Source organism: Melanerpes formicivorus, unplaced genomic scaffold (genome assembly GCF_026170545.1).
Source record: "Melanerpes formicivorus ecotype bairdi unplaced genomic scaffold, bMelFor1.0.p_v2 SCAF_13, whole genome shotgun sequence".
Classification (NCBI taxonomy): domain Eukaryota; kingdom Metazoa; phylum Chordata; class Aves; order Piciformes; family Picidae; genus Melanerpes; species Melanerpes formicivorus.
In genome coordinates this window covers 1527665-1668056 of record NW_027142365.1, presented here as the reverse complement: position 1 = coordinate 1668056, position 140392 = coordinate 1527665, and the positions used below count along the sequence as shown (strand labels likewise).

Here is a 140392-nt window from a genome sequence, read left to right as displayed (position 1 = left end):
CTTAGGACAGTCATCCCAGTTTAATTCCAGCCCAGTGTCATTCCCAGTCCCAGTTCAGCCCCGGTTCAGTTCCTACTGAGTCCCAGTCCAACCCCAGTCCATTCTCCATCACGGTCCAGTCCCACTCCAGTCTCTATCTCAGTCCCAGTCCCATCTAAACCCAGTCCCAGTTCACTCCCAGTCCCCTCCGGGCTCTGTCCCAGGTGCTGAAACTGGCGCCGGACCCGCTCCTGGGAGGACCTGCAGAGCCCGGCCCAGCTCAGCCCAGCTCAGCCCAGCTCAGCACAGCCCGGCCCAGGGCAACCCAGTTCAGGCCAGGCCAGGCCAGCCCAGCCCAGCCGAGCTCAGCCTTGCCGAGCTGAGCTGAGCAGTGCTCCCACTCTCCCCTGCCCACCCCAGCCCCAGCCCAGCTCAGCCCCTTGGAGCAGAGGGGGAAGCAAGGGATTGGGGTTGGGTCCCCACTCACCCCCAAATCACCCTCACCCCCCACCCCCGCCCCCCTGATCTCATCAACTCAGTACCCTGAGTCCCAGCCCCACTGAGGAGCCCCAGGCTCCCATAGTTTTGTGCCATGAAGGGCTTCCAAGTGTGGGGCAGGCTGGGGACACCCCCCACCCCCCCTGAACCCATGCCCTGGTGGGGATCAGGACAGTGCCCTGGGGGTGCAGGACTGGGCATGGGACTGGGGGACACTGGACTGGGGTCTAGGGGACTGGGGGGGAGGGGGGGGAGGCAGGACTGGAATGCACAGGTGTAGGGGGATAGGGGACTGAGGGGAATGTAGGACTGGGGGATAGAAGACTGGGGGACATAGCAGTCTAGATCTGCCCTCCTCAAGCTTTTAAGGAGGTGTTGTGACTCTTTTTTTCTCTCTTAAGGAGGTTTCTTCAGCTGGATGTAGTTAAGCAGCTGCTGGGACAGCTCAAGTCGTGAACCTTCTGCCCTGTGCACTATAAAAATAGCTCCCTGAGAGAGCTCCTGGGATGACCACGGGCAAGGCTGACCATGGGCAAGGCTGACCTGTTGTGTCAGGGGTGGTTAGCTCTATGAATATATTATCTGGGAGTGCATTCTCCTGCCTGCTCTCCTCTTTCCATACCAAGGGGCATGGGCTGGAATCCTGGGATCCAGTGTCCCAGCCTGGTTAGTCAGCCCAGAGCAAAACCCAGCACGTGGACTGTTTCCAAAGCCAGTGGGCAAGGACACCAGAGCACAGCAAAGGCTGTGCCAACAGGGCATGCTTAGTCCAGCAAAATGAAGGTCGAGTGGGAATGTAAATACATGAGAGGACTCCCACCAGGAAAGGAGTTACTCATTGATGCTGAAAGCCATTACTGGCCCAGGAAGAGAGGTTAAAGATTGACCCAGCATTAACTCAGCCTGCGAATCAGAAGGCAACTCCGAGCGGCTGCAGCAGTTTGGTTCCAGTCTGGGTGACACCAAGTCACAGCCTGTGACCAATGAATAACTTCTCACGTCTTCAGCAAGGTCTTGGGAGCATTTGGCTGACATGTGGGGGAGAGAGGCAGAGGTTGGTGCGTTTGGGTGAGGCCCCTGGAGGTCTGTAAATCAAAAACAACGTTGGAATTTGGTTTCAAATGTCCTGTGTTCAGTCACCAGGAGACTTAGCTTTTGGTCAAATCTACTTCTCCTGATGTGCAGAGAAGCAGTTCAGCTGCTTCACAGCTTGGTTTACCAACAGAGCTGAAGAAAAAACCACATATTTGTGTGTCTTTAAGGACATTCATGCTCCCTGTAGAGGAAGGAAAGAAGAGTTCAGGCTCCAGCTCAGCAGACACAGCTATAAATCCCTGTCCTGCCTCTGGATCCCTTTGTGTCCTTCACCAAGTCCCTTTTGTCTTTGATCAGCCTTCCTTACCCACCTGCATGGACACAGCCAGAAGAAAGGCAACAGGTCAACACTCTTTGAACTGTTTGAAGCTTTGGGACTGGCATTGGAATAAGACAGGCAACTCCCCAGCTCTAGGGGACCTTGTATGCTGAGAGCTCCAGAGCTGGCCCCAGCACTGCAGGTGGGGACTCAGCAGAGCTGAGCAGATGGAGAAATCCAGTCTGAACCTTCAGGTCCTTTCATACCCTTAACTGAGCTGAAATTGAAAGAGCTGTAGAGCAAGTGCAGTAATTCCCAGCAAGGGAACACATCTGTAATGATGCTCTCCAGATGTGGAAGATGCTGGCCTGACCAAAACCATTGCCTCTTGGTCCTGCTCACAACAGGGCCCTTCTCTCTCCTCTCCTCTCCTCTCCTCTCCTCTCCTCTCCTCTCCTCTCCTCTCCTCTCCTCTCCTCTCCTCTCCTCTCCTCTCCTCTCCTCTCCTCTCCTCTCCTCTCCTCTCCTCTCCTCTCCTCTCCTCTCCTCTCCTCTCCTCTCCTCTCCTCTCCTCTCCTCTCCTCTCCTCTCCTCTCCTCTCCTCTCCTCTCCTCTCCTCTCCTCTCCTCTCCTCTCCTCTCCTCTCCTCTCCTCTCCTCTCCTCTCCTCTCCTCTCCTCTCCTCTCCTCTCCTCTCCTCTCCTCTCCTCTCCTCTCCTCTCCTCTCCTCTCCTCTCCTCTCCTCTCCTCTCCTCTCCTCTCCTCTCCTCTCCTCTCCCCTCCCCTCCCCTCCCCTCCCCTCCCTTCCCCTTTTCTCCCCTCCCTCCTTTCTAATAAAGCCACTTCACATCTGGTTGTGAATTAACTGTCACCCTTGCTTTCTAAACAGAGAGCAGTTCCTTTAAGCTCCTCCAGCACACACAAAAACGTTGTCTGTGATTCCCCCAGACTTCAATCCCACTTTAGCAGCACAAGAAAGAAAAAGCAGGCGCTGGGAAAGGGCTGTGCAGCACATCTGCTGGCAAGGCGGGAGGCAGAAGTTGTTGATGAAGCAAATCTTACATGATCCTGGCAAAACCCAAGGCATGGTGCTGAGACTGAAATAAACTGTGCTGAGAACATCCTGCCAGGAAGGGAGGGAGGAAAAAAGAGCAGAATAAGTCACATCTCATCCTGCAGGGTCCTGAGCATGCCTGGCTCTCACTGGAGGTCATGGGAAAGGAATCAGAGAATCACAGAATGAGTTGGGCTGGAAGTGACCTTAAAGATCTTCAGCAAGAGCTAAATGGAGCGGGGGGGCAAGAGGCTGGGGCCAGACTCTGCTCAGTGCTGCCCAGGGACAGCACAAGGGGCAGAGGGCACAAACTGGACCCCAGGAGGTTCCACCTGAACAGGAGGAGAAAGTTGTTTGTTGTGAGGGTGCTGGAGGCCTGTCCCAGGCTGCCCAGAGAGGTTGTGGAGTCTGCTAGTGTGGAGAGATTCCAACCCCCCCTGGGCACTGTGCTGCTGGCACTGTGCTGTGGGTGCCCTGCTGGAGCAGGGGGCTGGACTGGGTGAGCCCCAGAGGTCCCTTCCAACTTTCCCCATGCTGGGATTTGGTGCCAACCAGCCAGCTCCACCAGGACCAGAGCCACTGCTCCCACCTGAGCTGTCTCCACTGTGTTTAGACAGGGTGGGAAACATTCCTAAAGTGGGATTTACTTCTTGCTCTCTTCCTACAGCTTAATTTTAAGGTCAGTTCACAGGATCACAGAATCAATAAGGTTGGAAAAGACCTCAGAGATCATCAAGTCCAAGCTGTCACCCAACACCTCCTGACTGCTAAACCATGGCTCCAAGTGCCACATTCAGGCCCTTTTTGAGCACCTCCAGTGATGGAGACTCCACCACCTCCCAGTTAATGTAAGAGGGAAGGAACTGTTCAGAGGTCTGCAATAGCAGAAGGCCTCCAGGTGGACATCCACTCCCCAGCCCCTGAGCAGCCCATGCCAGCTGCAGTTTCCATTCTGTGACTCTCAACTGTCCGAGAGAAATTTTTTCCATCTTTGACTTCCTGAATTTCTGGCCCAGATTTGGGGAATAAATGCCTACAAAGCAGGGTCCTGCTGCAGCAGTTCCAGTGGTTTGGGGCTTGGTGGGAGGGGTGATGCTAATTCAAAGGATGCAGTAAGCCAGACAAGGCCTCCCAAACGCGGCGAGGTAGCTGTCCTCCCAGCCGGTCAGAGGTCAGGCTTCATGAGCCCACAGTGTGCTCAACCTTGGGCAAGGCAGCTCTGCCAGCAGAGCAGCAGCTTATTGCAACCCACAGATCACAGTTCAGCTCCAACAGTTGGCTTCTGTGTCTCAGACCAAAGCAGCTGAGATCATTTTCCACAAGGGTCTGGATTTTAAGGGAAACAAAAGCGAAATCCCAAAGTCTGAGGGAGTTTGCTTGGATGGCTGCGGCTGGCAGAGAGCTTTGCACCCCAAAGGCATCCCTGGGAAGGCTGTTTGAAGCCAGTCTACATCATACATGGGTTGGATGAGACCTTTAAGTTCATTCAGCCCAACCCTTAGCCCAGCACTGCCAGGGCAGCACCAAGCCATGGCCCTCAGCACCACAGCTCCAGGGCTTGGAAACCCCTCCAGGGCTGGGGACTCCACCACTGCCCTGGGCAGCCTGGGCCAGGCCTGGACAAGCTTCAAGGGCAAGGAATTGTTCCTCGAGTCCAACCTAAAACTCCTTTCATGCAAATTAAAGTCCTTTCCTCTTGTCTTATCACTTGCTCCTTGAGAGCAGGGATCAACCCCACCTGGCTTCAACCAACTTCCAGGGAGTTGCAGAGAGCCAGAAGGTCTCCCTGGAGCCTTCTCTTCTCCAGGCTGCCCAAGCCCAACTCTCTCAGCCTGGCCTCAGAGCAGAGGGCTTCCAGCCCTGCCAGCATTGTTGTGGCCTCCTCTGGACCCACTCCAACTACCTACCATAGCTGCTCCACCACAGGGGCAGGGGGATTGATGTCTTTCCTTAAAAGATGACTGATTTCACTCCAAAATACATCCTGCCCTCAGTGCAAGCCCCTGTACTGTCAAATGACCACTCCAGCCAAGTCAGGTTGAAATCCAGACCAAGGCTTATCTAAGAACTCTCCTGCCTTTGAACCCAGCAACCCCAAGGTGGATGGAAAAGCAGACTGCTTTTATCAGCTCCCAGTGTTTGGTCTCCACAGGACTATCCTTAAACCTTGTTGTCCCCTAGGAGCTGCAGGTGATATGGGAGTGGGGTGAGGAGGGCCAAGGGTTGCCACACTGCAGTCACATGCTGGCTCCTCTGCTGGATTCTTCTCACCATCTGTGATTCTATTCTCAGCTCTGAACCAGACCTGCAGTTGGACAGAGACCTTCTCTAGTGGCTACCTCTGAGCTCTGCTCCCACCTCTTTTCAAAGGTCATGGTTGAGTGTTCATCAGCTTGACACTTTCCCAGGGTTTTTTTGGGGAGTCTTGTCCCCATGAGGAGACAGACTGGAGAAGTTTATTCAGCACAGCCCCCTGGACACACAGCTCTGGTGACTGAAATCTGGTTTCTGGCACCACCTGAGGTCCCCTTAAGACTCACCAGGAGAAATTAGCCCTGGTGCACATCTGCCTCTCTTAAAATCAGTCTGTAAAACACTAGTGGCTCCCACAGCTTTGGCCTCTCAGAGCCCAGAGAAATGGAAGGTCTTTCCTCTTCTGGTGGCCTCATGGTCACAGTGAGGAGGTTCATGGCACACAAAACCTCTGTTTTCCAGAGTGCAGATTCCTTGTTTGCTCTTCAGTTAAACTTTTCCATCAAGCATTGTGCAAGTGTTTGCCCTTGGGGGGTCCAACACAAGCACTAACCTTCTCTGTGGGTTTCACTTGGACTTTCTCAGCCCAGGCAGGGGCATTTCATCAGCCATTGTTCCCCATCCTCTTGAAGCTTGCTTTTCACCACTGCCAAGGAAGTCTCACCCTTTCTGCCCACCCCCCTGCTCAGTCCTGGCATCCCATGCCATATTTTGCTCAGAAATGACATAGGTATTGCCCTGACCACCACACAGCCTGCTTCCAGAAATCCCTTGGGTTAGAACTGACCTAAGGTAAAACTGATTCACAGAATCAGATCATTGTTATGGTTGGAAAAGATCCTCAAGATCATTGGGTCCAACCCTCAACCCATCACCACCATGCACTCTAAACCATGTCCCAAAGTGCCATGGCCACATGGTTTTTGAACACCTCCAGGGATGGTGTCTCCACCACCTCCCTGGGCAGCCTGCTCCAGTGCCTGACCACTCTTCCAGCACAGAAACTCTTCCTAATACCCAATCCAAACCTCCCATGGTGCACCTTGAGCCCATTAACTTTCATTTGAGAGAAGAGACCTTCACCTCACTCCAGCTTCCTTTCAGGGAGTTGTAAGGAGCAATTAGTTTTATTCTGGATGACTTGGATATCCTGGCTCTAGACAGTCTGCATGGATCTCATGGTTTAGTACTCAGCAGGTCTTGGGTGACTTGAGGTTGGACTTGATGATCTTTGAGGTCCTTTCCAACCTTACTGATTCTACGGTTCTATGGTTCAGAGATCTGATGGCTTGGCCAAAATGCCCACAGTGGAAGGTCTGGAGGACACCAAGGGTTCAGAATCAAATACTTCATGTTCAACATACAGGGACTTAATATTCATTGAGAGGAATCTCCTCCTGGGGTGTCCATTAAGACATTAAAACTCCAGACTTGGCAGAGATAGGATAGGATAGGCTAGGCTAGGCTAGGCTAGGCTAGGCTAGGCTAGGCTAGGCTAGGATAGGATAGGATAGGATAGGATAGAATTAACCAGGTTGGAAGAGACCTTTGAGCTCATCCAGTCCAACCTATCACCCCACACCATCTAATCAACTAAACCATGGCACCAAGCACCCCATCAAGTGCTTGGACTCTATGTTCTTAGAGGTCTCTTCCAACCAAAACAATTCTATGACTCTGTGACTAATCATTCAGCTATAATAGGCTGTCCACAGTATTTGAATGGATAATTTCATGGGCAACTGTCCAGCAGTGCCCACGTGGTGAGTGGCACATGAAAGGAGCTGGGAGGGCGACGAGAAGTCAGTCCAAGGCAAATTTCCAAGTTCTTTCTTCGTGTGCACCATATTGGCCAAACCATTTCAGTGCTTATTTGTAGTCACCCAAGAAGCATCAGCCCAAGCTCCATAGTCCCATTTCAAACCAGGCTGAACTAGGTGAAACTAGGCTTTACCATGTGAAACCAAGCTGAACTAGGTGAAACAAAACATCTGGAGCTGTTAAGTGCTCCACAGTCCCATATCTCGGTGAAACCAGGCTGAACTAGGTGAAACCAGGCTGAACTAGGTGAAACATAATATCTGGAGCTACTAAGTGCTCCATAGTCCCCTCTCAGTCAAACCAGGCTGAACTAGGTGAAACCAGGCTGAACCAGGTGAAACAAAACATCTGGAGCTGTTAAGTGCTCCATAGTCCCATCTCAGTGAAACCAGGCTGAACTAGGAGAAACCAGGCTGAACTAGGTGAAACCAGGCTGAACTAGGTGAACCCAGGCTGAACTAGGTGAAACAAAACATCTGGAGCTGTTAAGTGCTCCACAGTCCCATATCTCAGTGAAACCAGGCTGAACGAGGTGAAACCAGGCTGAACGAGGTGAAACCAGGCTGAACTAGGTGAAACCAGGCTGAACCAGGTGAAACTAGGCTGAACTAGGTGAAACCAGGCTGAACTAGGTGAAACAAACCATCTGGAGCTGCTAAGTGCTCTTTGATGTGGGCAGAGAGAATCCAGATCACTGACTTAAACTGGCCACTCCACTTGCAGAGGGACAAAATTCACTGACAACCTGGTTCTATGTCATCAAGCAAGGATTCAGCTGGTTTGGGATGGATGAATTCCCAGCTCTCCGAGTCTGCTTTTATAACCCCAACAAGTCGCCGAATTTCTCTAGGATTCTGCTCACCATCTGGGAGCAAGACTCTTTCTCTTGCCTGACTCACTTGCTAAGAAGCTAAACTCTTGGAGCAGGAGCCATAAATCTCCCCATAAGTGCAGTGTTGAGCAAAACACATTGTTCTCGGTGAGGTGCTGGCGTAACACACTTCACAGCTTTCTTAGAGCTTTCTCTAGCCCTTGGGAAGCTACCAGCATGAGGGACAGAGTGGCAACAGCAAACCTGGCCATATCCTGCCTCCAGTGCTGTTATTGTCTGTGCTGATTCCAAAGCTGCAGCAAAAAATATTCTGATCAGCATCAAGAAGATTGGATGTGGTCCTGGAAGCTCTTTCTTCCACGTTTACCTCGCTGCCTTGCCTTGTTTTGCCTTGCCTTGCCTTGCCTTGCCCTGCCTTGCCTTGCCTTGCCTTGCCCTGCCTTGCCTTGCCCTGCCTTGCCTTGCCTTGCCCTGCCTTGCCTTGCCCTGCCCTGCCTTGCCTTGCCTTGCCTTGCCCTGCCTTGCCTTGCCCTGCCCTGCCTTGCCTTGCCTTGCCTTGCCCTGCCTTGCCTTGCCTTGCCTTGCCCTGCCTTGCCTTGCCCTGCCTTGCCTTGCCCTGCCCTGCCTTGCCTTGCCTTGCCTTGCCCTGCCTTGCCTTGCCTTGCCTTGCCTTGCCCTGCCTTGCCTTGCCCTGCCTTGCCTTGCCTTGCCCTGCCTTGCCTTGCCCTGCCCTGCCTTGCCTTCCCTTCCCTTCCTTTCCCTTCCCTATAGGATTCTTTCAGCAGTGTATAAAGGTCTCCACCCTCCTTGGGTTTCCCTCACTCATGGTCCCTTGTGTTTCCTAGCAGCCTTGTAGCACATAAAAACCCCCAACTGGAACTGCAGAACTTCCAAAGCTCAACGTTTTGCTGAGACAGTGAAGTGCAATACTGACTGCTAGATAGAAAAGGGAGATGCCATGGCATCGTCTTATTTAGCTCTCAAGCAGCCATCCAGGCTCCTTCTAGAGCTCATGAAGGGATGGGCTCCTCTGCAGAGCAGCTCATCCTGAGCTAGGGTAGCTTTCTGAGTGGAATCTGGGGTATAACACCTACCTAACTAGTTTAGACTGGGTGCAAGTCTTCAAAGGTTTAGATTTAGGTGAGCTGGATCCCACTTTCCACAAGAGAAGGCTGCAAAACCCTCCAAGCAGATGTGTCAGAGATATTGTGGCCTTCCAGGATCTGAAGGGGCCTACAAGAAAGCTGGGGAGGGACTTTTGAGGGTGTCAGGGAGTGACAGGACTGGGGGGATGGAGCAAAACTAGAAGTGGGGAGATTCAGATTGGATGTTAGGAAGAAGTTGTTCCCCATGAGGGTGGTGAGAGCCTGGCACAGGCTGCCCAGGGAGGTGGTGGAAGCCTCATCCCTGGAGGTGTTTGCAGCCAGGCTGGAGGTGGCTGTGAGCAACCTGCTGTGGTGTGAGGTGTCCCTGCCCACGGCAGGGGGGTTGGGACTGGCTGAGCCTTGAGGTCCCTTCCTACCCTGACAATTCCATGATCCTATGATCCTGCCATCTGAGGTCAAAAAGGCAATGGTTTGACCAACCCAGGGCACTGCCAAGCCTGTTGGATCTGTGCCTTAGTGAGGCAAGAGGAGAGAAATGGTTGACACAACCACTTTTGGGACCCAAGCAGCCAGTTCAGCTGTGAGACTCCGTGATGAATCTGAAGTGGTTTCTGGATTCAGGCCAAAGCCTTGATCACCAAGTGGTCCATCCCTAGGAAATGAGAAGTCATGGAATTCCTCTAAAGTCACCCTGTGGATGAGTCTATTTATTTAAGGAACAGGTTGAGGGTGGCCCTAGGACAGCACTCAGGCCTTACTCAACCCCACCAGTGCCTTTCCACTCAGAACAATGAGTCATCTGGGGACATGGCCATAGGAGTTCCTCTCAGGAGGGCCTGTGGTGAATAAAAACTGGGATAAACCAAAAGAGGCTTTGCAGAAGCTGCCACATGGGATTCACTGAGCTGCATATGGGTTGTCTAAAATGTAAACTCCTCCACTCTCCAAGCTGTGTCCACCTCATCCTCAAAGCTGCCATCACAGGACAGTGTCTCACCAGCTCACCTTCTGGAAATGCTTGCCTGTCTCCACTGACTCATGATCACAGAATCATGGACTTGGTTTGGTTGGAGAAGACCTTTAAGATCATCAAGCCCAGCCCACTCACTTTGGCTGGACATGGGACTTTTAGACAGGTAAGCACAGGTGAGGTAGGCTTGGTGTATTAGCCTCACACCAGTGAATGAAGCCCAAAGAGGTGAATGAAGGCCAAAGAGGTGAATGAAACCCAAAGAGATAAACAAAGCCCAAAGGAATGAACAAAGCCCGAAGGGATGAACAAAGCCCAAAGAGATGAACACAGCCCAAAGAGAGTCCTCACTGTGTTGTTTTTAATCTTGTCAGTGAGCATAATGTCTTCTTTTCCACCTTCAGGAATGCCATGGCTGTGGCAGGAGAAAGAGTTGACCAAAGTCCTTCATCTGGAGTTGATTCTGTGTGGAGAAACTAACCCACAGAAGGATCACAGAGAATCATGGAATGGCTCCAGTTGGAAGGGACACAGGCAGGGACACCTCCCACTGGAGCAGGCTGCTCAAAGCCTCACCCAGTCTGGGCTTAAACACTTCCAGGGATGAGGCATCCACAACTTCCCTGGGCAACCTGTTCCAGTGTCTCACCGTGCTCATATCTGAATCTCACCTCTGGTCTAAGCTGTTTAAGACACAGACCTGAAGGGCAGTCCTGCAGGAAGTCTCCTGGGAAAAGACATCCTTAGCTTTGGGGTTTTAAAGTAGTTGGAATCCTAAACAGAGTTCTTGCCTGACTTTTGTGTCCTAGGAAAACAACCAACCTGAACAGCCCTCCAGGCTCACTCAGTGAGCAAATCCCTGCAGCCTCTCACCATAACCTAAGCCAGCACAAAGCAGCTTTTCTCTGCCATTTAATACAGATTGCCTCTTAGCTCAGGTCCCTTCTTACTGAGGTCCCCTCCAACCCCAAAGCATTCTGTGACTCTGGGATTTCAGGCTTCTCTGAGCCCATGAGTCTATGATGGTTTGATTCTGTGATTCCACAATTCTTTGAGTCCATGATTCCATGATCCTTTGAGTCCATGATTCCATGATCCTGTGAGTCCATGATTCCATGATCCTGTGAGTCCATGATTCCATGATCCTGTGAGTCCATGATTCCATGCATCTGTGCCTGTGCCTGGCAGACTTCATGTGGGACCTGCTCCCCTTGCTCATCTTTTTCATCACAGCCTACCCACAGCCAATTTATACTCACCCAGAGACTAAGCTGCCCTTTGGCCCACTCAGCACCTTTCCCACCACATCCCTCACCTCCTCTCAGTGTCTCCTCTTAAAGTCTAGCCTGAGATGTTCTGCTTGAGAGCCTCAGTTCCTGCACTGGGCCTCCTTGGCCGCCCTTGCGCACACTGTTGGACTCTACCCTCAGAAAAGCAACGAGACGCAGATTTTTAGCGGCCAGCACAGAGTTTTTAGCAACCAGCACTTGGGTAACTGGCTTAGTGAATTACTAGACACTGATTCACCTCTTCTGGAAGTGGATTAGTTCCAACCAGTTGAATATCTCCAGGCAAAGCACGGTTAAGAACTGCTGACATCTCGCAGAAGTGCTGGCCTGACTTTCTATTTCAGGACTCCTCTCTGTGTGCAGCCTGTCCCCCACTGCCTGCCTTCTGGTTTTTTTCCAAGGATGTCTGCTAGGAGTGAGGATCTTGATGTTTATCATCCTCTGGAACCATAAATTCCTTTTTTTATTAGCTTAATACAAACCCACTTGCAGTTAAGGAGTATGCAGCAGCTTCAGCTGGAGTCTGAGCAGGCAAGGGGCAGTACAACACAGAGTCACAGACTGGTAGGGTTGGAAGGGACCTCTAGAGACCAGCTAGTCCAATCCCCCCTGCTAAAGCAGGGCAGCCACAGCAGCTTGCCCAGCAGCACGATGCCCAGGGAGGGTTGGAAGCTCTCCACACCAGGAGACTCCACAACCTCTCTGGGCAGCCTGGGACAGGCCTCCAGCACCCTCAAAACAAAGAAGTTTCAACCAATGCTCAGGTGGAACCTCCTGGGATCCAGGGTGTGCCCTTTGCCTTTTGTCCTGTCCCTGGGCACCACTGACAAAAGTCTGGCCCCAATCTTTTGCCTTTAGCCCTTGCTGAGCATTGCTCAGCTCCCCTCTGGGGCTGCTCTTCTCCAGGCTCAACAGCCCCAGGGCTCTCAGCCTTCAAACCCATCAGGTTTAGTTTTACCTAACTTCAGCCACTGGGTTCTGTAGCTGTAATTCATCCACTAGAACCCCCTAGAGTCATTAAAGACAGAAGACCACACTGGCTGTCATTCCCACCCAAAGCTAATCTCAAACAACCTCGAAAGGCATCTTTAAGAGGTTGAGGTTCAGGAGATGAGGCTTGCTCTCACGTTGGACAATCAATCACCTTGCCTCTCAGCAAAGTTTTGCTCCTCTCTGTAAGTCAGACATGTAGGAAACAGCTCTCCCTTTCATCTGGGGCACACTTGCCTCCCCATTGCTGGGATGGTGATCTCTGGGTTTCCTCCCTGCTCCCCACTGATCTTATTTGAGGAGAGGCTGAGGGAGCTGGGGTTGCTTAGCCTGGAGAAGAGGAGGCTCAGGGTTTGCTCTCTCTCAGAGGTTGCTCTCTACAACTACCTGCAGGGAGGTTGTAGCCAGGTGAGGGTTCGGTTTGGTTCAGTTCAGTTCAGTTCTATTCTATTCTATTCTATTCTATTCTATTCTATTCTATTCTATTCTATTCTATTCTATTCTATTCTATTCTACTCTATTCTGTTCTATTCTATTCTATTCTGTTCTGTTCTGTTCTATTCTATTCTACTCTATTCTGTTCTATTCTATTCTATTCTGTCCTGTCCTGTCCTATCCTATCCGGCATTGAAAGAGGTCCTGCTTGCTTCTGCTATCTTCTTGCCACCACACCTGCATGAGTGTACACAAACCTATCCTCATCTACCAGTGAAGTCCAAACATCTGCACCTGGCACCTCAACATGCTGCAGTTACTTGGCAAAGGAGGAAGGGAAGAGAGGAAATCCTAGAGAGAAGGATTCTAGGGCAGAAGTTGGCAGGGCTCATTGACAGGGCTTTAAACTAGATTCAAATTGGATGTTGGGAAGAAGTGAGGGTGGTGAGAGCCTGGCACAGGTTGCCCAGGGAGGTGGTGAAAGCCTCATCCCTGGAGGTGTTTGCAGCCAGGCTGGAGGTGGCTGTGAGCAACCTGCTGCAGTGTGAGGTGTCCCTGGCCATGGCAGGGGGGTTGGAACTGGCTGAGCCTCGAGGTCCCTTCCAGCCCTGGCAATTCTCTGATTCTATGTTCAGCCTTCTTCCCACCTTCCAAAACATCTCAATTTAAAACTTTCCACTGGAAAAGAAAAAATCATAAATAAAAGAGTAAAATAAAGCATAAAATAAAATAAAGCATAAAATAAAATAAAGCATTAAAAACTGAAGCATAAAAGACAAAATATAAAGTGAATAATAAATCTGAGCTGCAGGGAATAAACAAAGCAATAAATGGGAGTGCACAGCACATGGGACAATGACATTGCTCTTGCACAAGGAGGCTCTGATATCCTGACATTTGTTTGCCTCCCAAACTGGAATGAACTCGACATACTTCAGCTTTCCTAGAGGGAAACATTTCAGTTTAAAAAGGTCAACTTCTCAAGTGATTGACACCACCAGGAGACCAATGAAACGCTTCCCTTTCATTGCTGGGGAACCCACTGAGCCGAGCCAAGCCCACATGGAAGATGTTGCTCTGGGTCTCTCTTTCTGCCGTGGCCCCTCTGGAACATGTGCCTTGGCAGGGTTGCTGCTCCAGCAAAGCCTACCATCTTCTCTGCTTCCTTTCTTCCTTGCCCCAAATGCCCTGAGCTCAGACAATAGGGCTTTGCTGACAGGACAGTTAACATTTCTCTGTGATTTGGTGTCTAGGGTAATGGGATACAGGGGTGGATTCTCCTCCAGCTCTGACCATCCAGGCTCATCTGCTACAAACAGCCTTCCTCTCTCTGCAGGACCAGAGTGGCAGTCCCCAGTAAGAGTCACAGAACCCCAGAATCACAGCGTGGCACAGATTGGAAGGGACCTCTGGGGCTCATTCAGCAGGGCACCCACAGCAGCTTGCCCAGCAGCACAGTGCCCAGGTGGCTTCAGAATCTCTCCAGAGAAGGAGACTCCACAACCTCCCTGGGCAGCCTGGGATCATCTTCAGGTGGAACTTCCCAGGTTTGTACCCCCTGTGCTCAGCACTGCTCAGGCCACACCTTGAGTCCAGTTCTGGGCTCCTCAGTTTAGGAAAGATGTTGAGATGCTGGAAGGTGTCCAGAGAGGGGCAGGAAAGCTGGGGAGGGGTCTGGAGCACAGCCCTGGGAGGAGAGGCTGAGGGAGCTGGGGTTGCTTAGCCTGGAGAAGAGGAGGCTCAGGGGAGACCTTCTTGCTCTCTACAACTCCCTGAAGGGAGGTTGTAGCCAGGTGGGAGTTGGTCTCTTCTCCCAGGCCCCCAGCAGCAGAACAAGAGGACACAGTCTCAAGCTGTGCCAGGGGAGGTTCAGGCTGGATGTTAGGAAGAAGTTCTTCCCAGCAAGAGAGATTGGCCACTGGGATGTGCTGCCCAGGGAGGTGGTGGAGTCCCCATCCCTGGAGGTGTTTAGGAAGAGCCTGGCAGAGGCCCTTGGTGCCATGGTTGAGTTGATCAGATGGTGCTGGGTGAGAGGTTGGACTGGGTGATCCCAAAGGTCTTTTCCAACCTGGTTACTTCTGTGATTCTCTATTTCTGCCAGCCAAAAGAATTTGTTAGTAAGATGTTATCCCTCCTAACTGCTGAATTTGGTGGATCCTTGATCCTGCTAAGGTTCACAGGTTACCATAGGTCCATGCCTGGAGCTTCTTCTTTGGAGCATTCCTAAGAAAACCTTTGGAGTTTCTTCATTAAATAAACAAATAACTAAACCAAAATGCTGGCCTTATGGAATGTTGCAAAGTTATCCATCTGCAGAAGGTGCTGCTGAATGCTGCTGGAATCACATAGCCATGGAGTGGCTTTGCTTGGAATCATTGAGGCCAGCCACGGCCACAGCACTGCCAGGCACCCCCAAACCGTGCCCCTCAGCACCACACCTCCACAGCTTTGAAACCCCTCCAGGGATGGAGTCTCCATCACTGCCCTGGGCAGCCTGGGCCAGGTCTTCACAGCCCTCAAAGGGTACAAAGGGTTCCTTCTCTGGGGCAATATGAGGCTGTCTCCTCTGGTCCTGTCACTTGTTCCTTGGGCAATATGACCAAGCCCCATACGGCTCCAACCTTCCCTCAGGCAGTTGCAGAGAGCCAGAAGCTCTCCCCTCAGCCTCTTTTTCTCCAGGCTTGTCAAGCCCAGGTCCCTCAGTTGGTCACAGAATCACCAAGGTTGGAAGAGACCTCAAAGATCATCAAGTCCAACCTGTCACCACAGACCTCATGACTAGACCATGGCACCAAGTGCCACATCCTCACAAGACTTCTGCTCCAGACACCTCAGCAGCTTTGTTGCCCTTCCTGGGACCCACTCTAGCCCCAAAATGTCCTTCTTGGAGTGAGGGCCCCAAAACTGACCTCAGGATTCGAGGTCTGACCTCACCAGATCCCATTCCAGGGGCAGAGTTGATGCTCTGGTCCTGCTGGCCACACTTGCTGCTACAAAGCTCAGCTGCTGCTCTCTGTCCCTGAAGAGAGCTGCTGCTGCCTCCCAGCCTTTAAAAGAAATCCCAAACCCCAATGCTTTTTAAATAAACAAAACTAAATCTTTCCCTTTGTCCTCCCAGAGGATGTTTGAAATCTCTTCTCTTTGCTGCTGGCTTCCCTCCAGTTTGCCTGGGTGTGATCCTGCAATCTTTCCCCACGAGCAGGCTCTCCACTCAGACTGACAGCCAAGGGCCCTTGGGACCATCCTGAGTATCTCTCTTAGCTAGTGCTAGCTTGAGGGAGGCTGCAGACACTCACCCTGCCTGCCCCATGGGTGGCTGACAGAGAGGAGACACTCAGGGGCAGCGTGGCAGCTCCTTCCAGTCCTGAGAGCTGGGCTCATGGCCAAGAACAAAGAGGAGCTGATGAAAAATCAACCCTCCAGAGCGTGCCATCTCCAACAGCACCCAGGATGGATGAGAGCTGAGCAGAGTATTGTGCTGGTAACCACTACAAATAACCTGCATTGAGAGGAGTGTGAGCAGCATGGCAAGGGAGGTTCTCCTCAACCTGTGCTCTGCCCTAGGGAGGCCACAGCTGGACTAGATCCAGCTCTGGGATCCCCAGTTCAAGAGAGTCAAAGAACCACTGGAAAGAGGGCAGTGAAGTACCACAAAGCTGCTGAGGAGCCTGGAGCAGCCCTGGGAGGAGCAAAGGCTGAGAGCCCTGGGGCTGAGAGCCTGCAGCAGAGCAGCCCCAGAGGGCAGCTGAGCAATGCTCAGCAAGAGCTAAAGGAGCTGTGGAGGGCAGGAGGCTGGGGCCAGACTCTGCTCAGTGGTGCCCAGGGACAGCACAAGGGGCAGAGGGCACAAACTGGAACCCAGGAGGTTCTGTCTGAAGAGGAGGAGAAAGTTGTTTGTTGTGAGGGTGCTGGAGGCCTGTCCCAGGCTGCCCAGAGAGGTTGTGGAGTCTGCTGGTGTGGAGAGCTTCCAACCCCCCCTGGGCACTGTGCTGCTGGGCAGGGTGCTGTGGGGGCCCAGCTTTAGGTGGGGGTTGGACTGGGTGATCTCCAGCCCTCACCATGCTGGCATTCTGTGATTCCTAAGAACTCATTGCTTCCTGCCAGCCCCCAGTGACCCCCAGCACAGAGACTTCCCAGGGCTCAGCTCTTCCATTCATGTTTAGAATTCTTGGAACCTTTTTTTCCTTTCTCTTGGCTTATCTAATCACTTTTGGAGGCCATGCAAACTGGATCCTGCACAAGGAGTCTCACAGCTTCACCACCTGCTTGTGAAGAGCCACCTCCTTTTCTGTTGGCTTTGCATCTCCCCCCCTCAATTTTCAGTCTTATGGCCCAAAGCTCTCTAACAGGAAAAATGCCAAAGCACATTTCCCAGTGGCCTCCTTAGTGATCTTTCCACTTTAACTCCTACCTATCACCCTCCTTTCCTTTGGTAACCCTTTTGCCATGTTGAAAAGTCCAAGTCTACAGCAAGGTCATGCAAGGATACAACCCAATAGCCTACAAATCACCAGGGCTTGAAGTCATCGACATTTGTGGTCAGTGTTTTCCTGGAGAGGGCAGCAGTTCAGCTCAGGACCAGGGCTGAGGATCTTCCTAGCACTGCCTGCACAAACTGAACAAAAGATTTCATTCAGGGCACCCCAAGCCCAGCTGTCAGGCATTGAAATCGGAAGGTGGTGGAGTCACCATCCCTGGAGGTGTTCACAAAACCCCATGGACATGGTACTTTGGGATGTGGTTTCATGGCCATGGTGGTCTTAGGCTGATGGTTGGGCTCCATGGTCTTGGAGGTGTTTTTCAAGCAAAACAATTCTGTTGATCCTATGAAGCCCAGCAAGCTGTGGCTTTATGTTGTCTGCAGTTTGCTGCTGCAAGCTCCAACAGCCTCACAAAGAGACCTTGTTTCCACCTCCTCCCTGGCTGCCAGCTCTGCAGGTTCCAGGCCATCACCTTTGAACGCTTATCAGAGCTGCAGTGGACTGTGGACTCTGAGGAAAGCTCAGCCTGGAGCTGGGCATGGAGGTCCCTCACATGTTCCCTGTGTGCTCAGCCAGACAGAGATAAAAAGAGCTTTATGAGGGGTAAGAGTCTGTGTCTGGTTTATGGTTCCTGGGAGCGGGTTACAAGCTCAGCAACTGTCACGAGAAATGATGTCCCTCGCCAGTGCCTCACCTGACTCAGCAGGGATCCCTCCTATGCTTTAGTGATAAGGTGATCCCAGCTTCTTCCATCCCTCTTGCACAGGCTCTGGGAGCATTACAGCCACAGCTGAGTCTGCTGGCCCAGTCCTCTCTCAGTGGTAGAACAGCACAACTATTACTTACAAATAACATCCTGTCCAGTAGCAACTGGATACCATCAATGTTCAGAAGGTCCTGGAGTCAGAGAATCATTAGGGTGGGAAAAGACCTCTAAGATCAAGTCCAACCACCTACCCACCACCACCATGGCCACTAAACCGTGCCCCAAAGTGCTGTGCCCACGTGGGTTTTGAACACCTCCAGGGAGGGTGACTCCACCAGCTGCCTGGGCAGCCTCTTCCAATGCCTGACCACTCCTGCAGGAAAGAAATTGGAGGAGGAGAGGAGGAGGAAGAGGAGAGGAGAAGGAGAGGAGGAGATGAGGCTGAAGGAGAGAATAGGGAAGAAGAGAGGAAGGGGAAGAAGGGAGGAGGAGGAAGAGAGGAGGAGATGAGGAGAAGAGGATGAGGAGGATGAGAAGGAGAAGGGGAAAGGGAAGGAAGTGGAGGTGGACGAGAAAGGAGGAGGAGGAAAAGGAGAAGAAGGAGGAGAAGGAGGAAAAGGAGAAGAAGGAGGAGAAGGAGGAAAAGGAGGAGAAGGAGGAAAAGGAGGAGAAGGAGGAAAAGGAGGAAAAGGATGAAGAAATGCAGGGGAAGGGGGAGGAGAAGGGGGAGGGGAAGGAGGAGGAAAAGGAGGAGGAGGAGAAGGCGGAGAAGGGGAGGAGAAGGGGAAGGGAAGGAAGAGAAGAAGGAGGAGGAGGAGAAGGAGGAAAACGGGGAGGAGAAGGAGGGAAAGGAGGAGGAGAAGGGGGAGGAGAAAGAGGAGGAAAAGGGGGAGGCGAAGGAGGAGGAGGAAAGGATTGCATCAAGAGCAGAAGTCTCTTTTCCACCACCCCCTTCTCTCCCTTACAGGAAGCCCTACTCTACCTTAGCCTTGGAAAGAGCCTCTTTTCATAAAATTAGCTGAAGGCACCTATTCAGAGCCACGGGGCTGTGAAAAAAAAGAGAGAGGAGGCAGCAAGCAAGCAAGCAACAAACCCACTGCAGTTTTGGGGCTTCTTTTGAGTTGGTTTGATTTTTTTCTCCTCTCTCTCTCTCTCTCTCCCTCTCTTGATTTTTTTTTCCTCCTCTTCACTCCCAAACCCAAAGCAGAAATAAATGCTCACAGCTCCGCTCGGCGAGGGCTCGGTGCTTGGTCCCTTCTGCTGCCTGCTGGAAGCTAAGAGGGGAGCTCGGGGTTGAGTTTCCTTTCTCCTCCTTTTTACACATCCACTGCTTTAAAGGGGAGGAATAAAATTACAGAGGAGAAGAAATAAAGAGGGGGGGGAAAAGGGAGAAAAAGCACCCCCCCACCCCAGCTTGATTTCCAAAGTTCCCCTTCCCTCCCCTCCTAACCCTTTAAGAGCAGAGTTGGCAGGGGGTCAGGACTTCCAGCCCCTTCCCATCCTTGCTGCTTCTCCCACCTCCAGAAAACAAACCATCAGGGGATGGTCGTTGGGAGCTTGGTTTCAGCTCTGAAATAGTTTGGATGATGAGGGAGCATAGCAGGGGGGCTGGGGAGGAAGGGGAGGGGGGCAGTGATTTAATCTCATTCTTGTTACTATTATTTGTTTTATTCTCCTCTCCTGGGTTTATGAATGAGCTGGGAGGAACATCCCCCCACTTGCCCTGAAACTCAAAAAAACAAGAGGTGAAATCCAAGCAAGGAAGTGTTGGGGGAGGAGGGGGGGGAGATGTGACAGGGGCTGGGAGGCAACAGCTGAAACTTGGACACCCTCCTTCTCCTCCTCCTCCTCCTCCCTTCCCCTTCACCCAGGAGGTCCTGGATGAACCCCAGGAGGCTGCAAAGTCCCTTTGCCAGCTTGCAGGAGGAGGCTTCTGCTGGAGATGGGATGGAGGAAGTGGTGCCCCTGAGGGTGTAAAAAAACATAGTAGTGAATAAGAAAAAGGTAAAAAATAGTAGAAATAATAATGGGGGAGGGGGGAGGACAAAACAAAACAACACAACAGGAAAAAGCCACGGCTGAATTTGCCCCAAACCTGAAGATTTCAGGCTATGTGGGGAAGTGAAAAGGAATTTGTCTTTTGCAGGGGGGAAGAGGGGTGGAGGGGTGGGAAATTAATCTAAAAGAAACTACTTAAAGGTGGAGGAGGAGGAGAGGAGGAGGAGGAGGAGGTGGGGTGGGGGGGAAGTGATCTTTCAGCCCCACGCTTTCACGCCGCGCTCAATTGGCTTTTTGAAACTGCAGATCCTTTGAGACAGAGAAGGGAAGAGAGAAGCAAATGGAAGGGGAGGGGGGGGCAGAAGAAATTGAAAATAATCTTTATTTGTACCTTTAAAGGGGGGGGGGGGGGGGAGAAAAACAACCCCAAACCCTGCAACCTGGAAAGCTGGCAGAATAAAAACCTATTGTGGAGCTGAAATCTGTTGGGATAGCTATGGAAAAATCCCTTTTTTCTCTCCCTCCACCCCCCCGGGTCCTGTTGTTTGTGCAAAGGTGAAAATATTTCCAAGGGGTTTTTGTTGTTGGGTTTAGTTTTGGGTCGGGAGGGAGGGGTTTTTTTTTTGTCTTTTGGTGGGGTTTTTTTGCTTTAACTTTCAATTTGGGGACTTGGTGGCCTGGTGAATAAAAAAAAAAGGGAGGGGAGAGGAAAAGAAGTGGGGAGGGAAAAAAAAAGAGGAAAGGAAGGGGAGAGAAAAAGAGGGAAAGAAGGGGGGGAGAAAAGTGGAAAAGAAGGGGAGGAAAGAGAGGGAAAGGGGGGGAGAAAAAAGAGGAAAAGAAGGGGAGAAAAAAGTGGGAAAGAAGGGGAAGAAAAGAGGAAAATAAGAGGAGAGAAAAGAGGAAAAGAAGGGGGGAAAAGAGAGGAAAAGGGGGGGAGAAAAAGAGGAAAAGAAGGAGAGAGATAAGAGGAAAAGAAGGGGAAGAAAAGAGGAAAAGAAGGGGAGAGAAAAGAGGAAAAGAAGGGGAAGAAAAGAGGAAAGAAGGGGAAAAAAGAGGAAAAGAAGGGGAAGAGAGAAAAGGGGGGAGGAAAAAAGAGGAAAAGAAGGGGAGAGAAAAAGGAAAAAGGGGGAGGAAAAAAGGAGGAGAAGGGGAGAGAAAAAGAAAGGAAAAGAAGAGGGAAGAAAATAGGAAAAGAAAGGGGGGGGGAAGAAGAGGGAAGAGAAAAAAAGAGGAAAATATGGGGGGGGAGAAAAAGAAGAGGAAAAGAAGGGGAGAAAAAATAAGAAAAGAAGGGGGGAGAAAAAAGAGGAAAAGAAGGGGGGAGGAAAAAAAAAAGAAGAAGAAAAGAAGGGGGAGAAAAAAAGAGGAGAAGAAGGGGAGAGAAAAAGAGGGAAAGAAGGGGGGCGAAAAGAAGAAAAGAAGGGGGAGAAGAGTTGGGTGGGTTGGGTGCTTTCGAATTGGGGGTGGTTGGGGTTTTGTTGTCTGATTTTATTTCACCTAAAAAACTCAAAACCTTCTGAAAGCTAAAAGATAAAATTACTGGGATCTAAAAATAAAGCAGCGGTTAAAAGCCTCCCCCACCCTCTCCGATCTCCCACCCCTTCCACCCCTCCCTCCCTCTCCCTCCTTCTCTCTCTCTCTCTCTCTCTCTTCCCTTTCGCTCCCGGAGCCTTTTTGCGTTTTGACAAAGAAATTATTTCAACTTCCCCACTGCCTCCTTTAAAAAAAAATAATAAATAAATCGGGAAAAGAGAGAGAGAGAAGGGGGGGAAAAAAAAAAGCCAAGAAGAAGGAGAAGGAGAAGAAGCAGGAGAAGAAGCGGGAGAAGGAGAAGCAGCAGTTTGGGGACCATATGGATGTGATTTTTCCCTCCTCCAAGACAGATGCAGCTGGAAAGCAAACAGCAGCAGGGGCTGCAGCCCTGAGAGGGGGAGCGAAGTGACTTCTTCACATGGGTTCTGCCGGGTCGCGCTGAAGGAGTTTTGCTCGCATCATCTCCAGCCATGAGAAAGAGAAGCCGGGGGCCGGGGTTCCTCCTCGTCATGCGCTTCTCCGCCTAAAACTGGGGAAACAAACAAACAATCGAAGAAATTCTGGCCGGCAGAAAAAAAACACACAACAACAACAAGGGGGGGGTTGGGGGTGGGGGGTGGGGGGGTGGGGAGGGTGGTTGTGGGGGGTGGGGGGGGGGTGGGGGGGGGGGGGTGGGAGGGAAGGAGAAATCATCTGCAAGCCGGCGAGCTGGAAAGATCTCTCGTCTTCCTACTTCCCTGAAGGAGCTTGGATGCTGGGAGAAGCCTCTTGGATATGGGATCATATCTGGTTTATCACAGCCTGGGTTTGATCCTCTGCTGCTCCGTCCTGAGTTCAGTCTACGCTTTGGTGAGTCCCCCTCCGGCTTTTCCCTCCCTTCTGTCTCCTCGGATGATGTTTCCTCGATGAGTAATTTACCGTCTGGAGAGTTTAGGAAGCAAAAAGCAGACCTTTGGGATTGAGAGTTTTGGGGGCTGGTGTTTGGGTGTTGTCGTGAGGATTTCAGGTTGGGGGGGGGGGCGGCTGGGAGCTGTTCTGGTTTCTTTTCCTTTTGGTTTGTGTCGCTGCCTTGCAGTTGGGTCTCCGGCTTGCTGCCCCGGGCGAGATTAAAATGTCTCTGCTTCCCCCAAAAGAGTTTTGAATCACTTTTAAACCCTCTCTCCAGATAGGAGAGGAGTGGAGCTTGACAGGGAAAGCGTTTGGGAGATCATTTCAGAGACACCTCTGAGGAAAGGGCAGCTCTTCTCCCTTTCCTTTTCTAATCCTTTTGGGGTTTTTTGTCCACACACAGAGGCACCCCCTCCCCTTCCCCCCCAACCCCCGAAACTGCACATTTCATGGTAATTTAATCTGCAAATCTGCCTAATCTCAGCAAAAAAAAACTACCCAGTGCCTTCCTCTGTGGGATTCAATTTGGAGAGGAGCTGGGAGTGCAGGGCTTGCAGACAGTTTACACTCAGGAGCATGAAAGTAGTATTAACCCTTTGCTCCCTGGCCCTGTTTTCACCTGTTCCTGCAAAATGCCTTTCCAGACCTAGCTAAAAGGGCTCAAATCTGTCAAAACTGCCTCGATGGTGATGATGGAGAATGAGGCTGAGAACTTCAGACCCTTCCTCCGCGGCCCCAAGGGGTCTCCACAGCCCTTCTGCAGAAGCGAAGGGAAATGTCACGCAGAACCAGGCACCAGAGGTTGAGCCACTGCTGGGTGTGCTGCTTTGGCATTGGCTTCCCTTGCCTTTTCCACCCCTGGAATCACCACTGCTGCTACCATTCCCCAGCCCCTCCTGGTGCAGGAAGGGGCACCACCACCCAAAGCGGTGTCTGCTTCCCACGAGGGATGGAGATGTGCTTGAAAAGGAGTTTGAAAGGTCAAGGCTCAGCCTGGTCCTGGCTGCAGTCAGGTCCTCCTTGATCCTTCAGCAGCCACCACCCTGGGCCCTGTCCCCTGGCTTGGGCAGGCACCACTTGGGAGTTTGTGCAGGGCTGGTAGGGTGAACGTTTCCCCCAGATGTCCAGCATCATGCTAGAGAGAAACACAACCATTGCTGCAGTCCCTCCCCACCTTGCTCTATCTCCAAGCACAACCCCACCTTTCAAAACCCCAAACCAGGGACACTGGGAGGGCTGCTTGTAGATTTCTTGAGGTTTTAGTGATGGTTGAGGTCTCTCCCCCGTTCTGGGGCTGGATTATCATCTCCATGACCAGCTCTGGCTTTGGGGCCATATCGTGGCAGGGTAGGTCCTGTAGCACCTGCTACCCTGCCACTTCCACAGCCCTGCTGCTGCTGCTGAAGTCAGCACCAGAAGTCCTGCTAGCTTGGGGGTGTCTGTTGGTACTGGTGAAAATCAGGGTCAAGAAACAGCCAGGCTGGAGCTCAGCACACTTGAGGAGCAAGGAAAGACAGGCGAGGCTGCGGAACGCATCTCCAAGCCCCAGCCCCAGTTTATTCCCTTCTCCTGGTGCATCCCAGCACCTCCAGAAGGTGCAGAGGACCAGCCAGTGAGCCAAGTGTTAGCTACCTCTTGCTCCCATAGGGGTTTGATTTTTGATGCCCCCCATCACAACAGACACTTCCAGATCCCAGGTAATTTGCTCCACAGCACTGGGGGGCTCATGGCTGGAGCCGCTGCACCAGCTCAGGGTGAGCTGGACCTAGGCATAAATCAGGAGGAGCTCCACCAGGGGCAAGAATAAAGGGAAATTAGGTGGGAAGAGGGGGATGAAGGATGTACAAGAGCCTTTCTTCCCCTGCCTGACCCCTTCCTGGACTGATTTAGGGTTGTGCTGTTACAAACCCCCTTGGGTTTAATTAGGCTCAAGCTGAAGTGGATGTTCCAGACTCTTCCCAAATCCACCATCACCAGCTGAAGGAGTTGCCAGGAGGTTTCCAAAGCAGCCCTGACAATTCAGAGAAGCTGCATGTCCCTGCTGCCATCCCTTTTAGGCAAAATGAGAAGGCCAGCCTCATGTCATCAAACTGCAAGGCAGAGAAGGACTTGCAGGGTGCTTAGAGCTCGATCTCCTTTCGCTCTTGTTTCCTTCTCAAACTGAATTCAGTGTTGAAATGAGCTTTGAAAACAGAGAGTGGTGTTGGCTGCAGGTCCCAGCACGGTGATGTCTTGGTAGCTGTGGCTGTAAGCTAGGTCACAGGCTGGACTTGATGGTCTCAGAGGTCTTTTCCAGCCTCAATAATGCTGTGATGATCTGTGAAGGAGGGTCCCAGGTATAGATACTTGATATTTGGTGGTGGGTCTGAGTGTGTTTCATGTGTTGACACCACTAGAAGTCACCAAGTGACTCCCTCCTAGAAGCAACAAGCCAAAGAAAAAAAATCCATCAAGGAGAGCAGCAGGAAGGATGGGCTTGGAAGGACCTAGCTTGGAGATAGGCTCTGCAGCAGATTTGGGCTAAGCTAAAAGTGGGAGCTGACCTTCCGCTCCCCCCGCAGCGCACAGCAAAGCTCCGTTTGTGTGGTTTGAGTCAGGAGGATTCCTGCAGACTGGGGCAGCCAGAGCTTCAGGGCACAATTCATCTGTCTGAGGCTGGAAGACTTGCATCCTGAGAGCCCTGATCTTAAATGTTGTGCTCCTTGCAGCTGGGTCGCTTTGCAGTTGGGTGTTGGTGAAGCTGGGATGGCCCAGAGCATCCCCTTCAGGGGAAGGGCTCTCAGGCACTGGGAACAGGCTTCCCAGGGAGGTGGTGGAGTCACCATCCCTGAAGGGATTGGAAAGCTGCATGGATGTGGTGCTGAGGGACATTGTTTAGTGATGGTTTAGCAGTAGAGGAGGGGTTGTGAGCTCTAGGCGAGAGGTTGGACTTGATCACCTCCAAGCTCATTTCCAACCTCAGCGGTGCTCTGATGCATCCTAAATCAGAAGCTGTTGCTCCCCTTATCCCTGTTGTCAGCCTGCAAAGATGAGAGTGATGACATTTTGCTGTAAGCCAAAGTGCTGAAGCTGGGATGGGAAATGGGTTTTTGATTGCCTGTGGCAGTGGTAGATCATGGGGCAAGAGACTGGCAGCTCTTGAGGCTTGCATTAAGTGCAAACCAAGGAGAGGAAATTCAGCAGAGGGGGAAAATGCCGGAGCAGTGAGTCCTCTCCAGAGTGAAAAGTGTCCTTGCAGAGATCCTGATCCCACCATGAGCCACACAAAATCCACAGGGAGATCAGCATCCCTGCCCTGAGCCTCTGAGGGGCAGCTAAGAGGAGGAGGTGGTGGTCTTTGATGTGGGGTGAAGTACTGGGTGAAGCTCTGCTCTCCTCCAACTCTCCCAGAGAGGTTGTCTCTGTGGGAATATCATGATTGAACAGTGAGGGGAATTTTGCTTTGTTGATTGAGCACTCTGTGCCTGAAATCTGGCAGGGTGAGGGGGAAAATGTGGATTCATTCCACTATTTAGTCCAAAGGCCAAGGAAACAACATTGACCCAAGCCAGATAACCCTGCAAACATGGGCTTGAGAAGATGTGTGCAAAAGGAGCTCTAAAAGTAGGATCTGGCACCAGCAGAGAAGATGTAGCCACTAGGATTTTATCTGAACAAAATAAGGAGCTCCTGGCAGAGAAAGTTCTCTGTGTCCCACTCCCAGCTCAGAGCTCCCTGGTTTGCTCTGCTGAACCCTTTGGGTTTCACTTTGCTGCCTTCTCTTGCCAGCTCTTAGCCTGGCAGCCCCCCAACCTAGCTGTCACTGAAGGAGATGTTCTGAATGATGATAATAATGATGATAACAATGATGATAATCAGAGAGGGACGAGAAGGAGGAGGAGGAGAGAGGAGAAGGAGGAGAGAGAAGGAGAAGGAGGAGAGAGAAGGAGAAGGAGAAGAAAGAAGAAGGAGGAGAGAGAAAGAGAAGGAGGAGAGAGAAGGAGAAGGAGAAGGAGAAGGAGAAGGAGAAGGAGAAGGAGAAGGAGAAGGAGAAGGAGAAGGAGAAGGAGAAGGAGAAGGAGAAGGAGAAGGAGAAGGAGAAGGAGAAGGAGAAGGAGAAGGAGAAGGAGAAGGAGAAGGAGAAGGAGAAGGAGAAGGAGAAGGAGAAGGAGAAGGAGAAGGAGAAGGAGAAAAGCAAGAACCCATCAGCCTTCTGCAGGGCTTTGGACTAAAGTAGCTCCAGTTGGGAGGGAATAGCTGAGGTTGGCTGAGCTCAGCCTGATGCAGGGAAGAAGGTCTATGTGGGGCAGCAAAAGAGACCCCCACTTTGTTGGGAAGGTCTTGTCCTTCAGCAGTGCTTGGTGCCTTGCAGGAGGTGCTGCACATTTGGAGGGGTTGATCCCTTTCTGATTGCTGCAGCTTGTGTTTGCCCAGTCCCTGGTCCCCCACCCAGGCTGCCTGGGCAATGCTGAAGCTTCCCTGGGCAATGCTGAAGCTTCCCTCCGGTCTTGCAGAGTAGATGTAGTACCCCCAGAGATGTTCAGGGGGGATCATTAGGGATTTGTGAACCTTTTCTTGCAGACCCAAAAGCAGGGGCAAGCTGGGCCTGATAACCTGCAGGAAAAGTCCCAAGGGAGCTGCATCCAGCCCAGCACTGGAGATAGGAAGAAAGCTGGCACCAGAGTGATGCTTGGGTCCCCCAGCAGCCCAGCCCTGGGTGCTCGAGCAGCTGGATTAAGGAGCTGCCATCTGGGGTTTTGCTCTCTGACTTGTTCCTTTTCCCCTCTGCTCAGCCCCCCATCTGATTTCTGGCTGGAAGGGAATGCTGCTCGTGTTCTGCTTCAGAAGGCAGCCCCTCATAAAAAGAATCATCCTCAGAATAAACCAACCCCGAGCAGAGCTCCTGCACAGCCCAACGAGCTGCCCAAACTTCGTTAAACCAGGACAGGCTCCAAGAGGAGGGAAACAATGTCTGAAATGTTCTTTGCCCTGCACACTCTTGGGAGCCTGCCCACCCCTGCCCCACGTATTTAGGAAAGATAGAGGGATTGTTATTGTAGCAGGGGATTAGCAGAGATCCCGGGGCTATAAAACACTCCGCCGCAAAATAGAAAGCAAACAAAGCCTCCCCTGCTGTCAGGGTGATGCACGGCTCGGGATTTCATCCTGTGCAAGCCAAACAGAACCCCAGCTGCCCACTGGCAAGTCTGACCTGAGCAGGCTGGGGCTCGGGGGCAGATCCTGGGAGCAGGAAGAGGGAAAAGCACAGAATCAGAGTCATAAAAAGGTAGAATCAGAGAATCACAGAAACAGAAATCATAGAAACATGAAATCATAGACTGGTTTGGGTAGGAAGAGACCTCTGGAGCTCACCCAGTCCAACCCCCCTACTCCAGCAGGGCACCCACAGCACACTGCCCAGGAGCACAGTGCCCAGGGGGGATTGGAAGCTCTCCACACCAGCAGACTCCACAACCTCTCTGGGCAGCCTGGGACAGGCCTCCAGCACCCTCACAACAAACAACTTTCTCCTCCTCTTCAGACAGAACCTCCTGGGTTCCAGTCTGTGCCCTCTGCCCCTTGTGCTGGCCCTGGGCACCACTCAGCAGAGCCTGGCCCCAGCCTCTTGCCCCCCCTGCTCCCTTTAGCTCTTGCTGAGCATTGCTCAGCTGCCCTCTGGGGCTGCTCTGCTGCAGGCTCTCAGCCCCAGGGCTCTCAGCCTTTGCTGCTCCCAGAGCTGCTCCATGCCCCTCAGCAGCTCCCCAGCCTGCCCTGGACTCTCCCCAGAATTTCTTTCTCTCTTGCACTGGGTAGAGCCCAGCATGAGGAAGAGGAAAAGCAGCAGAGCAGCTGTGTGCACAACAGGGGGGAAAGGCTGGAGGAAATGCAATCCGAGGTGTGCCTTGAAGGTCCAGGCAGTTGTTGTTTGGTTTCTGGCCTCCTAGAAATAGCCCCAGAGCAGTGCTGTGAGATCAGTCTGGCTGGGGTGGTGTGTCTGTGAGGAGTACCTCCTGCCCCAACCCCAGACAGCTGCTTGGCCCTGCCAGGGGTCCCATGGCCCTTTGAAAAATGATGCTGAGAGGCTGGGAGTTGTCCCACAGCTCTGAGTCTCCTACAGGCTTGTTTCCTGGGCTGGAAGGACTGATAAGTCTCCCTACAACATCAGAAGTTCCTCTCTGCCCCGCAGGAGCTGGTAGTGAGGTGAGGGTTGGTCTGCTCTCCCTAGTGTCCGGTGATAGAATGAGAGGAAATGGCCTCAGGTCGCACCAGGAGAGGCTTGGGTTGGGTACTAGGAGCAATTTCTCACCTGCAAGAGTGGTCAGGGGCTGGCACAGGCAGCCCAGGGAGGTGGTGGAGTCCCCATCCCTGGAGGGGTTCAAGAACGGTGTGCCCTTGGCACCAGGGCCGTGGCTTTGGGGGCATGATGGTTGGAACTGCTGATCTTAGAGGGCTTTTTCCAAGCAAAACAGCTCCATGAGTCCATAAGGAACACCCCTAGGGTGCAAAGGTGCTGCCTGGAGGATCTGCCTCTGGGAAATGCATCTCTCAGCCCCTCAATTAAATTCAGTTGAAATCAGTCCTTGGTTTGCAGAGTTATTTAGGACACAAAGCTCACACTGATCACACTGAAACCCCCCAGCTGCAGCTCTGACTGGGCAGCCTCTGATCGAGCAGTGTGGGGGGAGCTGGGCAAACACCCAGCTGCCTCATCCCTCAAACCATTCCAGGTCAGGCTGGCTGGGGCTCTGAGCAACCTGCTCTAGCTGCTGACTGCAGGGTGCTTGGTCCTTTGAAGGTCCCTTCCAAGCCAAACCATTCCATGATTCTATGTAGGACTGCAGAAATCCTGCTCCCAGGAGGTAGAGAGCTGGCTCCAGCTAAACCTTGCAGTCCATTGGGTTTTCTTTGTGCCTGAGACCTGGAGGAGGGGATGGAAGAGCTGGGCTACAGCTGCCTCCAGCTTAAACCCCTCCTGGGAGCTGGCCCTTGCTGCCATCCTCATCCCACATGCCTGGAAGAGGGTGATGAAGCCCAGCATGGATTTAGGCACGCACTGGACTGTGCAGCTCTCCAGCCCCGCAGCTCTCCAGCCCCACAGCTCTCACTGGCCTCATCTCCAACTTTTGAGGTCTGATCATGGGCAATTTGCTTTCCTTCTTTCCTTCTCTGCATCCACTTGGGGGTCAGGATACCACCTGGCTGCCCCAGCCCACAACCACCTCAGACTTCAGCTGCCCTTGCAGGAGCTGCTCTGTTAGAGATGATCTTTCTGTTGCACCTTTTGCAACGTGGCAATGATTATCCCTGGGGCTGAAACTTGACCTGCTGGGTCAGACTGGGCTTTGCTGTCTTGTGTCATGAGAAGTAAACACCCAGACTCCTGCTTGATGTACCTGGCTTAGCATTAATCCCTTTATTTCCACAGAGACCAGGATGACCCTTGCCAGGGATTAGAGGGGTTCTGTGGTTTATGGTCTTCCTTTCCCTTTGGAGGCTCAGCTTGGACTGACTTCCAGAAACCTGAATTTCCAGGAAAGGAATGTTTTGGACTCATGGCATCCTCTTAACAGATCACACTTTGATCCTCCTGTAAGACAAATTCCCCTGAGAACATTCAGGTGATGGTTAAAATCATCCTCAAGGCTGGCTTAGCTCTGCTTTCCCTTGGATTTCTTTACCCATTTTTCCTCCCACCCCTCCAGCAGGCCTAGTTCAAAGCATTTCAGCAGCCCAGGGAATGTGCTCCTGTCTCCTTTCTTCTCCCCTGACCATGTGCATCCTTCCATGAGCTGACACAACCCACTGAGCTTGCAAGAAACTAAGTCAAGATAGAAAAAAACAGAGCATACAGGTAGCAGAAGGTTTGTAACTGGGTCAGTGAGTGACATCTGCTCAGCAAAGGGTTGGATGAATCCCTGAGATGTGTGAGGGGTAGATTGGGTCACAGAGGTGGAAACAAGAGGGGTGAGTGACCAGAGATGTGTGCAGGTTTGTCCTTACACTGTGGCTGTGCAGTCAGCCTGGCATAAAGCCCTCAGACAGAGACCTTCTCGCTGGCTCCAACTCCCTGAAAGGAGGCTGGAGCCAGGTGGGAGTTGGTCCCTTCTCCCAAAGAGCAGAGGCAAGAGGAAACAGCCTCAAGTTGCCCCAGGGGAGGTTTAGGTTGGACATGAGGAACAATTTCTTCTCCCTGAGGGTTGGCAAGGTCTGGCCCGGGCTGCCCAAGGGCAGTGGTGGTGTCTCCATCCCTGGAGGGCTTTCAGAGCTTTGGAGAGGCAGGAAGGCTGTGGATGTCCCCCTCTTGGAGGTGTTCAAGGCCAGGCTGGATGGGTCCTGATCAACCTGGGCTGGTGGGAGGTGTCCCTGCCCATGGCAGTGGGGTTGGAACTGGATGATCATTAAGGTCCCTGCCCATGGCAAGGAGGTTGGAACTGGATGATCTTTACAACACAAAGCATTCTGTGACCCTGTGAGGATTCTGTGACCATGCAGCTCAAGCTTCAGTCAGCTCAGGGCAGCTCATCAGCAGGAAACTTGGCCTCTCAGAAAAGACCTCCTCCCAGATGAGTGTCTGGGGCAAGGGCTGGAGGCAGGAGCTGCTGTCTCAGCACAGCAGGCAGGTTGGTTATCTGCTTTCTCACACAGCTCCCCCGATGCTAATCAGGGTTCCTCGATGTTATCTCTGCTTTAGCCTCCCTTCCCTGCTCTCCAAGCTGTTATCTGCTTGGGCTTCTCACACCGACAGCGAGAAGCAGCCTCAGATTAGCTGCTTTGAAAGTCACTGGGTGTCCTCAGAAACCCTGCTCATCACTGAACTTTGGCTTGAGACCCACAGGGTTTGTTTCTCTGTATTTGCACAGAAAAGTGACTGCTGTGCAAAAATCTACCCTGGGATTGCCACGGGTCAGGGGATGAGGCCCTCCGTGAGGAGCAGCAGAGAGGTGGTGGGGAGCTGCCAGCTCTTGGGCACGCAGCAGAGGATGAATGATTAATTCCCTGAGACCCAGTGGGACTTTGAGGGACACTGCCAACATTTAGGACTTAGAATCAGAGTATCATGGAATGCTTCAGGTTGAAAGGGACCTCTGAAGGTCATCCACTCCAACCCCCCTGCAGTCAGCAGAGATAGCTGCAACTAAAGCAGGGTGCTCAGACAACCTGAGCTGGAATGGTTCCAGGCATGGGGCAGCTCCCAGCTCTCTGGCTGACCTGTAAATCCCTTCTTTGCAGCAAGTCATTTCATCAACCATCATTTTAGGCTCGAGGTGAGGAGGAAGTTCTTCCCAGAGAGAGCTGTTGGCCATTGGAATGTGCTGCCCAGGCTGGTGGTGGAGTCACCATCACTGGAGGTGTTCAAGAGGGGATTGGATGTGGCACTTGGTGCCATGGTTAGGTTAGTCATGAGATGTTGGGTGACAGGTTGGACTTGATGATCTCTGAGGTCTCTTCCAACCTTATTGATTCTGTGATCCTATGATCATTCTCTTATGGCTTGATTTGTTCAGCTGCTTCATTTGCCTGGAGCACCCAAGGGACTGCAGCATCCCAGGGGAGCACATCCCTGGCACTAACCCCTGGCCTAGGTTGCCCAGAGAGGTGGGAGTCCAACCTTTAAGTGAGCACAGGCTCACCTGCACCCAGGCCATGTTAGTGCTGCTCCTCTTACCCACAGGGCCTGAGAATGAGCTGTGGTGCTGAGGGAGGTGGCTCAGTGGGAGTAGCTTAGCAGTGCTGGTGGGGTTGCACGCTCTAGGCAAGAGGTTGGACCTGATGACCTCAAAGGTCTCTTCCAACCTCAACAGTTCCATGATTCTATGGTCTCTCAACCACTTTATTCAGTGACACAGTGAGGTCAGGAGCTCCTGGTAGGAAACCACAGGCTGGACTGGAGAGCAATTAATTCATTGCTTTTCTGAGCTGAAGCAGAGCAGGCAGTGTCTGATCTCCTCCAGGAGCCTCTTTTGCCTTGCAAAGCTAGGACCCAAATTCCAGCTGGGCTGCTCTGCACATCCTATTTCCATTTCACTGCCCAATCCCCTGCCTCTCCTCAACATTCTCTTGACTTTCTTCTTGACTCCCACCTCCCAGGCCGCCTCTCCCTCCAGACACAGAGCAATCAGAGCTGAAGTAGCTTTGAGGCACCAGCAAGGACGAGTGGCTCTGAAGAAATAAACCTTTTTCTCCTGGCTGCACTCAGAGAGGGAGATCAATAAAGCAGCATTATGGAGGGTGTCTGTGGCCCAGCAATTTCACTCAGCTCAGTAAAACAACAACAAAAAAGGAAAGACAGAGCAAAAAGCAAGGAAAATAAAAGCAAAAGGGAGCTGGTAATAGGTGAGGCTGCTAAAAGGAAACCAATAGAGAGAGCTTCAAAAGCCAGAACTGCTGCTTTAGCAGAGGCCAGCAGCTCAGGAAGGCTTTCAGCCTCCCAGAGCTGGTATCTCCAAAGTGTTCTCTGAGATTGCCTCTTCTTCCAGTGCCCTTGGGGTTGCTCTCACTGAATTAGCTGCTCTGAAATGGTCTCTTCAGCAAGGAAAGAGCAGCAAGGAGTTGGGATTTAGCTCCCCCCTTGACCTTCTGTGTGCTCTCAGGGCCTTTCTCACTGTGGATGTGCAGAGGAGGCACAGAGGATGTGGGGGGAGCGAAGGTGGACTCTCAGAACTTGGAAAAGTGGTGTCTTTGTGTTGTTCTTCCCAGAAAAGGAGGAAAGGGGAGAGATGGATCTGGAGGCTTGGAGGTGGAAATGTTTTCCCAGTCTGAATAGTCATGGTGCATTAGGAAGAGTGTGGCCAGCAGGTCAAGGGAGGTTCTTCTCCCCCTCTGCTTTGCCTTGCTGAGGCCACAGCTGGAGGGCTGGGTCCAGTTCTGGGCTCTACCCAGCTCAAGAGAGGCAGAGAACTGCTGGAGAGAGTCCAGGGCAGGCTGGGAAGATGCTGAGGGGCCTGGAGCAGCTCTGGGAGCAGCAAAGGCTGAGAGCCCTGGGGCTGAGAGCCTGCAGCAGAGCAGCCCCAGAGGGCAGCTCAGCAATGCTCAGCAAGAGCTGAAGGGAGCAGGGGGGGCAAGAGGCTGGGGCCAGGCTCTGCTCAGTGGTGCCCAGGGACAGCACAAGGGGCAGAGGGCACAAACTGGAACCCAGGAGGTTCTGTCTGGAGAGGAGGAGAAAGTTGTTTGTTGTGAGGGTGCTGGAGGCCTGTCCCAGGCTGCCCAGAGAGGTTGTGGAGTCTCCTGGTGTGGAGAGCTTCCAACCCCCCCTGGGCACTGTGCTCCTGGGCAGTGTTCTGTGGGTGCCCTGCTGGGGCAGGGGGCTTGGACTGGGTGAGCTCCAAATGTCCCTTCCAACTCCTAACCTTCTATGACCCAATGATCTGAGGCTGCACCCCATAGAATGTGTTCGGCCTCGAGGTCCTCGGCTGCCAGGGTTTGGTACCACCTGGTGTGTGCACAAGAGTGAGTGTGGGCAGAGCTGCAAGGCTCTGCCTCATGCCACAGCACTGCCAGCCAGCCTTGGAGCATGCCAGCCTCTGATCCCCCTGCAGAACACCAGCTCCAGCTCCACTCCCCTTCCCACCATGACTGATGTTTCTCCCCCAGCCTTTCAGCACCACAGTGCAGCATGTTTGGTGGTTTGGTGGCTGGGGTTTTTTTGGTGTTTGGGGGCTGGGTGGTTGGTTTGGGGTTGGGTTTTTTGTTGGTGTGGTGGTGTTGTTGTTTCATGCCTGGGATCAGAATCTTGCTGTGATTTGCTCCAACCTCATCACAGAAACCACAAAGCTCAAGGGGCCAAAGCCTTCTGCTGGCGTACATCGGTGGGGTTCCTGTGGAGGGCAGAAGGGCCAAGAGGACCTCATCTGATGTCAATCAGTGTCATTGAAACCAGGGGAGGGATGGAGAGGGGGGAGGGGGGGGGAAGTGGAGAAGTCCAGCTGGCACATGCTGGTCCTGGTCTCCTGATCCTGAGCTGCATCTGGCTGGGACGGGAGGGGACTCAGCAGCCTGAGAGATGATCTGGGTGGGATGAGAACCCCCCCTGCTTCCAGATGCTTCTCCAGCCCCTCTTCAGCCATGCTTCAGTAGCTGCTTTTGTGGCTGCCTGCCTTGTGCCTTCTTGAGAGCACTGAAACAAGAGCAACATGGGGAGGGCTGAAAGGAGGGAGTGTGCCCCATGCTGCTGGCAGCAGTGGTGGTGGGGAGGGCTGATAAGCATGTTGGCAGGCTGGGATTTTCAAGCCACAGGACAGGGCTGAATTCAGCTGTGGATTTGGGGCCACTCCTGAAGGATGCCAAAGGAAGTCTGAAGTTCTGAGGTTTCAGCTGAGCTATCATCAGGGCTTAAAGCAGACTCTGCAAGAGATGATTGGTGTGGGGTAGGGTTTTTTTTTCCTTCTCTTCCACTGATTTTGGCCTGGCACCCCTTGGTGTCATCCCCAGTGCCACTGTGATCAACAGACTGGACACCAAGTGCTGTTGGCACACGTTTCTGGGGGGCTGGGAACAGGGATTCAGGGCGTTCAGAGCTGCTCTGTGCTCCTTGTTTCGTTTGTCCTCAGCAAAAGATGACTCAGGTTCATGGGGGAGCAGGGGGAGGGGAGAATGCTTCAGGCAGTGGAAATGGGAATGTTTAGCACTCAGGTGAGGATCCAGCCCTGGGTTTGTGCCAACCAGCCTGAACACAAAGAGGAGCTCCATAGGGGACAATGCAGGTGCGTGCTCGGCTGGCCTGGCTCAGCGCTTCCTAGGCTGAGGAGGGCTCTAAGCTAAAGGGGAACTGCCAAGCCATGAGCAGAGCTGGGTGGAGGACTGGTCAGAGGTGGAGCAGAGTAGGAGCAGACAGCCCAGGTGGATCCCTGAGCCCCTCCACTTGCCAGCTTTCCTGTTTCTGCTGGTATGGAGACGAGCTGCTCATCCCTGCTGCAATGGCACAGCAGTCAGCAGCCCACAGCCACCGCTGGGACCTTGGTGCGGGGCCCTAGGGTGTGACAGAGACCTAGCAGCCACGGGCATGAAACTCCTCTCCTGGCTTGGTGCCTAATTCCTCTCTGCTCTGCAGCCAGCTTTCACTCCCAGCACTGTTAGTCCTCCAGAAGAACCAGGTTCTCCTCCCTCCTCTCTACCTCATGCACCTCCACCACAGCTCTTCTCTCCACCATGCCTTCCTCTAGGGCTCTGGGGCTGCCCTCAACCCCAGGTGAGCAGCATGTCAAACCTTCCAGTGCCTCCCCTCCATGCCCAGCAAAAGGAGGAGGTGGTGTGGAATGCTGGAGCTGACTGACTGGAGCTGGGAGGATGTCATACTCCATCCTCCATCCCCAGAGTGGGGTAGAGGTGGTGCTGAGGGCCATGGTTTGGTGGTGACCTGGCAGTGCTGGCTTAATGGCTGGACTCCATGACAATAAAGGTCACTTCCAACCACAATGACTCTGTGGGTTTTGAGAGCTGAGAAGTTTGTGAAAGGTAGATAAAAGCCTCAAAATCTGGCACCAACAGACATGCAGGCTGGATAGCAGGTCCACATCTCCACCAAGAGATGGCAGAGGGCTGACAAATAACAGAGAAAGGTCAAAAGCCACCACTCAGGCAGCAGTTTCCACACTTCTGAGGCTAAGGGAGCAGTTAGACACCAAATATTCCCTTCAGCTCACTGTGCTCTGAATCCTCTGTCCTTGACTTACATATGCTCTGTAGAGGAACTGGGGATCACTCATCAACACCTCCATGAGCTGCTGTGGATCATGACATGGGAGCACCAACCTAACTGCTGGCCTCTGGGGGAGCATCAACCTGGCTGCAGCCTGGCTGTGCTGCTGGCCTCTGGGGGAGCATCAACCTGGCTGCAGCCTGGCTGTGCTGCTGGCCTCTTTGGGAGCATCAACCTGGCTGCAGCCTGGCTGTGCTGCTGGCCTCTGGGGGAGCATCAACCTGGCTGCAGCCTGGCTGTGCTGCTGGCCTCTTTGGGAGCATCAACCTGGCTGCAGCCTGGAAGTGCTGCTGGCCTCTGGGGGAGCATCAACCTGGCTGCAGCCTGGCTGTGCTGCTGGCCTCTGGGGGAGCATCAACCTGGCTGCAGCCTGGCTGTGCTGCTGGCCTCTGCTGAACCCCAGAGCAGCCTGGGTGAGGCTAACCTCACCTGATCCACCCCTTCAAAACTGATTCCTTGAGCTGTCTTCTGCACTCAGTATCCATCAGTCAGACCTCTCCACTCCTCCCATGTAAGGTTATTTCCATCTCCAGCTGGTTGCTGTTGTGTGGTCTATAGAAAGAGCCTTGAACAACACATTAGGTTAGATGCTTAACCTTTATATGGCTGAGGATGGAGATGGCTCCACACCAAAATAACCTGTGGGCTATTTCTGGCTCTGCCAGTCACCCCAGGGGTGACTTTGAGAAGCCCCTTCCTTTTTTGGTTCTTTGTCCAGCTTGCTGCTTTCAGCTTGGCTTTTGAAGCCTCTAGGTACTCACTGAGACCTGAGGGAGTCTGCACCAAAACAGCTTCACACCCTGACTGCTGGGCCCTGAGCCAGAAGCTGCTCAGAGGAGAGCTGTGCTTTGTTGCAAGCCTGCATGAAGATAACAACAACAGACTCTTATCTGTGGCCTCAAAATGTGCTTGTCCTACAACTACTGATGGAAATCTCCAGCCTGTGCCTCCCCCAGGAGCCACTAACACAAATCTACTGGGTGGAGAGCAGTGGCTTCTCTGATTGTAGGCAAGCAGCCAAAACCAACATCTTCCTGTCCTCCCCTTCCCAAATCCAGTGTGTGAGGCTGGTGTCTCCTTTCAGCTGGGAGTTCTTTACCTGCAGTTGCAAAGGCTGCTCGGGGTGGGGGGAGCATCACACAGGGAGCTGCACCCCTCAGGGACACTCTGCCTGTGCCAGCTTCTCTTCAAAGGTGTTTGACACCAGCAGGGCACAAGAATCATAGAAGCATTTTGGTGGCAAGAGACCTTTAAGATCATCAAGTCCAACCATGGCCCCAGCACTGCCAGGGCACCACCAAACCATGGCCCTCAGCACCACAGCTCCAGGGCTTGGAAATATCTCCAGGGATGGGGACTCCACCACTGCCCTTTTGGGGAAGAAGTTGTTCCTCATGTCCAACCTAACACTCCCCTGGAGTAGCCTGAGGCTCTTTGCCCTTGTCTGTTTCTCGTTCCTTGGGAGAAGAGACCAAGCCCCACCTGGCTCCAACCTTCTTTCAGGGAGCAGCAGAGAGCCAGAAGTCTCCCCTCAGCCTCCTTTTCTTCAAGGTGAACAGTCCCAGCTCCCTCATCTGCTCCTCACAAGACTTCTGCTCTACTCCCTTCAGCAGCTTTGTTGCCCTCCTCTGGCCCTGCTCCAGCTCCTCAGTGTCCTTCTTGGGATGAGGGACCCAAAACTGCCCCCAGGGTTGGAGCTGTGGCCTCACCAGTGCCCAGCCCAGGGGCACCATCCCTGCCCTGCTCCTGCTGCCCACACCACTGCTGCTCCAGGCCAGGCTGCTGGTGGCTTTCTTGTCCCCCTGGGCACCCCCTGGCTGATGTTCAGCTGCTATCAACCAGCATCCCCAGGGTCCTTTACTTCCTGGCCCTTTCCAGCCCCTCCACCCACAGCCTGGGACCATTCACGAGGTGGTTGTGACCCAAGTGCAGTACCTGGTCCTTGACCTTGTTGAACTTCATCAGCATGACCCCCTGATGTCCTGAGGCCAACAGGAGCAGGGGCTCTGGTGTTTCCCCGGGCTCTGCTTGCCCCTCTGGAGGATGCAACCTGGCCAGAGAAGCTTTCTGCTTTCTCATTGCCTCTGCTGCAGACCAGGCTGGGATGGGAGGGAGGGGAGGGGGGGTAAGAGTCACAGTTAATGGATTTGAGAGATCATTTCCAGGGGAACTGTGCACAACAGAGCTGTGGTTTCAGCAGCCACCCTGAAGCAAGTCCCTTCCCTCCCTCCCTGCAGCTGAGTGCTCCTGGATATTGTTTCAGGCCCCTGGTCAGCTGAGCAGGATAAGCTGAGGCTGTGCAGGGTATCAGTTTGTCTTCTCCAAAGCTGTCTCCTGTCTCTTCTTCTTTCTCATGACAAACAAAGGCTATAAAACATCTGAGTGTTTGGGAGGAGCTGCTTCTGGTGGCCCTTGGGTGCAATATTCCTCCCTTGTGCTGGCTTTCAGTAGCAAGAGGCACATTTCCTCAGTGGACCTCCTTGCTGAAGAGTGAATCATGGCCACAGGCAGAGGAAAATTGAAGCACAGGCATCAAATTGGGTAGGAGTGGCATGAATATGAGGTTGCTTACACTTGGGGTGACAGATTACATTGCTTTGGGATACAGCAGGCCTAGGGATGTGCTTGTCCCACCCTGCTCTGCACTGGTGAAGCCACAGCTCAAATCAGTTGTGAGCCCCTCACTCCAAGCAGGACACTGAGGGGCTGGAGCAGGGCCAGAGAAGGGCAATGAAGCTGGGGAAGGGTCTGCAGAACAGGGCTGGGGAGCAGCAGCTGAGGGAGCTGGGGCCATTCAGCCTGGAGAAAAGGAGGCTGAGGGGAGACCTTCTGGCTCTCTGCAGCTCCCTGAAAGGAGGCTGGAGCCAGGTGGGGGTTGGTAGAGACCAACCTCACACACAAGAAGTGACAGGGAAGAGGAAACAGCCTCTAGGTTCCCCAGGGGAGGTTCAGGTTGGATATTAGGAGAAGTTTCCTTGCAGACACCCCACCATTACCTGCTGGAGACCCCACAGAACCATCCAGAGCATGGCAAGACCGTGGCCAGGCATGGCCTTAGCACCAGGGGCTGGCAAATCACAGCTCCTCTGCTGCTTCACTTCAGGCCATGGATTATTAGCCATGGTGGTGTTAGGCTGATGGTTGGACTTGATGACAGTAGCAGAGACCTTCTCCAGCCAAAGCCACCCTATGGCTCCTGCACTGCCTGCCTGGATTCCAGGTTGGGACTTTGCTGCCTTCCTTCTGGAGGCTCCAAGTCCTCTGCCCAGAGTGTCTGGGAGCTCTTTTAGCTTGGGCTGCAGACACTAATAATGAGAGCATTCTTTGGCTGCCATAAAGCTCCTCAGAGCAAGTGCAAAGGTCATCCCTGCAGACACCCAGCTGTGTCCTGAGGTGGTCCAGGAGCAACAGGGAGCTCGTGATCTGCGAGGCTGAGGAGAGAAGCCGTCTAGTCTAGGGGAGATCAAGGGGATGCATGGTCCCAGCCTCCCCACACATGAAAGGCTTTCTGCACAGAGGGGGAAAGAGAAAAACATCTTCCTCACCTCCCCCAGGGAGAGGAGGGAATGACCTTAGATGATAGAAGAGGAAATGGAATTAAATGTCAGGGGAAGCTCTCCACCAGAGGGCTGCGAGGGCAGGGGAGGAGCCTGGGGCTGTGAGGCTCTGGACCAGCTCCAGCTCCTCACCAAAGCAACTACAACAGAGGTTATTCTGCAGGTGATGAGGTCCTTCCCACCAGACCTGCCTTTTGAACAGTTTAACACAGAAACATGAGACTTAACTCACTTGGGTTGGAAGAGACCTTGAAGATCACTGAGTCCAACCATGGCCCAGCACTGCCAGGGCACCACCAACCCATGGCCCTCAGTACCACAGCCCCAGGGCTTGGAAACCCCTCCAGGGACAGGAACTTCACCACTACCTTGGGCAGCCTGGGACAGGCCTTGAGAAGCCTTCTGGGTTAGAAATTATTCCTCTTGTCCAACCTAAACCTCCCTTGGGGTACCCTGAAGCCATTTCCTCTTGTTCCTTGGGAGAAGAGACCAACTCCCCCCTGGCTCCAACCTCCTTTCAGGGAGTTGTTGAGAGCCAGAAGGTCTCCCCTCAGCCTCCTTTCCTCCAGGCTCAACAAACCCAGGTCCCTGAGCTGCTCCTCACAAGTCTTGTGCCCCAGACCATCCAGCAGCTCTTTGCCTTTCTCTGGACCTGCTCCATCCAGAAGGCTGTTACATGATTTCCCCAGAGACCACCTCCACCTTCTTCACCCTCCCCCAAAGCCTCTTTGCCTTTAACTTGCTTCTCTAATGCACCATGCCAGAGAGGGCAGACCAAAGAAACATGGCCATGGTCTCTGGAAAGCCCAGGACAATCTGCTTGCAGAGTTTTAACTCAGAGCAGAGGAGGCTGAGGAACACATCATGTCCTAAATGCCTCAGGGACGCTTCTGATGTGCTCCTGCGAAGTTTTTAGCAGGTGATGGGGAGGATTGGAGGACCAGAGGAGATAACTTCATGTTTTAATGGCCCCAGCCCAGAATGGAAGCCCTCCAGGACAGGGAAGCCCATCTGCCCTGGTAGAGCTGTCTAATGGAGCAAGACATCGTTGTGTGACTCTCCAAGGGCTCCTGTCTTGGAGCAGATATCTGGGCTGTCAACAAACCCTTCCTTTCTCAAGCAGAACAAAAGCAATTTGCCCCCAGCAAGGCTGGGTTTCCTTTGTTGTGTGACTGCCAGTGGCCTCCCAGTTTCACTGGGTGATCACAACCTCCACAGCTGGCTTCCCTTCCGTGGAGCTCACAGGGTTCAGAGTGTGCCAAGCTCTCAGAGACATCCCTCCGTGTCCCCAGCACATGTGTGTGCAGGGAGGGTGCGAGCCAGGGAGTAGATTCCCAAGGATTCCTAGATTCAGCAAGGGTGGGCTAACCAGAGCTGGTTCTTCAAGGGGATGACCAAGCTGACAGCTGCTTTGCATCACTGGAGCCCTGCAAACCAGCTAATGCAGCCCAGGCAGATCTCTGCCTCTCATCTTCGCTCTGTTTACTCTGCTGGTGATGGTTTACAGCAAGTTTCTACCACCCTTCATCCCCTGATGTGTTCCTCCTGTTCCCCAGCGCTCAGCACTGGGGCCAGCTCTCTCTCACCTCTTTGTCAATTGATCTGGACAAGGGGATTGAGGCACCCTTGGCCAGTTTGCAGATGACACCGAGTGGGGAGGGAGTCTTGATCTGCCAGAGGGTTGGAAGGGGTCTGCAGAGGGATTTCAGCAGGCTGAATCAATGAGGTCACCAGGATGAGGTTCAGAAAGGTCAAGTGCTGGGTCCTGTACTTGGGTCCCAACACCACCATGAAGGTTTCAGGCTGAGGGCAGAGGGGCTGGAAACTGCCTGGTGGGTAAAAGGACCTGAGAGGGTTGGTGACAGCAGCTGGAGATGAGCCAGGGGGTGCTCAGGTGGCCAAGAAGGTCACCAGCAGCCTGGCCTGGATCAGCAGTGGTGTGGGCAGCAGGAGCAGGGCAGGGAGTGTCCTCCTGGACTGGGCACTGGTGAGGCTACAGCTCCAATCCTGGGGTCAGTTTTGGGTCCCTCACTCTGAGTGGGACAGAGAAGGGCAACAAAGCTGGGAAGGGTCTGGAGAGCAGGGCTGGGGAGCAGCAGCTGAGGGAGCTGGGGGTGTTGAGCCTGGAGCAGAGGAGGCTGAGGGGAGACCTCCTGGCTCTCTGTAGCTCCCTGAATGGAGGCTGGAGGCAGGGGTTGGTCTCTTCTCACATACAAGAGGTGACAGGGAAGAGGAAATGGCCTCAAGTTTCCCCTCTGAATTTGGACCTGATGTCCAGGTCTTGCTGCTCAGTGTTCTCCAGGCACACACAGGGCTCTGCAGACTTAAGCCCTCTGCAAGTGCTGCAAGTTTACCCCCCCCAAGCATGAGGTTATTTTCTGGGCCATTATCCCCACAAGAATGGGAGATCCATCCTGCTCTGAGCAGCTGCCAGCTCTGCCTCCTCCTTCAGCAGTGCTTCAACTCCCATCTGGGCTGTCCTGTGTGAACCACCTGGTTATCTCCTGGAGAAGCACAGAGGCAGTCCAACCTACTTCATCCTTTCAGCCTGACTCATGCTCCCACTCCTCTTTCCCTCCTTTTGAAGGGTTTATTGTTTCTCCTGCTCTACCCAGGAAGTGTTGGGAAGCTGCCTCACATCGAGCTCCCAGGAGGTAGAGGAGATGGATTTTTAATGCCATTTCCTTTCCTCCCCCCGTGGGTTCATCTAATAATGCAAAGCACCTCAAAGAGGCAGAGGGCTGGGCAGGCACAGACACATTTGCTGGTGCCCAGGAGGGTGGCACACAAAGGCAGGTCACACACTGCTGCTTTCTCCCTGGCCCTGCAGGAAAAGAGAGGTTTATTTTCCTGTAAATGAAGCTGCTCTTGCAGCAGTGATCATTTCGGGCCAGGCTCTCTGAAATTGAGACTCAAACCAGCTCTGGAAGCTGCAGGAAGAAGTGAGGTGAATGATGCCCCAGATGGTCTACAGCCTTCAAAATCTGGTGGCTGCCCAACCAGCCCTGGGTTTTCTCCCTCCTTCATTGAGCAATTTAGCATCACCTCTGCTGCAGGAGGTATTGTGCCCATGCACACACACTGGGAGGAGTCTGGCTCCATCCTCTTGATCACCCAGTCCAAGCCCTGCTCCAGCAGGGCACCCACAGCACAATGCCCAGCAGCACAATGCCCAGGGGGGGACGGAAGCTCTCCACACCAGCAGACTCCACAACCTCTCTGGGCAGCCTGGGACAGGCCTCCAGCACCCTCACAACAAACAACTTTCTCCTCCTCTTCAGATGCAACTTCCTGGGGTCCAGTCTGTGCCCTCTGCCCCTTGTGCTGGCCCTGGGCACCACTCAGCAGAGCCTGGCCCCAGCCTCTTGCCCCCCCTGCTCCCTTCAGCTCTTGCTGAGCATTGCTCAGCTCCCCTCTGGGGCTGCTCTGCTGCAGGCTCTCAGCCCCAGGGCTCTCACCCTTTGCTGCTCCCAGAGCTGCTGCAGGCTCCCCAGTATCTTTGTAGCCTCCCCTGGGCTCTCCAGTACTTTGCTGTCTCTTTTGAACTGGGGAGCCCAGAACTGGACCCAGTCCTCCAGCTGTGGCCTCAGTAGGGCAAAGCAGAGGGGGAGGAGAACCTCCTTCAACCTGCTGGCCACACTTCTAGAGGCATCCAATGTGCTCCAGGTCTCTGGGGAGAGAAAGCTCAAAGCCAGCAGAGCAGCAGGCAGAGAGGCTCAGCAGAGAGCAGGCAGAGAGGCTCAGCAAAGGATCCAGAGCTTCCTCTCAGTAGGTGGCCAAGAGCAGATGGCTCTGGAAGCATGCAGCAGGTCAAGCATAATGCAATGCTTCCTTTCAGTACTGAAACCAGACAAAGGTCAGGGACTTCCTGAGCAAGACTTTGGGTTTGGTTTTTTTCCCATGGACACAGCAGACCTCAGGAGGTTGTTTTGGGCTTTGTTTGTTGGGGATTTTTTTGGTTCAGTTATTTTTAACCTCTCCAGCCTCCCCTCCCCTCAGCTTTCCAGTAGCCACAGTGTTTTCTAGCAAGGAGTTTTCCAGCTGCACCAGAAGTCATCCAGATCGTTGCTGACCATCAGGGGAGGCTCAGAAGGATAAGAGGGAGGAAGGTGGATTCCTGTACCTGGTTCTACCACAGATCTGCTGGGGGTAACCTGGAGCAAAGCATCCAGGCTGAGCTGAGGCAGCAGCCAGGATAACTTAGACCTTGAAGCAAGACAGAGGACAACCAACAAACCATCTGTGAGCTCTGGGGCATCATCTCCCTCTGCCACAGTGATCAGGGCATGCAGAAGCTCCCAGGTGAGGGAATGGTCTGACTGCAGGGTGTAGTGGGGGCAGTGGGGGGACATCCTTGCTCTTGCTGTGCAGTTCTCACAAGCACTGAGAGTTGGCTCAGCTAAACCCAGATGGGGGCTTTTGAACCCCAGCTCCTGTCTCCAAAGTGGATGAAAGGCCTCCAGCAGCCTGGCCTGGAGCAGCAGTGGTGTGGGCAGCAGGAGCAGGGCAGGGATGGTGCCCCTGGACTGGGCACTGGTGAGGCCACAGCTCGAATTCTGGGCTCAATTTGGGGCACTCAAGAAGGACACTGAGGTGCTGGAGCAGGTCCAGAGGAGGGCAATGAAGCTGGTGGAGAGCAGGGCTGGTGAGGAGCAGCTGAGGGAGCTGGGGATGTTGAGCCTGGAGAAGAGGAGGCTGAGGGGAGACCTTCTGGCTCTCTGCAATGGTGTGTCTGTGTCTTCTGGCCACAGAGGGGTCTGAAGAGGGTTTGATGAACCTGTGGAGCAGCTCACCAGCTCTTCTCCACCACTGATGTTCTTGGTGCAGACTTCCCCATGGGCTTGGCTGAGCTCAGCTGGAGGGGGATGAGGTTTTCTCTGGGTCTGGAGAGGCAACCCTACCACCCCATGGAACCACTGAATGGTCTGAGTTGAAAGGGACCTTTAGAGGTCACCTAGTTCCAACCCCCCTGCAGTCACCAGGGACATCTACAACTAGAGCAGGTTGCTCAGAGCCCCAACCAACCAAGGCTGGGGCAGCTCCTACCTCGCTGGGCAGCCTGGGTCAGGGTCTCAGCACCCTCAGCACAACAAAAAGTCTTCTTTTAATCCTATCTGAATCTCCTGCTCTGAATTCAGACTCCTCAGCCCTTCACTTTCCCTGATTTCTGAGGTCAAACACTATGAAGCCCCCCCCAGAAGCCTCCCTCCCCACCCACCCGGACATCAGAGGGTCACAGGGCTGTGGGACCCGGGTTTGCAGAGAGGAGGAGGAGGAAGGGAATGGAGGAAGAGGGGCTGGCCCAGAGGTCTTCTGCTGACAGCAGAGTGGCTGTCACAATAGCAGCACTGTTTGTGCTGGTTGGCTGAGGGATTTCACAGGGCTGTAAATCACTTTCTTCCCACTGGCTGCCTTCTCCTGCCCGTGCTGGGAAGGCTCCGGTTTGCTTCCAGCAGAAGCTGATGGCGAGCTTGGAGAAAGGGGGTGCTGGAGGCCAGGTGCTGGAAGCATTCGGCTGGGGCATCCCCAGTCACACAGCTCTGAAACCTGACCCTGGCAGGGAGGCTGATGTGGTTCAACTGACTGCAGGACCTCGCTGCTGCCGCTGCGCCGGTGCCAGAACAAACAGCTGCAGTGAGGATTCCTGGGCCATTAGCAGCGACCATCCACGCCGGGAATGCTCTCTCCTGCCCAGCCAGGAGGGAGGGAGGCAGCAGCACACTCACTTGGGCAGCTCCCAAGTGCTCGTAGGCAGCTGCCCAAGCTCGTAGGACACGTGCAGGGAGAGTGGCACCGGCACCAGGAATTGTTTCTGGGCACCGGGGATGGAAACACCTTGGGTGATGCTTGGATCTGGTCTGGCACACGTGGCCAGACACAAAGGCACAGACTGGTCATAGCATCACTGAATCCCATGGGAGGGGGTGGAAGGGACCTCTGGAGCTCACCCAGTCCAACCCTCCTGCTAGAGCAAGGCACCCACAGCAGCTTGCCCAGGAGCAGGGGGGGTTGGAAGCTCTCCACACCAGGAGACTCCACAACCTCTCTGGGCAGCCTGGGACAGGCCTCCAGCAGCCTGCAAGCAAAGAAGCTTCTCCTTCAGGAGCACAAACTGGTAGCTGTGATCCTATGACCACAGACTGCGATCTTTGCCCAGTGTCAAGAAAGGTCAAGTGTGAGGGGGCCCTGTCCGTGGCAGGGGGGCTGGAGCTGGATGATCCTCGAGGTCCCTTCCGTGACTCTATGCTGGAGCCTTGTCAGCTGAGTTTCTGCTCTCTGCAGGGTAGCAGCTCCTCTGCCTTGCACCCAGGAGCGGAGGATGTTGTGATGGCACTTTACAGCAGGTACTCCCCCCTGCACGGGGGGGAAAAGCCCCCCGGGTGAGACAGCCTCACTCCCTCGGTGGGATTCGGAGGAGGAGAGCTGCCCGGTGCAGCCCAGCTGCTGCTTTCTCGCCTTTGCATTATTAATCATCGGCCGTAGATGGCAGCAAACCTCTCCAAGCATCCAGCTGCGGCGGCTGCCTGCAGCTGGGAGCTGCAGGAGCAGAGGCTCAAGCCAGGGAAAGTCTTTTCTCCATCCCTTTGCCCTGCAGGCACGTTCCCTTCTCGAGAGGGAGAGGGAGAGGGAGAGGGAGAGGGAGAGGGAGAGGGAGAGGGAGAGGGAGAGGGAGAGGGAGAGGGAGAGGGAGAGGGAGAGGGAGAGGGAGAGGGAGAGGGAGAGGGAGAGGGAGAGGGAGAGGGAGAGGGAGAGGGAGAGGAGCAGGTCACCAGCTGGCTCCCATCCAGCTGTGGCCATCAAAACAGCTCCAGTGGCCACTACAAAGCCAGCCCTGGGTCTGCTCCATGCTCCAGTGCTCTGGGATAACTGGGGCACTGTGGAGGGTGCCAGGCCTGGGGAACACTCCCAGTATTGATCACCAGGAGTGGCCATGGTAATGGCCAGGGTCTGTAGTGACAGAGCAAAGGGCAACAGTTGAGACTGCTTTCTGAGCTGCAGTTTTCACCCTGAGGCTGCTGAGACACCAGAACAGGTTGTCCTGAGCAGCTGTGGATGTCCCACCCCTGGGAATGCTCAAGGCCAGGTTTGGTGGAGCTTTGAGCAATGTGATCCCTACCCACTGCAGGAGGCTGGAGCTAGGTGATCCTTAAGGTCTCTTCCAAGCCAAACCATTGCAGGGTTCTATGATTCTAGCCCTACTTCTCCCCCAGTGGCAGCTTTCCAGGGGCTAGCTGTGCCTCTGCATCTCCCTGCCTCTAGTGTTCCAAGCTTCATTTGCTAAGCAGAGGAGCAAGCACCTTTTGGGTCACCTCAGCAGCAAGGAGCAGGCCCTGCAAGAGCTGCTGCCTCTCACTTGACACTGAGTTTGTTGGAGTCTCTCCCACCAGCTCTTTCTCCTGCACTTTGATAGCCAGGCTCCAGACCTATGGCTCCTCTCCAGGGCCTGGAGCGACATTTCTCTGCCACGTCCCCTTGCCATGGACATCCTTTAGTTATCCTTTCAGGAGCACAGTTACCCAGGGAAGAGGGAGAGAGCAGGAGGGAGAGGTGGAGAGAGCAGGAGCTTGGGAGTTCCACCCCCCCATACATTTCCTCCTAGAAGAGCAGGGGAGGAATGCTGTGGTTCCATAGGTTGGCTGCTGTGCAATTAGCCCAAGACAGACGGTGCTGGCAAGGAAACTCCTCATCACTCTAATTTCAAACCTTCCTAAAACCAAGGAATGGAAAGTGGAGAGCACCATTTGCTCCTAACTGAGGAAAGTGCAGGGCTGAGGTTGGTCCTTCCACCTCTCCCCACCCTCCCCCCCGCCACACGTGGCCAGATGCAGCCAGACAGGAGCTGGGAGCACACAGCTGTGACCAATCCTTTGCCTTCTCAGGACACTGAGGGTTCAGGGCAGAGTGTCAAAACCCAAAGCAGAGCTCTCTTCGCTGCCCTTTTGATTTATTTGGCCAGGATCTCTGTTTGGTTGTTTCTTTGGGGGCTCTCCACATCTCCTCCTGCTTGGCATCTCCAGAGGAGGTTGAGCTGCCCTGGGGCTGGCCAATTTTCCATCCTCTTTTCACTCCAGAGAGTTTCCAGTTAAGGAAGATGCCCATGGGCACCTCCTGAGCCTGTGTCAGGGCAGACAGCCTGCTTCCTAGGTGCTCTCCTGAGCTGTAGCTCTGCACTGCACCACTCTCCTCCTGACCTATTGCTCTGACTTCTTTTAATTCATCTCCTCCCCAGCCTTGTGGCTTCTCTCCCTTCTCCAGTGCTCATCATCCTCTCTCTCCTCTTCCACGAAGCTCTTCATTGAATCAGAGAATCATTAAGGTTGGAAAAGACCTCCAAGGTCAAGTCCAACCTTCCACCCAACACATCCCTCTCCTGAAGAGCCACAGCTACTCATTTCTTTGAGCACCTCCAGGGATGGTGACTCCACCACCTCCCTGAGTGCCATGTCCCAGTGCCTCACCACTTGTTATCCTTTTCCTTCCTATCCTTTTCCTCAACATAAGGCAAACCTTCTTTCCTGTGAGGGTGCTGGAGCCCTGTCCCAGGCTGCCCAGAGGGGTTGTAGAGTCTCCATCTCTGGAGATATTTCAACCCCCCCTGGGCACTGTGCTCCTGGGCAAGCTGCTGGGGGTGCCCCTGTTCTGGCAGGGGGGTTGGACTGGGTGAGAGTATCATAGTAGTATCACAGTATCAGTCAGGGCTGGAAGGGACCACAAGGATCATCTAGTTCCAATCATGGCAGGGACACCCCACACCAGATCAGCCTGGCCAGAGCCTCATCCAGCCTGGGCTTAAACACCTCCAGGGACAGGGCCCCAACCACCTCCCTGGACAACCCATTGCAGGGCTTCACCACTCTCATGGGGAAGAACTTCCTCCTCATGCCCAGAGATCTCCACAGGTTCCTTCCAACCTGCACCATGCTGGGATTCTGGGATTTTTCCCTCCCCAACTACACCAGGGGCTGGACAGTCTCTTCCACTGCTTGGAGGTGCTGCTCCTTCCATGTGCTGTGATGAGAGGAGAATTGGCTGTCTCTGGAACCAGTGCTCAGGAAGGGGAGGGCCTGAAAATGATGGGTCCCAAAATTAGCTTCCATACACCCCACACACACACACCCCCTCCCTAGAGAACAGCCCTGTGATTGTCTCAGCCTTGGTTTGTCCTTCTGGGTAGACCTCAGCCCCATGTGTTGACCTAGATTCATGCCTGCTGAGGCCAAAGGCAAGACTCCAAGGTTGTGCAGCTCCAGTAAGATGTTGCCCTTTAAAGCACAAGAATCAGCTTTGTGCTGAAATGCTTCCAGCTCAGCAGGACAGCTTCTCAGAACCAGGCAGGACACTCCACATCCTATCCCATCACCCAGAAACCATCCACAGCCTCTTTGGAGCAGACTCCCACCAGGGCAGTTTGCTCCTCTTTAGCTTTGGTTGCAAAGCCCTGAGCTCACACAAGCCAAGTTCCTGTAACCTTTTGTGCCCACCAGGAGACAATGTGTGGGAGGGCAGGGAAGGGGCAGCAGCCTTTCAAACAGCTCAGGGAACGGGCAGCAGCATTTCCAATAGCTCACTGCTCTGGCACTTGCCATCATCTCTTCTGGAAGCCCCTGGAGAGTGGTGTGGAAAAGCAGAGAGCATGTCTGAGCCTGGCAGGTCAGTGGGGAGGCAGCAGGGAAGGCTATTTGGGGTCCCAGCTGAGTCTCTGCAGTTGCTTTGTGCTATTTCTGTCTCCAAAACCCCCAGAATGGGTGGATGCCACTCGGTGTCTCCTGGAGGATTCCTCCCTAATCCAGGCAAGACATGAGCTCATGAGCACCAGGCTGGCTCCCCTTGCTGCAGCAGTGATGGACTGAGCTGCATGCCCAGAAGGGCTGGCTGCAGATGCTTTGGGCTGTGTTTATCTAGAAGATGCTGAATTATTGATCTCAAAGGTCTCTTCCAACCTGGTTAATTCTATCCTGTCCTGTCCTATCCTATCCTATCCTATCCTATCCTATCCTATCCTATCCTATCCTATCCTATCCTATCCTATCCCATCCTATTCTATCCTACCCTACCCTATCCTATCCTACTCTATTCCATTCCATTCCATCCCATTCCATGGCAGCAGCAGAGGTGTAGCCAGCAGCAGCAGGTCAGGGCTTGTCCCCCTGAACTGGACGCTGCTGAGGCCACAGCTTGGATCCTTGGTTCTGTTTTTGACCCCTCACTCCAAGAAGGACATTGAGGTGTTGGAGTAGGTCCAGAGAAGAGCAACAAAGTTGATGTAGGGTCTGGAGAACACATACCATGAGGAGCAGCTGAGGGACCTGGAGTTGCTGAGCCTGGAGAAGGTGAGGCTGAGAGGAGCCCTCCTGGCTCTCTGCAGCTCCCTGAAAGGAGGCTCAGTGAAGCCTTCCTGGCTCCTCAGGGCACTGGGTGACTCTTTCCCACCTCCTGAGCTGTGCACTGCACAGCATGGTCCCAGATTTCTCCCAGACACCCACAGCCCAGAATCATAGAACCATGGAAGTCCTTTTGCTGGAGAAGACCTCTAACTGTCCACCCAGCCCCACCATGGCCATCAAACCACATCCCCAGGTGCAATGTTCACACATGGCTTGAACACCTCCAGGCCACCTCCACGTGGCCTCAGTCTTCTGCCATTCCAAATGGTTCAGAGAGCCTTACAAAGTGTCTGAGTTGAAAGCAGCCCTCTCAGAGCCCTCCTCACTAGCATGGTGCATGATGAAGCAGCTGGCCTGAGACCACCATCAGCAATCTCTCCTCTTCTGAGGCTTCAGGAGCAGCCCAAATCCTTCAGCATGGATTGGCACCATAGTACTTGGGGTGGGGAAGCAAAGTGCCCTTGGACCAATGCCTGAAGTTCTCATTTCCCACTGAAAAGGGTAAAGTGGTGTCAGAGGGTGTGTGAGGGGGGGAGGGAGATAAGTGGGACAGGAAATGTGTCCATTCTCTGCTCAGATATTGTGCAAGCATCACAAGATGCTAAGCAAACACTGAGCAGACCCCTCCTGTGTCTCTGGAAACTGGAGATGCATCCTCTCCTGCATGAGGAGTGCAAGCTGTTCCCTTCTGACTTCATCCCTCCTCCATCTGCATCACCCAGCTTGTCCCAGCTCATAGCTAAAGACATTTGGCTTCCCTCTTGGGCTGTCAATGGTGTTGATAGAAGTGGTTTCCTGCTGCAGGTCTTTGTTTTTGAGTGACCAGCTTTCCAGATGGCAGAGGCCACATTTCCCTTCCTCTCTCCTTCTGAGGTCTGTTTGCCTCCTCCTTCCCTGCCAGTGAGGACTCATTACCCACAGGGGAGAGCTGCTTTGGCAGGCAGGAGAGCATGACTGCAGGGTGTAGTGGGGGCAGTGGGGGGACATCCTTGCCCTTGCTGTGCAGTTCTCACAAGCACTGAGAGTTGGCTCAGCTAAACCCAGATGGGGGATTTTGAACCCCAGCTCCTCTCTCCAAAGTGGATGAAAGGCCTCCAGCAGCCTGGCCTGGAGCAGCAGTGGTGTGGGCAGCAGGAGCAGGGCAGGGATTGTGCCCCTGGGCTGGGCACTGGTGATGCCGCAGCTTGAATTCTGGGTTCAGTTTTGGGTCCTTCACTCCAGGAAGGACATCGAGGAGCTGGAGCAGGGCCAGAGAAGGGCAACAAAGCTGGGGAAGGGTCTGGAGAGCAGGGCTGGGGAGGAGCAGCTGAGGGAGCTGGGGGTGTTGAGCCTGGAGGAAAGGATGCTGAGGGAAGACCTTCTGGCTCCCTGCAACTCCCTGAGAGGAGGCTGGAGCCAGGAGGGAGTTGGTCTCTTCTCTTAAGGAACAAGTGAGAGGACAAGAAGGAATGGCCTCAGGTTCCCTTAGCAGAGGTTTAGCTTGAAGATGAGGAACAATTTCTTCCCCTTGAGGGTTGTGCAGGCCTGGCCCAGGCTGCCCAGGGCAGTGGTGGAGTCCCCATCCCTGGAGGGGTTTCAGAGCTGTGGAGCTGTGGTGCTGAGGGCAGTCTGGGTTGTTGGTTGAACTGAAGATCTTCAATGTCTCTTCCAGCCACAGTGATTGTGTGCCTCCCTGGCTCTAGGAGCTATTCTGAGGCACAAAAGCCAGGAGGTCTCCCTGTATAGCTCCAGACAGGGTCTCACCCCCTTGCTCCAGCACGAGGCGCTCGGGACGGGGGGTGGCTCTGTTTTGCAGGAGGCATCCACTCTGCTTTTCCAGATGGAGAGCAGTCTGTGCCCTGGGCTAAATTTAAAGCCCAGACACATCTCTAAGCATCAAGAAGGAGTCAGAGCAGTTGGGTGTGCACCAGAATGCCCAGTGCCCCTCTGGGCATTTCTAACTGGGGCCAGGAGTAACTCGATCGCCGCACGTGCCGGTAGCCGTGCGGGGCCGGGTGCTCCTGGACACAACACATCTATTGTGATGGAGAGGGGGCTGCTATTCCAGTCCAGTAAGAGATCCTAGCCCAGCATAGCCCAGCTGATGTCAGAGGGTGGCTCAGCTTTCACCAGCCACAATCCTGGGTGCGTTTGTTGTGTCTGGGTCGGGTCAGGGGGGCCGCTGGGGATGGGAGGGTTTGCGTCATTCAGCTGTGGCAGGAGTGCAAAAGTAGCTCAAAGGACTCAAAGGCAATGTGATAGAAGCACCACAGAATTGTTTCAGTGGGGAAAGACCTCTAGGACCATCCAGTCCAACCATCAACCCAACAGCAGCATGGCCAGCAAGCCGTGGCCCCGAGTGCCATGGCCACACAGTTCTTGAACACCTCCAGGGCTGGGGACTCCAGCACCTCCCTGGGCAGCCTGGGCCAGCGCCTGACCACTCCTGCAGCAAAGACATTGCTCCTCATGGCCAACCTATACCTTCCTTGGTGAAGCCTGAGGCCACTCAGGGTGTATGACCAATGGGTAGAGGGACAGAGGGATCTTGAGCGAAGTGGCAGACAGCTGGAGCCTTCCATCTTCCAATGATGGAATCAGCCTGGGGGGATAATCTGACTGCCATGGTGCCTCTTCTGTGTCTGGAGACAGCTTGATGAAGCCAGGCTTGGCAGGGGATGTACTCAAGTCATCTAGATATGGTGCTCAAGGACAGGGCAGAGTGGTGGCTCTGGTAGATGATGGTTGAACCTTGAAGGCATTTTCCAACCATAGCATTCCATGGTTCCATGTGATGAAGCCAAGCTGAGCAAAGACCATGAAAAGCCAGCAGGAGCACGAGCTGACAGCTTTGGTGTCACTGCTGACACTGCCAGGCCTGAAATGCCAAACAGAAGCTGAAGGTTGGCACCACAGGAGATTGCGTTTGGTCACCGCAGGGCTCCTACCAAACAGGATCACCCCAAACGTAGCTTGGCTCACCCCCTGGGTGCTGGGAAAGCAGCTGAGCACAGGCCATGGAAGCAGCAGAGCCAAAACCAGAGAGAAGGAGGCCTCAGGCTGGTGATGACAAGCTGCATGCATCCTGTTTCCAAACAAAAGGAGTGGCTGCCTTTTAAAGAGCAGTGCTGAGCCCACAGCTCCTGGCAGCATCTCTGAAGCCGTGGCCAAAAGTGACAATCAAGAATCTTCCCTGGTGGCAGAGATGGAGGACTCCCAGAGCCAGGAAAACTCATTCCTCTCTCTGCCTTGCCTCATCACCCCCCAGTAATGCCAGTTCACCTGCAGAGCCTGAATGCAGGCTGAACTGACTCCAGAGTCCTCCTTCGCCCTCACCTTCCTGCTCCATCCTCCAGCCCTCTCCCAGTGACGACCTTTCCCCTCTGCTCCCTGTGGACACACAAGCTTCTCCTTCAAAGCAGGATGGCAGCCACCACTCTTCATTGCAATCCCTCCACCAACCTCACCCCACCAAAAATGTCTGCTTTCAAACAGCCTGCAGAAGAGGAGGCTCGGGGAGACCTTCTTGCTCTCTACAGCTCCCTGAAGGGAGGTTGGAGCCAGGTGGGGGTTGGTCTCTTCTCCCAGGCAACCAGCACCAGAACAAGAGGTCACAGTCTCAAGCTGTGCCAGGGGAGGTTTAGGCTGGAGGTGAGGAAGAAATTCTTCCCAGCAAGAGAGATTGGCCATTGGGATGTGCTGCCCAGGGAGGTGGTGGAGTCACCATCCCTGGAGGTGTTCAAAAAGGGGTTGGATGTGGCACTTGGTGCCATGGTTTAGTTAGTCAGGAGGTGTTGGGTGACAGGTTGGACTTGAGGATCTCTGAGGTCTTTTCCAACCTCCTTGATTCTATGATTATATGACTCAAAACCAACCAAGCAAGCAAGCAAACAAAACCATGAAGTGGTTGATGACCTTCTTGATGCACATTGGTGGCTGAACCCAAAGTGAGCTTCTGGCAAAGCTGCTTTCAGCTGTGGAGCACTGGGGTGGGTCGAGGCAGGGAGGTGTTTTAGGGTGGCTTTGGAGCTTTTTCTATTGTCATAAATGATGAGAATCTGCCTGTGTACAAGATGAGAAGATGAACATTGGAGCAGGGCCAGAGAAGGGCAATGAGGCTGCTGAAGGGTCTGGAGAGCAGAGCTGGGGAGGAGCAGCTGGGGGAGCTGGGGGTGCTGGGGCTGGAGAAGAGGAGGCTGAGGGGAGACCTTCTGGCTCCCTGCAACTCCCTGGAAGGAGGCTGGTGTGAGGAGGGGGTTGGTCCTTCTCCCATGGAACAAGTGCTGCCACAAGAGGAAGCTGCTTCAAGTAGCCCCAGGGGAGATTTAGTTTGAACATGAGGAACAGTTTCTTCCCCTTGAGGGCTGTCAAAGTCTGGCCCAGGGCAGTGGTGGAGTCCCCATCCCTGGAGGGGTTTCAAAGCTGTGGAGATGTGGTGCTGAGGGACAGGGTCTAGTGGCGCTCAGCTGTGCTGGGTTAAGGATTGGGCTCCATGAGCTTAAAGCTCTCTTCCAACCAAAACAAAGGTTGATGAGGAGCAGGGAGCAGTGGAGGTGCTACTACACTGCAAGTGCTGCTACCATACAGGTGCAGCAGGGAGGGCTGGCTGGGATGGAGAGCTCAGCAAGCCATTCCTCCTGGGGCAGGCAGGGTCACCCCCACCTGGGGATCAGCAGAGTGGATTTTGCACAGGGCAGGCAGCAGTGGGGTACGAACTCACCTCAGATGCAGGCAGGTGGTCTGCTCCTCCCCCAGCACAGAGCTCTAGCTCCAGCAGACAGAGTCCAGGAAGGAAAGCTTTGTTGGGACTCTTGTTGAGGAGGCTACATCTCATCTGGAACATCTGTCCCTGCATGAGCCACGTCTGTGGACTTTCTAGACCCCAGGAGTGGTGGTTGGTACCAAAGAGAAAGAAAGGGATTGGTGTTTTCAACAGCTCCTGGGAGGCAGATGGAGAGGATGCAGAGGTGCAAAGGAAGGAGAGCAATCCCCTCCACCTCACTTTCGGTGGCATGGGTGGGAGCCCCTCCCTCTGAGCTCATATCCCAGGCTCCCTTTATAGCCTGTGAGGCAAAGCAGGCACTTTTAAGGCATGATTCATGTGCCCTGTTTACGTGGCTGCTTCAGGAGGAGATAAATCACTGCTGGCACTGCGGTCAGCGCTACGGCGGCTCCAGGAAGCGCAACGCGGCCAGGGCTGGGATACCACTTGGATCCTTCCTCAGCATTAACCTCTTCCCACACCCAGCCCCATCCCAGCAGCACAGCACAGAAACACGGAGTGGGCTGCCTTGGAAGGGACGTCTAAAGGTCATCTAGTCCCACACCCTGCAGGGAGAAGGGACACCTTTGGCTGGGGCAGGTTGTTCAGGGCTCCATCAAGCCTGGCCTTGACTTCTTCCAGGGATGAGGCTTCCACCACCTCCCTGGGCAGCTTGTTCCAGTGTTCTACCACCCCAGGCTTGGTGCTTCCACCACCTCCCTGGGCAGCCTGTTCCAGTGTTCTACCACCCCAGGCTTGGTGCTTCCACCACCTCCCTGGGCAGCTTGTGCCAGTGTTCTACCACCCCAGGGTTGGTGCTTCCACCACCTCCCTGGGCAGCCTGCTCCAGTGTTCTACCACCTCAGGGTTGGTGCTTCCACCACCTCCCTGGGCAGCTTGTTCCAGTGTTCTACCACCCCAGGGTTGGTGCTTCCACCACCTCCCTGGGCAGCTTGTGCCAGTGTTCTACCACCCCAGGGCTGGTGCTTCCACCACCTCCCTGGACAGCCTGCTCCAGTGTCCCATCACTTCAGGGAAGGTGTTTATCCTACTGCTGACCCAGGACTAATCTCAGAATGCCTGAGCCATGCCAGGCACCAGGCAGACCATCCCTCCAGCCCCTCCTCCAGAGCCAGAGGGCTTCCCCAGCAGTATCCCATTCCCTAAGGGACACAAATACCGTCATCTATTTTCAGCAGCTCTCTGCTGGCGCTGAAGAGAGCCCAAGGTGACCAGTTCCAGGGGAGACATCTGCATTTAGTCAGCCAGATCCTCTCTGGATGTTATTTTGAAGGGCTGTTGGCACTTTAGACTTGTCTGATATTTTTTCTTTCCTTATACTTTCCAAAGCACTGCAACAACCTTGGAGACAAGTGTAAAAGCAAGCAGGGGAAAACAACACATGAAGATCCACACAGAGAGATGCAGACATCCCCCCATGCTCTGTGTCTTCTCTGCTCCCAAAGGCATTTTTAGAGAGCTGCTTTTTAAAAGCACCAGGACAGAGCAGCCAGAGAAATTGGTTCTGGGTTTTGCAGGGAGGTTAAGGCTCAGCCTCTAGGAGAGCTTTGTCTTTAGGCACTAAAGGCCAACAAGCTCCAGTGCAGGATTCCTGGCTGGCTGTTCCCAAGAGCACAGCTTGTTGGGGCAGGAGAAGGGCTGATGGCTTGGACTACAAGAGGGAGAGTCAGACTGGAGAGAAGGAGGAAAAGTGTTACCATGAACATGGGGGGAGCCTGGCCCAGGCTGCCCAGAGAGGTGGGGGCTGCCCCATCCCTGGAACCATTCCAGGTCAGGCTGTTTGCTGTTCTGAGCAACCTGCTGTAGTTGTAGATGTCTCTGCTGACTGCAGGAGGTTGGACTGGATGGGCTTGGAAGGTCCTTTGCCACCCAAACCACTCCATGAGTGTATGATTCTATGATGAAGAAAGGACTTGGGGATGCTCTTCCACACTGCCTCCATCAGGAGCTGAGCATATTCTACTCTACTCTACTCTACTCTATTCTATTTGCATGCACCTAAACTGACACAGGGCAATTGAAGACTTCATTTTAAGGGCAGGGCTGGGTCACTCATCACCTGGTCCCATTGAATCATTGAGCTACCACTGTGTCATAGAATCACAGAATCATAATCATAAAATCCTAGATTCATAGAATCAGAATCATAGAATCTTAGAATCAGAATCACAGAATCAGAATCATAGAATCACAGAATCATAGAATCAGAACCACAGAATCACAGAATCAACCAGGTTGGAAGAGACCTCAGAGATCATCAAGTCTAACCTGTTACCTAACACCTCCTGACATCTAAACCATGCCACAGGAGGGCTGGGGAACCACCTCTTGAAAGTGGCCCTCCCCAAATGCCATCTTCCCTACAGCAGGGGCTGCCAGTCTTCTCTGCTCTTCAGTGATTGCTACCCTCTTGGCAGCCCATGCTGTAGTGCGAGGCTGGAAGGTGCCTGGGCTCAGCAAATGCTCCACCAGCCCCAGCCTGCTCCCTTGATCCAGCCCAGCTGGGCAGACTTCTGTGAGGCATCTGACAAACTGCAAGGAGGGGGGGAAAAAAAGGAGCTTTTTGGCCCCAGAACAGGGAGAGGAGAGGCTCTCTCTCTTCCCAGGAGGGCAGTGAGCCAGGCAAGTGTCTGAGTGTCACACATCAGCTCTGCCAAACAACCAGCATCCCATGTTACTCCCAGAAAGGAGGAGATCCAAGGCCAGGCATTATCAAGCCTCCAATTTAGGATGGTGTTCAGCTACAAGAGGTTGGATGGCTCAGTGCCTGCACTCACCAGCTGGCAGGGGCTCCCTGGTGGCTGCTGGGACGATGGCAACATCTCAGTGGGGCTGAGGGAGAGGGTGGGAAAACCCAGGAGGGCAAAGCATGCCAAGGCTGCAAGCATGATAATGTGGTTTTCTCCTGGGAGCTGGTTTAGCTCTGCCCCTCTGCAGGACCCCTGAGGGGGTGCAGGTTGAGTCACTTCATCCTTGCCCATGCTAGCTCAGAGTGAGTGAAGGCTATGGGTCTCCAGCAGGTGAGGGAGAGTCTAGAAGCAGGGGAGGAAATAGCCTCCTTGGAAGGGGAATCATCAGCATGTGTAGGGAGCAGGAGCCTCAGCCCCCCTCAGAAGGAAAGCTGAGCAACCATCACCCGAGGTTCCCCCAGCCTGCACAAGGTGGAGGGATGCTTTTTGTGTACCCCAAGCCCTTTGCAAGGGAAGAGATCTTGGCACAAGCCAGGAGCTCTTCTCTGCAGCATCTGGGTAAGGGCTGGGAGCTGTTAGGTTGCTCTGCTGGGAGGTGTCATGAGCTGGCTCCACACAAGCACAGCATGAACGTTTTGAGCTGGAGCAGCAGTGAGGCTGGCACCCAGGACAAGCCCCTGTGGCCCTCAGACCACAGGATTTGTGGAGTCTCCTTGGTTTGTTCCCACCTACCAGGTACACTGGGACTGAGCAGGGCCCTATTCATCAGTCTGGCATGGGAGAAGACCTGCTGGGAAGCAGCTCCAAGGAGAAGGACCTGGGAGAGCTGGGGGACAACAAATTCACCAAATTCACCATGAGCCCGCCAAAAAGGCCACTGCTCTCCCTGGGGCATGAAGAAGAGTGTGGGCAGCAGGCTGTGGGAGGTTCTCCTGCCCCTCTGCTCTGCCCCACTGGGGCTACATCTGGAGTATTGCCTCCAGTGCTGGGCTCAATGGTTCAAAAGAGACAGGGAACTGCTGGAGAGAGGCCAGGGAAGGCTGCGAAGAAGCTGACAGGATTGCAGCAGCTCTGTGAGGAGGAAAGGCTGAGAGCCCTGGGGCTGCTGAGCCTGGGGGAGAGCAGCCCCAGAGGGGATCTTAGGGATCTTAATGCTCAGCAAGAGCTGAAGGACCCACAGGGGGCAAGAGGCTGGGGCCAGATGCATTTCACTGGTGCTCAGTGAGCACAAACTGGAACCCAGGAGGTTCTGTCTGAACAGGAGGAGAAAGTTGTTTGTTGTGAGGGTGCTGGAGCCCTGTCCCAGGCTGCCCAGAGAGGTTGTGGAGTCTGCTGGTGTGGAGAGCTTCCAACCCCCCTGGGCACTGTGCTCCTGGGCAGTGTGCTGTGGGTGCCCTGCTGGGGCAGGGGGGCTTGAGCTGGATGATCTCCAGAGGTCCCTCCCAATCCCTGCCATGCTGGGGCTCTGTGATCTCCTATGGAGAATCAGGTCTGGCTGGAGCTCTCTGACCCACCAAGGTTTCTGAGCTTTGGGCTGTGGCTGCTGGCAGATGCAGTGCTGACTGGGGAATGGCATTCAGCCTGTACCTGCCTGGCCCACAGCCTTGGCACAACATGCACAGGGCACGAATTCCTCCTCTCCCTGTGGCCCATGTGTGTCAGCATCCCACCAGCAGACGTGACCTGGCATAAGGGAAGCCCAGCCCCTAATCCTGGGACAACAGACTGAGGGATGTGGGATTGCCCATTTGCAGCAGAGACTTCTCAGGAGCACCCACCAAGCCTCATCAAAGATGGGAAGAACAAATTTAGCTTCCAGCTAACCTCTTCATTAGGCAGGAGGGAAGAATGGAAGGCTGCACTCAGCCAGCTCAGTGCTGGTCTCTGCTCCATCTGTGTTTGTCTCTGGCAGAGGATTTGCTGGGATGGGAGGTTGGATGCATCTGGATGTCTGGCACTGAGAGAGCAAAATGCACACAGGGGCTGTGGAAAGGAGCAGGTTAGCCTGACCTAAAAGCTAAGACTCCAAGCTGCAGTGGGGAAGGCATGCCAAGCCTTTGCCTCCTTCCAAAACTCATGGGCCAGGTGGGTCCATGGTGTGTGAACCTCATGAGCTTCAACAGGACCAAGGGCAAGGACCTGCAGCTGGGCTGGGGCAATCCCAGGCACCAATACAGGCTGGGCAGGGACTGGCTGGAGAGCAGCCCTGGAGAAAAGGACCTGGGGGTGCTGCTGGAGGAGAAGCTCAACAAGAGCCAGCAGTGAGCACTTGCAGCCCAGAGAGCCAAGCAGAGCCTGGGCTGCAGCAAGAGAAGCAGAGCCAGCAGGGCCAGGGAGGGGATTCTGCCCCTCTGCTCCACTCTGCTGAGACCACAGCTGGAGCTCTGGGGCCAGTTCTGGAGCCTCTGTGCCAGGAAGGATCTGGAGGTGCTGGAAGGTGTCCAGAGGAGGGCCATGAAGATGAGCAGAGGGCTGGAGCTGCTCTGCTCTGGGGAGTAGAGACCAATCCACCCTGTCACCAACCTCCTTTCAGGGAGCTGCAGAGAGCCAGAAGGTCTCCCCTGAGCCTCCTTTGCTCCAGACTGACCAACCCCAGCTGCTGCTCACGAGATGTGTGCTGCTTGGAGAGCTGAGCTGGCCTCCTCCTCCTCCCCAGCACATACTGTGCTGTGCAGCCCCCAGTTCCTCTGCTGCTGAGGGATGAGAGATGAAAGGGAGCCCAGCTCTTTCTCTAGAGCTCCTGAATGGATAGAGACATTTTCTTTCCCCTCCTGCCCTTCTCATCAGGGCTTTCCACCGTGGGAGGATGACAAGGAGATATGTGTCAGAGTGTGTTAAGGCAGCTCTGTTTGCATCCTTGGCCCAGCTGACTGCAGCCATCTGTCTTGTCTGAGGAGAATTCTGAGTACTTGAGCAACAGACTGAGCTCCACCTCTCCTGCCCAGGGAGGATATTCCTAGAAAGGCTTTAAATATATGTGTGTATATATACACATATAAATCAGTGCCTGAGACTTGGAGAGCCAGGAGAGACAAAAAATAAAGAAAAGGAAAAAAAGAGGTGCTGATTTGGAGAGGGCTGGAGAGACAAAAGGGAAGGAAGGATCAAATTCCCATGGAGAGTCAAATGCATCCTTCACAGCTGGAGTGCTGGGGGCAGTTCTGGGCTCCCCAGTTCAAAAGAGACAGCAAAGTACTGGAGAGCCCAGGGGAGGCTACAAAGATACTGGGGAGCCTGGAGCAGCTCTGGGAGCAGCCAAGGCTGAGAGCCCTGGGGCTGAGAGCCTGCAGCAGAGCAGCCCCAGAGGGGAGCTGAGCAATGCTCAGCAAGAGCTGAAGGGAGCAGGGGGGGCAGGAGGCTGGGGCCAGGCTCTGCTGAGTGGTGCCCAGGGACAGCACAAGGGGCAGAGGGCACAAACTGGAACCCAGGAGGCTCCTTCTGAACAGGAGGAGAAAGTTGTTTGTTGTGAGGGTGCTGGAGGCCTGTCCCAGGCTGCCCAGAGAGGTTGCGGAGTCTCCTGGTGTGGAGAGATTTCAACCCCCTCCTGCTGGGCATTGTGCTCCTGGGCATTGTGCTGTGGGTGCCCTGCTGGGGCAAGGCTCCAGCTACTTGGTACCAAGTAGTTGGCATCAAGGAGATGCCACAAAGCATCTGCTTGTCTCTATTTCATTGGGTTGTTCTCATTCCCACCCAACTGGTTTAGTTTCTTTCCCAACCCATCAGCCCCTCTGCCTTACTCCCTTTCTCTTCCCTTTGGGCAGCAGAGGGGTTCCTACAGAGCATTTGTCACTCATCCAGGGGACAGCCCAGCCCTAACCCTTGACACAAGCTCACACCTGGCCCCACAGTAAATCTGACACTTGGCCCCTCCAAGCCTCAGGCTTTGGGGCTCTCATGCCCTGGGTGCAGGGACAACACCTTCATGCCCTGAGGAAACCATCAGCTGCTGGCCAAGGGGAGGACAGATTAATCTCCAGCAGAACAGAGGGCTTCAAATCTGCCTTCTCAAGCCTCTCATAGTCCCCTGCTTTGAAACAACCTCCATCCCCTCATCCTCTCCTCCAGCCCAGTGTCCTGAGCAGACCAGAGCTGCACAGCTTCTTGCTGGCAGGGGGTTGTGCTTTTGCTGCCTGAGGCTACTGTGTCCCTCGCTGGGCCAGCTGGCACTTGGGCTTTATTTATTCTTACCTCTTGCCAGCATTAACCTGAAAGGAAATAGGTCTCAAACCACTTCTTTTTTCCCTTTTCCCTCTCTCTCTAATGCTAGAAATAATGCTTATCCAGTTGGACTGAATCCCCTAGGGCAGAGCAAGACAAGATGTGAGGAAGAAGTTCTTCATCATGAGCATGGTGAGGCACTGGCACCTCTGGTCCATGCCCCATCCTTGCAAGTGTCCAAGACAAGGTCAGACGAGGTTCTGAGCAACCTGACCCAGCAGAAGATGTCCCTGCCCATGGCAGGGGATGGAACCAGATGGCCTTTTAATATCCCTTCCAAGCCAAACCATTCTGTGCCTCTATGATTACACATGGTTAGGTAGATCTCCTCATTCTAACAACTATCATGGCCCTGGCAGAGCTTGAGGGAGTGATTGCTCCTTCAGCAGGGCTGGGATGAAGCTCTCATTTCATTTCCTTCCTGGTCAGCTCAGCTGCAGTCTCTGCTGCAGAAAAAGGGCTTGGTTTATGACCCTGGACCCTCTGGACCCTCCCCAGAGCTCACCTAAGCCCCTCTCAAAGAGAAAGGCTGTCAGTGTTTTCTCCCACTCCCCAAAGCAGAGCAGCTGCTGGTCCCTGTGTCCTCTCCTCACCATAGTCCATCAGGCTCACTCCTCACTCCAAGACACCACTGTGAGCACCCTTCCAGAGCTGACCACCAAAAGCAGCAGGGATGCTTTGGGCTGTGACCTGCATGGCCAGCTCCACCTATGTCATAGTACCACAGACCACACAACTGCTTTGATTGGAACAGACCTTTAGGATCTTCAGGTGCAGTTGTTACCCCAGCACTGCCAGGGCACCACCAAACCATGGCCCTCACCATCACAGCTCCAAGGCTTTGAAACCCCTCTGGGCATGGGCACTCTGCAACTGCCCTGAGCAGCCTGGGCCAGGCTCTGACAACCTTCAAGGGCAGAAAATTGTTCCTCATGTCCAACCTAATCCTACCCTGGGGCAAAGTGAGGCTGTTTCCTCTTGCCCTGCCCCTTGTTCCTGGGGAGTAGAGACCAATCCCAACCTGTCACCAACCTCCTTTCAGGGAGCTGCAGAGAGCCAGAAGGTCTCCCCTGAGCCTCCTTTGCTCCAGTCTGAACAACCCCAGCTGCTGCTCATGAGCAGTGTGCTGCTTGGAGAGCTGAGCTGGCCTCCTCCTCCTCCCCAGCACGTATTGTTCCTCTGCTGCCTGGGCCAGGCTTTGACAACCCTCAAGGGAAAGGAACTGTTCCTAATTTTCCATCTAAACCTCCCCTGGGTCAACCTGAGGCCATTTGCTCATTTCCCACCCTGTTCCCACACCCTTGGGACCTACCTCCCTGTTCCCTCCACATCACCCTCACCAATGCCTTCGTTTGCACATCTCCCTTCTTTACCTTCTTCCTTTTGACCACCCTCCTGCCTCTGCCTGCTGCCTTCTCCACACCAGCCCTTACCTGCTCCACACCAGCCCTTACCTGCTCCACACCAGCCCTTACCTGCTCCACACCAGCCCTTACCTGCTCCACACGAGCCCTTACCTGCTCCACACCAGCCCTTACCTGCTCCACACGAGCCCTTACCTGCTCCACACCAGCCCTTACCTGCTCCACACCAGCCCTTACCTGCTCCACACCAGCCCTTACCTGCTCCACACCAGCCCTTACCTGCTCCACACCGGCCCTTACCTGCTCCACACCGGCCCTTACCTGCTCTACACCAGCCCTTACCTGCTCCACACCAGCCCTCACCTGCTCGGCAGCTGGGAGCTGACCGCTGTGTGTGGAGCGATGGCGATCACCAGCAGCCCCTTAGCCTCGGGTCTGCCGAGCGGCTGTCATGCTCTCAACCCCGACCAAGGAATCTGTTTGCCTTCAGCTATTTTTCTGAGCTGCTGCCAGGGAAGGCTCACAAAAAGGACAGTGTTATTCCTGAAAATGAGTCCCATAAACAAGGATGAATATGACCTCCCCGTGGAGAGTTGGGGTTTACTTTAGCGGCCGGGAGATCAGCCAAGGCAAGGGAAAGACCAGAAAACATTATCATAATTACCCCATGGCCTCCTCTGGGGGCAAGGGAAAAGGGGAGAGAGAGTTAAAAAAAAAAAACCAACCAAAACTCCCAAAAATAAAATCCAAGCAGCTGAATCCAAACTGATTTCAGCAGCCTTTGGGTTGCACTGTCACCCCTGCTTGCTCGGCACCATCCTCGGCACTGCTCTGAACAAAAAGGCTGAGGGAAGGGGGGGGAAACCCCAACAAAACTCAGCCTTGAGTTCAAGGAGCAGTAGGTAGGACAGGGCAGGCAGACCTCCACAGCTGGAAACCACAGAGCAGCTTTGGATCCACCAGCTGCTGGAGCACTTCTAACTGCTCAATCCCACTTTTCCCTGTGCATCTCATTCTCTTCCTTGGGATCTGCAGACAGCACTGCCCCAGCTGATCTGACTGTCACAGGTTTAAAGGAAACCCAGAGGAGCATTTGCTTTGCAGCACAGATGCACTGATCTTAGGGGTGTCTGGATCTGGCTCAGCAGAACTTCCTCTTTGACAAGCACCTGGTCCAAAAATACCCTGGGATGGCCTTGCTAAGATCATTAGCACTTCCTTGTGCCAGCTTTTGGTTTGAATCTGGCTATCCCCAGGCAGCCAAATAAGGAGCTTCGTGTTCAGAGGTGCTGAGGGATGGCTTGCAGGAGCTCAGGACAGGTGGGAACCGCTGCTGCTGGAGAAGCAACTGCTCTGGAGTGGGATTGGACCCCTAGGGTTGGGAGACAGATGTTGGTACGAGAAGTGCCTGTAAGAAGCAGGGGAGGTCATGACAATGCTGGCAGGGCAGGAAGCCCTCTGCTGGGAGGCCAAGCTGAGAGAGTTTGGCTTGGTCAGCCTGGAGAAGAGAAAGCTCCACAGAGACCTTCTGTCTCTGAGCCACTTTGGGGTCTGTCCCAACAGCACACTGCTCCTGTAGAGCTTTCAGCCTGGTTGGCACATTGCAATGTCTCATAGAATCCCAGCATGGTGGAAGTTGAAAGGGACCTCTGGAGATCACCCAGTCCAAACCCCTGCTCCAGCAGGGCAGCCACAGCAGCTTGCCCAGGAGCACAATGCCCAGGGGGGGTTGGAAGCTCTCCACACCAGGAGACTCCACAACCTCTCTGGGCAGCCTGGGACAGGCCTCCAGCACCCTCACAGCAAAGAAGATTCTCCTCACAGTTGGATGGAACCTCCTGGGCTCCAGTTTGTGCCCATTGCCCCTTGTGCTGTCACTGAGCACCACTGAGCAGAGTCTGGCCCCAGCCTCTTGCCCTCTATTCTTTATCTCTTGCCTCTCAGGCTGCTCTTCTCCAGGCTCAACAGCCCCAGGTCTCAGCCTTTCCTCCTCACAGTGATGCTCCAGGCCCCTCAGCACCTCTGCAGTCTCCTCTGGACTCTCTCCAATAGTTTTCTGTCTGGCCCCAGCACTTCAGGTGCAGCCTCACCTCACTCAGGTGATTCATCCCTTGAATGCTTTGTCCCCAGGTTCCTTTGCTCATGCTCTGAAGATGGAGCAGATTCCAAACCCCAGCATTCTATGAAATGCCTGAGGTCAGATTCTAGCCTGGCCCTTATAAACCCAAACTAACTCCTCCAGCTTTGCTGGGATCTCTTGGGGCTTGTGCAGACACAAGTGACAGCAGGGTCTGACCCAGAGGTTTTCTGCTTCCAGAGCTGAAATGTGGGATGCTGCCTCCAGTGTGGACAGGACAAACATCTGGAGGGGGATGGCTTTGTTTTGCATGGATTTAGTGTGGTTTCCAAAGCAGCTCCCACTTCTGAGGGAATTTTTAGCAGGGATTTTTTTTCCCCAAGGACACCAAAAACTAACTTCTGTTTTCCTCAGAATCCCCTTATCAGATCAAGCTACCTATCTGCATGGCCATTACCACAGCAGCTGCTCAAACACCCACCATTCCTCTCCAGAGGAGCACAGTGGGAAGCTGGAGCTCAGATGACTTCCAAGCTGGATTTCATTAACCCTCATTATGTCATTTGTAGTAATTCCTGCTGGAGAAGCCCTTGGCCTTCAGCTGCTTTATCTTAACTTGCTTTCCAGACTTCATTTAACTCAAAATGAGTGAAGGGACCTTCATTCTGAAGAGGAGGGAGTTTGAGGTGTACAATGAAATGTCACAGCCCCCCCCTCCATCCTGGGCTTCAGGGGGGTTGAAGTGAGCAGCTGCTTCCATGGGCAGCTTCTGCAACCTACCAAGAGGTTTCCTCCCCATCTGCAGCTCACTGGTTCTGGATTCTAGGTGCTGGACCAGAGAAGGGCAACAAAGCTGATGAAGGGTCTAGAGCCCTGTGGGGAGTAGTTGAGGGACCTGGGGTTGTTTAGCCTGGAGAAGATGAGGCTGAGGGGAGACCTTCTGGCCCTCTCCAACTCCCTGCAAAGAGGTTGGAGTCAGGGGGGCATCGGTCTCCCAAGAAGCAAGCAACAGGTCAAGAGGCAATATCCTCAGGTTGCCCCAGGGGAGGTTTAGGCTGGGCATGAGGAACAGTTTCTTTCCCCAAAGGGTTGTCCAGGCCTGTAAGTGGTGGAGTCCTCATGCCTGGAGGGGTTTCAGCACTGTGGAGATGTGGTGCTGAGGGATGTGGCTTAATGGTGACCTGGCAGTGCTGGGTGGAAGGTTGGACTTGAAGATCTCAGAGGTCTTTTCCAAGTGAATCCATTCTGTGACTCTATGATGTGAGGAGTTGCAGCCTAAGCTCCTTCTGGCATGTAGACAGATGATTGGCATCATGCTGGAGGTGTTGCTGAAGTCACTCACTGCAGAGCTACAGAGGGCAAAGCTGGTGGAGGAGGCAGCCTGGTGCAGAGGTTTTGCATTTAGCTCACCTGCATGGCCTGGCAGGTTTGTTCCCTACTGCTCTTGGCATGCTGAGGTTTAACCTCATTTCTCCTCCTCACTGCAGGTGGATGCTGATGATGTCATCACCAAAGAGGAGCAGATCTTCCTCCTGCTAAAAGCCAAGGCCAAGTGCGAACGACACCTGAAAGCCAAGGTGCCCAAAGTGCATGGTGAGTGTTCCCACAGCAGCCCAGCCTGCCTGGCCCCAGCCCTTCCCCTCAGCCCATACTGAGAGCTCAGACCATGGGAAGGAGGCAGCTGAAGAAGGGTTTCCAGGTTAGGCTGTGGGGAAGGTGTTCCAGCACGAGGTGTTGGAAAGCAAAGTTGTCACAGCCTCCTTCTCCTGCTCCAGAACTCCTGATGCCAAGAGGGCACAAGGGTTCAGGGGCTTACAACCCTTATCACTACACCCAAAGCCCAAGCAAGGCATGGCAAAGCAGGCCACAGATGTGGTGCTGAGGGACATGGTTTAGCACCAGAGTCAGAGAGCAGAGCTAGAGAATGGTTTAGCTCAATGATCTTAAAGGTCTTCTGCAACCAAAATGATTCTGTGGTAGATAGCATCACCCAAGTGCCTTTGAGCAAGAGACAGCAGTGGCGTGGAAAACCAAGCATCCTTCCAGCATCAAGCATCCTTCCAGCACCAAGCATCCTTCCAGCACCAAGCATCCTTCCACTCCCCCTTCTCTGTCTCCCTCTGACATATTCCATATTCTCCTCAAACGGGCCCAGGCTCAGCTAAGCCTCTTTCTTCTACTTCCTTTCTATTTTGGGCTACAAAATTACTCCCAGATGTATGGCTGGAGGGAAAAGGAAGGGAGAAAGCTCTCTCATGTGGGTAGCAAAGTAATCATCCCCCACTGGTTTCTTTCATCATTTTCACATGTGTTAATTATTGGCACTGGAGCCCTGCGCTGAGGCACCCTGCACCCACCCCCCCAATTTTGGGTGGGCAGCCTGTCCCACCTCCCTCTCTTGCTTGAAATGGGACAAGCCAGAATGCTTCCACCTTCACCACTGCATCCCAGCTGTCTCCTCCCACAGGCAGCACTGTGGGAGTACCTGGAGACATCACCAGCAGAGAGGAAAGGTCCCCAAAGCCGGCGGTGGTTTCAGAGCCGAGCTGCCTGCCCACCTGATGTCCCTCCCCTGTTGGAACTGACAGCAAGGGGGCCAACAAAGCCCAGCTTTCATTTTTATTGCAGGCCTCCAGCTTTACATCAGCCAAAACCTCAAGCCACATCCTCTGTTACTTCTTTGTCCCCTTCACCCAATGCCCAATTAACACCTCGTTAAAAAGCATATGTCCAAAGGCATTTCCTCCTGTTGTACCAGAGACCACCTGCCTACCTTGGGATCTGCTGATATCAACCAGCTGCTGTGGCTCCTGCAACCTACTTTCTAACTCTCTCTTTTTTGATGAGAAGGTGACCATTCAGTCCACACCTCTCCCTCTAACTGTGAGCAGAAGCATTGGTAGGGCTTGGGCCGTGCATGTGACTGACAAGAAGGCTTTGAGCTCTTTGCCATGGCGAGGGCCATGCTTTAGCACCAAACTCACTGGAGTTAGATAATGCTTGGACTCAATCTTAAAGGTCTTTTCCAACCCAAATGGTTCTATGGTCAGTTTGGCAGAGCCAGGGAATCAAATCCCAGGGCTTTGCAAATATGCCTGTGGTCCTGCTTTGAGAGCTGGTTCTGCATCTGAGGCCAGCACAGGCTCAGCCACTGAGTGGGACAGAAAGAAAACAAGAACGTTAAGAAATCCTTTCCAGTGAGGGTGGTGAGACTCTGGAACAGATTACCAGGAAGGCTGTGGATGCCTCCTCCCTGGAGATGCTCGAGGCTGGGCTGGAGGAGGGGAGGTGGAACTGGATGAGCTGTAAGCTCCCCTCCAACCCAAACCATTCCATCATTCTGTGATGCTTCTCTGGTTCTAACACATTGTCATGAAGAGCAGTTTCTTCACTGGGGGGGTCACAGAGCACTGGCACAGGCCACCCAGAGAGGTGGTGGAGTCTCCTCTAGAGACTTGCAAGACCCATCTGGATGCATTCCTGTGTGACCTGTGCTGGATTCTGTGGTCCTGCTCCGGCAGGGGGGTTGGACTCGATGATCCTTGGAGGTCCCTTCCAACCCCTCACATCCTGTGCGATGCTGTGAGCCCCCTGGGTTTTACTTTGATTTTCAGAGCAGGGGAGGGCTGGGTAGTTTGTGCCCTTCACATGGAAAATTGTGTGTTTCCCTACATCTGAGAGTGCCAAGCAAGAGCTGCATCTCACCTGCCCAGCCTTGTGATCTGCCTGTAGAACCAGAATCCTACTGGGACCATTGGAGCAGCCTTCAGCACGTCCCTAGCTGTAGGGCAACTCTGCAGACAGCCCAGTGGTGTAGGATGTTTGGGAAAGGAGAATGTTCCTACTTAAAATCCATGGCCCAAGTCAATGAGGAGTGGCTCGAGCTGAGAGTCCTCTCTCCAGGGAAGCTCTTAACCACAGAGGTCAGAGCAAAAGAGGCCTTTGGCCCCATGGCTGGTTTAGAGCTGCTGTGCACTGGATACTTGAGCTCTGCAGCAAGTGAAGAGGCTGTGCAGCCTGAGGTCTGCTTTTCACATCTCTGCTCTGTCTTCCATCCCTCAACAATCACTGCTGAAATGGGATCAGAAGAGGACTTTGAGATGCAGCCATTGTTATGGGCATACAGAGATGCTTCCCTTTCATGGCTCTCTAAACCGTGAGAGATGGGGGTGTGAACTTCTGCAGAGAGCTGCTGCTTCTCCAAGAAGCCTTCTGAGGACCTCTTCCTGCACACAAACTCTCATCAACACTTGGACTTCAAGCCTGACTTTGAAGCAGGCTGAACAAAGCCCTGGTTTTCTGCCAGCTCAGAAGTAGCCAGATGGAAGGTTTGAGGAGCAGCACTCGTGGTTCTTCTGTCAGAGAAGGAGAGGATGGAGCCTCATGGATTCCTGACTGCATGTCATGCCTTGAACTGCTCCTACAGGACATCCCCATGGCCAAGGAAAGGAATTCAGCATAAGGTTACATCCTTGATAAGACAGCTTGGCCACCAAGGCCCCAGCAGCACTCAGCTCTGGTTGATGGGGTGCTAAGGACTGGTGTGTGCACAGAGGCAGGTTCTGCCACCAAAGGACATGACTTCATTTGTTATTTAAGGTTCCCTTCCTCATGCAAGTAGGAGCAGGGCCAGTGGTGCAGCTAATTGACTTAAGAAGGAGCCTTTTTGGAGGAGGTTTGTTTTTCATCTGGCTCAGCTTCCTCATCTGCTTCATCAGGCAGCCACATAAACAAGAGGGAAAGGAGCAGTGCCAGGAAAGAAAGGTGTTGGTGTAAGAAGAGCTCCTGATGTTACCTGTGAAAGTCTGGGGTTTTGAAAACCCAAGCTGACTTACCCCCTCATTGCCTTCTCTCCATGCTCCCAAGCAGCCTCACTTCACACCAAGAGGTGTAGGCATCACCTCAGTGCTGTCCTGCCACCCCCCTTGCCCCATGCCCATCCCTGTGCATCAGAAAGCACCAGACACCACCTGGCACCAAGGAGTGGTTGGATCCTGGTGGGGTTTCAGCCCAGTCTTGCATCACTCCCCTCCATCACCATCACTGAAGGAAGCAGTGAGGGAATTTAGGGCACCATGAGGGGTGTTTTATTTTTAGCTTTCAAGCTATCTCCTGTGGGCTGGCACCCAGGGCTGCCGGGACTGCAGTCCTCATGCTTGGGAGCTGACGCAGAGGGATATTCAACACCTCACCTCCCATCTCAAAGGAGAGTCTGTGGCAGGGCCAAGAGCTGGATTCTCATCTCCTTCCTCTTCAGCCAGGGCACAAACCACAAAACCACGTTTCCTTTTGTCCTGGAATTCAAGGTGAAGGCCACAAGGATTCAAATCCAGGGGGACAGAAATGGGTGAAAAGCTTTGGTCCAAACCCACCTGACCAAAACTCCAAACTCATCATTGCTCTCTCTCTTTAAAGCCTCCACTTGAGTTCTGAAAGGAGGAAAACACACTTGAAGCTTCCTGCAGAGCAATGGCTACCTGAGATCCTTCTCCTCTTCTTCTCTCTCATCGCTGGGGTGCAGTTCACAGGCCAGTGTTTCTCCTGGGGTAAACTGGAAGAGTCTTTGTGAGGGCTTTGACTCATCTCAGGTTCACAGAATCCCAGAATGGTAGGGATTAGAAGGGACCTCTGGAGCTCACCCACTCCAACCCCCCTGCTCCAGCAGGGCACTCACAGCAGCTTGCCCAGGAGCACAATGCCCAGGGGGTGGTTGGAATCATTGAGTGATCACAACCCAAAACATCAAGAGCCAAAAATAGAAGCCCAGCCAAACCCTGCCCCCACAAACCTTTGCCTTCCTTTCTTCTGCTTTCGAGTTGTGTTGGATTGGTTTTTTTCCTCTTTTTGATTCCCCTTTAGTTGTTTTTTCTAACATTTAGAGTCTCCACAAAAGGCTTTTGGAAAGCACAGGAAACCCTAACATTTCTCTTCTGGGTAGGGAAATATTGCACTGCAGCCATGGTGGGCAGCCTGATGCCATCCCAAAGTGAGAGCTGGAAGGGGATGAAGTGAAACTCCCAGCCGGAAGCCACCAGACCTGAGCTCTCCTCACTATTCTTGGTTCAGTTTGCTTTAGTTTGTGTTTCTCTGGTTTATGTTTCTCTACTTTATTTCTCTTTACCTTATTTTTCTCTAGTTTATTTTTCTCTATTTTGTTTTTCTCTATTTTATTTACCTTTATTTTATTTTTCTCTATTTTATTTTTCTTTCTCTTATTTTTCTCTATTTTAATTTTCTCTATTTTATTTTTCTCTATTTTATTTTTCCCTATTTTATTTTTTCTTTATTTTATTTTTCTCTATTATTTTCTCTATTTTATTTACCTTTATTTTATTTTTCTCTATTTTATTTTTCTTAATCTTATTTTTCTTTATTTTGTTTTTCTCTAATTTATTTTTCTCTATTTTTCTTTAGTTTATTTTTCTCTATTTTAATTTTCTCTACTTTATTTTTCTATTTTCCCCTATTTTATTTACCTTTATTTTAATTTTATTGATCTTATTTTCTTTATTTTATTTTTCTCTACTTTATTTACCTTTATTTTATTTTTCTTTATCTTATTTTTCTTTACTTTATTTTTCTTCATTTTATTTTCCCCAATTTTATTTACCTTTATTTTAATTTTCTTTATCTTATTTTTCTCTATTTTACTTTTCTCTATTTTATTTTTCTCTATTTTACTTTTCTCTATTTTATTTTTCTCTATTTTATTTACCTTGATTTTATTTTTCTCTATTTTACTTTTCTCTATTTTATTTTTCTCTATTTTATTTCCCCCTATTTTATTTGCCTTTATTTTTTATTTTCCCCCATTTTATTTACCTTTATTTTTTATTTTCCCCTATTTTATTTACCTTTATTTCCCCCACCCCCCCCATGAATTCAGAGCTTGTCTTTCCCTGGCTTGGCAAAGGGATTTGGGACATTTTGTGGAGGGGGAAAAAAAAAGAGAGATTCTGTTTTAATTGCATAAACCTGTTATTACCAAAGCCCATGGGCAAAGCTTTCTCCTTTCTCTCCAGGCCTAGGTGGTGCAGCTTGCCTTGGTCTATTTGCCAGGAGAAGTGGCTGGCTTCAGTTGAGAAGCTGTGTCTGTGTTTACCCAAGGTGTGGGGGCTGTGCAGTTGAGCTTACAGCTCCATTGTCCCTGGAGGTCCTGTAGGTCCTGGACCCAAGTTTAGGCTCTCTCTGGGAAAGACTCCAGGTGTGACCTCAGCAGGGCAGAGGAGGAGAAGGATGCCTCTTGACTTTCTGGCTATGATGCTCTTCATGCCCCCCCAGGGAGACCATTGGCTCTGCTGGCTAAAAGCAGAGCAGACTGCTGGCTCGTGGTGAGCTTGTCATCCACCGGCGCTCCCAGGTCCTTGGAGCTACACAGCCAGCTTTGAAATGCATCCACAACCCCACAGGCAGGCACTGAGCCTCCAAACCTCCCTTTCTTTCCCCCTCCTGTCCCAAAATGCTGGGTCACTTTCTATTTTTCCTCTTTTTTTCCTGGTTGCTCCTCCCTGCCTGCTTCCAATCTCCCAAACGTCCTTCCCGTAATGGAGTGACCACAATCACACGCCGCGTTCCAAATGCGGTCACCCTGGTGCCTTGCGCAGTGCCAGAGCCAGTTGGGCTGATTTATATTCCATACCCCTAGATAAACACCTCGAGACCTTGTTTGCATTTACCCAGCTGCCAAGAAGCCTCCCAGATGGTTTTAATGTGTTCTCCACATGCCTCCACCACTCGCACAGGGATGGGGATTGAGGCTGGAGGGAAGGAAGGGAGGGAGGAGGCAGAGGGAAAAGTAGCAGCAGGAGAAGGATAATTCTCATTGCACCCTGAGGATGCAGGCTGAGGTAGTCCTCATTGCACCCTGAGGATGCAGTCTGAGCAGTGAGCAGGCATGGCCCAAATATGCCACTTCCACCAAAGCAACCTGCAGCTTGCAAACATCATCATAGAACAGCTCAGGAGGGAAGGGACCTTAGATATCATCTACTCCAACCTCCCTGCCATGAGCAGGGACACTTCTCATCCTGACTCAGCTGCTCACAGCCTCATCCAGCCTGGCCTTGAACACCCTCAGGGAAGATGCAGCCACAACCTTCCTGGGCAACCCATTCCAGAGTCTCACTACTCTCATCCTGAAGAACTTCTTCCTGAGCTCCAGTCTAGCCCTACTCTCCCTCAGCTTAAAGCCATTCCCCTTTGTCCTGTTCCTAGACACCATTCCAAAAAGTCCCTCTGCAGCCTTCCTGTAGGTTCCCTTCAGGTGTTGGAAGGCAGCTCTAAGGTCCCCCCAGAATCTTTTCTACTCCAGGCTGAGCACCCCCAGCTCCCTCAGCCTGTCAGAGCATCCAGATGGCTCATCCAGCCCTTGGATCGCCTTTGTGGATCCTCTGGACAGTGATGAGTCAAGAGGAAATGGCCTCAAGTTGCCCCAGGGAAGGTTACAACTCCCTTAAAGCAGAATGGAGCCAGGTGGGGTTGGTCTCTTCTCCCAAGGAACAAGTGACAGGACAAGAGAAAAGAGCTTGAAGTTGCCCCAGGGGAAGCTTAGGTTGGGCCTGAGGAACACTTTTGCTCCCCAGGAAAGGGTTGTCAAGCCCTGTGCCAGGCTGCCCAGGGCAGTGGTGGAGTCCCTGTCCCTAGAGGGGTTTTCAAGCCCTGGAGCTGTGGTGCTGAGGGCCATGGTTTGGTGGTGCCCTGGCAGTGCTGGGGAAAGGGCTGGACTCCATGACCCCATTCTGGGATTGCAGATGTGTGCTTGTGGACACTTGCAGCGGGAGGAGCATGTGCTCAGCAGACACTTTCCCACATTAATACTTTCTGGACCAATGCTGTTCAGAAATTATGCTAAATGAAACAGCTCTGAAGTGATGCTTGACCTTTGCAAGCTGCTCTGAGGGCCTGAGAGAAAAGTGGAAAGGTTTTCCTCTCAAGCTGCCAGTCAGATGAAGTTTGTTCTCCTCAGTGTTGTTTCTCCACAGCACTCAGTTTGCCCACATCTGTTTGTTTCTTTATTTTCCCCAAAGCATTGGGTGTACTTTAAGCAAGACCACCTGGAGGGCTGCACAGAAATCTTTGTTTACTTTCTGCTCTCCAAGAAAAACAAGAACAAAACCCAGCACCCAAACAATCCCAACCCTTAGGGACAAACCCAACCCTCAGAGACAATCCCAACCCTCAGAGACAATCCCAACCCTTAGAGGCAAACCCAACCCTTAGAGACAAACCCAACCCTCAGAGACAAACCCAACCCTCAGAGATAAACCCAACCCTTAGAGACAATCCCAACCCTCAGAGATAATCCCAACCCTCAGAGACAATCCCAGCCCTCAGAGATAATCCCAACCCTCAGAGACAATCCCAGCCCTCAGAGATAATCCCAACCCTCAGAGATAATCCCAGCCCTCAGAGACAATCCCAACCCTCAGAGATAATCCCAACCCTCAGAGATAATCCCAACCCTCAGAGACAATCCCAGCCCTCAGAGATAATCCCAAACCTCAGAGACAATCCCAGCCCTCAGAGACAATCCCAACCCTCAGAGACAATCCCAGCCCTCAGAGACAATCCCAGCCCTCAGAGACAACCCAACCCTTAGAGACAATCCCATTTTATCCCACTCCAAACGTTGTGAGGTATTTTCTTTTTCACCCTTTTTCTGCTGATCCCTTCAGAGAGCTGAAAATACCAACAAACTGCATTTCAGAGTGCAAGGCTTCCCCAGTATCCATGAAGAGCAAATCCAGTGGCCCACACATTGGCCACAGCAACCCCATGCAGTGCTACAGGCTGGGGTCAGAGTGGCTGAGAGCAGCCAGGCAGAAAGGGACCTGGGGGTGCTGGTGGACAGCAGCTGAACATGAGCCAGCGGTGTGCCCAAGTGGCCAAGAAGGCCAAGGGCATCCTGGCCTGCATCAGGAGCAGGGAGGTCATCCTGCCCTGTGCTCAGCACCAGTCAGGCCACACCCTGAGTCCTGTGTCCAGTTCTGGGCCCCTCAGGTTAGGAAAGATGTTGAGATGCTGGAAGGTGTCCAGAGAAGGGCAACAGAGCTGGGGAGGGGTCTGGAGCACAGCCCTGGGAGGAGAGGCTGAGGGAGCTGGGGTTGCTTAGCCTGGAGAAGAGGAGGCTCAGGGGAGACCTTCTGGCTCTCTCCAACTCCCTGAAGGGAGGTTGTAGCCAGGTGGGGGTTGGTCTCTTCTCCCAGGCAAGCAGCACCAGAACAAGAGGACACAGTCTCAAGCTGTGCCAGGGGAGGTTCAGGCTGGATGTTAGGAAGAAATTCTTCCCAGCAAGAGAGATTGGCCATTGGGATGTGCTGCCCAGGGTGGTGGTGGAGTCCCCATCCCTGGAGGTGTTTAGAAAGAGCCTGGATGAAGCCCTTGGTGCCAGGGTTTAGTTGATTAGATGGTGCTGGGTGATAGGTTGGGCTTGATAATCTTGAAGGTCTCTTCCAACCTGGTCTGGTCTGGTCTGGTCTGGTCTGGTCTGGTCTATTCTATTCTATTCTATTCTATTCTATTCTATTCTATTCTATTCTATTCTATTCTTCCTCTGATGTCACTGGAAGCAGAGAAAATGCCATAAACAACTTCCTCCTTTTTATTACCCCAGGGTTGAGGACTTAAGAGTGGTGAGACACTGGAACAGGTTGACCCAGGGAAAGTGTGGATCCCCCTCCCTGGAAGCGGTCATGGACAGGTCTTTGAGCAGCCTGAGCTGGTAGAAAGTGTCCCTGCCCATGGCAGGGGGGTTGGAACTAGATGATCTTTAAGGTCCCTTCCCACCCAAACCACTCTGTGATTCATTTTAGGTTAGGAAGGATCAGTGAGCTCAAAGTGATAGAACAAAGAGCTACAGAGTCCCCAGGATCTTTGCATTCCCAAGGCAATGGGGCTCAGGGGATTCCTCCACCTGCCCATTCTCCTTCTGCTCCTTGGCTGCAAACCTGCAACTGAGAGAAGGGCAGACATCCAAGAGTGAGGAAGCAGGCTGGGAAAGCTGGGAAGGCTCGAGCCTTGCACGCTGTGCTTGGCAGGAGATGAGTGGTCAATCAGTGTGGGTGCACTGCCAGGCAATTAGCATGGGCAGGGCTCCAGATCAATCAGTGCACGACCTGCATCTTACCCCAGGATGACATCACAGGGAAATGGAGAGCTGGGACTGCTGAACTCAGAGCAGAGAAGGATCTCACGTGGGGAAAGGATGGAAAACCATAGGAAAGAGGAATTCCCTCAGCTCATTCCTCATGGCAAGTGATGAAATTAGAATCACAGAATCACAGAACAGGTTGGGTTGGGAGGGACTTTCAAGGTCGCCCAGTCCAACCCCAGTGCAGTCAGCAGAGACCTCTGCAACTACAGCAGGCTGCTCTGGGCCCCAGAGAACCTTCCCTGGAGTGGTTCCAGGGATGGGGCAGCTCCCTCCCTCCCCAGCAACCTGGCCCAGGTTCCACCACCCTCACAGTAAAGAATATCTTCCTAATGTCCAGCCTAAACCTACCCTGCTTTAGTTTAAAACCAAAGGACAGAACAATTTTGCTTGAAAAAGACTTTGAAGCTCCCTGAGTCCAACTGTTAACCCAGCACTACCAGGTCACCACTGACCCATGGCCCTCCACACCATGTCTGCATGGTTTTGAGACCCCCTCCAGGGATGGGGACTCCACCACAGCCCTGGGCAGCCTGGGACAGGCTTGAACAAGAAATTGTTCCTCATGTCCAACCTAAACCTCCTCTGGGGCAGCCTGAGGCCATTTCCTCTGCTCCTGTCACTTGTTCCCTGGGTGAAGAGATGGATCCCCACCTCTGCTTATGGTTAGAAATGTTGTCACAGCTCTTCCTGGCCTTAGTGGCACTTCAACCCTCCCTCCAGTGTGGGCACACAAGGGCATCTGAGAGAGCAGCAAAGCCTTGTGCCTGAGCATGGGACTGGTTGACCTAGACAAGGGGTTAAAATTGCATCTAACCTCGGATTCATGGTCTGTGGGTGTCAAGTCACAGCTCATCTACACTGTGGGCATGAGAACCTCTCATGGAAGCCTGAACTGATAGCCCTGAGCCTCACAACAGCACAGGGACAGCATAGTTTGTCTCCTTGGTAGTCCAGGCTCCAATTCATGCTCCCATATCAAGGTTATAGCCAGCAAAGCTCTCTTGGGCACCTCCAGGTTGCCCATCCCTCCCCAGGGTCCAGGATGCTCAAGCCCTCCTCTTCTGCATTCTGCTCTCCTCCTGCCCCATTTCCATGTCTGCCAACTCACAAAGGAAAGCAACTCCCCAGAGCCATGGAGCCCTCTCAGCCATTATCCCACATCTGACCTTGTCCTCCTGAAAGAAAAGCTGGGAGAAGCTGCAGCTCCTGCAGCTCAACACTGAGAAGAAAATTGCAGTGATGCCTAAGAGCAGCTTCCTTAAACTGAGTGACAGCCATGCAGGGTCCTCTCCAAACAGGGGAGCCTTAGTGACACCTCTGCAGGTCCAGTGACTTCTCTCTCTCTTTGTGTCTCTTCCACAGATGGCTTTTGTCTTCCTGAGTGGGATGGCATTGTGTGCTGGCCTGAGGGAGTGCCAGGCAAAGTGGTGGCTATGCCATGTCCAGAGTACATCTATGACTTCAACCACAAAGGTAGGTGCTCTGCTCCCTGCCAGCACAGCCTGGCAAGCTGCAGCAAGGCAGCCCCAAAGGGGGAAGTCCTGCACCAGCACAGCTGAGGGATTGACCTGCTGCAGAGCAGCTCCCAAGAGAAGGACCTGAGAGTGCTGGTGGATAGCAAGTTGCCCATTAGCCAGCAACGTGCCCTCGTGGCCAAGAAGGTCAATGGTGTCCTGGGGAGCATTCAGACAATGTGTGTGGCCAGCAGGTCAAGGGAGCTTCTCCTTGCCCTCTACTCTGCCCTGGTGGGGTCACAATTGGTCTGCTGGGGCCAGTTCTGGGCTCTCCACTTCAAGAGAGACAGGGAAGTGCTGGAGAGAGCCCAGTGGAGGCTGCAAAGATGCTGAGGATCCTGCAGCAGCTCTGGGAGCAGCAAAGGCTGAGAGCCCTGGGGCTGAGAGCCTGCAGCAGAGCAGCCCCAGAGGGCAGCTGAGCAATGCTCAGCAAGAGCTAAAGGGAGCAGGGGGGGCAAGAGGCTGGGGCCAGACTCTGCTCAGTGGTGCCCAGGGACAGCACAAGGGGCAGAGGGCACAAACTGAAGCCCAGGAGGTTCCACCTGAGCAGGAGGAGAAAGTTGTTTGTTGTGAGGGTGCTGGAGGCCTGTCCCAGGCTGCCCAGAGAGGTTGTGGAGTCTCCTGGTGTGGAGAGCTTCCAACCCCCCCTGGGCATTGTGCTGCTGGGCAGTGTGCTGTGGGTGCCCTGCTGTAGGTGGAGGTTGGAGTGGGTGAGCTCCAGAGGTCCCTTTCCAGCCCACACCACGCTGGGATTCTGTGATTCTTTTTTCATGCTGCAAGGATCTCTCTGCTTTAGCCTGAACAAGAAGCAGGGTCCCACCTGCCCCTCCCACTCTGCACTGGGACATTCTAAACCTCCCTTCCTCAGCACTGGGCAGCCCTGCAGCATTGCAAACCTGCCTTCATTTGGGGCCACAAAGCTCTGTGGCGCAGCAGAAGCCTTGCAAGGTCCTCCTCCAATTTATATTCTTCCCGAGTTCCTTCATTCCAAGCCCTTAAGCCCTTGCCCAGACCCCTACGGAGGCTATCTGAGCACCATGCTGGTAAGCAGGAGATGTGAATTCCTCCCCATCTCCCTTCCCCTCAGGCAGCTCATTGCTTGGCTTGCTGGTGGTGCCGGGATGTCTGGGCATGTTTTTAGAAGCAGCTGAAGCACACTCACTCCTCAGTGGATGCTCACAGCCAAAGCTTCCCCCCTTCTCCTGCAAAGCTCTGCACCCCTAGGCTGGAGCATCAGAGAATTAGGACTGCATGTTCCCAGCAGCAAGCAGGTCATGACTTTCCACCCTGGCTGCACACAGCCTGCCCTGCCTCTTCTCTGAGGGGCTGTGGTTTGAGCCAGCTTAACCCTTGGCTGGTGACCTGTCGCAGATGCTCCTCACATTAGAGGCCAGGAGGTCCCGGCAGTCATCCCTTTGTGCTCCAGAACCCAGCATGGCATGGATTGCCACCTCATGGCATGGATTGCCACTGAGCTGCCTGGGGAGATGGTGGAGTCATCATTACTGGAGGTGTTTAGGAAGAGCCTGGATGGGCACTTGGTGCTGTGGTTTAGTTGATCAGATGGTGCTGGGTGATAGGTTGGACTGGATGATCTCAGAGGTCTTTTCCAACCTGGTCTGGTCTGGTCTATTCTATTCTATTCTATTCTATTCTATTCTATTCTATTCTATTCTATTCTATTCTATTCTATCCTATCCTATCCTATCCTATCCTATCCTATCCTATCCTATTCCATTCTCATGGCATGGATTACCACCTCACTGCTGTGCACTGCCAAAATCAGCTAGGGTGAAGAGGCTTAGATGAAGAGATCTCTGGAAGCTTTCCCTTTGTACTCACAGGACAGAGAGATCTGTTTGCTGGTCATGGAATGGTTTGAGTTGAGAGGGATGTTTAATGCTCAGCTAGTCCAAGTCCCTTCAGCCAAGGACATCTGCATCTAGAGCAGGTTGCTCAGGGCCTCATTGAATGTGACCTGGAATGGTTCCAGGGATGGGGCATCTCCCACCTCTCTGGGCAACCTGGGACAGGGTAAACAATTTCTTCCTTATATCCAGTCTGAATCTCCCTTTTGCAGTTGCAAACCATCACCCCTTGTCCTGTTTCAACAGGCCTTGCTCAGTAGTCTGTCCCCAGCTTTCTTCTTGGTCCCTGTAAGTCCTGACAGGCCAGCAGAAGGTCTGCCTGGAGCCTTCTCTTCTCCTGTTTTCATCCCTGTTAACTGTCATGGGACATCTTGCACCCAGCTCATACAAAGATACCCCCAGAGAGGCGTCTGGGTGTGGAAGCTTTCATGCAGCAGCTGAATCCCAAGGAGAAGCCTTTCCCTCTTTTCCTTGCTCCTCATCATGAGAAGGATGCCCCTCCCACGAGGGACTGAACCTGCAAACAAGGAGCAGCAAACTGGAGACCCCTGTTAGCTTTCACAGGGAGAGAGCAAACTCTGTGCCTTGGGAGGGACTGTTCAAAGCTTCTCTCCTTGCTTTGTAGACTCAAATATCTCGACCTGTTATTGGCTCTCAGGTAGAAAGTCGATGGAGCTGTGATGGAGACGGAAGCTGCGTCCTTGCAGCTGAGCTTCAAAGCAGGCAGGAGGCATAGGGCTGATGGAAGCCACCCTTGGAAGAAGCTTCCCTTGCCCTGCCAGGTGCAGTCCTGCTGACTGTGTCTCTGCTCTCTGTCCCACAGGCCATGCTTATCGGCGGTGTGACCTGAACGGCAGCTGGGAGCTGGTGCCGGGCAACAACCGCACCTGGGCGAACTACAGCGAGTGTGCCAAGTTCCTCACCAACGAGACGAGGGAAAGGGTAGGCAGCTCCTTTTGTGCATGCAGCATGGCCTGCTGGCGTCACCCACAGCTTACCTAAGGGACACTGCCTCCTTTGAAACCCCTGATGAGCTCGAGTTCGCTGCATCCTCCTGGAGGCTGTGTCTGAGCTTGCTAAAGCCACAGCTTGGTGCTGATGAGGAAGGAGCTCCTCGGGTTTGAAGTTGTCCTCAGAGGCAGAAATTTTCCTGAAAGCCTGAAACAGTCCTTAAAGCCTGAAACTGTCCTGCAAACCAGAGAGGGTTCCTCCAGCTGCCATGATCCCACTTGCAAAGAGATCATGGGGACAACTTGAAGCAGGTTTATGACAGAGGGGAGCAGCTGGAGGCTCTTCCATGCCGTTGAGAATTCCTCTTCCCAATCATTTTGCCTCCAGGCTGTAATTCCAGTGCTTATGTCCTTGTCTCTGCTAGGGGCTGGACAGACAGTGAGCTAAAAGATGTGCCAGTCTTCTTCTCTAGGTGGTTAACAGAGAGCCTCTTGGGTGATAGGTATAAATTAAGGATCAGAGGTTTCATGTGGCCTGTTCCTGGGAGATGGGTGGGCACCTGTGGTGGGTGGAAGGGCAAGGCCAAGAAGCCTACTCCCTTCCCCCTTTGTAAAGTAAAAGGGAAAAAAAAATTGAAGGGAAAAGAAAAAAAACTCGCAAGCTGAATTAGCAAAGCAGTGGAGCTATATTTACAAAGCGATGTAGGGTTTGCAGGGGATTATTTACAAATTTACAATATCTACAATATATACAAAGATATACAACAGAGTAACACAGAAATGAGAGTGCCCCCCTCGGCAGAGAGGGGTCCCCCACCTCCGCTCTCCCCTCTCTTCCCCCCCTTTCCCCAGAATGGGATAGAAAGAGAAAGAGAAGAGAGGAAAAAAAGTTAGAAGCAGTTTGTGTTAATTGGAAGGGAGTTAGTATACAGGCCTGTTATCTGGTTTTCAAGGCCGAGGCGTTGGCAGAAAGCCCAGCACAGGGAAAGCTGCTGCACGAAGCAAAGACGGAAGCAAGACTGACTGAGAAGTGCTGGAAATGTCCAGTATAGTCCCAGCTCAGAAGTGCTTCCTCCCACTCGTCCAATGAAATTAGTTTAGACTATTCCTTCCGTTTACCAACTTCCGTCCACCATGTTCCCTTTCTTAAGGGGGCAACGTCAACCGGCCACAGTCCACCCCTTCTAAACAATTTCATTGGCTGTTCATACTGTCCATCTAATCCAAAACGATATTTACAGTTCGTGAGTAAAGTTCATAGTCCATTCCGGCTATGCTCAGATGTAGATGATTCAAAAGTCCAGGAAAATCAGAAAATGAGAAAAATGGAAAACAGTTCATTTCTTCACCGATGAAGCGAAGAAAAGGGAAACAGGGAAATCTCAGGGTCTCTTAGTTGACTCAGGGCTCTCAGGGATCTCAGGGTTCGTGCACCGTAGACTCCTCGTTGATTCTTCCTTTGGACGCGATGTAGCTGTACAGCAGTTTGAAATTAACCTCTTTCAGCTAAAGTTAAATTTCTTTGTGGAATACACTGAATTTCACCATTCTCTTGCATTACCCAATAAGTGTGACCCGGACCTTCAGCTGAAACCACCCCTCGGACAGGTTTAGCCTCTCCTGAGGGTGAAAATACCCAAACAGTTTTACCTAACAGATTCTTTTCTCTAACAACAGGAACTCTATCACCTTCCACTTTCCGTAGCAGATCTGAATGTGCAGGTCCAGCTCGGTTCACTGAACCTCTACTATTTACCAGCCAGGTTGCTTGTGCTAAATGTTTTTCCCAGTTTTTCAAAGATCCACCTCCCATGGCTTTGAGAGTGGTCTTCAACAAACCGTTGTAGCGTTCAATCTTCCCTGAAGCTGGTGCATAGTAGGGAATGTGGAATATCCACTCAATACCGTGCTCTTTTGCCCAGTTCTTTACAAGGTTGTTCTTGAAATGAGTTCCGTTGTCTGACTCAATCCTCTCTGGAGTTCCGTGTCTCCACAGGATCTGTCTCTCCAGACCAAGAATGGTGTTGCGTGCAGTTGCATGTGGAACTGGATAAGTTTCCAACCATCCAGTGTTTGCCTCTACCATAGTAAGCACGTATTGCTTACCAGAACGAGAACGTGGTAGAGTGATGTAGTCAATCTGCCAAGCTTCACCATACTTGTACTTGGACCATCTGTCACCATACCACAAGGGCTTAAGTCGTTTTGCCTGCTTAATAGCAGCACAAATGTCACAGTCATGGATGACTTGCGTGATAGCATCCATGGAAATGTCTATGGATCTGTCACGAGCCCATTGGTATGTTGCATCTCTGCCTTGATGTCCTGACGAATCGTGAGCCCACCGAGCTAAGAATATCTCACCTCGGTGTTTCCAGTCGAGATCAAGATTAGAGTCCATGTCTACTTGAGAAACTCTTGCAGCTAGATCTGCCTGATGGTTGTGTTGCTGTTCCTCAGTAGCTTTGCTCTTAGGAATGTGAGCATCGATGTGTCTCACTTTCACTGGAATTCTCTCGATTCGATCAGCAATGTCCTGCCATAGGTTGGCTGCCCAAATGGGTTTTCCTTTTCTCTGCCAACCACTCTTCTTCCAGTTCTTTAGCCAACCCCATAGAGCATTGGCTACCATCCATGAGTCGGTGTAGAGATAAAGCTTTGGCCATCTCTCACGTTCAGCTACGTCGAGAGCTAGCTGGACAGCTTTTACCTCTGCAAACTGACTGGATTCTCCTTCTCCATCTTTTGCTTCTGCAACTCGGCGTGTTGGACTCCACACAGCAGACTTCCACCTTCGCTTGTTTCCAACAAGACGACAGGAACCGTCTGTGAACAAAGCATATTTCTTTTCATCTTCAGAAAGGTCATTGTAAGGAGGAGCTTCCTCAGCACGAGTTACTTTCTCCTCTGGAGGTTTGGCACATTTGATGCCTTCAGGCCAACTTGAGATCACCTCCACTAGACCAGGTCTTTCAAGATTTCCCATTCGAGCTCTCTGTGTTATCAGAGCCATCCACTTGGACCATGTTGAGTCTGTGGCATGATGTGGTGTGGATCCTTTGCCTTTGAACATCCAATTCAAAACTGGTAATCTGGGAGCTAGAAGAAGTTGTGATTCAGTTCCAATCACTTCAGAAGATGCTTTTACTCCTTCATAGGCAGCTAGAATTTCTTTCTCTGTTGGAGTGTAATTAGCCTCTGAACCTCTGTAACCTCGACTCCAGAAACCAAGAGGCCGTCCACGTGTCTCCCCTGGAGCTTTTTGCCACAAGCACCAGGTTGGACCATTGTCACTTGCAGCCGTGTACAAAATGTTCTTAATGTCTGGACCATCTCGGACAGGTCCCAGACCCATTGCTTGAACTACCTCTTGCTTTATCTGGTCAAAGGCTGCTTGTTGTTCAGGTCCCCAGTGGAAATGGTTTCTCTTTCGAGTCACATCATACAGAGGTTTCACAATCTGACTGTATCCAGGAATGTGCAGTCTCCAAAATCCCACTATCCCCAAGAAACGTAGGGTCTCTTGCTTGTTTGTGGGACTTGCCATGGTAGAGACTCTATTTACCACATCCACTGGAATGTGTCGGCGTCCATCCTGCCACTTCACTCCCAGAAACTGAATCTCTGTGGTAGGTCCTTTCACCTTGTCTCGCTTGATGGCAAAACCTGCATCCAGAAGAATGTCAATGATTTTGTTACCTTTCTTGAAGACTTCCTCAGCAGTTTTACCCCAGACGATGATATCATCGATGAACTGGATGTGTTCTGGAGCACCGCCTTTCTCCAGAGCATCGTGGATCACTGCATGACAGATGCTTGAGCTGTGGATCCAGCCCATTGGCAGCCTGTTGAAAGTGTACTGGATTCCTCTCCAGGTGAAAGCAAACTGAGGCCTGCATTCCTCTGCTATGGGAATAGAGAAAAATGCATTAGCAATGTCTATGGTAGCATACCATTTGGCCTCTTTGGATTCCAGCTCATACTGTAGTTCCATCATGTCTGGTACTGCTGCACTCATGGGCGGTGTCACTTCATTTAGGGCTCGGTAGTCTACCGTCAGACGCCAGTCTCCATTCTGCTTCCTCACAGGCCACACTGGACTGTTGAAAGGTGAATGAGTTTTGCTGACGACTTTCTGACTCTCCAACTGACGAATCAGATTCTGAATGGGCAACAAAGAGTCACGGTTGGTTCTGTATTGTCTGTGATGCACAGTCTGAGAAGCAACCGGCAATTTAATGTCCTGTATCTTATGTTGTCCCACAACTGCAGATTCATCAGAAAGTTCAGGTCTGGCAGATAGCTTCAATTTTTGTCCATCAATTTCTATAGAAGCTACTCCAAAAGCCCATTTGTAACCTCTAGGGTCTTTGAAACGCCCTTCTCTCAGAAAATCAATTCCCAAAATACAAGGTGCGTCAGGTCCGGTCACAACTGTATGCTTCCTCCATTGTTTACCAGTTAGACTTATATTAACCTCTACCTTACTTAACTCCTGAGATCCACCAGTGACTCCCAGAATAGTTATGGACTCTGATCCCTGATAATTTGATGGTATTATGGTGCACTGAGCTCCTGTGTCAACCAAGGCCCTGTACTTCCGAAATTGTGAAGTGCCAGGCCACTGGATGTACACATCCCAATAGATTCTGTTATCTCTGTTATCCCTCTCCTCCCCCTGGCGGGAGGCAGGGCACCCCTAGTTATGGGGAACATGCCCACATGTGCATTGCACATATTGTGCAGGGTTATAACTTTGCATGTTATAACTGGAGCCACTGTTGGAGCCATAAGAGTCGTTCTGGGGAACTGTGGAAGTAACAGCTACCCTTCTGGTATTGCTACCTCGGGTTCTGCCACTTTGCAATTCCCTCAGTCTCCTGAAAAGATTAGAAGTTGGTTGGCCATCCCAGCGGTTCATGTTCTCACCAAACTGATCACGCAGAGTTATCCAAATAGTTCTACGTGATTGCCTTGGTGGTCTGTTTTGGAATGACCTGTTTTGGAATGTCCTGTTTTGGAATGACCTCCTTGGAGGACGTGTATTCCTCACAGATGAAACTTGTACCCACCTGGAGGAAGAATTGAAATTATCCCTTTGTGCCAATTGGGATATGGAGTTTCTAAATTCATCTTTTAACTCTCTTATGCAATTCTGAATATCACCAGACATCGTTTTAATGGCTGAAACCAAAGAACCACGTGTCATGCTATCCTCCAATTGTCTCATTTGATCACTGAATTGGCCAACCGTGGGAGAAGCTCCACCATAACTTCTTGACACAATTCTGCTTGCCAGAATGTTTGCATAATTAGAAGGAGCAAGTTTGATGATCTTTTTAGCAAGACCAATACCCACAGGAACGTCATCAGGATTCAGAGTTTCATGTTCACCATAGAGTAGCTCTCTAACAGCAAATTCTCTCAAGCGCTTAATTCCCTCATCTATGGTAGTCCAGGGTTTAGGATTCCATGGAAGATCATCTCGGGAAGGGTATCTCAGGGCAACCGCTATTAAAAGGCGTATCCACAGATTAACCTTACCGAGAGCTTCACCTAGATGTCTATCTATTCCATTGTCCCTTGAGAGAGTTCCTAACTGAGCTGCTGACTTGTCTCCAACTGTTAGAGCTGAAGCACCTGTATCATAACACCTACTAAGCCAAGCTAGAACTGGCTCCTTATCTGCCCTGGTGAAATCTTTACGGACATTTCTCAATTCCTCCCGTGGTGACGAACAGTCTGTAATATCATCTTCATCTTCATCTCCCTGAATTCTTTGCCCGTAAAATCCTGCTGTCATTCTCCTAAGGATCTCTTTAAGCTGAGAACCACCTTTGCCAGCTGCTTTCCTAGCTTCATCTCTATCCTGCTTTGATCTCACTAGGTTAGCTAGATCTTTAAAACAAACCTTCTCTTCCTCCTGAGCAGGATCTTTTAGAGTAGAGGGCCCCTCACCAGGATCAGTCTCCACCTCTTCTTCTCCATCTTGGGCCTTTCCACTTCTAGTCTTTAAAGGAGCCACCTTAACTGGAGCTGTGTTTGAATTTACAGCCATCTTAATGGAAGCTGACAGGTCCTGAGATAAATCAGCTGCTGGGGCAGTGACTTCCGGTCCCACTGAGGGAGTGGGTGGAAGTGATGTTGCTCCATTACTGGCCGACGGAGAAGAAGAAGAAGGAGAAGGAGTAGGCGCCATGTTGATACCAGCCGATGCCCTTGGCTGCTTGCTAGAATCAGCAAAGTCATTTAGAGCTGCCTTACCAATTAACTTTTTAGCCTTCTTTTTTACTGACACGGGTTCTCCACAGTCCTCGTCACTAGATGACTCTGGGACTGATCGAGAGCCACGGCGTTTTCTTTTTGATCTAGTTTTAATAACAAAACAAGCTCTGGACACCTTTCTCTCTCGCCGCAAAGAGACCAGCAGATACACGTTAATTATCACTGAGAGCAGGATTATACATATGAAATAAATCACCTTTGGATCCCAGGCCTCACCTAAAGTTACTGTCTCCTCAGGCGGAATCTTAAAACCCTTTATCTCAATTGGGAGAGTGGTGGAGGTAACATTCCTGTATCTCACTGGCCATAATAAATTAATACATTTTCCATACCATAATTTAACTCTATACATAACCCACATATAAATTGTCCGCACCAAATATTTACCCAGGTAATCCAAAATCAAACCCAAACAATATCTGTAAATCAGAGCCCCAAAAATTGAAAAGAATAATCGCTCCACAAACCACAATACCTTCATGTTTGCTAATTCAGCTGGAAAACACTAAATCAATCAGATAATAAATTAAACTAATTATCTGCCCCACGTTGGGCGCCAATAAAAAAAATGTGGTGGGTGGAAGGGCAAGGCCAAGAAGCCTACTCCCTTCCCCCTTTGTAAAGTAAAAGGGAAAAAAAAATTGAAGGGAAAAGAAAAAAAACTCGCAAGCTGAATTAGCAAAGCAGTGGAGCTATATTTACAAAGCGATGTAGGGTTTGCAGGGGATTATTTACAAATTTACAATATCTACAATATATACAAAGATATACAACAGAGTAACACAGAAATGAGAGTGCCCCCCTCGGCAGAGAGGGGTCCCCCACCTCCGCTCTCCCCTCTCTTCCCCCCCTTTCCCCAGAATGGGATAGAAAGAGAAAGAGAAGAGAGGAAAAAAAGTTAGAAGCAGTTTGTGTTAATTGGAAGGGAGTTAGTATACAGGCCTGTTATCTGGTTTTCAAGGCCGAGGCGTTGGCAGAAAGCCCAGCACAGGGAAAGCTGCTGCACGAAGCAAAGACGGAAGCAAGACTGACTGAGAAGTGCTGGAAATGTCCAGTATAGTCCCAGCTCAGAAGTGCTTCCTCCCACTCGTCCAATGAAATTAGTTTAGACTATTCCTTCCGTTTACCAACTTCCGTCCACCATGTTCCCTTTCTTAAGGGGGCAACGTCAACCGGCCACAGCACCGAGTCCTTTGCCAGTGGAAGGGAACAGGAGAGAGCAGATCTCAGAGGAATTCTGCTGGAGCAACAATTCTGAATCAATGGACACCAGTCCAGCATTAGGAAAGGATTTCCCTGCAGGTGGAGAGGGTTTGATGTTCTCCTGGGAATGTGTAAAGGAAGGTGTCCATCCTCACATCACAGCCAGGGGCCTTACTCTGACACACATTGAGGTCAGACAGCAGCTGGTGGGAATGTCCTGCTCCTCTGGGTCTGAGCCTAACTGGGGCTCTGTAGCAAGACCTCATCTCTGTAGCAACATTTGCCCAGAGAGGTTTTGGAGTCTCCTTCTTGGGAGACTTTCAAGACCCATCTAAGACACCTTCCTCTGTGACCCACCCACGAGATCCTGCTTTGGCAGGGGAGTTGGACTCAGTGATCTCCAGTTCTGGAGCCCCTAGCACAGGATCCTGCACCTGACAAATAATAACCCCCTGCACCAGCACAGGTGAGAGGTCACCTGCTGGGAAGCACCTCCAAAGAGAAGGACTTGGGAGTGCTGGTGGACAAGTTCCCCATGAGCCAGCAATGTGCCCTTGTGGCCAAGAAGGCCAATGGTGTCCTGGGGTGCATGAAGAGTGTGGCCAGCAGGTCGAGGGAGGCTCTCCTACCCTTCTGCTCCACCCTAGTGAGAATACTTCTGGAGCACTGGCTCCAACACTGGGCTTCCCTGTTCAAGAGGGATGGGGATATACAAGAGAGAGTCTAATGGAGGCTACAAGGATGGTTTAGGGACTCTGGTGAGGAAAGGCTGAGAGACTTGGGGCTGCTGAGCCTGGAGAAGAGGTTCTCCTGCCCCTCTACTCCACCCCAGTAAGGCTTCATCTGGAATATTTCGTCCAGTTCTGAGATCCTCAGCTCAAGAGAGCCTGGGAACTACTGGAGAGAGTCCAGTGGAGGCTCTGAAGCAGCTGTGGGGCCTGGAGCATCTCTGTGAGGAGGAAAGGCTGAGAGCCCTGGGGCTGTTGAGCCTGGAGAAGAGCAGCCTGAGGCTTTCAGAGAGCGAGGAAGCCTCTTCTCCTTCACACCCAAGCGTGGCTGTGGGACGCTGGTCTTAATCAACCTTCCTTTGAGGTCTGGTGGTTTGGGGTTTTCTTCAGAGTAAATATGTCAAGAGCTGTCAGAATGGGGGGGTGCTGGCAGGACAGACATCTTCTGGAGGCAGAGCTTGCTTTCTATTATTATTTCCCCTCCCTGGGGAGCAGCATCTCTGCGTCACCGGCAGCAGCTGCCTTCAGCCCAGGGTTTGGAAGGAGAGCCGTGGGCCGGCTCTGGGCGAGCAGATGTCACCAGGGGGGTGGATTTCTAAGCAGCCACACGTTACAAAGTGTTAGGGAAAGCCATGTCTGTCTGTGCCTATATATAAACCCCCTGCTCTGCTACCTCTGGAAATAGTCTGGAGCCTATAGATAGCTCCAGCCCCACGCCGCAGTCAACGCCCACGGCCGCCCGAGCGCTTGGAGAGGGCTCTGTCCACATCTCCTGGGGTAGGGGGCTGATCCTCCCATTTTAGCCACGGTGGGGTAATGGCCAGATTGAGCAACACAGAGCAAACAGAGAAGCCCCAGAGAGATTCTGTGTCTCGTGCTGCCTCTCTTCCCCCACCCCGAGCCACATCAGTAGGATGATTGCAGGCGGGGCGGCAGGGAAACCGCGGCCCGGCGGCAGCGAAGCGGGGCGAGGCCAGCAGAGCCTGGAGAATTGACAGCTCACAACTGCCCCTGAGCAAAGCTTCTTTGGTTGGCTTCTCAGGCAAAACTAGCTGGAGGAGGCTGGATTGACAGTCCTGGAGATAGGGGTCTCCTTTTCAAGCATGAGAGCTGGCAGGCTGCAGCCAGCTGCTGAAGATTCAGAGAATCCTTGGGAGAATCATAGAACCATAAATCAGAGAACTGGAGAAGCATTGACCCAGAGAATCATTGACTCAGAGAATCATGAAATCATAGAACCGTGGAATCCTAGAATCATTGAATCAGAGAATCAGAGAATTACAGCATCATAGAATCACAAAATCACAGAATCATAGAATCACAGAAGAGTAGGGACTGGAAGGGACCTCCACAGATCATCCAGTCCAACCCCAAAGCAGGATCACCTGGGGCAGGTCAGACATGGATGCATCCAGATGGGTCTTGAATGTTTCCACAGAAGGAGACCCTACAACCCCTCTTGGGCAGCCTGGGATGGGGCTCCAGCACGCTGACAGCAATGAAGTTTCTCCTCATCTTTAGATGAAGCCTCCCTGGGTTTCAGCTTGTGCCCACGAACCCCTGTCCTGTCACTGGGCACCACTGAAAAGAGCCTGGCCCCTTCTTCTTCACACCCACCCTTCAGATGTTTGTCATAAGATCTCCTCTCAGGCTGCTCTTCTCCAGGCTCAGCAGCCCCAAGTCTCTCAGCCTTTCCTCACCAGAGTCCCTGAATCATCCTTGTAGCCTCTCTCTTGTATATCCCCATCCCTCTTGAACGGGGAAGCCCAGTGTTGGAGCCAGTGCTCCAGATGTAGTCTCACTGGGGTGGAGCAGAAGGGCAGGAGAACCTCCCTCGACCTGCTGGCCTCACTCTTCTTCATGCACCTCAAGATACCATTGGCCTTCTGGGCTACACAAGGGCAGATTGCTGTCCCATGGGTAACTTACTGTCCATCAGAAGGACTCCCAGGTCCTTCTCCATGGTGCTGCTTTCCAGTGGGTCAGCCCCTAGTAGAATCTGGAGCAGACCTCTTCACCCAGCCTGTCCTGCAGCTGCAATGCAAGAGGGAGAGCACAGCTGTGCTGCCACACTTGGTGGGGCCTCAAACCCCCTTGCCTGGTGCTCTGATGAAGTTCTGAGTTGTCCTGCAGGGGAGAGCAGTTTGCTTCTGGGTTTAGATCAGCACAGATCCTCCCCCCTTTGGTGGAAGAGGACAAATCAGGAGTGAAACCAAGCCCTGAGCACAGTATGGAAATACAACAGGCAGCTGCTCTGAGGGTCACACACCTGGAAGATGTCCAAACCACATGGAGAGTGGAATGCAGGGACCCCCACAGGAGGGGGGCACATGCAGCCCATGGCTGTCCATGCTGCCTAGGTCTGGTCTGGTCTGATTCTTTCCATACACTTGCTGAGTTCAGGCAGGAGCCACCTCCAGCTCTGCTTTGCTTCCCTGTCCTCCCAAAGCCACCAAGCTGCTGTGAAGTTTCCACCCTGAGGCCAGGTTGGTGGAAAGCTGAGATGCAAAGGGGAACAGAGAGGAAGTCTCCCACCCAACCAAGGAGGAGGTGGAAAAGGAGATGTGGTTACAGGTTCAGCAGGCAACACATCTGAAATAATACTTAGGCTTGGTCTATTGTCAGCCTCTGAGTTATGGCTGGAGGGAGGCTGGGGAGGCAGGGGGAGCTGGGCTGGCTCACTGGGGACAGATCCTTTCACCTGGCTGTACAGGACAGATGGCTGGGGGCTGGGGGAGCTTTGCAGTGTGTGCTGGAGAGGCTGAGGGAAAAGAAGTGCCTTGCATCATGGAATGGTTTTGGTTGGAAAGCACCTTTAAGAGCATCAACTCCAACCATTACATAACTCTACCAAGGCTGGGGTCCTCACTACCAGATCTCTGAAGCTTTTAAGCCCCTCCAGGGATGGGGATTCGACCACCTCCCTGAGGAGCTTGTTCCAGGGCTCCAGAACCCCTCTGGGGAAGAATTTTCTTCTAGTGTCCAACCTAAACCTCCCCTGGGGCAGCTTAAGCCCATTTTATTTCATCCTAAACAAGGCTGTGCAGTGCCTGAGAGCACCACAGAGCCTGACCTGGGGAGGGTGCATGGTGCATGACTTGATGGAAAGTCATCTCACCAGCACCAAATCCAGCTCAGCCACATCAGAGGGGCTCCATCCTGCCCAACATCCTCCAGGAGCAACCACAACTGGCTCAGCCATGTGAAGGGAAAGCCTCCAGAGCATTCTTCTGTTGGCAGATGCCAGAGGCACAGGAGAGCTGTGAGAGTGGAAGAAAGGAAGGATTAGATCCATCCCACACCTTCCCCATCTTTAGGCCACAAAAATGACCAGGGGGCTGGAGCACCTCTCCTGTGAGGCCAGGCTGAGAGAATCAGGTTTGGTCAGCCTGGAAAAGAGAAGGCTCCAGAGTGACCTTCTGGTGGCCCTTCAGGACTTAAAGGTGGCCTACAGGAAAGGTTGGAAAGGACTCTTCATGCAGGAGGGTAATGATGAGGTGAGGGGTAATGGTTTTAAACCAGAAGAAGGGAGTTTAGATTAGATATTAGGAAGAAATTCTTTACTCTGAGGGTGGTGAAACACTGGAGCAGGTTGTCCAAAGCAGCTATGGATGACCCATCCCTGGCAGCACTCACAGGCAGGTTGGATGGGGCTTTGGGGCCACCTGAGCTACTGGAAGGTGTCCCTGCTCACTGCAGGGGGGTTGGAACTAGATGATCTTTAAGGTCCCTTCCACCCCAAGCCATTCTGTGACTCTTTGGTGGCACAGAGCCCCTCTTGTTGCAGGATGCAGTAAGTGGTGCACTGTCTTGGAAGCATGGAGACCCAGGCTGTGTCCATGGCTTGGCCATGCATGACCTCTGTGGTCAGCCTGTGAATTATTTAACCTCCATTCATCCCAAGCCCAAACCTGAGCTTCTCAGGCCATGGAGGTGGCTGTGTCAGCTGGCAGATGACTCAATGTTTTGGTACCTGGAGGATCTTTCCTGATTCAGCACTGTGGTTTCCACCAGGCTGGGACCTCCCTCGTGCTAGGAGATGAGTGAGACCTGCAATTGCCTTTAGAGCTTTTACTTTTGCCCCCTGGGTAAGTCCAGGTCTCACCATCCTTGAGGACAAACACCCCTGGGGACCAGCAAGCACAAGCTGCCCTGTGCAGCCTCTTTGGAGAGCCTCAGCTTTTTGCTCCTGAGGTTTTCCCCCAATGACCTCAGCACCCCACCCAGAAACTCACTTTCCCTGAAGCCATCCTCGTGGAGCTGCTGGGTAAGAAGCCTCTCACCTTGGGCTGCAAGCGAGCTTCCCAGCCTGCCTGCGTGCATCTGTGTGTCTTGGCAGTTCTGACTCAATGCCCCTTCAAAAAGAGGCCCTGTGGTTCATCAGAGCAGCTAACCACAGCCTTCCAAGACCTCCTGCCAGCCAATCAGCAAACCCTTCCCAAGGCCATGGCTGCCACAACGCCGACATTGTCCCAGAGGAGCGTGGATCTTTCCGGTTCGCCCTCTGAAGGGGGCTCAGGGCTGCTGCTGTTGAAGCCACACAAACTGCCCAGTCCTCAGGGATCCCAAAACTGGAGGAGGATTCTCATTTCTCCTTCCACTTCCCCTGTGGAGGCAGAAGTGTCTCTCCTTTCTTTGTTCCCCCCCTCCAGCTCCAATCAGGATTCCAGCATGGCAGCCGGAGCAGCCTGCCAGGCTTGGAAGGGAAGGTGGTTTATTTGTGGGGTGCTTGGGGTTGGGGGGATTTTTGGGGGTGGGTTTTTTTCCCCTTCCCCTAAAGTTCTCAGATCTGCTCACATTGGCTTTTTAGTGCCTGCTGCCTCCACAGACAGAAAATTCTCTCTGGAGACGCACACAGCCACACGTAGATGGCTTCTGGCAAGCGCGCCGCGCGCCCCGTGGAAACCACAGAGAAATGTTCCCAGATCTGGGGGGGACTCTGATGTAATAGGGGCTTGAGGTTTCACATTCCAGGACAGCATTGCTAGCCTCAAATCCAAAAAATCAGAGCTGTCATTCAGAGCCCAGCCTCACCAATGTTATTGCAACCCAGCGGGAGACAGGGGAGGAGGGAGCCAGGAGAAAGATGCTGAATTGGGTGGTTTCTTCTGGGTTTATTTCTGATTTCAGATGGTGAGAGGCAGTAGGAGCTAGGAGGGTGCAGGAGTTTTAACCCTTTTCAGGCAGTTACTCACTCAAACTTCTTGCCCCAGCACAGAATCCCAGAATGCCAGCGTGGTTTGGGTTGAAAAGGGCCTCCGGAGCTCCCCCAGTCCAACCCCCTGCTGAAGGCTGCACCCACAGCACCCTGCCCAGCAGCACAGTGCCCAGGGGGGTTGGAAGCTCTCCACACCAGCAGACTCCACAACCTCTCTGGGCAGCCTGGGACAGGCCTCCAGCAGCCTCACAACAAACAACTTTCTCCTCCTGCTCAGGTGGAACCTCCTGGGCTCCAGTTTGTGCCCTCTGCCCCTTGTGCTGGCCCTGGGCACCACTCAGCAGAGCCTGGCACCAGCCTCTTGCCCCCCACAGCTCCTTTAGCTCTTGCTGAGCATTGCTCAGCTGCCCTCTGGGGCTGCTCTGCTGCAGGCTCTCAGCCCCAGGGCTCTCAGCCTTTGCTCCTCCCAGAGCTGCTGCAGGCTCCTCAGCAGCTTCCCAGCCTCCCCTGGACTCTCTTCAGCAGTTCTCTGTCTCTCTTGAACTGGGAAGCCCAGAACTGGACCCAGTCCTCCCTCTGTAGCCTAACCAGGGCAGAGTAGAGGAGCAGGAGAACCTCCTTCAACCTGCTGGCCACAGTCCTCTTCATGCCCCCCATTGGCCGCCTTGGCCACAGGGGCACATTGCTGGCTCGTGGGCAACCTCTTGTCCACCAGCACTCTCAGGTCCTTCTCTTTGGAGCTGCTTTCCAGCAGGTCAGCCTCTCACCTGTGCTGGTGAACAGAGAGAGAGAGAAAATGCTCTCCACACTTAATGGAAAGCTCTGGGCTTTCTGAGCCCAACTGTGAAGCACTGAGGGCCAAGAGAACTAAACCCTACGACAGGATTAATTACTTTGAGCTCTCCTGTGACAGGCCCTTTTCCAGTGGGACTTTGGCAAGCTCCAGTTGTGTCTGGGTTGGATAACCACAGTCACAGCCTGCTTCTGAGTTTTCTACAGGAAAAATAAATGCAGGTGGTATTTTTTCCCCCTCCTATCCCCCAGCCAAAGTATATTCTCCCTCTGTGTTCTGGGGGTGGGGGGGAGGCTTGACACCCCACCAGCCTGGCCATCAGTCACTCAGCAATGCTATGGCTGAGCCCTAAGGCTCAGCTTTACTGGTTCCAGCAAAACAAGAAATCCCAGGCCAGTGGGCAGTTTGTTCCAGCAGAAGCTGCCAGGTGGGCTCTGGATTTGGCTGAGTTTGTAAAGCACTTGGGGGTTCCTTCAGGGTGGAAATGCTGCAGAGCTCAGTAGGTATGGGATGAGCCCAGCTCCATCCCTGGAGCCACTAGGAATTCCCAGCTCCCCTCAACCCTTAGGAACAGTGCACATCACTTTCCAAGCTGCTCCTACACCACAAGGATGACAACAAATGTGAGAGGAGACCTCAGGCATGGTGATCAATCTCTGCAGGGTGGGTGTCCAAAAGAAGGGGCCAGGCTCTTTACAGTGGAGTCCTGTGACAGGAGGAGGGGCAACAGACACCAGCTGGACACAGGGACCTCACACCTCACCATGAGGAGAAGGTTCTTTACTGTTAGGATGCTGGAGCCTTGCACCAGGCTGCCCAGAGAGGTTGTGGAGTCTTCTTCTCCAGACACTTTCACAGGATCCCAGGATGCCAGGGGTTGGAAGGGACCTCTGGAGATCTCCCAGTCCAAGCCCTCTGCCAGAGCAGGAGCATAGAACCCAGCACAGGTCACACAGGAACACATCCAGACAGGGCTGGAAAGGCTCCAGAGAAGGAGACTCCACAACCTCTCTGGGCAGCCTGCTCCAGGGCTCTGGGAGCCTCACAGGGAAGAAGTTCCTCCTCATGCTGAGGTGGAACCTCCTGGGCTAGAGTTTAATATCCATTGCCCCTTGTCCTATCCCAGGGTGCAGCTGAGCAGAGCCTGTCTCCTCCCTCCTGACCCCCAGCCCTCAGCTATTTCTAAGCACTCACTAAATCCCCTCTCAGCCTTCTCCTCTCCAGACTAAAAAGCTCATCTGGATGCGTTCCTGGGTGCCCTGCCCCGGCTGACCCTGCCCTGGCAGGCGGATTTGGACCGGACGACCTCCGAAGGTCCCTTCCAACCCCTCCCATTCCCTGATTCCATGCTTTCCCAGGGGTTCCCAAGGGTTCCCAAGGTCTCCCAGATCCCCAGCAGGTTTGACAGCCCAGCTCCCTGTGCTGCAGGACACGTCCTAACGTGACCTTATTTTCTCCACCATCTCTACTGCAGGAGGTCTTTGATCGCCTCTATTTGATTTACACTGTTGGATACTCCATCTCCCTGGGATCCCTCACAGTTGCTGTCCTTATCCTGGGATACTTCAGGTAGGCGGCTCTGCTTCATACCTAAGGGAGTTGTCAGCAGCCTGGAAAGGCCTTGGGGCTCTCCTCAGCATTCCTGGAGCGGGATGAGCTGCTCCTGCAGGTCACAGGAGGCTGCAGCTGTGCTTTGGGCTCTGGCAGTGCCACTTAGGGTCAGCCTTCTCAGGACACGGTGGGGTGGGATGCTTCAACTCCTTCTGCTGGCCTGCCAGAGAGTTTGCTGGAGCCTCTTTGAAGCAAGTGGGAGGAGAGGTGTCTCCAGGAAGAGTTTGGTCTGCCTTGGAAGACTGTCTAGGGATTGCTGTCCATGTCACACCTTAGATTTAGGTGGCTGATTTTTGTGACAGCTAAGGTTTCATTGGGGAAATTCCACTCTAAACCCAAATATTCACTAAGGAGAGACCAGTGAAGGGGACCTCAGCCAGGGAAAAGTGCCAGACTGACTCCTCCAGTCTCCCCCACCTGGTGATCCTGGTCCCTGAGCCTGGAGCTAGGTGAGGCTTGGTCTCTTCTCCCAAGGAAGAAGTGGTAGGAGAAGAGGGAAGGGCCTCAAGTTTCCCCAGGGGAGGTTTAGTTTGGCCATTAGAAGGAACTTCTTTACTGAAAGGGTTCTCAACCACTGCAAGAGGCTGCCCAGGGGGGTGGTTGAACCCCCAGCCCTGGAGGGGTTTACAAGATGCAGAGATGTGGTGCTGGGGCACATGGTTTAGCCCCACATTTGGAGGAGCTAGATCATTGTTTCTTGGAATGGATGAGCTTAAAGGCCTTTTCCAGCCAAAACAGCTCTATGATTCCATGATTCTGTGGTGCTGGGTCTAACCCATCCACTTCTTACCCACCCAGCTTTTCCCTCAAAAAGGGCCTCAAAGCACTTCACAATCAGCATCTGTGGGGTGGCTGCTGCCATGGCTGGGGGTACAGCCTTCAACATGACCAAGCAAAGGTTAATGTCCCAGAGAAGATTCCCAGGGCACTACAGTTACTTCTATAGTTGCTGCTAACTCTGGAGTGGGCACAGATTAGAAGATTGTGGGAAGCTCAGCAAGGTTTTAGTGGCCACAGTTCTGTAGCCTTTGATGTGAGCTCTTTAAATGAAGGCTTTGACTCTCAGGCTCGTTTGGGGCATGGATTTAAGCACAAGAGGGACACACACAAGGCTCACACTTGGGTACCATTTGGCACCATGCAGGAATGCAGCCTTTGGTCTGTCTGTCTTGGACATGCATGTCTGCTGGGCACTCACTGATCATGCACTGAGCATCAGAGATCTGCTCGTGGTGCACACACAGCACTCAGAGATGCCCACACCATGCATGCACTGTGGAGATGGTGGCTGGCTTACTCCAAACCAGAGCAGAGAATCATGGAATGGTTTGGGAGGGAAGGAACCTTTAAAGCTCACCCAGTCCAAGCCTCTGCAGCCAGCAGGGACAGCTGCAACCAGAGCAGGTTGCTCACAGCCTGACCTGCAGTGGTTCCAGGGATGGGGCAGCTCTCACCTCTCTGGGCAGCCTGGGACAGGGTCTGTCCATCTGATGCTGATCCTGATGTTCACCAGATGTGCAGAGACAGCACATGGACTTCATACTGAATGCAGCTCTCAGTGCCTCCAGATGCCAGTGCTGCACACACAGTGTCCTGTTTGGGCAAACTCATCAGCCTGGGGAAGAGAAGGCTCCAAAGAGACCTTCTGGTGGCCTTTCAGTGCTTCAAGGGGACCATCAGAAAGCTGGGAGCAGGGGTTTGAGCAGGGCCTGTTGTGGCAGGACAAGGGCTGATGGTTTGAACTGAGAGAGGGAGATTTTTGGCCCAGGTTTCCACAGAGGTGGGAGCTGCCCCATCCCTGGCACCATCCCAGGTTGGGTTGTTTGGGGCTCTGAGCAACCTGCTCTGGTTGCAGCTGTCCCTGCTGATTTCAGGGGGGTTGAACAGCTTCAAATGTCCCTTCCAACCCAAACCATTCCATCACACACACTGCACTCCAGATCTGCACACACTGAGCAGGGCCTCCACATCACATCTCCTCCTCCATCTGTCTGTGCACCACACAAGCACTGTCTTCCAGGTGTAGACCCACTGCCCAACAGCTGCATGGAGAGAATAGAATAGAATAGAATAGAATAGAATAGAATAGAATAGAATAGAATAGAATAGAATAGAATAGAATAGAATAGAATAGAATAGAATAGAATAGAATAGAATAGAATAGGAGTAGAATAGAATAGAGTAGAATTGAATTGAATTGTACTGAGTTGAGTTGAGTTGAGTTGAGTTGAGTTGAGTTGAGTTGAGTTGAGTTGAGTTGAGTTGAATCGAATTGAATTGAATTGAATTGAATTGAATTGAATTGAATTGAACTGAACTGAATTGAATAAACCAGGCTGGAAAAGACCTTTAAGATCATCCAGTCCAACCTATCATGCTCACCACCCCATGCAAAATCCATTCCCATCAAGCTTTTCCAGTCAGAATTAAAAGTGTTTAAATGAGTGACAGGCACAGCATTGCCCTGACAGCATCACAGGATCACAGCAACACTCAGCCTCAGGATCACCAAGTCCAACCCAGAACCCTACTCTATAAGGGTTACCCCTAAACCATATCCCCAAGCACCACATCCAAACCACCTTGAAACACAGCCAGAGTTGGTGACTCCACCACCTCCCTGGGCAGCACATTCCAATCCCTGACCACTATGGCTGAGAAGTTTTTCTTCCCCTAATGTCCAGCCTAAACCTACCCAGTGGAAAAATGCTGATGAGAGGAGCTTCAGAAGTAAGGGTGAGCCTGACCTGGTCCAACAGATGAGTTAAGCTACTCCAATCCTTCTCTGTCTTCTCCTCCAGACGTTTGCACTGCACTAGAAACTACATCCACATGCACCTGTTTGTCTCCTTCATGCTGAGGGCTGTGAGCATCTTCGTGAAGGATGCAGTCTTGTACTCTGCGTCAGCTCTGGAGGAGATGGAAAGGTTCTCAGAGGAAGACTTGAAATCCATCACTGAAGCACCTCCAGCAGACAAATCACATTTTGTGAGTACCATCTGAGAAGGGACAACAGAGGAACCCTGATCATTTTTAGTCTGGAGAGGAGAAGGCTGAGAGGGGATCTGATCAATGTCTATCAATAGCTGAGGGCTGGGGGTCAGGAGGGAAGGGACAGGCTCTGCTCAGCTGCACCCTGGGACAGGACATGGGGCAGTGGATATCAACTCCAGCACAGGAGGTTCCACCTCAACAGGAGGAGGAACTTCTTCACTGGGGGGGTCCCAGAGCCCTGGAGCAGGCTGCCCAGAGAGGTTGTGGAGTCTCCTTCTTTGGAGCCTTTCCATCCCTGTCTGGATGTGTTCCTGTGTGGACCTGTGCTGGATTCTATGCTCCTGCTCTGGCAGGGGGGTTGGACTCAATGATCTCCAGAGGTCCCTTCCAACCCCTAGCATCCTGTGATCTGTGATCATGTGAAAAGGGAGAGATCATCTGCACAAAAGATGTCTACCAGGGAGACATCTTCACTCAGTCCAGCTCCCTCAGGTTCCAGCTCTGGTCATCTGAGTCAGTGTGGTCAACTCATCCAGACAAGATTACAATGAGCCACATCCTGCAGTAAAAACTGATGGTGAAGTTCTCTCCAAAAGTCTTTGTTGTGGTTTTTCTTCCCCCTGCATGGCAAGCTCAGATGGCAGTGTGTGAGGGTAGCTGGTGATTTTATTTTGCAGATATCAGTCTGGAGAAGAGGAGGCTTAGGAGAGACTTAGGAGAGGCTTCCTTGTTCTCTGCAACTCCTGAAAGGAGGTTGTAGGGAGGCAGGTGTTGGCCTCTCCTCCCTAGTATCAAGTGTCAGGATGAAAGGAAATGGCCTCACATTGCACCAGGGGAGGTTTAGGTCGCACATTAGGAACTCTTTCTTCCCTGAAAGAATGGTCAGGGCTTTGGAACAGGCTGTCCAGGCAGGTGGTGGAGTCCCCATCCCTGGAGGTGTTCAACAAACCTGTGGCCACGGCCCTTTGGGACATGGTTTACTGGCCATGGTGGTGTTGGCTTGCTGATTGGACTTGGAGGTCTTAGAAGCCTTCTCCAACCAAAGCAGTTCTATGATTCTGTGATTCTGTGGGTGGCCATTTTCAATTCAGCCTCTTTTTTTTTACCCCTGTTTCACTTCCTTCTGTCTGTAAAAGGGAATGGGTGGAAATGTGTCCATCCATAGCTGATCCATCCCCATGTATCTGAGACACTGGAACAGGTTGCCTGGAGAAGCTGTTCAGGTCCCTACCCTGGAAGTATCCAAGGCCAAGCTGGACAGGGCCCTGAGCAGCCTGCTCTAGTGGGAGGTGTCCCTGCCCGTGGCAGGGGGATGGTACTGGACAACCTTTAAAGCCCCTTCCAACTCAAACCATTGCATGCTCCCATGCTCTGCGTACAACCTGTGCCTTTCCATGTTCAGTGGCAAAGGAGGAGCATAAAAGGCTGTGCCACCATAACAGGATCTCATTTTAGTTCTCTGTCACTGACATTTAGAATCACCTTGCCTGGAAGAGACCTTTAAGATCATCAAGTCCAAGCATTAACCCAGCACTGCCAGCTCACCACAAAGCCAGGTCCCTCAGCACCAGCTTTCATCTCTTCTGTTCTCCCACTGACTTTTTTCCCCTCCCTTGTAAAAACTCTGTTAAAAAAAAACATAATGATGATGATCTGATTAATTTTCCCCTTTCCCCATCCTCTTACCCAGCCCATCTTGGCCAGTGTTGGCTTTCTGCAGAGCAACAGTGCTGAACCTTGTTCCTGCTGTAACCTCTTCCTTCTGTGGTCCTTGCAGGTGGGCTGTAAAGTAGCAGTCACCTTCTTCCTCTACTTCCTGGCAACCAATTACTACTGGATCCTGGTGGAAGGGCTCTATCTCCACAGCCTCATCTTCATGGCATTTTTCTCAGAGAAGAAGTATCTTTGGGGATTCACATTATTTGGCTGGGGTAAGTCATGGTTGCTTCTTCTAGGTCACCTGGAAGGAGCCTGCTGGAGTCAGAGAGTCCTAGAATTGTTAGGCTTGGGAGGGGCCTCAAGGAACATCCAGTTGGAGGCAGTCTGTGAAGCAGGTAGTGCATGACCATGAACAGAGAAGAGGGCACAGAGGCAGGGTGAGCATCACAGACCAGTGACTCTTACAGGGGCCTGGCAGTTCTCTTGGGAGGCCTTTATTCTTTCTAAAGTGTGGTATTTACACCTCCAGGATCTCTGGGAGGATCAGTTCAGGCTTGCAGAGGCAACACATCTTGCAAGCCAGCAGAGGTGTGCCTGTGGCAGCTGATTTTAGTGCACCTTCTGGAGCCAGCTCCCCAGATGTGGGCTGGGTAGGGCAGAGTAGAGTGGGAGAAGAACCTCTCCCAATCTGCTGGCCACACTCTTCCTCATGCAGCCCTCCTGTTCAGATGGAACCTTCTGGCTTCTAGTTTGTGGCTGTTGTCTCTTGTCCTGTTGCTGGGCACCACCACAAAGAGTCTGGCCCCATCCCCTTGACATCCACCCTTTAGGTGCTGCTCAGCACTGTCACCTCTTTCCAAAACCCAATGAAGAAAACAAGTCCAAAGAACTCCCCAAGTCCAAAGACCTCCCCTACCCACCCTCTTCCAAACCTTGTTTAATATTCTCCTCAGAAAAGGACATTAAACTGTGCAGAGAAGACTTAAAGAGGCAATTCCCCAGAGCAGATGCTGGATGAGAGGGGAAGCAGCTGGAAAGTAATGCCAGATGTTGAAGGAGAAAAACCAACTTGATGCTGCTCCTGAGGCAGCCAAAGCAAAACACTCCAGCAGCCATGGGTTCCTCTCATTAATTCTTCCAACCAGGGCCAGAACATAATCATTTTATCAGAGCCACCCACCACAAAGCTGAAGTCACACCTGTCACAACAGCCATCACCTCTCCTCCCCTCCAACAGCTCCAGGCTGCTCGATTGAAATTCCTCTGGACTGAGAACATAGGAACCCTCCAGTTGCATTTGTTTCTTGGCTTTGTTTTCATTAGCATGAGAATGTCCTCACAGAGAGAGAGAGAGAGAAACCAGCACAGATGGATTGTTTGGATAGCTTTTGGGCACTGGGAAGGACAATCCCAATCCAAGACCCTCTGGAGGCAGTGGAAAAAGTCCAGTTCCCCGCAGTGGGCACTGGATCCTGCCCATCCCACAGCGAGGAGTGGGTGATGAATACTGATGATGTTCCACACAGGTAGACAAAAGGCAGGTCTGACCCAAAATCTGGGTCATGTATCCTGCCTGGAAGCTGCAAGGGGAGCAAAAGCCACCCCTGCAGCATCTTATTTCCAGTCTGCTGAAGAAAGCAGCACACAGAGTTGCACTTTGATGTCAGACCCAAAGATTTCAGTCCACATCCTCACCGGCACAAGGCAGCAAAGCTCCAGCAAGGTCTGCAGCACTCTTCTTGCAAGGGAAGACATGGATGACAGAAAGGACCTTGGCCCTCCCCAGCACCCAACACAAATGAAGGAGTGAAGGTGACGTTATGGGCAACAAGAAATTCACCAGCAGACTTCAAGCTCCTGCAAGAGCTGTAGCTAGAAAAAACAACAACACCCAAGCTGGTTCCACGCAGCTGGAAAAAAAACCAAGCTGGATCCATGAGCATTTATCCTTCACACCCTGCTGGCTGGACAGCAGCAGTGGCTTTCAGCTATGGTGCAACTGGAGACTGCAAGGTGACCTGGAAAAGTCAGAGTCATACAATCAGGGAATGGTTTGAATTGGAAGGGACCTTTCAAGCTCACCCAGTCCAACCCCCTGCAGCCAGCAGGGAGAGCTGCAGCCAGAGCAGGCTGCTCACATCCCCAACCAACCTGAGCTGCACTGGTGCCAGGCATGGGGCAGCTCCCAGCTCCCTGGGCAGCCTGGGACAGGCTCTCCCCACCCTCAGCACAAACAATTTTCTCCTTCTCCCCAGTCTGAATCTCCCTCTCTCAGCTCAAGCCATCAGCCCTTGTCCTGTCACAGCAGGACCTGCTCAAAACTCTGTCCCCAGCTCTCTGCTCAGCCCTTGAAGCACTGAAGGCCACCAGAAGGTCTCCCTGCAGCCTTCTCCTCTCCATGCTGCCCAAGGCCAACTCTCTCAGCCTGGCTCCCAGCAGAGGGCTTCCAGCCCTGCCAGCACTGCTGTGGCCTCCTCTGGCCACCACTCCAACAAGTCCATGTCCTCCTGGACATGACTAGATGAATGTGTGCCTTAGAGGTGCAGAAGCCAAGCAGAGGCCATCCTTGCCAGAAAATGTTTGGACTGAACAGGAGGTTAATTTAATTCGATATGAGGAAGCTCAGCAGAGAAGGGCCTGGGAAAACAGAAGCATTGTTCCTCTGAGAGGTTTTCAAACAGCAGGGAACCAAAACCATGTTTCTCCAGACCTACATAAGGCCTTTATTCATAAGCTTTCTTCTAGCTGCCACCTTGCAGCCACCCCTCTCACTCACAGCTTTGACACAGGCATTTTCCCAACTGCTTTGAGACATCTACACAACACACACCAAAACCAAGTGACAGAGGAGAAGAGGGGTTTGGGGTGGCCACCACAGAGTCCCAGCCTGAGGATGAGGTGGGTCATGGACTTGACAAGATGAATCATCACATGTCCTTTGCCTTTCCTCTAGCACTGTTTCATAGCCACATAACCTGGGTGACTGATACCTGCTCCAGCCAGCTCGCAGAACCTCCCAGCATCCCAGCATGGAGGGGTTGGAAGGGACCTCTGGAGGTCATTCAGTCCAATCCCCCTGCTAAAGCAGGGCACCCACAGCACAGTGCCCAGGGGCACAGTTTCCAGGTGGCTTTGGAATCTCTCCACACCAGGAGACTCCACAACCTCTCTGGGCAGCCTGGGACAGGCCTCCAGCACCCTCACAACAAACAACTTTCTCCTCCTGTTCAGATGGAACCTCCTGGGCTGCAGTCTGTGCCCTCTGCCCCTTGTGCTGTCCCTGGGCACCACTCAGCAGAGCCTGGCCCCAGCCTCTTGCCCCCCCTGCTCCCTTCAGCTTTTGCTGAGCATTGCTCAGCTCCCCTCTGGGGCTGCTCTTCTGCAGGCTCTCAGCCCCAGAGCTCTCAGCCTTTCCTCCTCAGCATCTTTGGAGTTCCCTTTCCCTTTTGAACTGGAGAGCCCAGAGCTGGAGAGAGGTTTTCCCTCCTCTTCAGGTGGAACTTCCTGGGCTCCAGCTTGTGTCTGTTGCCCTGTTGCTGTTGCTGGTCACGGTTAAGATGTGCCTGGCCCCATGACTTTGCCCAGGTTGAGGTTTCCTCAACTTCTTTGTGCAGCTGATGGGGAGATTCCTGACTTTATAGCACCTGCATTGTACACACTGTGTGTATGGACTGGAAATGCACAGCGCATACAATGTGGATTCTGTAGAAGTCGCTCACAGCATCGCTGCCCAGCTCTGTACCCACATGCAAGGTGGGGGCCATGCATCCCCCCAGCCTCACCTACCTCTGTCTGTGCTCACAGGAGGTCACAGGGGGTTTGGAGACTCCTCTTGCTTTCCCTGCTGGGCTAACTTCCCTGCTCAGGTTGGAAAAGACCTTTGAGAATATCAAGTCCAACCTATCCCCCAGCACCATCTGATCAACTCAACCATGGCACCAAGGGCCTCAGCCAGGCTCTTCCTAAACACCTCCAGAGATGGGGACCCCACCACCTCCCTGGGCAGCACATCCCAATGGCCAATCGCTCTCTCTCTGGGAAGAATTTCTTCCTCACCTCCAGCCTAACCCTCTCCTGGCACAGCTTGAGACTGTGTCCTCTCCTTCTGTCACTGCTTCTCTGGGAGAAGAGACCAACCCCCACCTGGCTACAGCCTCCCTTCAGGGAGTTGCAGAGAGCAAGAAGGTCTCCCCTGAGCCTCCTCTTCTCCAGGCTAAGCAACCCCAGCTCCCTCAGCCTCTCCTCCCAGGGCTGTGCTCCAGACCCCTCCCCAGCTTTGTTGCCCTTCTCTTCAGCAGCAATGCTGCTGCCAGGAACTGACTTTGTGTGTTCTGTAGAACAGAGGAAGGATCTTTCTCCTCTGCTTGCCTGCAAGGAGTGAGGCAGCAGTGCAGAGGACACAATAAATCCACACATTGGGGTTTTTTCTGGGTGTAATGATTTAAGGCTGCACAGTTTATTGTTGCTAGGAACCTCGAGCACAGCACAGGGGTAGCATGAATGGGAACAGTGTCTCTTCTGCAGTGCAGGACGGGCTGGAGGGGAACAAGGACGTGGCAAACACCTCCAAACCTCTCAAACAATCTGTCTTTCAAACTTGGAGGTCACAATAGTGAGGCCTTTAACCCAAAGGAGCCAATCAGAGAGGTGGGGACAGGCTTCTGAGCAGGGCCTGGCATGACAGGACAAGAGGTGATGGTTTGAACTGAAAGGAGGAGATTCAGACTGGAGAGAAGGAAGAGATTGATTGATTGATTTTACCAAGAGGGTATTGAGAGCCTGTCCCAGGCTGCCCAGAGAGTTGGGAGATGCCCCATGACTGGCCCCAGCTCAAGTAAGGTTGTTTGGAGCTCTGAGCAACCTGCTCTCATTGCAGCTGTCCCTGCTGGCTGCAGGGGCTTGGACTGGATGTGCTTGAAAGATCCCTTCCCACCCAAACCAGTCTGTGATCCTTTGCTCCTGTGATTCCATGGTTTCATGAGTCTATGAGTCCAGGATTCTATGATTCCATGGTTCCAGGGCTCTGTGAGTCTATGCCTGTATGACTCTATGATTCTGTGGATGTCTACCACCTTCTCAGGCAAGGCAGCAGCCTCATCTGCCCCTCAGCATCAGCACTGCCTCAGGGGATCCAATCTGGAGCATCACCACCAGCAGCAGCACATTAGATGCATTCAGACCTTTTCTAGCTGGCTCAGTAGTCCTGAGCTCATGTGTGGTTTCCACTGAGAGACACTGGTGAGACACTGGTGAGACACTGGAGCAGCTTGGCCAGGGAGGTCATGGATACCCCTTCCCTGGTGGTGTTCTCCAGGCTGGAGAAGTCTTTGAGTGACCTGAGCTATGGAAGGTATCCCTGGTTGGATCTAGATGATCACAGGATCACAAGGGTTGGAGGGGACCTCCAGAGATCATCAAGTCCAACACTCCCTGTCAGAGCAGGACCACAGAATCCAGCACAGGTCACACAGGAACACATCCAGATGGGGCTGGAAGATCTCCAGAGGAGACTGCAGAACCTCTCTGGGCAGCCTGCTCCAGGGCTCTGGGAGCCTCCCAGTGAAGGAGCTCCTCCTGATGTTGAGATGGAACCTCCTGTGCTCCTTGGAATGGAACCTCCAGTGCCCCTTGTCCTGTCCCAGCGGTGCTCTTCAAGCTGCCTTCCAACCCAAACCATGCTCTGATCCTGTGGATCAACAATGGAGGATGCTGAGGTATTGATGAGCCACAGCCTCTGGGCTATGGATGTGCCACCACTCCTGGGCTATTGATGAGCCACCACTCCTGGGCTATTGATGAGCCACCACCTCTGGGCTATTGATGAGCTACCACCTCTGGGCTACTGATGAGCCACAGCCTCTGGGCTATGGATGTGCCACCACTCCTGGGCTATTGATGAGCTACCACTCCTGGTTTATTGATGAGCCACCACCTCTGGGCTGCTGATCAGCCACCACCTCTGGGCTATTGATGAGCTACCACCTCTGGGCTATTAATGAGCCACAACCTCTGGGCTATTGATGAGCCACCACCTCTGGGCTATTGATGAGCCACCACCTCTGGGCTATTGATGAGCTACCACCTCTGGGCTACTGATGAGCCACAGCCTCTGGGCTATGGATGTGCCACCACTCCTGGGCTACTGATGAGCCACCACCTCTGGGCTATTGATGAGCTACCACCTCTGGGCTGCTGATCAGCCACCACCTCTGGGCTATTGATGTGCCACAACCTCTGGGCTATTGATGAGCCACCACTCCTGGGCTATTGATGAGCCACCACCTCTGGGCTACTGATGAGCTACCACCTCTGGGCTATTGATGAGCTACCACCTCTGGGCTACTGATGAGCCACCACCTCTGGGCTATTGATGAGCTACCACCTCTGGGCTATTGATGAGCCACCACCTCTGGGCTATTGATGAGCCACCATCTCTGGGCTACTGATGAACCACCACCTCTGGTTTATTGATGAGCCACCACCTCTGGGCTATTGATGAGCCACCACCTCTGGGCTACTGATGAGCTACCACCTCTGGGCTATTGATGAGCCACCACCTCTGGGCTATTGATGAGCCACCACCTCTGGGCTATTGATGAGCTACCACCTCTGGGCTATTGATGAGCCACAACCTCTGGGCTATTGATGAGCCACCACCTCTGGTTTATTGATGAGCCACCACCTCTGGGCTATTGATGAGCCACCACCTCTGGGCTATTGATGAGCTACCACCTCTGATTTATTGATGAGCCACCACCTCTGGTCTATTGATGAGCCACCACCTCTGGGTTATTGATGAGCCACCACCTCAGGGGTATTGATGAGCCACCACCTCTGGGCTATTGATGAGCCACCACCTCTGGTCTATTGATGAGCCACCACCTCTGGGTTATTGATGAGCCACCACCTCTGGGTTATTGATGAGCCACCACCTCCCCCCAAGCCCTCACCTTCTGCGCACCGCAGGGTGTAAATGGGTTAACTCTTTTCTTCCCCCCGCCCCGCGGGCCGGCAGGGGCTGGCCGCGCAGGGGGCATTGCTCACAAACGCATCTTTGTCGGCGCTGCGGGCGCTCAGTGAGGCTCTGTGTTTAATTATTTATGCTTTCTTAGATTACCGTGGCGTTTTAAAGGTTCCAAGCCGAGATAAGAGCCCCGTTGTCCCACCTAGGCACGAAGCAGGCGTCCCTGCTCCGCACACATCCCCCCCGCCCGCTCCCCGCCAGCCCCGGGCGAGCGCCCGTGGTCAGGAAAGCCTTTAAGCACCCTAATGAGACTTAAGTGCATGCTGAAAGTTAAGCGTCTGCTCCGCGCCCAGCCCCGGCCGGCTTCCCCCGCGAACAGCATGTTTACAGTCCCTGCTGATAAATGTCCCTTTTATTTATGGTCTTATTTAATTATTTAAGGGTTGGGGTTGGGTTTTTTTTTTCCACCCTCTCCCCCTCCCCCCCCCCCGACACCTGAAAGAGTTTATTCTGCTTGAATTTGTGGAAGCTACTGTGGGTTTGATCCTGCCTTTTAAAAGGGAAGCCAGTTGGGGGTGGGGATTTGGGGGGGGACTCGGTTGGACAAATAAAGCAGAACTAGGCCCTCCAAAAAAAGCAACTGAAGGGCTGCTTCGGGGTGCTGGGTGATGCTGCTGCTTTGCAGGGGGTGGGGGAAGGATGAGGCTCGGAGGGACTGGGCTGACAGAAGGATGGTTTGCAGGGGAGGGAACCTCTGCAGAGAGGATTTTCCTGCAGCCACCATCCTGTGGCCAGCTTGATGTCCACAGTGTCACAGCGTCAGTCAGCGTTGGAAGGGACCACAAAGATCATCTAGTTCCAACCCCCCAGCCCATGGCAGGGGCACCCCACACTAGATCAGGCTGGCCAGAGGGCAGATGTTCAAGAGGGACAGGGAGATGCTAGAGACTAGCAGAAGAATGGATGGAGAGGAGCATCTGCCTGATGAGGGCTGCTTAGTCTGGAGAGGAGCAGCCTGAGAGGAGATCTTATCAATGTTTAGAACTATCTGAGGGGTGAGCAGCCTGGGACAGGCCTCCAGCACCCTCACAACAAACAACTTTCTCCTCCTGTTCAGAAGGAGCCTCCTGGGTTCCAGTTTGTGCCCTCTGCCCCTTGTGCTGTCCCTGGGCACCACTCAGCAGAGCCTGGCCCCAGCCTCTTGCCCCCCCTGCTCCCTTCAGCTCTTGCTGAGCATTGCTCAGCTCCCCTCTGGGGCTGCTCTGCTGCAGGCTCTCAGCCCCAGGGCTCTCAGCCTTTGCTCCCCACAGAGCTGCTCCAGGCCCCTCAGCATCTTTGCAGCCTCTGCTGGCCTCTCTCCAGCAGTTCTCTGTTTCCCCTGACCTGAGGATCCCAGATTGATGCTTGGACACTTAGATAATTCATGAAAACAAACACACAAATCATCTGTCATTTAAAACCGGGCCTGAATATGTAGCAGCTGCCTCTTCCACCTTCTTCCAGCCCACTCCAGCTGGGCTGATGGCAACAGAAGCCCCTGGCCAGCTCCCCAGCCCTTCTGACCTGTGTTTCTTTGCAGGACTCCCTGCTGTGTTTGTTACAGCATGGGCCAGCGTGAGAGCCACTCTAGCCGACACAGAGTAAGTCACCTCGGATCCCCTCTCCCTCCCCTGCTGGGTGATGCTTTTGTGGGGCTTGGGGTAGTGGTGGCTTTGGGGGGGAACCAAAAGCCAAAGAGGAACCCTGCAAAGCCAGCAGTGTTCTCTACCATGCTGTTGGCAAGCTTCTGGAGGGGGTGTGTGGCAGGGAGGGATAAGGTGGTTGCCTCTTTCCCAGCTACCAAGGTGCTGGAGCATGTCCAGAAAATGAAGCTGGTGAAGGGTCCAGAGCTGGTGAAGCATCTTGTGAGAAGCAGCTGAGGGACCTGAGTTTGCTCAATGTGGAGGAAAGGAGGCTGAGGAGACCTTCTTGCTCTCTGCAAGGTGGTCTCTTCTCCTAAGGAACAAGAGACAGGACAGGAGGCAAATGGCTTCAAGTTGCCCCAAGGGAGGTTGAGGTTGGACATGAGGAACAATTCCTTCCCCTTGAGGGTTGCAAGGCCCTGGCCCAGGCTGCCCAGGGCAGTGGTGCAGTCCCCACCCCTGGAGGGGTTTCAAAGCCATGGAGCTGTGGTGCTGGGGGCCATGGTTTGGCAGTGACCTGGCAGTGCTGGGGTAAGGGGTGGACTCCATGATCTCTCCATGACCAACAACTTCCTATGATTCTATGTTCCTAAGTCTTGATGCCTGTGGAAAGAGCTGGCCCACCATCTCCAGAGCCCACCCATAAATGCAGTGCTTGCTGTTTAGAGTACAACAACAATAGCAGAAGGGCAACTCCTGAGCCTTGCTGACTGGAGGCAGGGGCAGAGGAAGGTCCTTCCTCCACACCAGGGTAGCTTCATCCTGAGGAGACAGCTGACTTGCCTTCCTTCTGTAACCACTGCTTTCCTGATGGGATGTCAATCTCTCCCCAGGTGTTGGGACTTGAGTGCTGGCAATTTGAAATGGATTATTCAGGTGCCCATCCTGGCAGCTATCGTGGTGAGTACTGGCTGGTGGGAGGTTGTGCCCCCGGTCCATGCAGGCTGGGTGGGAAGGGCTGAGCCGAGCTGCCCCTGCTCTAGCACCCTGTCACACACAGCTCCTGCACTCATGGTGTGGGATCTCTGCGTGTCCAGGTTTGGGACCTTGTATTTGAGCCACCCTCAAGGTCGAGAGCTGTGTGTGGTGGAGAGTTTTGTGAGCAGCTTTAGGTTCTGCTCAGGAGAGAAAAATGGCACAGGGAGGAAGAGCCTGAAGTCAAACATTCAAGCCAATATTTCCAGCCCAGGTGGTACTGGAAACCCTCAAGGGTCATTACTTGTTCTCACCAGGCATCCCCAGTGGGAAGAACTGGAACCAAACCTTTTCCCCAGGCATGCTCCTGTGTCATCAGATGGTCCCTGAGCCAGTGAAAGCTTAGGATGCCTCCAAGATGGAGCTGTTGCTGATGTCTGATCATCAGCTACGATCAGACAGGTTGGAGGATTACTTCATGCCCCACCCAGGAGCCAGAGGGGACAGAAAGGGTGGAAGTGACACTGCCCAGGCACGGAACTGAGCTCTCACAAGCTGGAGAGGTCTTTCTGAGATGTGCACAGGGGGATGTGGTGGCTAGCCTTGTGCTTGCCTGAGCAAGGACCTGCTTCCACCACTTTCATCAGCTACTCTCTTCCCTTCCTCTGGTGCTCTCTGTGGTCCTCACAGATGGTCAGAGGAGTCCATGCAGAAGAGCTTGTCCACTCCCACACATCCTAGCCCCCCTTTATACCCATCCATGAGTAGCTGAGAGGAGTCAGTAAGAGCTTCTCTAGAGTCTTCAGGGGATTGCACATCAACCTCTATGTGCTCCCATCTGAAACACAAACCAGGAGGCCTTGGGAGATGACCAGGGTAGGTGAGAAGAAAGCCAGACCATCTGCATACAGACTGCAGGAAGCTTTCTGGGGTGGCTCTGCTCATGTGTGCAATTAGGTGAAGCTGCTCTGGGCCTGGAGGAGCTTTTTTTTTACCCCTCCTTCATCAGACTTGCCTTTGGGTGGAAATTCTCCACCTGGCTCTAGCCACTAGTTCTGCAGCATGGAAGAAAAGAATCACCAGGCCCACACCGTGGCCATTGGAGACCGAAGAGTAGGCTGGAGAAGAAAGTTCAGATAGTTCAGCTAGGTGGATGCCAGCAACCTCATTGCATTTAATTTAAAGCCCAATTAGCAGAGGAGAAAGAGCTCGATTGAGGCTGGTCCTCATAAGGCTGATGTTTCTCCAGGAGGCTCTGCTGTGCTTGCACCCTGGCTGTTTGCAGAGGCAGCTCATTGCTCATGCAGAAATATTCTGTGGGTTGCTGCCTGTTGGCTTTCTGTGGGTTCACATTGTTCACTTGGCTGCTGCTCCAGTTCCCACACTGCCTGGTCAAATGTGGTTGGGCTCAGGCAGGCATTTTCTGGGGCTGGAGGGTGAGGGGCTCAGAAAATCCCTCCCCCAGGCTGCTGCCTTTGATGCTCTTCAGCTGCCTGGATCGCTTGTAAAGCTCAGCACGTACAGCAGGGAGCCAGGGGAGCTGCCCTCCTGACTTGGGCAGCCACAGAATCATGGAATTGTTTCAGTTGGAAAAGCCCTCCAGGACCATCCAGTCCAACCATCAACCCAACCCAGCCATGGCCATCAAGCCATGGCCCCAAGTGCCGTGGCCACAGGGCTCTTGAACACCTCCAGGCACGGGGACTCCACCACCTCCCTGGGCAGCCTGGGCCAGCCCCTGACCACGCTGGCAGCAAAGACATTTTTCCTCATCTCCAACCTAAGCCTCCCCTGGCACAATTTCAGGCTGTTTTCTCTCATTTTATCACCTGATACTAGGGAGAAGAGCCCAAGCCCCAGCTGGCTCCAGCCTCCTTTGGGGGAGCTGCAGAGAGCAATGAGGTCTGCCCTCAGCCTCCTCTGCTCCAGGCTCAACCCCCCCAGCTCCCTCAGCTGCTCTCAGCCTCTCCTCCCAGGGCACATGCTCCAGGGGGAGGTGTTTCCACGTGGGATGCCCACACCTCACCAAGGCAAGCCACCCCCTTCTTCACTCTCCCAGCCACTCAGACTGATCCCACCAAACACAAGGCCTCCCCTGAGGAGCTCATCCCTTCCCCAGGCCAACCTCTTCCAGCTGGAGCTCGGCACACGGCACCTCGGCTCACCTTGGGGAGCACGCTGGGTGGACATCACTGGCATCACCTGGATCTTCCTTTAACAGTTATCTTCTGTTCTTTTTCCTCTGTGTGTGTGTTTGTTTTTTTCCCTTCTCTCCCCACCTCTTCCAGGTAAATTTTATTCTCTTTATCAATATTATCAGAGTCCTAGCAACCAAGCTACGGGAGACCAACGCAGGGAGGTGTGACTCGAGACAACAGTACAGGTGAGCCATGCAGCCTCTCCACTCCTATGGAAGGGGTCAAAGCCCTTGTTGCATCCCCCCCTCTTCACCTCAGAGGGAGCCATGGGTGACCTCTTCGTGGTGTCAGTACTGCAGACACCTAAAATCAGATGAGAAGAAAGCTGCCTTCCAAGTCCAGTGATGGGGAACAAGAGAACCCTTAAGATTAAGATGTCCCTGTGCTCAGCACTGGCCAGGCCACACCTTGAGTCCTGTGTCCAGTTCTGAGTCCTGTGTCCAGTTCTGTTTGAGTCCTGTGTCCAGTTCTGGGCCCCTCAGGTTGGGAAAGATGTTGAGATGCTGGAAGGTGTCCAGAGAAGGGCAAGAAAGCTGGGGAGGGGTCTGGAGCACAGCCCTGGGAGGAGAGGCTGAGGGAGCTGGGGTTGCTTAGCCTGGAGAAGAGAAGGCTCAGGGGAGACCTTCTTGCTCTCTGCAACTGCCTGCAGGGAGGTTGTAGCCAGGTGGGGGTTGGTCTCTTCTGCCAGGCACCCAGCACCAGAACAAGAGGACACAGCCTCAAGCTGTGCCAGGGGAAGTTTAGGCTGGAGGTGAGGAAGAAGTTCTTCATAGAAAGAGAGATTGGCCATTGGGATGTGCTGCCCAGGGAGGTGGTGGAGTCACCATCACTGGAGGTGTTTAGGAAGGGCCTGGATGAGGCACTTGGTGCCATGGTTTAGTTGATTAGATGGTGCTGGGTGATAGGTTGGACTGGATGATCTCAAAGGTCTTTTCCAACCTGGCTTATTCTATTCTATTCTATTCTATTCTATTCTATTCTATTCTATTCTATTCTATTCTATTCTATTCTATTCTATTCTATTCTATTCTATTCTATTCTGTTCTGTCCTGTCCTGTCCTGTCCTGTCCTATCCTATCCTATCCTATCCTATCCTATCCTAAAAGACCTTTAAGATCATGAAGTGCAACCATGAACCCAACCCTGGAACAGGTTGCCCAGAGGTGTGGTGGAGGCCTCATCCCTGGAGGCATTCAAGGTCAAACTCGATGGGGACCTGAGCAACTTGATCCAGTTAAAGATCTTCCTGCTCACTGCAGCTTGGTTGGACAAGACAAAATCATAGAATCAATAAGGTTGGAAAAGGCCTCAGAGATCACCAAGTCCAAGCTGTCATCCAACACCTCCTGACAACTAAACCCTGGCTCCAAGTGCCACATCCAATCCTCTCTTGAACACCTCCAGGGATGGGGACTCCACCACCTCCCTGGGCAGCACTTTCCCATGGCCAATCTCTCTTGCTGGGAAGAACTTCCAACCCAGTGCATTCCATGGCTCTGTGACTGATCAGTCCATCAGTGAGCCATGCCCTTCAGCAGCACATCTCTGTGGGTTTTGAACATTTCCAGTCATGGGGACTCCACCACTGCCCTGGGCAGCCTGGGACAGTCCTTGACAAGGCTCAAGGGGAAGAAATTGTTCCTCATGTCCAACCTAAACCTCCCCTGGGGCAACCTGAGGCTGTTTTCCTCTTGTCCTTGTTCCTTGGGAGAAGAGACCAACCCCCACCTGGCTCCAAACAGGGAGTTGGAGAGAGCCAAAAGGTCTTCCCTCAGCTTATTTTTCTCCATGGTGAACAAACCCAGGTTCCTCAGCTGCTCCTCACAAGACTTCTGCTCTAGACCCTTCCCCAGCTTAGTTGCCCTTCTCTGGACCTGCTCCAGCCCTTCAATGTCTTTCTTGGACTGAGAAGCCCAAAACTGACCCCAGGATTGCAGCTGTGTCCTCCCCAGTGCCCAGCCCAGGGGCACCATCCCTGCCCTGCTGCTGCTGCCCACACCACTGCTGCTCCAGGCCAGGCCGCTGGTGGAATCAACAGCAGTTTAAACCTCTAAACATTTCAAATCCAACCTTGGGGACCTGCCTCATGGGTTAAAGAGAGGAATTCAGCCTCTTCAGCCAATTTGGAAGTGACTGGGCTGGCCTGGAACCAAGAGCAGGACAAATCAAAGCATTGTTGATGCTGTGGAAGCCCCTGCAACTTGCTTGGATGTATTGATTCCCCTCTGTGCTCTGGCACAGCTCTGCTGGGCAGCTCTGCCCCTCAGAGGGTGGTGCCAGCTGAAGGGGGGGAAAGAAAATCTCTTCTGGGCTTTTTGCTGGAAATTTGGCAGTTGTTGTTTGTTTGCTTTCCCTTTGTTCTGCCAGCTGCTTCTCTCTTGGTGATTCCAGATCCTCGTAGCAGGCTCAAAAATGGAGAGCAAAAGCAGATTGCTGAGATACCTTCAGCTGCTTGAGAGCTCCCAAAGCTTCTCAGAGCCTCCTGAGCTGCAGCTGCCCAGCAGGACACATGCAGGGGAGGGGGAGGAGGAGCATGGTTTGGGCTGCAAACCATGAGGTCACTGCTGCCCTGCTCACACACAAGACATTTCTTTTGGAGCAGGAATGAGATTTGGCAGGAGAGCACCCCAGTGTTTTCCTTTGCTGCCCTGTCAGGGCTCTGATTTATCTATTTATTTATTTCTCCCTGGCTGGAGCTTGCTGCTAATTATGGTTTGGATGAAGCCTTCTCCTTTTAATGTGTTAAGTTCCCTCAGTGGTTTGCAGTTGCTGGACAAGAGGAGGCCCCAGGTCTTTCTGGTAGTGGTGCCTGCCCTCCTCCATAACCTCCAGCTCTTGGTGACTTGCTGCTGCTCTTGGCAGGAGGTTTAATCCCTCAGCTAATATCACTCCATGGCAAGGGTGGTTCCTTCAGGGGGGAAGCCAGCCAAGAACTGGGGGTTGCACTGTGCCTGCCCCTAGCCCCCAGGCCAGGTCCTGTGCTGAGATGGAGCTGCTCTTTACAAAGAGCCTTTCCAAGTGATGCTGTAGTCCAAAGCACCTTCTGCAAGTGCTCACCTGCTTGCCCTAGAGTGCAATGGCCTCTTCATATCCAGATCTCTGTATTGTGATCCTGCTCTCCCCCCTCCACCAGCCCTGCTCTGTGCACAGGAGGCACTAACCCAGGGCAGACCTTTGTGTCTTGCCTTGATAAACAGGAGCCATAGAATGGTTGAGGTTGGAAGGGACTTCTGGAGGCCCTCTAGTCCAAACCTCCCTACTGACCCCAGTGGCAGCTGCTCTGGATTGCACAGGGCCACATTCAGTTGTCAGCTGAAGCAGAACCATCCCTTTGGGACAAGCAGATCCAGTGCCAGAGGGCTGGAAGCAGCTGGCACATTCCTTTCCAGTCATCCTTCTACCCTCTACCCATGATCCTGACCCAAAGCTGAGGCTGACAAAAGACATCTAAAGCCTCTTCACCTCCAGCCCCTACACCAGCATCGCATGGGGGCAGTTTGGAGAAGGGAAGGCTCAGAGGAGACCTAATTGTGGCCTTCCAGGATCTGCAGGGGGCTCCAAGAAAGCTGGGGAGGGACTTTGGAGGGTGTCAGGGAGGGATAGGACTGGGGGGGATGGAGCAGAACTAGAAATGGGGAGATTGAGATTGGATGTTAGGAAGAAGTTGTTCCCCATGAGGGTGGTGAGAGCCTGGCACAGGCTGCCCAGGGAGGTGGTGGAAGCCTCCTGCCTGGAGGTGTTTGCAGCCAGGCTGGATGTGGCTGTGAGCAACCTGCTGTGGTGTGAGGTGTCCCTGCCCATGGCAGGGGGGTTGGAACTGGCTGAGCCTTGAGGTCCCTTCCAACCCTAACAATCCTATGTTTCTATGTGGAGAGGGTTAGACCAGCACACCAAGGCATGCTGCAGGATGGTCTGGGTTGAGTCACACACCAGAGGAGAAGGAACAGTTTGAATCTGCAGGTGGAGATGATGCCTATGTAAGATGTCCAAGCCCAAAGGGACATGTAAGGAAGAGCAGCATGATACACAACTTGTGCCCAAGGAGGAGCCTGGTTGGGAAGCTGATTCCATTCGCTGATCTTTGTGTCTTTCTCCTTCCTTCTTGCTACAGGAAGCTGCTGAAATCTACCCTCGTCCTTATGCCTCTGTTTGGTGTTCACTATATTGTTTTCATGGCTATGCCATACACAGACGTGTCAGGGATTCTTTGGCAAGTCCAAATGCACTATGAAATGCTCTTCAACTCTTTCCAGGTACTGTAGCTGTTCAACTCTGGGGCCAGATAATGAGAAATTTAGTGGAGATAGGAGGGAAATCCCAGAACCCCAGCAGGGAGGGGTTGGGAGGCAGCTCTGGAGCTCCCCCAGCCCAAGCCCTGCTCCAGCAGGGCACCCACAGCACAGTGCCCAGCAGCACAATGCCCAGGGGGGGTTGGAAGCTCTCCACACCAGCAGACTCCACAACCTCTCTGGGCAGCCTGGGACAGGCCTCCAGCACCCTCACAACAAACAACTTTCTCTTCCTGCTCAGGTGGAACCTCCTGGGTATTGCTCAGGAGCCCTCTGGGGCTGCCCTTCTCCAGGCTCTCAGCCCCAGGGCTCTCACAGAGCTGTTCCAGGTCCCTGCTGAGGGTGAAAGGTTGCCTTTGGAGCAGGGCTGGTTTACATCCCACCAGAATTCCCCCCCAAGATGATTCCACAGTATTTCAGTATCAGGCATGCTTTCTATTTCCAAACCACAGCATTTAAGGGCTCAGAGTGTCCAATAAAAGGACAAAGACAATTATCTCTCTGTCCTGCTGGCCACACCATAGCTGATCCAAGCCAGGATCTTGGCCACCTGGGCACATGCTGGCTTATCTTCAGCTGGCTTTAGAGCACCAGAGGGACCTGGGTGATTTTCTCACGTTTGAATTCCTCTGATGGTTCCACTGAGCCAGTTCTACACTCCACAAGCCACAACCCAGAGGCCTCTCTACTTTGTCAGCAGCCCTCAGGGAAGCTGCATTTGTCCCCCACGTGCTGCTGAGCTGTGCCACGTTCCTTACACTCATGACAAAGAGCATCTGATGGATGTCACTGATTCAGGAGGGCATCAGGACGCTGGGCAGCTCCAGCAGGAAAGGCCAAGTCACACTCAGCAAGATTAACCTTACTGTGTTGTCTGTTCTTCCTCCTAGGGATTTTTTGTTGCCATCATATACTGCTTTTGCAATGGAGAGGTAAGCTCCCAGCTGCTCAATGCTTTCCTTTCCTCTTCAGCTTAGCTGCAGCCACACAACAGGATGGGTGCACAGCAACATTCCCTCACTTATCCTAGAGCCACAACCCTGGGTTAGCATCCAGTGCCAGAGCTCAGCCCCACCTACAAACTTCATAACCCTCAGTTTTGGACATGGAAGACATCCAGGCCAACATGTCCCTAATAAATGAGCTACTGGAAGGAGGAGAAGGAGACCCAAGGGGGGGAAGAAAAGAAAGTGGTGTGGTTTTGTTTTCCCTGCACAAAGCTTTTTAGTGCTGCTTAATTTCAGACCTGTGGTAGGAAGGAAAATGGATTGATGGAGCACCTACCTAAGCAGCAAGCTCTCCTGGTGGTCCAGGCCTTACTGACCTTTCCCCCCACCTCTTTCCAGAGGGTTAGGCTTCCATGTCTTTGCTTCTAATTCATCCCCTTTATGGCTGCAAAGTCATAGTTAGATAGTCAGTGGATGCACACCAGCAGAACAGAGCCTCTTCCACAGCCCAACACCAGGCTGCTCTGCCCCAGATTTATGGGGTTTTAAGGGGAAAACAGAGCTCCAGATATGCTGTTGATGTTCTACAGCATAAAGCCCAGGTGAAATCCATACCAACAGGGGATTTTAGCCATCCAGAAGTGGGATCATCAGGCTCAAGCAGTCCTTTCTAGAGGAAATTTCTAGCTGGAGGTGGTTCATCCCACTTTGACACTCATGGTAGGTCAAGAAGACTCTCTCCTGATGTGCTGGTCACCATCCCTTAGCCTTGGCAGAGTCTTAGCACCCATTTTCCCCCATTTTGTCAGCTATTTCCCTATTTTCTTAGTTGTTTCCCCATTTCCTCAGATGTTTCCCCCATTTCCTTAGAGGATTTCCCCATTTCCTTAGCTCTTTCCCTATTTTCAGCCCTTCAAGCTTCCCAGTATCAAAAGGTTCATCTGCAAAGGGCAGACTTGGCCTGAATTTCTTCTGCCTTCCAGTTTCACTCCCCAGAGAGTTCCTCACCCATTCTGCCTTCGGTTGCTACCTCCTCCTGATACTCTCTCCCCTTCTCCCCTTCCACTCATGCTTGTTTCCCCTCCTTGCCCCTCAGTTGCTACCTCCTGATACTCTCTCCCCTTCTCTCTTCCCACTCATGCTTGTTTCCCCTCCTTGCCCCTCAGTTGCTACCTCCTGATACTCTCTCCCCTTTTCTCTTCCCACTCACACTTGTTTTCCCCTCCTTGCCCCTCAGTTGCTACCTCCTGATACTCTCTCCCCTTCTCTCTTCCCACTCATGCTTGTTTCCCCTCCTTGCCCCTCAGTTGCTACCTCCTGATACTGTCTCCCCTTCTCCCCTCCCACTCACACTTGTTTTCCCCTCCTTGCCTCTCAGGTCCAGGCAGAGATCAAGAAGTCATGGAGCAGGTGGACATTAGCACTTGACTTTAAAAGGAAAGCTCGGAGTGGGAGCACAACCTACAGCTATGGACCAATGGTTTCCCACACCAGCATCACCAATGTAGCCACGAGAGGGGCACTTGCGCTGCACCTCAACACGAGACTGATCCCAGGGACCCTCAATGGGCACCGGAATTTGCCAGGTTACGTTAAAAATGGCTCCATTTCTGAGAACTCCATGCCCTCCTCTGGACCAGAGCAGTACAACAAAGATGAGGAGTACCTGAACGGCTCGGGGCTGTACGATGCAGACAGACCCACAGCGCTCGTTGAAGAAGAGAGAGAGACTGTGATGTAAAGAGAGGAAGGAGGTTCAAAAACAAACACACACAAAGGAAAACAGGGAGGGAGAAAAAGACAACCAAAGAAGCAAAAGGATGAATAAGGTTCCTGGAGAGCATTTAGTGGGCAAGAGAGGATCAGGCCACGCCTTGGATGCCAAGGGTTCCCATACAGCTTCTCTGGTCTGTGGAACGAGAGGTTGAGTTCTATGGGGGAAGAGAAGTGAGCTTCCAATGGGGCCAGCTGGGGGTCACCTCCACCTGCTGGGTGAGCCAGGTCTCCCTGGTGCTGATGGAGGCAGGGGCTGTCCAGCCCAGATGAACCACAGAGGTACTGAGAGCTGAGGAGGGAGGGCTGCGAAGCAGCACCGTGGTCCTTGGACCCCTTGGAGAGCGCGGGCAGCCGAGGAGGACAGCCGAGGAGGACAGCAGGCTCAGCCAGGAAAGCAAGAGTCTTGTGGGGAGTGTACGGTGTCACCTTCTTGTGAGGGTACAACCCACCCCAGGAGTGTACAATGGCATCTTCTGGCCAGGGCACAAGCCACCCTGGGCATCGACCTCTCCAGTCTGGTTTGCTCTTTCCCTGTAAAGTCTGCCTGGGGGCACACAGGACACTGACCAAGCCCTCTCGGAGGTCACAGCTGCCTGCTCATCCAGACAGGGGTCAACACATCGTGTGGTCTCCCCCTGGGCCACCTCACTCCTTGGCAAAATGCTCCTCTGGGGCAGGCAGGGTTAACAGCTCACGGGTGCTGGCTGCAGGTACAAAACTCTGCTCTGCTTGCCCTGGCCTGAGAGTCCCAGCAGCAGGGCAGGAGGCAGCAGGGCAGGAGGCAGCAGGGCAGGAGACAGCAGTGCAATCTGAGGGTGGGAAATGCAGGTATCAGAAGCTGTGACCTCTTTGTTCTTCCAGAAGCAGCAGTGGAGAAGGCCTCAGCAAGCGGGGTGAGGCTGGGCAGATGTTGGGGCAGGGGTTGGGGGGTGGGGATGCCCCTGGGTGGGTGGCTGCAAGGAGCTCAGAGGGCAGCCAACCCTTTCTGGGGCTGCTGATGGAAACAGACTTCAATCATTTGGTTTTATTTTAAAAAACAAAGCTCTGAAGTGGCTGAGTTTCTCTGAATTTCCTGTTCCTCACCAGTCCAAACCCTCAGGGGGACAAAAGCCTCCACCAACAGCCTCCCTGCATCCCCCAGCAGCTGGTGGATACAGCCACACAGACCTTCATGAGCCCCAAAGGCAAACTAACTCAAGGTTGCCTCATGCATGGCCACCTTCTGACTTCCCTCTTCTTTGTGTTTGGGTCCCACACACCCAGAGGTGCAGCAGCTCAGGCAAGTCTAACTTCACCCCAAAGTCACTGAGCTGGCCTAGGGATGCTCAGGTGAGGAAATGCTCTTGTGGATGCTTCCCTAGGGAAGAGCACAGGGAAATGTCTCCTTCCCAAAGGGGAGGGATCAGGAAGATCTTTGTCAGCACAGAGCTGCCCTTGCAGGGAACCTTTGCAGGATGTCCCAGAGGTAGCTTTCTGCTCCACATCATCCTTCAGCAGGATGGAGAGGCACAGTTCTTGCTGGCCAGCAGTGCGTTGCCTTTACAGCAGCTGGTCACAGGATCATAGAATGGTTTGGGATGGTAAATACCTCTAAGATCACTGAGTCCAACCCCCAGCTTAAGGCCTCCATGGCCATGATCATCTACTGAAGGGTCTCTAGCAGCTTTCAAAAGTGAGATATTAGGAACCGTGACCAAACTTCCCAGCTGCAGCATCTGCTACCAGGAAGGAAGGGCTCTGGAGCTTCAGCTTCTGCCATAAGATCCCTGCTCCCTTGCTGAGAGTCTCCTCCTCATGGAGCTTTCCTTTTTCATCTTCTTTCTTTTTCACCCTCCTTGGCAAGCATTCTGCAGCATTTTCACCTCATCTGGATCCTCTCAAATGGAACAGGAAAGATATATTGGGCAAGGTGGCAGAAGCCCTTTAGGATGCAGGTGGGGCCCATGGGATGATCTTCCCTCTGTCCTGATCCTTTAGATACAGAAGCAGCAGGGTCACATCCAGCAGCATCTCTGAGATGCATCCAGTTGAGACAATCAGCTGCTCTTCTGAGGGCAAGTCTGGGGACTGCCCTCCCCAAAGCTCTCTCTGTAGGGAGTCAGCAGTTGTTGTTGTTACTCATATAACAGCCCAGAATTTCAGAGTCCCAGCAGGGAGAGGTAAGGAGAGACCTCTGGAGCTCCCTCAGCCCAAGCCCTGCCCCAGCAGGGCACCCACAGCACACTGCCCAGGGGCACAGTGCCCAGGGGGGGTTGGAAGCTCTCCACACCAGGAGACTCCACAACCTCTCTGGGCAGCCTGGGACAGGCCTCCAGCACCCTCACAACAAACAACTTTCTCCTCCTGCTCAGATGGAACCTCCTGGGCTCCAGTCTGTGCCCTCTGCCCCTTGTGCTGTCCCTGGGCACCACTCAGCAGAGCCTGGCCCCAGCCTCTTGCCCCCCCTGCTCCCTTCAGCTCTTGCTGAGCATTGCTCAGCTGCCCTCTGGGGCTGCTCTTTTCCAGGCTCAACAACCCCAGGGCTCTCAGCCTTTGCTTCCCAGCCTCTGTTGGACTCTCTGAAGCAGTTCCCTGTCTCTCCTGAACGGTGGAGCAATGAACTGGACACTGTATTCCAGATATGTCCTCACTAGGGCAGAGCAGAGGTGGGGGGAGGATCTCCTACCTGCTGGCCACACTTCTTAACAAATGCCAAAGTTAAGCAGCCTTGCAGGGAAAGGCAGCTCTGGGGAAAGTCTGTCATGCAGCTGGACCCAGCTGAGCTGAACCCAGCTGAGCTGAGAGCTGGCTCATCCCAGCTCCACTCATGCCTTGCCTTCTCCTCACAAGTGCTGCTGTGGCTTCTGGAGGCAACCAAGGGGCACAGAAGTTGTTAGCAGCTGGCTTTCAGAGCATCCCATGTGGCTGAACCACCAATGAGAGAGGGGAGAGCACTAAATTACACTGGCCCTGACCCTCCACCCTTCCAGAAGGAGGTTGTGCTTGCATCCTGCCAAGTAGCTGCAGTGATTTTCTCACTTAAAGACATTTTTTTAGCATCAATTCACTGCTGGAACAAAGCAACTGCAGAAAACAACTAGAGCCAAGCCCCCCCTCCCCCAGGGAGTCACTCTTTGCTTGCTCCTGAGGCCTGGAGACATCACTGGGAATCACTTTGTGAAGTTCAAGGAATCAGCAAGAGCCATAAAATCCTCATCAAATCCCTCATCAAATAACTAAATACCAAACCAGCCTGGGCTGGAAGGTGGTCAGCACTGAAGTGCTTTGAGTAAATGGCCAAGATGGTCACTCAATGGAGATTCAAAAATGACTTTTCTAAGAGGGTTGGGCAATGGAAGGAATGTTTTTTTCTTTCCCCTTCATCCTTCCAGTCCAAAACCTGGGAAGATGCTGAAACCCAGGTGGGGATAACTCCACCATCAGTGGCTCCTCCTTCCTGGGCTGATCACAGGCTCCTGACTGAGTGGACAGAGCAGGATCTACCAGCTAAGGACCCAAGGGTGTCCTCCACTGATCCCACAAAGGAAGGGATCAGACCTGAGGTGCCTGAAAGCAGAGGAAAGCAGACCCTGTGGCTGGGATTTGCCCTAAATGGGCATCAAGCAGAGTGCTCTTGGGGGTGCTGAGCCAAAGTCTCCAGATGCAGGGTGGGGTATTCCTCCCTTCCTCCCTCACCAGGAGCTGTGAGCATTTCTCAAGGACATTGTAGCCCCATCCAAATGCCTGAGGCCACTCTGAGTGATGGTTCCTCTCCTCTCTCATCTCCCAGTACAAATATAACCCCAGAGGCCACAGAACACAGAAGTGTGGTGAGATGAGGATGCATTTGGCTGTGAGCCCAGTGACCACTGTAAATCCTTGATGGGTTTTGTCCCTCCTGGTACAGGTCTGACATGGGAAGGTGGAGCATGGAGAGCAGATAACTTTGGAGGTGATGAGCAGCAGCCACAGAGGCAGGAGAGACTTTCTCAAGGTCACTTCAAGGAGACAAAGGTCCAGAGGAGCTGGTTACCACTGTGCTGCTGCTTCTCCCTTCTCCATGGTGTCAGCTTTGTACTCCTTTTCTTCCCATCCTATAAAGCAGTTGGCAATGCTCAGGAGTCCTGTAGACCCTCTCACTCCTCTAAGCCTCCTGGGCTGATGCAGGCCAGGCTGGGCACTGCCATATCTCAGCTGAGTGGCTCCCATGGGGAGAAATCTCCTTGCCCAGCTTTTGGTTGTTCATCTCCTCCAGAGCCATGGAGGTGCTGGGTTAGGCAGGGAATCTCACCTTCTGGCAGCTTCAGCTTGTCACAGAATCATAGGATCATTGAGGTTGGAAAAGACCTCCAAGACCATCAAGTCCAAGAATCAATCCACCACCACCATGCTCCCCAAACCATGTCCCAAAGTGCCATGTCCACTTGGGTTTCGAGCACCCCCAGGGATGATGACTCTGCCACCAGCCTGGGCAGCCTGCTCCAATGCCTGACCAGCTCCAGCACCTCTTCTATTCCCATCCACAGCAGCACACTCAGCTTTTCCTCATGAGTCCTTCCTACTTCATCTACCTCTTTGCTGGATGGACACAGAGCTGCCAAACCTTCCTCAGCCTTGTGTCTCTTCAGGATGACTCTTGGCAGCACCTTTGTCATTTCTGCTCTGCCTGGGTACGTGCAAACAGAAGTGTTTTATACCTTCTGCACGCTCCTTGGGCTTAGTTCAGATGAGATCATGTCTTGTCCTGTTCCTCCACCATTCCTCCACTCTGCTTCCTCTTGTCTGATCCATTTTACAGCCAAATCAGTTCACAAAGGTCTCCCCAGATCAAGCTCTTCAGCCAGGGCTTGGCTTGGTTTATCTGTCTCTGGGCAATTGGCTGAAGGTCATAGAACATCCCCACTGCTGGGAAGAATTTTTCCATCTAAAGTCATGAAAATGCATTCAGAGGAAAGACCTCCAGCTTTGTTTTGGTTTATTTTATTGTCTCTGTTTGCTGCTTCAACAAACTCAGTGGCTGGCTTCAAAGTTTTCCAGGTTTTGATGCTTCAGGGTTGGGTTCTCTGATTTGTCTTCACACCTTCCACCTAGAAAGCTCCAAGCAGAATGAGGAGGAGAGGGATCAGCACCTCCCTTAGCCCACCTGAATCTCTCTCTCACTATGGTCAATGACTCTTTCACTTGACATAGGACTGCATGAAATGAGAGGAAGCACTTTAGGAGTTGACCTTCAAGGGAGAGGTTGGATGAACCTGTGAAGCCTTCCCACGTGCAGCATTGATCCTTGCTGGTGTAGATGCTTCTCTTTTCCACCCATTGGTATCCAGGAGTTTGCTGAAAGCCAGGCTAGGCCTCATCATGGGAAGCTGGGCAGCAGTCTGTGTGGTTCATGTCCTCTCCTGCTGACCTGGTCTGAGCTTTGTGTTCTAGCTGTGACCCATATGTGTCAAGGTGTCCTTTTGGTCACCCATATTTCAGGGTGTCCTTTTGGCCACCCATATGTCAGGGTGTCCATTTGGCCACCCACATGTCAGGGTGTCCATTTGACCACCCATGCTTCAGGGTGTCCCTTTGGCCACCCACATGTCAGGGTGTCCTTTTGGCCACCCATGCTTCAGGGTGTCCCTTTGGCCACCCACACGTCAGGGTGCTTTAGATAGCACAAGACCAGAGAGCAGACACCAAGAGGAAGAAGATGATCTGAGTGGCAATTTTCTCTCCTGAAATGCTTCACAAGTGACCACATCAGTGTCATCTCTTGGGATCAGCCTCTCCACGTGGGGATTTAGGATGTTAGATGCTTGGCTGGGAAAAGGCAAGGGATTAAGATGTTTGAGATGGATGGGATTGGTGTGCATCGGGTTTCCAAAGCGCCTGGACCTCCATCCTGGGAAGTAAAGATCCAATATCCACTTGACACAAGCTGCAGGGAAGGATGTTCTCCTAACAGGCAGCCCTCAGGTGCCCAAAAAGAGAAGACAAAGCAATGACTTCACCAGAGAAGCAGCATCTACTTAAACCAGAGCATTACACCAGGCCCCAGCCCTTCTACAGCTGTAGAGCTGGGGGCTTCCTGCCAGGCCAAGCTTTTGCCTTTCTTGCTTTCTCTAAATGCCTGCAGGGAAGGCTGACCAAGAAGCCATTTATTGCCATTCACAAGGTGAAATGTTTGAAAGGACACTTTGTATGAGGTAGAGCTGGTGGGAGAGGAAATTCAGAGACTCCTAGAATCATTTTGGTTGGAAAAGACCTTTAAGCTCATCAAGTCCAACCATTATCCAGCCAAATCAGTTGGTGGCAGAAGCAGAAGGATAGGCACAGCCAAACTCCATCACCCAAAGCCAGTGCTTTGGCCCACCCCTGTGCTCAGAAACACTAGCAGAGAATCACAGAATGGTTTGGAAAGGACCATAAGGACCATCTAGCCCCAGCCCCCTTGCCATGGGCAGGGACATCTTCCCCTTGAGCAAGCTGCTCCATGCCTCATCCAACGATGCTGATCTCTTGCTACCTGCATGAGCTTGGGGCATGCCTTAAGAGACAGACCTGCTGCTAAAACTCACTGCTCCATCTCAGCTTCTTCAAGGTGACCCAGCTGTGGTGGTCACCAGGAGTGATGGGGTCTGGACAGTAGAAAAGAAGCCTCTGCTACTCACAGTGGTCTGTAGGCTCTACCCAAGGAGTCTGGAAGACATTGGCTCCTTTTTTGCCTGGTCTGAGCAGGAGGGAGAGGAGCTGGGGTGGGTTCTTCCCTCTCCATCTTCAGTGAGCTTTCATTGAAGGGGCTTCTAAGACCTCATTTCACTTCAGAAGAGGGACAGAACCAAAACACTGAAGGACAAAGCTGTGATTTCTTTGTGTGTGTGTTACAGGGGTGTTGCCTTCAGGCAGGCATAAGGTTTACATTCCTCCACTTCTGCTTTCTCTATGGACCAAAACAAGCAGCTGAAAGTGACAAACCACAGGTGTATGTAAAAGGGAATTAAAGTTCAACCACAAAACCCTTCACTGGTTCTGATGAAAGATTTTGTTCTGTGTCTTTTCCTGCCTACAGGGCTCAGAGCCTTGCCAATCCTTCAGGAGCACCCTGGGGTAGGTGTTCCTCTGGGTTCATGAGGAAGGAGCTCCATGAGCTCCTCCAGCTCATAAAGGTCACAGACAGGTGGGAATAAACTTTTGTGCTCTAGACCCTTCCCCAGCTTTGTTGCCCTTCTCTGGACCAGCTCCAGCCTCTCAACGTTCTCCTTGGAGTGAGAAGCCCAAAACTGACCTCAGGATTCAAGCTGTGGCCTCACCAGTGCCCAGCCCAGGGGGACAATCCCTGCCCTGCTCCTGCTGGAGCTGCTCCTGCTAGAACCACTGCTGTCCCAGCTCAGGCTGCTGGTGGCCTTCTTGGCCCCCTGGCTCATCTCCAGCTGCTGTCAACCAACCCTCCAACACCGGTCCCTATCCACTGGGCAGTTTCCAGCCACCCTGCCCCCAGCCTGGAGCATTCATGGGGTTGGTGTGACCCAAGTGCAGGACACAGCACTTGGACTTGTTGAACCTCATCCCTTTGGCCTCACCCATTCCTCCAGCCTGTTCAGATCCCTCTGTAGAGCATCTTGATCCTCCACAGCAGACCAAGGCTCCCACCCAACTTGGTGTCATCTGCAGACTGACTGAAGGAGCCTCAATCCCCTGCCCCAGGTCATGGATAGAGATTGGAGAGCAATGACCCCAGGGCTCAGCACTGGTGACCAGTCACCAACTGGACTTGACTCCATTCACCATCACTCTTTGGGGACCAGATTTCTTTCTTTTTTCCCCCCCAGAATTAGGCAGAATCAGGTTGCCTCTGAAGCAAAAAGGAAGGTGACCATCTCAGTGGGCTCCCAGTGCTTTGAGGTGGCTGCGCTGTGGCTGGAGGTGGTCTGAAGGACAGATGTAGCCCTCCCCCAATGAGCATCTAAGCACATCCCTGGATGCTCAACCATCCTTTTCCCACCCATGCTGCCAGAATTCTCACTGCTCAGATGGTTTCTCTCCAACTCTTTTCTGCACTCAGAGCCAACAGCTCAGCCCAACCAGGGGCAGAATGCTCAACCCTTTTCTGCACCTGGAGCCAACAGCTCAGCCCAACCAGGGTCTAAATGCCCTTAGATGCAACCTAGGGGAATCTGGGATGGGAGATAGTGACACTGAGTCAAAGAGAGATGAAGAAGCCAGATGTAGGTTGCCATAAGCCCCCAGGTATTTTTCCCCCCTGAGAAGCAGAAGCCTCAGCTTGCTGCTGGCTGAGCAGCAGCTCCAAAGCTCTTCAGTCCTCTCTCGAAGAACAAAACCCTTGCAAGGAATTTTCCATCTCTCTGAGCTCTGCTGAATGCCACAGGGATTAACAAGTAACATTAGCCCTGCTGAAAGTACCTTCATCTGCCCATGGAAAACAGAGGAGATGGAAGCAGCCAAACTTTGAGCAAGAGAAAGGGCTCCAGGCCAAGCTCTGAGTGTTTGGAAGTGATACCTCTTTGGAGACGAGAAGGATTGATATCTGCCAGAGCTCTTAACAGCTGGGTTTTATATGCAGCACCAAGTTAATCCTGCCTAGGAGGAGAGGTGGATGCAGTGATGGTGGTGGATGATCAACCTGAAGCAGCAGGTGTATCTCAGACCATGCTTCTAGCCCTCTCCACACAGCCTGTGTGTGGTGAGGGAGGAAGGCTGCATCAGGTGGTTAAGTCGTGGCCACGTATGCAGCAGGGTTGGAGCCCACTAGACTCACTCCAGGAGTCTATCTGGAGTCTATCTGCCGGTTCCAGCATCAGAATAGCTCGTGTCATGCTTGTTGAATGTGCTTTGTGGCCTGCTTGGGAGATAGCAAAGTAGTGAAATCACCCTTATAGAGCAGGAACCTGCAACTCTGACCTTTAAAGGCTGCTTGATGCAACCTTCCTACCAGTGTGAGAGGGAATGAAACTGAGGGTCTCTTCCAACCTTCAGTTTCAAGCTTGGCTTTGCAAGGTTGCAGTCCAAGCCTCCCCTCATTGTGAAGGAAGAAGCAATCCTGGAGGACACCTTGGCTCAGCAGAGGCTGGACAGAGCAGCCCTCGTTAGCCTCTCTGGGGTAACCATGGCATTGCTCTGGACACAAAGCAAACCTCTTCAGCAGTGAAATCCCCAGTGGGCTGAACTGGCTCTTCTGAGGGTCATGAGCTGAAAAAGAGCTCATCTGGCTGATGAGATCCCTCACTGAGGGAGATTCCAGGACCTAGGCTATAGCTGGGAAATCATTCCAACACCACTGCAGGGATTGCTTTTTACCCATGACAGCTCCAGACAAGAGAAGCCAAAGCCAACCCTCTGGCCTCTCCCACACCATCACCTTGTAGTCTAGATCTGAGCGGTCAGCAGGGAATATCAGCCATGGACATCAGGAACTGGTGTCACAGGGCAGGAAGGAAACCCTGATCCTGAAAACAGATGAGACACAGGAAGGAGGGAGCCAGGTCTGAATGGGAGTGATCTCCCTGAGGAGATGGAGACCCAACTCTTCCTCATGGCTTGCCTCCTACCTAGCTGTACTAAGAGTCCAGTTAGAAGACAATATCTGCACAGAAGGTGCTGAGGGAGCAGGAGAGAGGGGGAACCAAGAAAGATTTAGCTCAGCTGTGAAATAAGACCTTTGAACATGAGAATTCTGGAAGCATTCTGGTAGGGAGGTGAGGGGAAGGGAGCAGGAGGAAGGGAGCAGGAGAAAGCAAGCAGAGGAGCTCAGTGAATAAAGGAGCAGGGTGAGTGCACTGGAACAAGAAATGTTTTCAACGAGCATGAGCTTCTCCAAGATGCCAAGAATCATTTATTCACTTAGGCCTGAGCCTGGGGAACATCTTGTTTAAATCACACAGAGCAGCCTGGCCAGGCCCTGCATGCAGCTCCATCAGCATCGTCTCGCTGAGCCCCGAGGGGTGAGGTTGATTTACACAGACACATCACAACCTCACTTGGTAGATACTTGGGGTAGGGAAAGGGGGAGAAGGTTTAAAGCAGAAAATATCTGTGGCATGGAGCAAGGTTTTGTTGGGGAGTGCAGAGTCCAAAAGGGTGAAGTGAAGCCTTGCTGAGGGGCCTGGAGCAGCTCTGGGGAGGAGGAAAGAGCCCTGGGGCTGTTGAGCCTGGAGAAGAGCAGCCCCAGAGATCTGAGCAATGCTCAGCAAGAGCTAAAGGGAGCATGGGGGGCAAGAGGATGAAGCCAGACTCCTGTCAGTGGTGCCCAGGGACAGCACAAGGGGCAGAGGGCACAAACTGCAACCCAGGAGGAGAAAGTTGTTTGTTGTGAGGGTGCTGAAGCCCTGTCCCAGGCTGCCCAGAGAGGTTGTGGAGTCTCCTCTGGAGAGATTCCAAAGCCACCTGGGCATTGTGCCCCTGGGCAAGCTGCTGTGGGTGTTGGCCTGGCTGATCTCCAGAGGTCCCTCCCTACCCCACCACACTGGGATTCTGTGACACCCCTTCACCTCTTGTTTTCAACCTGACCCTTCATAATGGTGCTTGAGGTCCTGCAGATTTAGCACTGGGAGAGGCAGAATCATTGGGGGCTGGAAAAGCCCTTTGAGATCATCCAGACCAGCCATCCTCTAACTCAACCAAGGCTGCTGCTGAACCTCAGCACCACATTTCTGCATCTTTGGGGAAGTGTCTTGGGAAATAAACACCACCTTGCTTTTGGTACTAATGAAGCTACAGCTTCTACTTCATCATTAAATGGTTTCTTCTTCTTCCACCTTCACACAGTGCCATATCCAGGTCCCTGCTCTCTGCCCTTTCTTGATCTCTATCTCCATCCTAAACCCTCGCTGTCCTGAAGGCAGCATGCAAGTATTTCTAGAGACTGCAGATGAGTGGAGAAGAGGAAGCTGAGGAGAGACCTTTGGGCTCTCTACAACTCCCTGAAAAGAAGTTGGAGTGATGTGGTTGCTGCTCTCTTCTCCCTGGTATGAAGTGGTAGGACAGTTTAGGCTGAAGGTGAGGAGAAAGCCTTCCCAGAAAGAGAGATTGGCCACTGGAATGTGTTGCCCAGGGAGGTGGTGGAGTCCCTGTCCCTGGAGGTGTTCAAAAAGGGATTGGACGTGGCACTTGGAGCCATGGTTTAGTTGTCAGGAGGTGCTGGGTGACAGGCTGGACTTGATGATCTCTGAGGTCTCTTCCAACCTTACTGGTTCTGTGGTTCTATGGACAGGAGGAAAAGGCCTCTGGTTGTACCTACCAGAGGAGGTTTAGGTTGGACATGAAGATCAATTTCTTCACTACAAGAGCAGTCAGGAGTTGGAACAGGCTGCCCAAGGAGGTGGTGGAGTCCCTGGAGGCCTTCAAGAACTGTGTGGCCACAGCACTTGGGGCCATGGTTTGATGGCCATGGCAGTGTTGGGTTGACGGTTGGACTTGATGATGTTAAAGGTCCTTTCCAAGCATTCTAGGACCCTATAAAACACCATCTCCTGTTTTGCTTTTGGAAGAAGCAGATTATGTTCCATCTGACTGCAGGTCAGACTTGAGCCATGTTTAGCTTTTTTTCCCCCCACAGCCATGAGGACTGGAAATTCAATTTGGGGTTTGAAAGAGAGCTGACTTCTCTGGTAACCACAGGACTTGAGGAGCAGAGCCCTGAGAGGGAAATGCCAGCTTTGGGGAAACATGCAGCAAACTCACAAGGGTTGGCAGGAGGGCTGGGCTTGATGATCTCCAGAGGTCCCCTCCAACCCCTAGCATCCTACGGTGCCGTGAACCAGCAATGGTGTTTTGGAGGGGAATGAGACTCCTCTGGGGGGAAAAAAAGCTGAAGGAAAAGAAGAGACAAGAGCAATCCAGAGGGATCCAGCCAGCCCACCACACTGGTTCCTGTTTATTGTTGTGCACATTCTTCTGGTCAGCTCCTATCAGCCGGCGTGCGGCCACCGAGTCCTGATCTGCACAGCGAGGAAAACATTGCTTTGTGGAGCTCTGAGTCATCTCCCCAGACAAAAATATCCAAAGGGGGGGGGAGTTTATGGGAAGGGGGTCTTAGGTTTCTGCAAAGCAAATCAGGAGGCAAGCATCTGGAATTCTGCAAGAGGCACGAGGAAAACAGATCTTCCCCTCAGTCCCCCCCCAGCTAACTGCAGCAATGGTCGGAGGCTTTGCATTCCCCTGGCTTTGCTCAGCCCTGCAGTGTGCTGAATCCACCCTCCCCCCAGCATCTCCCCTGACCTCCTCCTGGCTTCGGGGAGAAGGTTTCAGGTCCATCTGAGCTCTTCCTTGCATTCAGGCCGAAAGCAGAAATCGACCCCAGCCCCATTCCGTGCTGCAAGCCTGCAGCTGTGGGCTCCTCGCTACAAGAAGGATGCTGAGGAGCTCCTCGTTGAGGAACACATCCAAAGGAGGACAACAAAGCTGGTGCAGGGTCTGGAGCACATGTCTTGTGAGAAGCAGCTGAGGGACCTAGGTTTACTTCCCAAGACAGAGAGATCTGAGTGTGCAGCAGCCCCCACTGCTCCATCCCAAATGGGAAACAAGGATCCTCTCCGAGGAGACCCAGGCCCAGCCAGCCAGGAGAGCACCACAGGAGGCTGCATGGTGACAACCTAAAGAAGCCTTTCATAGATTTGTTGCATTCCTGGAGAGCAGCTTAGGCTGCAAAGAGCCTCTGGAGGTCCTCTGGGCCAACACCTTGCTCTAAGGGGTGCAACTTGAACACCAGACCCAGCCTCAAAGTGTGTTCAGGGTCACATTCCCTTGAGGTCTGAGGATCTCCAGGGATGGAGGTTTTAGAGGCTCTGGGCTCCTGTTTCACTTTCTGACCACTGCCACTGAGCTTTTTTGGTTTTGACTGCATCATGGACTGATTTGTGTTGGAAGAGACCTTCAAATGTTCCCCAGTGCAAGCTCCCTGCCATAAGCAGGCCCCTCAATTAGAGCCTGTCTCTGATCAGACATTTCTTGCAGGTCAAATTCATTGCATTCATTTACATTGAAAATTTAATGCATTTAAATTCATTCTTTGCCATTCATTTTGACAGAGATCTATTAAGAACAGAGATTTGCTGTTGAGAGCAGACTGCATGAGAGGTTCTCAGGGCACCAGGGCATCCCAACCCAGCTCCAGTCATTAGAGGAGCCTCATACACCCAGAGCTTAAGATGCTTTTATCATAATGCTTGTTGATTCTGATCAGCAGAGAGGCTGTGATTACTGTGCCACCATCTCCCTCCTCTGTGTCATGCTGGAGATGCAACCATCTGACACAGAGGAGGAGGAAAAGCAAGCTCAGAGGAGGAATTATCCAAGGCAAGCTCTAGATGGGGCCTGGGGGCAGAAAGGGCAGGCTGGCAAACCTCTGGTTTGCAACCAAGCTCCCTGCTTTTAGCCATCAGAAAGAGAGAGCATCCAAAAGGAGTCCTTCAGTGACTCTCTTTGGCCTTGTCATTGCTCCAGGGCTTTGTCTCTGCAAGCTCAGCTGCCTTGGAGGAGCTTGCTAGACTTCTAGGGATGCTTTCTGCACAAGCCAGATCTGAGGGCAGTTGGTGCCTCAAGGTACTGAGGGTGTCAGCAGCAAAACAAAGACTCCTGGAGACTCAGGTGATTGCTTCCTTTTGCAATTGGAGCACAGTGTGGTTACAAACCACGCTCAGCATGGAGCTGCCTTGTCTCCAGCCCCTCTCACTCCAACACAAGCAGGGTTCCCAGTGTGGGGTCAGCCAAGCTCTTCTGAGTGTAGTCCCTTGGGTAGGAGCATTTCTCTCCCCAGGCAAGTTTCTCAGACAGCCTCCACCACCTGGGTTTTGGTGTTATTTCTCACTTCAAACCACACCAGCCCTCTCCTGTGGTCACTCCTGGATGGCCCAAAATCCCTCTCTACAGGATAGTAGAGCATTTGAGATTGGAAGAGACCTTCGAGCTCATCAGGTCTCAGCTGCCCACCCAGAGCTCACCACATCTCTCAGCACCACACCCCCTGGCTTTTGAACAGCTCCAGGGATGGGGACTCCACCAGCTCTGCTGAGACCACACCTGGAGCTGTGTCCAGTTCTGGAGCCTCTGTGCCAGGAAGGATCTGGAGGGGCTGAAAGGTGTCCAGAGAAGGGCCACAAGGAGGAGCAGAGGGCTGGAGCTGCTCTGCTATGAGGACAGACTGAGCTGGGGTTGTTCAGTCTGAAGAGAAGGCAGCTCCAAGGAGACCCAATTGTGGCCTTCCAGGATCTGCAGGGGGCTCCAAGAAAGCTGGGGAGGGACTTTTGAGGGCATCAGGGAGGGATAGTACTGGGGGGGATGGAGCAAAACTAGAAGTGGGAAGATTGAGATTGGATGTTAGGAAGAAGTTGTTCCCCATGAGGGTGGTGAGAGCCTGGCACAGGTTGCCCAGGGAGGTGGTGGAAGCCTCAGCCTTGGAGGTTTTGAAGGCCAGGGAGAATGTGGCTGTGAACAACCTGATCTAGTGTGAGGTGAAGCTTCCCCACCCCCAACCCCCCCCAGCATTAACTGTCCCAGACCAACTCAGTTGGAAGCAAATGAAGCTTTATTTACAAGCAGAAACTGGACTGTACAATGGAATGCAGTGGATAGGTACAACAGAGACAGGATTTGCAATACTGGGCAGATTACAGCACTTCAGGTTTGGTGTCCAGCTCTCCATGGCTCCCAACCAGTGCACTTCTGGGGACTTCACCTACAAGAACTGACTCACAGGTTTGGATGAGGCTCAGGAGCCTCCCAGAAGGTTAATGGCCATCAAAACCAATGTAGCAGAGCCAGCAGCAGAGACAACTGAGGATCTGGAAGGACAGCAGCTTCCACGAGGTCAGGCTGGAAGATCTCATTATCCCATCTTGCTTTAAAGCCTACAGCTCACTATGAGGCTATTTGGAGGCTCTTATTACAGTGACATGAAAGTTTTCCTTCCTTTATTCCCTGCCCAGGCAATTCTTCTACAGCAGGTGATAAACAACTGACCTTGGTTATTGTGTTGATTGCATTACCCTGTGGATCAAATCCAATTATCTGAGCATCTTCCTCTGAAAAACATCTCTGATGAGTTTAGGCCCTCTGAAATCATTCATGTCCTCAATTAGCATCCTCTTCCCTGCTACACAGTGTGTATTTACATACATCTTCAGCCTCACGAGCATTGCAAAGGCCACCAGACACCATCCAAATGGAAGCAGATGCCAGGAGATTGCTCCCTCTACAGCAAAGTGAAATGGTTTTGTCATCACAGCATCCCAGCAGGGAGGGGTTTGAATGGACCTCTGGAGATCACCCAATCCAACCCCCCTGCTACAGCAGGGCACCCACAGCAGCTCACCTAGGAGAACAGCGCTGGAACCTCTCCAACCCCTGCCAGGCAGTATGGGACAGGGCTCCAGCACCCTCACACCTCACATTCAAATGGAACCTCCTGGGTTCCAGTTTGGGGAGAAGAGACCAACCCCCACCTGGCTACAACCTCCCTGCAGGGAGCTGGAAAGAGCAAGAAGGTCTCCCCTGAGCCTCCTCTTCTCCAGGCTAAGCAACCCCAGGAAATGATGCCCTGGCAGTGCTGGGTTAATGGTTGGACTTGATGAGCTTAAAGGTCTCTTCCAAAGCCCCTCCTACAATTCCATTGCCATCCCCAGCCTCTCGTATTTTGTTTTCTCACCTCATTGATAAGCTCCTAAAGAAGGACTCCTGACCCTTCCCAAACATCTGCCTTTCCTCTCCTCATAAATCATCCTTTCCCAGGCCCCTACCATGGTGACAGATGGCATGAAGCCCCACAGGCATGCTCTCTTGTTTCATCAGAAGGCTAAGTGGACTCAGATCCTTGGCCTGAACTCAAGCAGAATGCCCCTCAGCCCTCAATGTGCTTCTCTCCTGACACATTGCCAAAGCCTGGGGAAGCAGCAGCAGAGCTTCTTGAAGCCATTAGTTACACATCCCACCCTCCCCTGAGCAAGCAGCACCCCCAAAGTGACAGGCACGAGGCCTTGGGTGGTAAGACCAGCAGCCAGAAATGAATGTCTCCTCCTCAGTGGAAGAGAGGGACAAAGGAAAACAAGTTGAAAATGAAAAGCAGGACACTAATGTACTCACTGAGTAATTACAGCCACAAAACCAAGCACTAAGCAGAGAGCTTCTGTGGAGGGAAGAGCTGAGTCCTGAGGAATGCCAGTTCTATGCACTCACAGCAAGGTTTTGGTGGGAAGAAGCCTTGAAGATGGGAGGAAATGGCCTCAAGTTGCAGCAGAAGAGGTTTAGCAGCAATTTCTTCCCCAGAAGCGTTGTCAGGTCCTGGAATAAGCTGCCCAGGGAGGTGGTGGACTCCCCATGCCTGGGAGGATTTAAAAAGCCATGGAGCTGTGGCACTGAGGGACTTGGCAGTGCTGTGTTAAAGCTGGACTTGATTGTCTGAATGGTTTCTTCCAGCCAAAACAATGCTCTGGCTTAAGAAACTTCTTCACTGGAGAAGGGTCTCAAGGACTAGGACAGGCTTTTCAGGGAGGGGATTAAAAGACCTGGAGATGTGGTGCTCAGCACCAGGCTTAGCAGAGTTAGAGAATGGTCAGACTCAATGATCTTGAAGGTCTTTTCCAACCAAAATGATTCTATGACTCTAAAATCCTCAAGTCCAACCTTTAACTGCTAGGTCACCACCAAACAGTGTCCCTCAGCTCCACACCTCCACAGCCTTGAAAACACTCCAGGGATGAGGACTCCACCACTGCCCTGGGCAGCCTGGGACAGAGCTTGACAACCCTCAAGGGGAAGAAATTGTTGCTGCTATCCAGCTGATGTTGGCTGCAGGCTCAGGGGACATCCTGACATCCCACAGGCACAGTAATCTGGGAGGTGATGGAGCAGCAGTCTCCTGACCCTTCAGAGCCTCATCCTCCAGAAACTCTGTGGCTCTGCCACAAGCTGCATCAGGGAGGTTACTCCAGATGTGATGGAGCTCCTCAGTGCAAGAAGCTTTCAGCTTGCTGGAAACGCTGCTCCTGTATTTAAAACCAAGCAAACAACTCATTTTATTAGATCCCAGTTGTGTCTTCAGAGTGAAAGTGAGGGAACCTCTTTGATGTAAAATTCTACTGGAGGGAAGTTATTGAAGCTTCTCCCTGCAGGTTCTGAAGCCAGCCTCAGGCAGCTTCACTTCAGACACTCTGAAATGAAAACGAATGCGAATCTTCTCTCCCTCAGGGCTTCCAGGGTAAGAAGAGTAACTGAATGTGTTGCCTTTCTGTGAGGAGAGTGGAGACTTAAAGGAATCCTCAACCCTCCTCTGCTCTGCCCTGCTGAGGCCACACCTGGAATACTGTGTCCAGTTCTGGGTTCCTCAGTTCCAGAAGGACAGGGAACTGCTAGAGAAGGCACAGCAAAGGGCTACAAAGGTGCTGAGGGGACTGGAAAGGCTGAGGATCGGGGCTGTTGAGCCTGGAGGGGAGCAGCCTGAGGGGGATCTCATCAATGCTGAGCAATACTTCAAGGGTGGCTGTCAGGAGGCTGCCACCAGGCTTTGTTCTGTGGTGCCCAGGGGCAGGACAAGGGGCAGTGGTCACAAAAAGTTCCATCTGAACAGGAGGAAGAGCTTCTTTAACTGAAGGCTGCTGGAGCCCTGGAGCAGGCTGCCCAGAGAGGTGGTGGAGTCATCATTCCTGAAGACATTCCAACCCCACCTGGATGTGCTCCTGTGCGACCCTGCCTTGGCAGGGGGATTGGACTTGTTGGAAGGGACCTTTGGAAACCAACCCCTTCCATGCTGTGATTCTGTGGTGCACAAACCAGCCTCAATTCAGACTGAGCTCCCTGCTTCAAATTAGCCCCTCAAACAAACAAGATGCCCTCACCTCCACCACTCATTTAATTGGGAGCCTTCTCTGAAGGCAGGCTGCTGTGCATTTGAGATGGGAGACACCTGATCATCTGCAATTAGCTGCAATTACTTGATGAGATGTGAGCCTGGTGCTGGAATCACAGCTTTGATGATCCCCGTGGTTAAGTGAAGATTGCAGGCTCCAGAGCAGCAATCACTGCAGGCTTGCTGGAGCAGGACAATGAGACCAAGTTACCTTGGCTTCCATAAAGCTGCACTGGTTCACACTGGGCTTGGGAGGCCAGGGCTGGTATGACAGCCTGGTTAGACATCAGGGAATCACTAAGGCTGGAAAAGACCTCTAGGCTATCAAGTCCAAACATCAACCCAGCACTACCATGACCACAGACCATGTCCTACAGCACAGGAGAGAATTATTTCAGTTGGAAAAGACCTTTAAGAGCCCAACCATTGAGCTAACACCACCACAGCCTCCAAGCCATGTCCCCAAGTGCCACCTCTGCACTTCTTTTGAGCATCTCCAGGGACTGTGACCCCACCACCTCCCTGGGCAGCCTGTTCCAATGCCTGACCACTCTTGCTGCAAAGACATTGCTCCTCATGTCCAACCTATACCTTCCTTGGTGAAACTTGAGGCCATTTCCTCTTGACTAGTTGCTTGGGAGAAGAGTCCAACCCCCACCTGGCTCCAGCCTCCTTCCAGGGAGCTGTGGGGAGTGAGAAGGTCTCCCCTCAGCCTCCTCTTCCCCAGACACAACTTCTGCTTCCAGGGCCACTTGCTGGAATAAATGAGCTGGGAAAATGGAGCCTTTGCTCACCTTGTTGATACTAAGGAGGTGTCCAAGCTCCTCCTCTGTGAGGTTTGGGGGTGTCTTTTCTGACTTCAGCCAGCTGCTGGGGACCTTTTGCCTTGGGATTCCTGAGATCCTTAGCTCTTTGCTGGTGCTTACAGTGAGGATCATGCTGATGCCTGCTGTGGTCAAAGGGACTTCTGCCACAGAACCAGGGGATTGGTAGAGGGTGGCAAAGGCCTCTGAAGATCATCCAGTCCATCTCTGCTAGAGTATCCTTCCTACCCTTTTCCTGAACCCCAGTTTAGTGAGCCAGGCTGCAGAGTTCAGCATGGATCATGGCATTTGCTTTCTAGAACGACCTAAATCAACACATCAGCAACTTGTCTTTGAGCTAGGAATTCACTTCAGTGTTTGCACCACCTACACTCCAGACAAAGCCTAAACTTCTGCTGAGCAACAGCACTGAAACAGCCCAACCCTTGCCACAGAGCCAGGGGGATTTTACATGGTTCTTCTGCCAATCAATCATTTTTAGTCAGCCTAAAAATGATTCCATGGAGTTCAATCCTAATTTCATTTCTCAGACCTCATTTTCAACACAAGGCAGCCTCACACCCAAACCCCGTTGGGTCATCAGGGCTACCAGGCTGTGTTTGGATTTCTAGGCACAAGAGCAGCAAAATGTGCCCTTGAAGATGCTGGCTTGGTCTGGAGGAAGGTGTCCCTGCCCATGGCAAGGGAGCTGAAACTAGATCACAGAGTCATAGAACCACCAGAGATGGAAGTGCCCTCCACCCATGGATGATACTGCAGGAGTCATCAATGTAAGCCCTAACAGCCGGGGGGCCACCAGGCCCCCCGGCCTTTGTAGTCACCACCACCATCACCCAGTGCCCAGCATGGACTCACCAGAGATGAGAGGAGGATCCTCCAGCCCACAAGGGGCTCAGCTTGGGGCTGAGTGTCCCGGGTGGAAATAAATAGGGCAGTGGGTGGGGAGGGCCAAGTGACTACACCTGGGGTGGGAGGAGACGCAAACGGAGCCCAGGTGCTCTGGGTTTGAGGGGAAAAAGGGGGAAAATGGGGTGGGTGAGGGACTTTTGAGGGTGTCAGGGAGTGACAGGACTGGGGGGGATGGAGCAAAACTAGACATGGGTAGATTCAGATTGGATGTTAGGAAGAAGTTCCCCCTGAGGGTGGTGAGAGCCTGGCACAGGCTGCCCAGGGAGGTGGTGGAAGCCTCCTGCCTGGAGGTGTTTGCAGCCAGGCTGGAGGTGGCTGTGAGCAACCTGCTGTGGTGTGAGGTGTCCCTGGGCATGGCAGGGGGGGTTGGATCTGGATGATCCTTGAGGTCCCTTCCAGCCCTGACAGTTCTATGATTCTAGATCAATTCTGCAGTTTGGGCTGGATGTGAGGAAGAAATTCTTCCCAGCAAGAGAGATTGGCCACTGGGATGTGCTGCCCAGGGAGGTGGTGGAGTCCCCATCCCTGGAGGTGTTTAGGAAGAGCCTGGATGAGGCCCTTGGTGCCATGGTTGAGTTGATCAGATGGTGTTGGGGGATAGGTTGGGCTGGATGATCCCAAAGGTCTTTTCCAGCCTGGTTAGTTCTGTATCTTCTCCATCTCCTGCACATTATTCTCCAACAGCAAGGAGAGGGAAGGACCAACCAGCCCAGAAGGTCCAGTCCCTCTTGTCACAAGCAAAACCAATTGAGGTCCCTGTGACAAATGGCTATGATCTGTCCTTGGTAGGTGGCCACAAGCTGTCCTTGGTTGCCTCTCACTGAACCTGTTCCAAAACATCTATTTCCAGCCTTGCAGAGAACTCCTCATTTCCTCTCTGGATTGATCTGTGCTCAGTTTTTCTTCATTTGCCTTTCTTTTGACATTGTCCTTGAGCTGCAGTAGCTCTTCATCCTCACCAACCTTCCTGTGAAAAACCACAATGGTTTTATCCCTGCTCTGAGCTGCTTTTGCTGCTCCCAGCTGATGTCCTCCTCAGTTTGGACCTCTCCCCTTTTACCACGTTTTCTGCTCTCAGCCCTGTGCACCACTCCCTCTCCAAAGGCAGCTTCCTTGGCCACAGAAGGCAGTGAGCACAAGAGGCAGGAGTCCCAAACACTGCTTTCTCAGGCAAGGTGTATTTTGTCCAGCATCTCCTAGACTACCTATGTGTCCTCAAAACCATGAGGACCACAGGATCA

The 140392-nt window shown here is 52.8% G+C and overlaps 1 protein-coding gene across 1 annotated transcript; it reads left to right on the top strand.

The window, feature by feature from the left end:
• The first annotated feature begins 21981 nt into the window (after nucleotides 1-21981).
• On the top strand, nucleotides 21982-126717 carry PTH1R (parathyroid hormone 1 receptor). The gene is made up of 13 exons (XM_068145814.1): nucleotides 21982-22147; nucleotides 66402-66507; nucleotides 77429-77539; nucleotides 80272-80390; nucleotides 96040-96134; nucleotides 98978-99164; nucleotides 100948-101101; nucleotides 109373-109433; nucleotides 110309-110375; nucleotides 112679-112773; nucleotides 116700-116841; nucleotides 117768-117809; nucleotides 119203-126717. Exons 1-13 carry the CDS (start codon nucleotides 22073-22075, stop codon nucleotides 119563-119565), a joined length of 1617 nt encoding a protein of 538 aa, XP_068001915.1. The 5' UTR covers nucleotides 21982-22072; the 3' UTR covers nucleotides 119566-126717.
• The last annotated feature ends 13675 nt before the right edge of the window (nucleotides 126718-140392 follow it).

Bases quoted from the DNA above. Each gene is read 5' to 3' on its own strand.
- PTH1R (XM_068145814.1), top strand. From the start codon at position 22,073: ATGGGATCATATCTGGTTTATCACAGCCTGGGTTTGATCCTCTGCTGC. The intron at 112,774-116,699 runs GTGAGCCATGCA...TTCTTGCTACAG, and splicing joins GACTCGAGACAACAGTACAG to GAAGCTGCTGAAATCTACCC. The intron at 117,810-119,202 runs GTAAGCTCCCAG...CTTGCCTCTCAG, and splicing joins ACTGCTTTTGCAATGGAGAG to GTCCAGGCAGAGATCAAGAA.